Source organism: Cololabis saira, chromosome 5 (genome assembly GCF_033807715.1).
Source record: "Cololabis saira isolate AMF1-May2022 chromosome 5, fColSai1.1, whole genome shotgun sequence".
Lineage (NCBI taxonomy): Eukaryota > Metazoa > Chordata > Actinopteri > Beloniformes > Belonidae > Cololabis > Cololabis saira.
The window spans coordinates 31,830,019-31,951,914 of NC_084591.1; the positions used below are offsets into that span (position 1 = coordinate 31,830,019).

At 41.7% G+C, this 121,896-nt stretch overlaps 2 protein-coding genes across 5 annotated transcripts; one reads left to right on the forward strand and one right to left on the reverse strand.

The window, feature by feature from the left end:
- The first annotated feature begins 33,971 nt into the window (after window positions 1-33,971).
- Window positions 33,972-105,995, forward strand: LOC133444081 (carbohydrate sulfotransferase 8-like). 3 transcript variants are annotated; one of them, XM_061721564.1, is made up of 5 exons: window positions 33,972-34,210; window positions 62,279-62,385; window positions 62,471-62,655; window positions 100,166-100,206; window positions 101,344-105,995. In XM_061721564.1, exons 3-5 carry the CDS (start codon window positions 62,496-62,498, stop codon window positions 102,376-102,378), a joined length of 1,236 nt encoding a protein of 411 aa, XP_061577548.1. In that variant the 5' UTR covers window positions 33,972-34,210; window positions 62,279-62,385; window positions 62,471-62,495; the 3' UTR covers window positions 102,379-105,995. The 3 variants fall into 3 exon arrangements, with proteins under 3 accessions (XP_061577548.1, XP_061577549.1, XP_061577550.1); XM_061721565.1 differs by having other exon boundaries at window positions 62,325-62,385; XM_061721566.1 differs by lacking the exon at window positions 62,279-62,385.
- Window positions 105,996-109,592: 3,597 nt separating this feature from the next.
- On the reverse strand, window positions 109,593-119,177 carry gal (galanin/GMAP prepropeptide). Of its 2 annotated transcripts, XM_061722588.1 has the most exons (7): window positions 119,165-119,177; window positions 119,005-119,085; window positions 117,189-117,243; window positions 114,706-114,777; window positions 112,860-112,940; window positions 111,404-111,475; window positions 109,593-109,781 (listed from the first exon to the last, which is right to left on the reverse strand). In XM_061722588.1, exons 2-7 carry the CDS (start codon window positions 119,083-119,085, stop codon window positions 109,720-109,722), a joined length of 423 nt encoding a protein of 140 aa, XP_061578572.1. In that variant the 5' UTR covers window positions 119,165-119,177; the 3' UTR covers window positions 109,593-109,719. The 2 variants fall into 2 exon arrangements, with proteins under 2 accessions (XP_061578572.1, XP_061578573.1); XM_061722589.1 differs by lacking the exon at window positions 114,706-114,777.
- Window positions 119,178-121,896: the final 2,719 nt, after the last annotated feature.

Below are 121,896 nucleotides of genomic sequence, written 5' to 3' on the forward strand. Positions count from 1 at the left end.
TTGTCCATAATTTCTGACTATAACTTTTGAATGGTTTGACATATTTGAAATATGCTGGTAATGTGTCAGCCAACCACAAAAATCTCTGCAATTTTGGTGGAATCATTTATTTTTTGTCCTTGCCCGGTGCAAATGACATAAATAAAGTGCGTGGTTTGGTTGTGAAAAAATAAAAGTAATGTTACGTGAACAATAAATCAAATGCTCCCTTCCATGCAGTGTGTGTGTCTAGGAAGTAAAGACTGGAACATGCTATTCACAAAAGCACAAATAGTGGGGTTTTACTAATATCTATATCTTACAAATATTTTAAAAATTACGAAAAAACTATTCGGGACTCAGATTATATCGCTATGTTGGTCTGTCCTCAATCAGTCAGTCAGAAAACCGCCAAGCTGATTCGTGGCTCAGGGGTAACGTCACCGTCTTTCATGTGAGACATCGCGGGTTCGATCCCAGCACAATGCAAAGTTTATTGTCAGCAATTTTTGTGTTTTTTTTAACATCAAAATATGCGTCTCCATCTTGCGACGACGCGCCTTACTTTTCTCATTCAAAAGTGTTACCGTGGCAACACTCAACGCCAAAAAGTGCGCCCCCCTTCATCTGATTGGTCCATATTTGATAGTTCCCCAAAAGTCACCAAATTTTGCATGCAAGGCAGGCCTGGCGATAAATGTGATATTTAATGGTTTGCATTAATGGGCGTGGCCTAACGGCTCAACAGCGCCCCCTAGAATACTTTTCTCTGCCATAACTTTTGAAAGGTTTGACATAAAGAGTCGTGGGTGGTGTCATGGGACTCTGTAATGAGTCCTTAAGCTTCGTTGGCCTTAATTAGCCCCGCCCCTTCTTCTGATTGGTTGTCCCGATTTTCTGCTATAACTTTGGAATGGTTTGACATAGAGAGTTGTGGGTGGTGTCATGGGACTCTGTGATGAGTCCTTAAGCTTCGTTGGCCTTAATTAGCCCCGCCCCTTCTTCTGATTGGTTGTCCATAATTTCTGACTATAACTTTTGAATGGTTTGACATATTTGAAATATGCTGGTAATGTGTCAGCCAACCACAAAAATCTCTGCAATTTTGGTGGAATCATTTATTTTTTGTCCTTGCCCGGTGCAAATGACATAAATAAAGTGCGTGGTTTGGTTGTGAAAAAATAAAAGTAATGTTACGTGAACAATAAATCAAATGCTCCCTTCCATGCAGTGTGTGTGTCTAGGAAGTAAAGACTGGAACATGCTATTCACAAAAGCACAAATAGTGGGGTTTTACTAATATCTATATCTTACAAATATTTTAAAAATTACGAAAAAACTATTCGGGACTCAGATTATATCGCTATGTTGGTCTGTCCTCAATCAGTCAGTCAGAAAACCGCCAAGCTGATTCGTGGCTCAGGGGTAACGTCACCGTCTTTCATGTGAGACATCGCGGGTTCGATCCCAGCACAATGCAAAGTTTATTGTCAGCAATTTTTGTGTTTTTTTTAACATCAAAATATGCGTCTCCATCTTGCGACGACGCGCCTTACTTTTCTCATTCAAAAGTGTTACCGTGGCAACACTCAACGCCAAAAAGTGCGCCCCCCTTCATCTGATTGGTCCATATTTGATAGTTCCCCAAAAGTCACCAAATTTTGCATGCAAGGCAGGCCTGGCGATAAATGTGATATTTAATGGTTTGCATTAATGGGCGTGGCCTAACGGCTCAACAGCGCCCCCTAGAATACTTTTCTCTGCCATAACTTTTGAAAGGTTTGACATAAAGAGTCGTGGGTGGTGTCATGGGACTCTGTATTGAGTCCTTGACCTTCATTGGCCTAAATTAGCCCCGCCCCTTCTTCTGATTGGTTGTCCCTATTTCCTGCTATAACTTTTGAAAGGTTTGACATAAAGAGTCGTGGGTGGTGTCATTTCTGATATGCTTATGGGGGCGGTGGCCGTGAGTGCGAGGGCCCGTTCATTGCTGCTTGCAGCTTTAATTATTATTATTATTATTTTCCTGACAAAGTGAAGGCCTTTTTGCCCCCCTTAACATGCCCAAAAAGTCACCAAATTTTGCACCCTAGTCAGGCCTGGCGAAAAATTTGATATTTAAAGGTTTGCATTAATGGGCGTGGCAAAATGGCTCAACAGCGCCCCCTTGAAAACTTTGTGCCTCAAGCCCCACGATACGGTTTGACGTACATGCACGAAAATCGGTACACACCTGTATCATGGGACAACTTAAACAAAAGTCTCTTGGGGTCATGCCCGAAACCGAACAGGATGTCGGCCATTTTGAATTATTCGTGTCATTTTGGCTAAATTTATGCCATTCCTTCAAAAGTTAATTCAGCCCGAACCGTAACGTGCCCCCAAGTGTGTTATACATCAAAATGTGCGTCTCCATCCTGCGACAACACGCATTACTTTTCTCTTTCAAAAGCGTTACCGTGGCGGCGCTAGACGCCAAAAAGCGCGCCCACCCTTCATCTGATTGGTTCGACAGAAAAAACTTTGTGCCTCAAGCCCCATAATACGGTTTGACGTACATGAACGAAAATCGGTACACACCTGTATCATGTCGCAACTAAAAGAAAAGTCTCTTGGCGCCATGGCCGAAACCGACCAGGAAGTCGGCCATTTTGAACATTCTGAATTAATTGCGTAATTTTGGAGCAATATATGCCATTCCTTCGAGAGTTAATTCAGCCCGAACGGTATCGTGAACCCAGATGTGTTATACATCAAAATGTGCGTCTCCATCCTGCGACTACACGCATTACTTTTCTCTTTCGAAAGTGTTACCGTGGCGACGCTAGACGCCAACAAGCGCACCCCCCCTTCATCTGATTGGTCCATATTTGATAGTTCCCCAAAAGGCACCAAATTTGGCATGCAAGCCAGGCCTGGCGATAAATTTGATATTTCATGGTTTGCATTAATGGCCGTGGCAAAATGGCTCAACAGCGCCCCCCGGAAAACTTTGTGCCTCAAGCCCCACAATACGGTTTGACGTACATGCACGAAAATCGATACACACCTGTATCATGTCGCAACTTAAAGAAAAGTCTCTTGGAGCCATGGCCGAAACCGAACAGGAAGTCAGCCATTTTGAATTAATTGTGTAATTTTGGCGCAATTTATGCCATTCCTTCGGCAGTTAATTCAGCCCGAACCGTAACGTGCACCCAGGTGTGTTATACACCAAAATGTGCGTCTCCATCGTGCGACACCACGCATTACTTTTCTCTTTCAAAAGTGTTACCGTGGCGACGCTAGACGCGAAAAAGCGCACCCACCCTTCATCTGATTGGTCCATATTTGATAGTTCTCCAAAAGTCACCAAAATTTGCATGCAAGCCAGGCCTGGCGATAAATGTGATATTTCATGGTTTGCATGAATGGGCGTGGCCTAACGGCTCAACAGCGCCCCCTAGAATACTTTTCTCTGCCATAACTTTTGAATGGTTTCACATAGAGAGTCGTGGGTGGTGTCATGGGACTCTGTAATGAGTCCTTAAGCTTCGTTGGCCTTAATTAGCCCCGCCCCTTCTTCTGATTGGTTGTCCCGATTTTCTGCTATAACTTTTGAATGGTTTGACATAGAGAGTCGTGGGTGGTGTCATCAGATTCTTTATGGAGTCCTTGACCTTCATTGGCCTGAATTAGCCCCGCCCCTTCTTCTGATTGGTTGTCCTTTTTTTATAATAAAATTGCCGCGAGCCGCCAGTCGCTCTCGCGCTGACTCCCGCTTCCTGATTCAAACGTCTGCCGGCCCCGCCCCCTGACCAATCAGTGGCGAGTAGGGTTATGGCGGCCCCGCCCCCCGACCAATCAGTGGCGAGTAGGGTGATGACGGCCCCGCCCCCCGACCAATCAGTGGCGAGTAGGGTGATGACGGCCCCGCCCCCCGACCAATCAGCTCCCTGTAATGTGGTGACTTCAGAAATATTCCCGGCTCAGCCCGGTTACAACCTTGGCAGAATGGTTACAGAAAAAGTAATAATTTAAATAGTAGGGTTTTACTAATATTTATAACTTACAAATATTTAAAAAATTAGGAAAAAAAAGTTCCAGAATTTTATCGCTATGTTGGTCTGTCCTAACCCAGTAGGTCAACTAAAAGGAATAGCTGAGACTTAGCTCAGCCAAATTATTGCGGTCTTTGCTGCCAGAGGTCGAGAGTTCAAGCCTGGCTTGATATGCCAAAATTTTTGTCAGCAATTTTTGTGTTTTTTTTACATCAAAATGTTCGTCTCTGTCCTGTGACGACGCACATTACTTTTCTCTTTCCCCTTCTTCTGATTGGTTGTCCCGATTTTCTGCCATAACTTTTGAATTTGAGTGGAGTTTGCGCGCGCAGCTCCTGCGGGGGGAGGGGCTGATGTTCAGCGCGGCCGCCATCTTGGTCGAGGCGCCGCATTGACTGCCTGAGAACGTCGGGCGTGGCCGCCATCTTGGATCGGTATCGCTTTAACTCTAGAGCGTTCACTTCTATTGTGGAAGGAGGTGTCTGCATAAGTAAAATAACTATAACTCACTTGATTTTCAACCGATTTTCACGCGGTTTGCTTTGTTACAAACGGCAGACATGTAGCTATGATACAGGATGCTTGATGTACGTTAAATATGCAAGCTTTCATGCTAAAATACGTTCTGCAGGTAGTCACACTTCAGGTATACACACACACACACACACATATATATATATATATATATATATATATATATATATATATATATATATATATATATATATATATATACACACACACACACACAGAGAGACACACACACACACACACACAATATACACAATACAAAGTACAGTATAGCATATTAATGAATGTATAAATATATTTGAATAACAGACATAACAAGCTTAAAAACAAAAAACATAACGGATGACAGCATACAATTGTCATAATGGAGAAAAAAAAGAAACATTTGGAAGGAGTGTGTGTGTGAGGAATTGTATATTAGTGTTATAAATTGAAATTATATAATAATGCAATCGCTATGATATATAATTTTACAATATAATACAGTCAAAAATATATGAAATGAAGCAACATACAATGCAATAATACAATATGCTATATTACTGGGTACGCTAATATGAAATAACAACATGTAATATAATATGGTATAATAGATTAATATAATATCATACATTCTGGACCATGAGATACAGCTGTACTGTATGATCGTCGTTCATTTGAGTGATCTGATTTTTTTTTTCATGGTTTGCATTAATGGGTGTGTCCTCACGGCTCAACAGCGCCCCTTAGAATACTTTTTTCTGCCATAACTTTTGAAAGGTTTGACATAGAGAGTCGTGGGTGGTGTCATGGGACTCGGCATTGAGTCCTTGACCATAATTGGTGACAATTAGCCCAGTCCCTTTTTCTGATTGGTTGTCCCTATTTTCTGCTATAACTTTTGAATGTTTTGACATAGAGAGTCGTGGGTGGTGTCATGGGACTCTGTAATGAGTCCTTGATCTTCTTTGCCCTGAATTAGCCCCGCCCCTTCTTCTGACTGGTCGTCCCTTTTTTCTGCTATAACTTTTGAAGGGTTTGACATAGGAAGTCGTGGGTGGTGTCATTTCTGATATGCTTATGGGGGGCGGTTGACGTGAGTGCGAGGGCCCGTTCATTGCTGCTTGCAGCTTTAATTAGGGCCCGAGCACCTTCAGTGCGAAGGCCCTATTGTATTTGCAGGAATTTTTATTATTATTATTATTATTATTTTCCTGACAAAGTGAAGGCCTTTTTGCCCCCCTTAACATGCCCAAAAAGTCACCAAATTTTGCACCCTAGTCAGGCCTGGCGAAAAATTTGATATTTAAAGGTTTGCATTAATGGGCGTGGCAAAATGGCTCAACAGCGCCCCCCAGAAAACTTTGTGCCTCAAGCCCCACGATACGATTTGACGTACATGCACGAAAATCAGTACACACCTGTATCATGGGACAACTTAAACAAAAGTCTCTTGGGGTCATGCCCGAAACCGAACAGGATGTCGGCCATTTTGAATTAGTCGTGTCATTTTGGCGAAATTTATGCCATTCCTTCGAAAGTTAATTCAGCCCGAACCGTAACGTGCCCCCAAGTGTGTTATACATCAAAATGTGCGTCTCCATCCTGCGACAACACGCATTACTTTTCTCTTTCAAAAGCGTTACCGTGGCGGCGCTAGACGCCAAAAAGCGCGCCCACCCTTCATCTGATTGGTTCAACAGAAAAAACTTTGTGCCTCAAGCCCCATAATACGGTTTGACGTACATGAACGAAAATCGGTACACACCTGTATCATGTCGCAACTAAAAGAAAAGTCTCTTGGCGCCATGGCCGAAACCGAACAGGAAGTCGGCCATTTTGAACATTCTGAATTAATTGCGTAATTTTGGAGCAATATATGCCATTCCTTCGAGAGTTAATTCAACCCGAACCGTATCGTGAACCCAGATGTGTTATACATCAAAATGTGCGTCTCCATCCTGCGACTACACGCATTACTTTTCTCTTTCGAAAGTGTTACCGTAGTGACGCTAGACGCCAACAAGCGCACCCCCCCCTTCATCTGATTGGTCCATATTTGATAGTTCCCCAAAAGGCACCAAATTTGGCATGCAAGCCAGGCCTGGCGATAAATTTGATATTTCATGGTTTGCATTAATGGGCGTGGCAAAATGGCTCAACAGCGCCCCCCGGAAAACTTTGTGCCTCAAGCCCCACAATACGGTTTGACGTACATGCACGAAAATCGATACACACCTGTATCATGTCGCAACTTAAAGAAAAGTCTCTTGGAGCCATGGCCGAAACCGAACAGGAAGTCAGCCATTTTGAATTAATTGTGTAATTTTGGCGCAATTTATGCCATTCCTTCGGCAGTTAATTCAGCCCGAACCGTAACGTGCACCCAGGTGTGTTATACACCAAAATGTGCGTCTCCATCGTGCGACACCACGCATTACTTTTCTCTTTCAAAAGTGTTACCGTGGCGACGCTAGACGCGAAAAAGCGCACCCACCCTTCATCTGATTGGTCCATATTTGATAGTTCTCCAAAAGTCACCAAAATTTGCATGCAAGCCAGGCCTGGCGATAAATGTGATATTTCATGGTTTCCATTAATGGGCGTGGCCTAACGGCTCAACAGCGCCCCCTAGAATACTTTTCTCTGCCATAACTTTTGAATGGTTTCACATAGAGAGTCGTGGGTGGTGTCATGGGACTCTGTAATGAGTCCTTAAGCTTCGTTGGCCTTAATTAGCCCCGCCCCTTCTTCTGATTGGTTGTCCCGATTTTCTGCTATAACTTTTGAATGGTTTGACATAGAGAGTCGTGGGTGGTGTCATCAGATTCTTTATGGAGTCCTTGACCTTCATTGGCCTGAATTAGCCCCGCCCCTTCTTCTGATTGGTTGTCCTTTTTTTATAATAAAATTGCCGCGAGCCGCCAGTCGCTCTCGCGCTGACTCCCGCTTCCTGATTCAAACGTCTGCCGGCCCCGCCCCCTGACCAATCAGTGGCGAGTAGGGTGATGGCGGCCCCGCCCCCCGACCAATCAGTGGCGAGTAGGGTGATGACGGCGCCGCCCCCCGACCAATCAGTGGCGAGTAGGGTGATGACGGCCCCGCCCCCCGACCAATCAGCTCCCTGTAATGTGGTGACTTCAGAAATATTCCCGGCTCAGCCCGGTTACAACCTTGGCAGAATGGTTACAGAAAAAGTAATAATTTAAATAGTAGGGTTTTACTAATATTCATAACTTACAAATATTTAAAAAAATTAGGAAAAAAAAAGTTCCAGACATTTTATCGCTATGTTGGTCTGTCCTAAGCCAGTAGGTCAAATAAAAGGAATAGCTGAGACTTAGCTCAGCCAGATTATTGCGGTCTTTGCTTCCAGAGGTCGAGAGTTCGAGCCTGGCTTGATATGCCAAAAATTTTGTCAGCAATTCTTGTGTTTTTTTTACATCAAAATGTTCGTCTCTGTCCTGTGACGACGCACATTTCTTTTCTCTTTCCCCTTCTTCTGATTGGTTGTCCCGATTTTCTGCCATAACTTTTGAATTTGAGTGGAGTTTGCGCGCGCAGCTCCCGCGGGGGGAGGGGCTGATGTTCAGCGCGGCCGCCATCTTGGTCGAGGCGCCGCATTGACTGCCTGAGAACGTCGGGCGTGGCCGCCATCTTGGATCGGTATCGCTTTAACTCTAGAGCGTTCACTTCTATTGTGGAAGGAGGTGTCTGCATAAGTAAAATAACTATAACTCACTTGATTTTCAACCGATTTTCACGCGGTTCGCTTTGTTACAAACGGCAGACATGTAGCTATGATACAGGATGCTTGATGTACGTTAAATATGCAAGCTTTCATGCTAAAATACGTTCTGCAGGTAGTCACACTTCAGGTATACACACACACACACACACACACACACATATATATATATATATATATATACACACACACACACACACACACACACACACACACACACACACACACACACACACACACACACACACACACACACACAATATACAAAATACAGTATAGCATATTAATGAATGTATTAATATATTTGAATAACAGACATAACAAGCTTAAAAACAAAAAACATAACGGATGACAGCATACAATTGTCATAATGGAGAAAAAAAGAAACATTTGGAAGGAGTGTGTGTGTGAGGAATTGTATATTAGTGTTATAAATTGAAATTATATAATAATGCAATCGCTATGATATATAATTTTACAATATAATACAGTCAAAAATATATGAAATGAAGCAACATACAATGCAATAATACAATATGCTATATTACTGGGTACGCTAATATGAAATAACAACATGTAATATAATGTGGTATAATAGATTAATATAATATCATACATTCTGGACCATGAGATACAGCTGTACTGTATGATCGTCGTTCATTTGAGTGATCAGATTTTTTTTTCATGGTTTGCATTAATGGGCGTGTCCTCACGGCTCAACAGCGCCCCCTAGAATACTTTTTTCTGCCATAACTTTTGAAAGGTTTGACATAGAGAGTCGTGGGTGGTGTCATGGGACTCGGCATTGAGTCCTTGACCATAATTGGTGACAATTAGCCCAGTCCCTTTTTCTGATTGGTTGTCCCTATTTTCTGCTATAACTTTTGAATGTTTTGACATAGAGAGTCGTGGGTGGTGTCATGGGACTCTGTAATGAGTCCTTGATCTTCTTTGCCCTGAATTAGCCCCGCCCCTTCTTCTGATTGGTTGTCCCTTTTTTCTGCTATAACTTTTGAATGGTTTGACATAGGAGGTCGTGGGTGGTGTCATTTCTGATATGCTTATGGGGGCGGTGGCCGTGAGTGCGAGGGCCCGTTCATCGCTGCTTGCAGCTTTAATTAGGGCCCGAGCACTTGCAGTGCGAAGGCCCTATTGTATTTGCAGGAATTTTTAGGGCCCGAGCACTTGCAGTGCGAAGGCCCTATTGTATTTGCAGGAATTTTTATTATTATTATTATTTTTTTTTTTTTTCTTCTGACAAAGTGATGGCCTTTTTGCCCCCCTTAACATGCCCAAAAAGTCACCAAATTTTGCACCCAAGTCAGGCCTGGCGAAAAATTTGATATTTAATGGTTTGCATTAATGGGCGTGGTAAAATGGCTCAACAGCGCCCCCTTGAAATCTTTGTGCCTCAAGCCCCACGATACGGTTTGACGTACATGCACGAAAATCGGTACACACGTGTATCATGGGACAACTTAAAGAAAAGTCTCTTGGCATCATGCCTGAAACCGAACAGGAAGTCGGCCATTTTGAATTAATCGTGTCACTTTGGCGCAATTTATGCCATTCCTTCGAGAGTTAATTCAGCCCGAACCGTATCGTGAACCCAGATGTGTTATACATCAAAATGTGCGTCTCCATCCTGCGACTACACGCATTACTTTTCTCTTTCAAAAGTGTTACCGTGGCGACGCTAGACGCCAACAAGCGCACCCCCCCTTCATCTGATTGGTCCATATTTGATAGTTCCCCAAAAGGCACCAAATTTGGCATGCATGCCAGGCCTGGCGATAAATTTGATATTTCATGGTTTGCATTAATGGGCGTGGCAAAATGGCTCAACAGCGCCCCCCGGAAAACTTTGTGCCTCAAGCCCCACAATACGGTTTGACGTACATGCACGAAAATCGGTACACACCTGTATCATGGCACAACTTAAAGAAAAGTCTATTGGAGCCATGGCCGAAACCGAACAGGATGTCGGCCATTTTGAATAAATTGTGTCATTTTGGCGAAATTTATGCCATTCCTTCGGCAGTTAATTCAGCCCGAACCGTAACGTGCACCCAGGTGTGTTATACATCAAAATGTGCGTCTACATCCTGCGACACCACGCATTACTTTTCTCTTTCAGAAGTATTACCGTGGCGACGCTAGACGCCAAAAGGCGCACCCGCCCTTCATGTGATTGGTCCATATTTGATAGTTCTCCAAAAGTCACCAAATTTTGCACGCAAGCCAGACTTGGCGATAAATTTGATATTTCATGGTTTGCATTAATGGGCGTGGCCTAACGGCTCAACAGCGCCCCCTAGAATACTTTTATCTGCCATAACTTTTGAATGGTTTGACATAGGAAGTTGTGGGTGGTGTCATGGGACTCTGTAATGAGTCCTTAAGCTTCGTTGGCCTTAATTAGCCCCGCCCCTTCTTCTGATTGGTTGTCCCGATTTTCTGCTATAACTTTGGAATGGTTTGACATAGGGAGTCGTGGGTGGGGTCATCAGATTCTTTATGGAGTCCTTGACCTTCATTGGCCTGAATTAGCCCCGCCCCTTCTTCTGATTGGTTGTCCCTTTTTTCTGCTATAACTTTTGAATGGTTTGACATAGGAAGTCGTGGGTGGTGTCTTTTCTGATATGCTTATGGGGGGCGGTGGCCGTGAGTGCGAGGGCCCGTTCATCGCTGCTTGCAGCTTTAATTATTATTATTATTATTATTATTTTTTTTTTTCTTCTGACAAAGTGATGGCCTTTTTGCCCCCCTTAACATGCCCAAAAAGTCACCAGATTTTGCACCCAAGTCAGGCCTGGCGAAAAATTTGATATTTAATGGTTTGCATTAATGGGCGTGGTAAAATGGCTCAACAGCGCCCCCTTGAAAACTTTGTGCCTCAAGCCCCACAATATGGTTTGACGTACATGCACGAAAATCGCTACACACCTGTATCATGGCACAACTTAGAGAAAAGTCTCTTGGAGCCATGGCCGAAACCGAACAGGAAGTCGGCCATTTTGAATTAATCGTGTCACTTTGGCGCAATTTATGCCATTCCTTCGGCAGTTAATTCAGCCCGAACCGTAACGTGCACCCAGGTGTGTTATACATTAAAATGTGCGTCTCCATCCTCCGACACAACGCCTTACTTTTCTCTTTCACAAGTGTTACCGTGGCGACGCTAGACGCCAACAAGCGCACCCCCCCTTCATCTGATTGGTCCATATTTGATAGTTCCCCAAAAGGCACCAAATTTGGCATGCAAGCCAGGCCTGGCGATAAATTTGATATTTCATGGTTTGCATTAATGGGCGTGGCAAAATGGCTCAACAGCGCCCCCCAGAAAACTTTGTGCCTCAAGCCCCACAATATGGTTTGACGTACATGCACGAAAATCGCTACACACCTGTATCATGGCACAACTTAAAGAAAAGTCTCTTGGAGCCATGGCCGAAACCGAACAGGATGTCGGCCATTTTGAATAAATTGTGTCATTTTGGCGAAATTTGTGCCATTCCTTCGGCAGTTAATTCAGCCCGAACTGTAATGTGCACCCAGGTGTGTTATACATCAAAATGTGCGTCTCCGTCCTGTGACAACACGCATTACTTTTCTCTTTCAAATGTGTTACCGTGGCGACGCTAGACGCCAAAAAGCGTGCCCCCCTTCATCTGATTGGTCCATATTTGATAGTTCTCCAAAAGTCACCAAATTTTGCATGCAAGCCAGGCCTGGCAATAAATTTGATATTTCATGGTTTGCATTAATGGGCGTCAACAGCGCCCCCTAGAATACTTTTATCTGCCATAACTTTTGAATGGTTTGACATAGGAAGTTGTGGGTGGTGTCATGGGACTCTGTAATGAGTCCTTAAGCTTCGTTGGCCTTAATTAGCCCCGCCCCCTCTTCTGATTGGTTGTCCCGATTTTCTGCTATAACATTGGAATGGTTTGACATAGAGAGTCCTGGGTGGTGTCATCAGATTCTGTATGGAGTCCTTGACCTTCATTGGCCAGAATTAGCCCCGCCTCTTCTTCTGATTGGTTGTCCCTTTTTTCTGCTATGACTTTTTAATGGTTTGACATAGGAAGTCGTGGGTGGTGTCATGGGACTCTGTCATGAGTTCTTAAGCTTCGTTGGCCTTAATTAGCCCCGCCCCTTCTTCTGATTGGTTGTCCCGATTTTCTGCTATAACTTTGGAATGGTTTGACATAGAGAGTCGTGGGTGGTGTCATCAGATTCTGTATGGAGTCCTTGACCTTCATTGACCTGAATTAGCCCCGCCCCTTCTTCTGATTGGTTGTCCCTTTTTTCTGCTATAACTTTTGAATGTTTTGACATAGGAAGTCGTGGGTGGTGTCTTTTCTGATATGCTTATGGGGGGCGGTGGCCGTGAGTGCGAGGGCCCGTTCATCGCTGCTTGCAGCTTTAATTAGGGCCCGAGCACCTTCAGTGCGAAGGCCCTATTGTATTTGCAGGAATTTTTATTATTATTATTATTTTCCTGACAAAGTGAAGGCCTTTTTGCCCCCCTTAACATTCCCAAAAAGTCACCAAATTTTGCACCCTAGTCAGGCCTGGCGAAAAATTTTATATTTAAAGGTTTGCATTAATGGGCGTGGCAAAATGGCTCAACAGCGCCCCCTTGAAAACTTTGTGCCTCAAGCCCCACGATACGGTTTGACGTACATGCACGAAAATCAGTACACACCTGTATCATGGGACAACTTAAACAAAAGTCTCTTGGGGTCATGCCCGAAACCGAACAGGATGTCGGCCATTTTGAATTAGTCGTGTCATTTTGGCGAAATTTATGCCATTCCTTCGAAAGTTAATTCAGCCCGAACCGTAACGTTCCCCCAAGTGTGTTATACATCAAAATGTGCGTCTCCATCCTCCGACCCCACGCATTACTTTTCTCTTTCGAAAGCGTTACCGTGGCGACGCTAGACGCCAAAAAGCGTTCCCACCCTTCATCTGATTGGTTCAGACAGAAAAAACTTTGCGCCTCAAGCCCCATAATACGCTTTGACGTACATGAACGAAAATTGGTACACACCTGTATCATGTCGCACCTAAAAGAAAAGTCTCTTGGCGCCATGGCCGAAACCGAACAGGAAGTCGGCCATTTTGAACATTCTGCATTAATCGCGTAATTTTGGAGCATTATATGCCATTCCTTCGAGAGTTAATTCAGCCCGAACCGTATCTTGAACCCAGATGTGTTATACATCAAAATGTGCGTCTCCATCCTGCAACTACACGCATTACTTTTCTCTTTCCAAAGTGTTACCGTGGCGACGCTAGACGCCAACAAGCGCACCCCCCCTTCATGTGATTGGTCCATATTTGATAGTTCCCCAAAAGGCACCAAATTTTGCACCCAAGCCAGGCCTGGCGAAAAATTTGGTATTTAATGGTTTGCATTAATGGGCGTGTTAAAATGGCTCAACAGCGCCCCCTTGAAAACTTTGTGCCTCAAGCCCCACAATACTGTTAGACGTACATGAACGGAAATTGGTACACACCTGTATCATGGCGCAACTTAAACAAAAGTCTCTTGGAACCATGGCCGAAACCGAACAGGATGTCGGCCATTTTGAATAAATCGTGTCATTTTGGCGAAATTTATGCCATTCCTTCGGCAGTTAATTCAGCCCGAACCGTAACGTGTCCCCAAGTGTGTTATACATCAAAATGTGCGTCTCCATCCTGCGACTACACGCATTACTTTTCTCTTTCAAAAGTGTTACCGTGGCGACGCTAGACACCAAAAGGCGCGCCCCCCCTTCATCTGATTGGTCCATATTTGATAGTTCTCCAAAAGTCACCAAATTTTGCAGGCAAGCCAGGCCTGGTGATAAATTTGATATTTCATGGCTTGCATTAATGGGCGTGGCCTAACGGCTCAACAGCGCCCCCTAGAATACTTTTCTCTGCCATAACTTTTGAATGGTTTGACATAGAGAGTCGTGGGTGGTGTCATGGGACTCGGTATTGAGTCCTCAAGCTTCGTTGGCCTTAATTAGCCCCGCCCCTTCTTCTGATTGGTTGTCCCGATTTTCTGCTATAACTTTGGAATGGTTTGACATAGAGAGTTGTGGGTGGTGTCATCAGATTCTTTATGGAGCCCTTGACCTTCATTGGCCAGAATTAGCCCCGCCCCTTCTTCTGATTGGTTGTCCCTTTTTTCTGCTATAACTTTTGAATGGTTTGACATAGGAAGTCGTGGGTGGTGTCATGGGACTCTGTAATGAGTCCTTAAGCTTCGTTAGCCTTAATTAGCCCCGCCCCTTCTTCTGATTGGTTGTCCCAATTTTCTGCTATAACTTTGGAATGGTTTGACATAGAGAGTCGTGGGTGGTGTCATCAGATTCTTTATGGTGTCCTTGACCTTCATTGGCCAGAATTAGCCCCGCCTCTTCTTCTGATTGGTTGTCCCTTTTTTCTGCTATAACCTTTTAATGGTTTGACATAGGAAGTCGTGGGTGGTGTCATGGGACTTTGTACAGAGTTCTTAAGCTTCGTTGGCCTTAATTAGCCCCGCCCCTTCTTCTGATTGGTTGTCCCTTTTTTCTGCTATAACTTTTGAATGGTTTGACATAGGAAGTCGTGGTTGGTGTCGTTTCTGATATGCTTATGGGGGGCGGTGGCCGTGAGTGCGAGGGCCCGTTCATCGCTGCTTGCAGCTTTAATTATTATTATTATTTTTCTTCTGACAAAGTGATGGCCTTTTTGCCCCCCTTAACATGCCCAAAAAGTCACCAAATTTTGCACCCAAGTCAGGCCTGGCGAAAAATTTGATATTTAATGGTTTGCATTAATGGGCGTGGCAAAATGGCTCAACAGCGCCCCCTTGAAAACTTTGTGCCTCAAGCCCCACGATACGGTTTGACGTACATGCACGAAAATCGGTACACACCTGTATCATGGGACAACTTAAAGAAAAGTCTCTTGCCGTCATGCCCGAAACCGAACAGGAAGTCGGCCATTTTGAATTAATCGTGTCACTTTGGCGCAATTTATGCCATTCCTTCGGCAGTTAATTCAGCCCGAACCGTAACGTGCACCCAGGTGTATTATACATCAAAATGTGCGTCTCCCTCCTGCGACCACACGCATTACTTTTCTCTTTCAAAAGCGTTACCGTGGCGACGCTAGACGCCAAAAAGCGCGCCCACCCTTCATCTGGTTGGTTCAGACAGAAAAAACTTTGCGCCTCAAGCCCCATAATACGGTTTGACGTACATGAACGAAAATTGGTACACTCCTGTATCATGTCGCAACTAAAAGAAAAGTCTCTTGGCGCCATGGCCGAAACCGAACAGGAAGTCGGCCATTTTGAACATTCTGAATTAATTGCGTAATTTTGGAGCAATATATGCCATTCTTCGAGAGTTAATTCAGCCCGAACCGTATCGTGAACCCAGATGTGTTATACATCAAAATGTGCGTCTCCATCCTGCGACTACACGCATTACTTTTCTCTTTCGAAAGTGTTACCGTGGCGACGCTAGACGCCAACAAGCGCACCCCCCCTTCATCTGATTGGTCCATATTTGATAGTTCCCCAAAAGGCACCAAATTTGGCATGCAAGCCAGGCCTGGTGATAAATTTGATATTTCATGGTTTGCATTAATGGGCGTGGCAAAATGGCTCAACAGCGCCCCCTTGAAAACTTTGTGCCTCAAGCCCCACGATACGGTTTGACGTACATGCACGAAAATCGGTACACACCTGTATCATGGGACAACTTAAAGAAAAGTCTCTTGCCGTCATGCCCGAAACCGAACAGGAAGTCGGCCATTTTGAATTAATCGTGTCACTTTGGCGCAATTTATGCCATTCCTTCGGCAGTTAATTCAGCCCGAACCGTAACGTGCACCCAGGTGTATTATACATCAAAATGTGCGTCTCCCTCCTGCGACCACACGCATTACTTTTCTCTTTCAAAAGCGTTACCGTGGCGACGCTAGACGCCAAAAAGCGCGCCCACCCTTCATCTGGTTGGTTCAGACAGAAAAAACTTTGCGCCTCAAGCCCCATAATACGGTTTGACGTACATGAACGAAAATTGGTACACTCCTGTATCATGTCGCAACTAAAAGAAAAGTCTCTTGGCGCCATGGCCGAAACCGAACAGGAAGTCGGCCATTTTGAACATTCTGAATTAATTGCGTAATTTTGGAGCAATATATGCCATTCTTCGAGAGTTAATTCAGCCCGAACCGTATCGTGAACCCAGATGTGTTATACATCAAAATGTGCGTCTCCATCCTGCGACTACACGCATTACTTTTCTCTTTCGAAAGTGTTACCGTGGCGACGCTAGACGCCAACAAGCGCACCCCCCCTTCATCTGATTGGTCCATATTTGATAGTTCCCCAAAAGGCACCAAATTTGGCATGCAAGCCAGGCCTGGTGATAAATTTGATATTTCATGGTTTGCATTAATGGGCGTGGCAAAATGGCTCAACAGCGCCCCCCAGAAAACTTTGTGCCTCAAGCCCCACAATACGGTTTGACGTACATGCACGAAAATCGCTACACACCTGTATCATGGCACAACTTAAAGAAAAGTCTCTTGGAGCCATGGCCAAAACCGAACAGGATGTCGGCCATTTTGAATAAATTGTGTCATTTTGGCGAAATTTATGCCATTCCTTCGAGAGTTAATTCAGCCCGAACCGTATCGTGCACCCAGGTGTGTTATACATCAAAATGTGCGTCTACATCCTGCGACACCACGCATTACTTTTCTCTTTCAAAAGTGTTACCGTGGCGACGCTAGATGCCAAAAGGCGCGCCCCCCCTTCATGTGATTGGTCCATATTTGATAGTTCTCCAAAAGTCACCAAATTTTGCATGCAAGCCAGGCCTGGTGATAAATTTTATATTTCATGGTTTGCATTAATGGGCGTGGCCTAACGGCTCAACAGCGCCACCTTGAATACTTTTCTCTGCCATAACTTTTGAATGGTTTGACATAGAGAGTCGTGGGTGGTGTCATCAGATTCTGTATGGAGTCCTTGACCTTCATTGGCCTGAATTAGCCCCGCCCCTTCTTCTGATTGGTTGTCCCTTTTTTCTACTATAAACTTTGAATGGTTTGACATAGGAAGTCGTAGGTGGTGTCAAGGGACTCTGCAATGAGTCCTTGAGCTTCTTTGGCCTGAATTAGCCCCGCCCCTTCTTCTGATTGGTTGTCCCTTTTTTATAATAAAATCGCCACGAGCCGCCAGTCGCTCTCGCGCTGACTCCCGCTTCCTGATTCAAACGTCTGCCGGCCCCGCCCCCGACCAATCGGTGGCGAGTAGGGTGATGACGGCCCCGCCTCCCGACCAATCAGTGGCGCGGAGGGTGATGACGGCCCCGCCCCCCGACCAATCGGTGGCGAGTAGGGTGATGACGGCCCCGCCCCCCGACCAATCAGTGGCGAGTAGGGTGATGACGGCCCCGCCCCCCGACCAATCAGCTCCCTGTAATGTGGTGACGTCAGAAATATTCCCAGCTCAGCCCGGTTACAACCTTGGCAGAATGGTTACAGAAAAAGTAATAATTAAAATAGTAGGGTTTTACTAATATTTATAACTTACAAATATTTAAAAAAATTAGAAAAAACAGCTCCAGACTTACATTACTAAATATCGATATCTTGGTCTCTCCTAAGTCAGTAGGTCAAATATAAATGAGAAGCTGAGTCTTAGCTCAGCCAGAGCGTTCCCGTCTTTGGAGTCAGAGATCAGAGTTCGATTCCCGCAGTATACAGACTTTTTTGTCAGCAATTTTTTTTTTTTCTACATCAATATGTGCGTCCCTGTCCTGCAACGACGCACATTACTTTTCTCATTTAAAAGCGTTACCACGGCAACGCTAGACACCAAAAAGTGCGCCCACCCTTCATCTGATTGGTTCAGAGGGAAAAAACTTTGAGCCTCAAGCCCCATAATACGGTTTGACGTACATGAACGAAAATCGGTACACACCTGTATCATGTCGCAACTTAAAGAAAAGTCTCTTGGCGCCATGGCCGAAATTGAACAGGAAGTCGGCCATTTTGAATTAATTGTGTAATTTTGGCGCAATTAATGCCATTCCTTCGGCAATTAATACGGCCCGAACCGTAACGTGCATCCAGGTGACTTATACCTCAAAATGTGCGTCTCCATCTTGCGACTACGCGCATTACTTTTCTCTTTCAAAAGTGTTACCGTGGCGATGCTAGACGCCAAAAAGCGTGCCCCCTTAATCTGATTGGTCCATATTTGATAGTTCTCCAAAAGTCACCAAATTTTGCATGCAAGCCAGGCCTGGTGATAAATTTGATATTTCATGGTTTGCATTAATGGGCGTGGCAAAATGGCTCAACAGCATCCCCCGGAAAACTTTTCTCTGCCATAACTTTTGAATGGTTTGACATAAAGAGTCATGGGTGGTGTCATGGGACTCGGTATTGAGTCCTTGACCATAATTGGTGAAAATTAGCCCCGCCCCTTCTTTTGATTGGTTGTCCCTATTTCCTGCTATAACTTTTGAATGGTTTGACATGGAGAGTCGTGGGTGGTGTCATCAGACTCTGTATGGAGTCCTTGACCTTCATTGGCCTGAATTAGCCCCGCCCCTTCTTGTGATTGGTTGTCCCTTTTTTCTGCTATAACTTTTGAATGGTATGACATAGGAAGTCGTGGGTGGTGTCATTTCTGATATGCTTATGGGGGGCGGCGGCCGTGAGTGCGAGGGCCCGTTCATCGCTGCTTGCAGCTTTAATTATTATTATTTCTTATACTCAGAGGTATCAGCAACAACAGGCCAGGAGCCTATAAACCAGTTTTCTCATCCTTCTATGATTTTTAAACATTTTTTTTTTTAACATATATATGAGGGGGGTAGGAGGGGGGGGGGGGGGGGCATCTGCTGCACTCTTAAATGACAGAAACACAGGAAACACACAACAGGCACACAAGCCTTTGGAATCTGCAAGAGATTTAAAAAAAAAACAGAAACAGGAACAGGCGGAGACACAAACAGCAACCATTCCAGGTCTCTAAAACTAAATCAGTACAAGGCTACTGCGATTATCTGTCCCCAAAATTGTGGAGTGAGCATGTAGGTGAGTGAGCAGGTGTGTATGTATGGAGCTAGAACAGTCTTAGTCGGCTGCATATATGAAAAAAAACCATCATACCCCAAAAAAATTCTAACAAAAGGTTTTTCAGTGGATTATTGTAGTACTAGGTGTACTTAATGACATCCTAAAAGTCTACCAAAATCTGACCACCAGAAAGGTGTATTTTTCAAGATGGCGACCAAGGTGGCCAAGAAATCCCAGGTGAATAGGGTAAACATTTTAACAAACAAATATCATCATGAAACTACCCCAGTTAATTACTTACATGAAGACAAAAAAAAATTGCATTGGAAGTTTTTTGAAATTGTATGTGTAACTATGCAAATTAGGTGTATCTCATTGAATATGCCCCAATTCGCATAAAGGAACATATATCTTAACATTGGATAAAGCTAGGTTAAAAATTATTGTTTGACCTTATTCAACTATCAGATACAAATTTACACAGGAGATTTTGGAAAACTCTTATCACTCTGCAGGCGGAGTGGAGCAGAGTGCCTGCGGAGGCTCACGCCCTGTTTAACCAAGGAGACTGCCTCCGCGCACGGTGCTTCCGCTCTGCTTTGGCGTCCGGTGGGTTTACGCTGTTAGAGGTAAAAACTCATTTTGAGAAAATGGCCAATAAAGATAACGATTGTGAATTATTATATTAGTAATATACAAAAATATACAGACGCAAGTATATATGTAACGATTCACTCGGGTCATGATTCGATTCGATTCACGATTTTTAGCCCACGATTACGATTTTTCATGATTCTTTAAACAAAATTATTAAATTAAAAGAATCCACTGTACTGTATTTTCTCACCTCCTCACTGTTACAGCAATACTGATCGTCGCTGTGCTGCAGTGTTATCAATGCATCAGGTGATGCAGATGTTGACATAGTCAAAACTGCAGTCAAAGCATACGAACATCAGACCACAACCTTGATAGGAGAGGATACAGACTTGCTTATTCTTCTGCTCTACTATGCTGAGACAAACAATAGAGACCTCTATTTTCGTTCAGATAAGTCCAAAGCTAGTAAAGTGTACAACATCAGAGAGATGAAACAAGTCCTGGGTAGTGAGTTGTGTTCCCCGTTGCTCTTTATTCATGCTTTCACAGGATGTGATACAACTTCCCGCATCTTTAGTGTCGGGAAACAGTCAGCATTCCAGAAACTTGTGAAACGTGAATCAACCATCCAGTCCTGTGCAAATGTGTTTCTGCTCCCAAATCAGGCAAGGAATGTCATCGAGGACCATGGGAGCAAGGCAATGGCAGTGTTTTTTGGTGGCAAGAGTACTGATTCACTTTCTTCTTTGCGCTACAACCTTTTTAGCAAGAAAATTGTTTCTGCTAAGTAATTTGTTACTCCAGAACGTCTCCCTCCTACAGAGTCCTCGACTAAATACCATTGTCAAAGAGTTTATTTCCAGATCATGGTGTGGATGGAAAAGGAGAGTGACATGAACCCAGTGGATTGGGGGTGGAAACTGGAGGGCAATATCTTCCTGCCAGTTATGACCAATAAGACTGCTGCCCCAGAAAGCCTCCTGCAGATGGTCCACTGTAATTGCAAAACCGCCTGCCGAACACAACGGTGCAGTTGCAGAGCATATGGACTACCATGCATGCCTGCTTGTGGACCATGTCAAGTTGAAAACTGTGAGAATCTACAGAATAAACCTTTATGGGAGGAGGAGTGTGACGACGAACTGTGAAAGGAAAAAACAAAACAAAAATAAAAAAACATACAAGATAAACAAGAAACAACTGCAGCGAACTTAAAAACATAAAAACAATGAAAAAAAAAGATAAAAATACAAAAAAAACAATGAAAAAAAACATAAAAATACAAAAAAAACCAACTATAGGGGTTAGCGGTACTGAGCCTTCACGTGGCGGCCCTGTTTTGACTAATTTCACAGTACCACACTGTAGTAGTCAATGGATTTTTTAGACTACAGGTATAAAGAAAGCTCCTGAATACAGGATTAGAAATAGAAGTGAAACTGGAAATTGTACATTTAATATAGTCGGCTGCATATATGAAAAAAAACCATCATACCCCAAAAAAATTCTAACAAAAGGTTTTTCAGTGGATTATTGTAGTACTAGGTGTACTTAATGACATCCTAAAAGTCTACCAAAATCTGACCACCAGAAAGGTGTATTTTTCAAGATGGCGACCAAGGTGGCCAAGAAATCCCAGGTGAATAGGGTAAACATTTTAACAAACAAATATCATCATGAAACTTCCCCAGTTAATTACTTACATGAAGACAAAAAAAATTGCATTGGAAGTTTTTTGAAATTGTATGTGTAACTATGCAAATTAGGCGTATCTCATTGAATATGCGCCAATTCGCATAAAGGAACATATATCTTAACATTGGATAAAGCTAGGTTAAAAATTATTGTTTGACCTTATTCACCTATCAGATACAAATTTACACAGGAGATTTTGGAAAACTCTTATCACTCTGCAGGCGGAGTGGAGCAGAGTGCCTGCGGAGGCTCACGGCCTGTTTAACCAAGGAGACTGCCTCCGCGCACGGTGCTTCCGCTCTGCTTCGGCGTCCGGTGGGCTTACGCTGTTAGAGGTAAAAACTCATTTTGAGAAAATGGCCAATAAAGATAACGATTGTGAATTCTTATATTAGTAATATACAAAAATATACAGACGCAAGTATATATGTAACGATTCACTCGGGTCATGATTCGATTCGATTCACGATTTTTAGCCCACGATTACGATTTTTCATGATTCTTTAAACAAAATTATTAAATTAAAAGAATCCACTGTACTGTATTTTCTCACCTCCTCACTGTTACAGCAATACTGATCGTCGCTGTGCTGCAGTGTTATCAATGCATCAGGTGATGCAGATGTTGACATAGTCAAAACTGCAGTCAAAGCATACGAACATCAGACCACAACCTTGATAGGAGAGGATACAGACTTGCTTATTCTTCTGCTCTACTATGCTGAGACAAACAATAGAGACCTCTATTTTCGTTCAGATAAGTCCAAAGCTAGTAAAGTGTACAACATCAGAGAGATGAAACAAGTCCTGGGTAGTGAGTTGTGTTCCCCGTTGCTCTTTATTCATGCTTTCACAGGATGTGATACAACTTCCCGCATCTTTAGTGTCGGGAAACAGTCAGCATTCCAGAAACTTGTGAAACGTGAATCAACCATCCAGTCCTGTGCAAATGTGTTTCTGCTCCCAAATCAGGCAAGGAATGTCATCGAGGACCATGGGAGCAAGGCAATGGCAGTGTTTTTTGGCGGCAAGAGTACTGATTCACTTTCTTCTTTGCGCTACAACCTTTTTAGCAAGAAAATTGTTTCTGCTAAGTAATTTGTTACTCCAGAACGTCTCCCTCCTACAGAGTCCTCGACTAAATACCATTGTCAAAGAGTTTATTTCCAGATCATGGTGTGGATGGAAAAGGAGAGTGACATGAACCCAGTGGATTGGGGGTGGAAACTGGAGGGCAATATCTTCCTGCCAGTTATGACCAATAAGACTGCTGCCCCAGAAAGCCTCCTGCAGATGGTCCACTGTAATTGCAAAACCGCCTGCCGAACACAACGGTGCAGTTGCAGAGCATATGGACTACCATGCATGCCTGCTTGTGGACCATGTCAAGTTGAAAACTGTGAGAATCTACAGAATAAACCTTTATGGGAGGAGGAGTGTGACGACGAACTGTGAAAGGAAAAAACAAAACAAAAATAAAAAAACATACAAGATAAACAAGAAACAACTGCAGCGAACTTAAAAACATAAAAACAATGAAAAAAAAAGATAAAAATACAAAAAAAACAATGAAAAAAAACATAAAAATACAAAAAAAAACAACTATAGGGGTTAGCGGTACTGAGCCTTCACGTGGCGGCCCTGTTTTGACTAATTTCACAGTACCACACTGTAGTAGTCAATGGATTTTTTAGACTACAGGTATAAAGAAAGCTCCTGAATACAGGATTAGAAATAGAAGTGAAACTGGAAATTGTACATTTAATATAGTCGGCTGCATATATGAAAAAAAACCATCATACCCCAAAAAAATTCTAACAAAAGGTTTTTCAGTGGATTATTGTAGTACTAGGTGTACTTAATGACATCCTAAAAGTCTACCAAAATCTGACCACCAGAAAGGTGTATTTTTCAAGATGGCGACCAAGGTGGCCAAGAAATCCCAGGTGAATAGGGTAAACATTTTAACAAACAAATATCATCATGAAACTTCCCCAGTTAATTACTTACATGAAGACAAAAAAAATTGCATTGGAAGTTTTTTGAAATTGTATGTGTAACTATGCAAATTAGGCGTATCTCATTGAATATGCGCCAATTCGCATAAAGGAACATATATCTTAACATTGGATAAAGCTAGGTTAAAAATTATTGTTTGACCTTATTCACCTATCAGATACAAATTTACACAGGAGATTTTGGAAAACTCTTATCACTCTGCAGGCGGAGTGGAGCAGAGTGCCTGCGGAGGCTCACGGCCTGTTTAACCAAGGAGACTGCCTCCGCGCACGGTGCTTCCGCTCTGCTTCGGCGTCCGGTGGGCTTACGCTGTTAGAGGTAAAAACTCATTTTGAGAAAATGGCCAATAAAGATAACGATTGTGAATTCTTATATTAGTAATATACAAAAATATACAGACGCAAGTATATATGTAACGATTCACTCGGGTCATGATTCGATTCGATTCACGATTTTTAGCCCACGATTACGATTTTTCATGATTCTTTAAACAAAATTATTAAATAAAAAAAATCCACTGTACTGTATTTTCTCACCTCCTCACTGTTACAGCAATACTGATCGTCGCTGTGCTGCAGTGTTATCAATGCATCAGGTGATGCAGATGTTGACATAGTCAAAACTGCAGTCAAAGCATCAGAACATCAGACCACAACCTTGATAGGAGAGGATACAGACTTGCTTATTCTTCTGCTCTACTATGCTGAGACAAACAATAGAGACCTCTATTTTCGTTCAGATAAGTCCAAAGCTAGTAAAGTGTACAACATCAGAGAGATGAAACAAGTCCTGGGTAGTGAGTTGTGTTCCCATTTGCTCTTTATTCATGCTTTCACAGGATTTGATACAACTTCCCGCATCTTTAGTGTCGGGAAACAGTCAGCATTCCAGAAACTTGTGAACGTGAATCAACCATCCAGTCCTGTGCAAATGTGTTTCTGCTCCCAAATCAGGCAAGGAATGTCATCGAGGACCATGGGAGCAAGGCAATGGCAGTGTTTTTTGGCGACAAGAGTACTGATTCACTTGCTTCTTTGCGCTACAACCTTTTTAGCAAGAAAATAGTTTCTGCTAAGTAATTTGTTACTCCAGAACGTCTCCCTCCTACAGAGTCCTCGACTAAATACCATTGTCAAAGAGTTTATTTCCAGATCATGGTGTGGATGGAAAAGGAGAGTGACATGAACCCAGTGGATTGGGGGTGGAAACTGGAGGGCAATATCTTCCTGCCAGTTATGACCAATAAGACTGCTGCCCCAGAAAGCCTCCTGCAGATGGTCCACTGTAATTGCAAAACCGCCTGCCGAACACAACGGTGCAGTTGCAGAGCATATGGACTACCATGCATGCCTGCTTGTGGACCATGTCAAGTTGAAAACGGTGAGAATCTACAGAATCAACCTTTATGGGAGGAGGAGTGTGACGACGAACTGTGAAAGGAAAAAACAAAACAAAAATAAAAAAACATACAAGATAAACAAGAAACAACTGCAGCGAACTTAAAAACATAAAAACAATGAAAAAAAAAGATAAAAATACAAAAAAAACAATGAAAAAAAAACAACTATAGGGGTTTCACAGTACCACACTGTAGTAGTCAATGGATTTTTTAGACTACAGGTATAAAGAAAGCTTCTGAATACAGGATTAGAAATAGAAGTGAAACTGGAAATTGTACATTTAATATAGATATGTTCATAACCGATTTCATAACCGTTTTATTAAATGTTAAATGTGCATGGCTAATAATGTCACTATAATTTAAATATTCTAATTAGATGCTTTTATCAAAAAACATGGGGTTTGGCACCAAAAATGCTTGCCTCTGTTAAAGAATAAGGAGCAATAGTTATTTTATGCGAATTGGCGCATATTCAATGAAATACGCCTAATTTGCATAGTTACCATCCAATTTCAAAAAACTTCCAATGCAATTTTTATTTTTCTTCATGTAAGTAATTAACTGGGGAAGTTTCATGATGATATCTGTTTGTTAAAAATTTTACCCTATTCACCTGGGATTTCTTGGCCACCTTGGTCGCCATCTTGAAAAATACACCTTTCTGGTGCTCAGATTTTGGTAGACTTTTAGGATGTCATTAAGTACACCTAGTACTACAATAATCCACTGAAAAACCTTTTGTTAGAATTTTTTGGGGGTCAAGTCATAAATGCAGCCGACTATCTCATAATACACAAATGCACAGGACAAGTTTTACAAATGCACAGACAGATTTGCAAATACACACACCGTTTCACACATGCACAGAACAATTCACACGTGCGTAGGACAAGATATACAAATGTATTTTTGATGCACACACAAATATAACCTGATTTACAAACGTTTTTTGTCTGTGAGCTGCGCTGGATTTGTGTGTGACTTTTGAGACTCCTCTGACGTGACTCGATCTACAAATACGTTTTTTTTTAACACGGAAGGATCTGCAACCAATCAGATGTCTTCCTTTGTTCCAGCAAATCGGTCTGTGCATTTGTAAAACTTGTCCTGTGCATTTGTCAATTATGAGACTGTTCTAGCTCCATATGTATGTCAGTGTAATTGTCTGTGTGCAAAGTGAAAACAAGGCTTTACTTGAACTGCAACTAGAGTGGAGGACGGAGAGCACAACCACCCCACCTGAGAGACCAGAAGTCGACAAAGAAGAAACCCGAACCTGAACCAAGGCCACCGGCAGCCCCATGGAGGACCAGAAAAGGGCGGGAGGAAACCCTCCACCAGCAAGCCCCGCTCCCTCCCAGTGGTGACGGAGGGAAGCCCCGGCCAGAGCCCCCACGACCACGGGAGGAGGCAGCCAGGAAACCCACGGTGATGGACCAGGACCCAGCTGAGCACCACCCATCGTGGGGCCAAGAGGTCCATGCTCTCCAAAATAAAACAGGAAGTACTTGGAACAGTGCCAAATAAAGCAAGAAAGGAAGCCCAAAACCACAACACAATTTATTCGAGCGAATGGTGAATATATTGCAATTTTCTAACTATTGCCGTAGCAACCTACTTATTTTAAAACATGCTAAATATGAAATGAATGGGCTGTTTAGCAGTTATTAATGACAATGTTTATGCTGGTAATTTTAAAATCAAGTTAATGACATAGGTAACACATAACACATCAAATGTCAGTTTAACCATGACCTAAATAAAAACCAAACCTAAATCTTACCTTGTGAATCAAATGTCCCTTTGGGTAACAGTGACAGAAATTGGATCAGTTAATCCATCATCCTCTACTGCAGTCTTAAAGCAGCACTATGTAACTTTCCCACCTTAATATCATGTTTCCAGAGTCATTGTGATGGTACATCAACTTCCAACAGGTTTAATGACACCTCTGCCATGGTCTGAGAGGTCTGTTTCGCCTTCACTGGCACTATGTAACTTTGAGGAGCATGGTAGGAACCCTGCCACACTACAAAACTACACATTTTTACGGCTTTGACTGGGCGGGGCGTGGAGCGCAGAGCTCCGCAGAAGCTGTTAACCCGTTGCTGTGTTGTAGCTGCAGCAGCTCCGCACAACAAACGTGGGGAAAAGATCGTTAATGGTTTAACTTTTCACCGCTTTCCTGCTCGGAGGAAGAACCACGGAGGCCAAGTATCTGAGATAACAGAGTAAAAGAGTCGTCGGCTCGGTTGGATCGCGGCTGTAACGACCAAACGTAACCTTCCACACAGTATCACAAACAAACACTCACACAGACCGGGGTGGCATCAAAACACGGGTTTATTAAACCACAAACAAACACTCATAACGACCGGGGTCGGATCAAAACACAGGTTTATTAAACCACAAACAAAAACACACAGACCGGGGTCGGATCATTCACACAGGTTTTATTCCCCACTTCTCCAGCTAAACGCAGTTCCAGGCCAGCTCTCTGCGGTGCGATTAACCCCAATCTTCAGATAAAACTAGTTTGTTGAGGAAAAGATATTAACTTTATATGTAGCTGCAGAGGAAAAAAATAAAAACAAAAATATTGCTCACGCCTCGGAGCCTCTTCCGCATAATATAGCAGTCAAAAAAAAAGAAAAGAGAAGTAAGAGTGATACAAAACATGTACTGTATGTTGTACTATTATACAAATTTGTTGAAACACATGGCGAGTCAAACATTTACCAAAGCAGCTGCCAAACACTCCTAAACAAGGTAGCCTAAGACGTCGGTTGTGCAGAACTGTGGCAGTAAGTCCTCATCAGAGCTCCACTCTTTGATAGGGATTTCATATGGAGCCAACCCGTTAATAATCATTATTTTCTCCATATACCGCTCCCTGGCTTCCTTGTTTAAGGTATCCCGGTAAATTCCAGTGCCTTTCCAGCAGTTTAACATCTTTTTTTTTTGTGTTCCGTCTGTTCACTTGGTGAAACAGAAAAGTAGTTTTGAAAGTCCGTCCCGTCTTCATTCGCTATCAAAACAAATGCACGCGACGGGGACAGGAGTTTTCTGGCAGTACGCACTTGTGCTCATGGGAAACGTAGTGTTCTTTCTGGTAAAGCACTACCGCTTTCGTCCAAAAGATGCCGCCAAACTCAACAAAAGCTGAAAGTTACGTTGTGCTGCTTTAAAGGAGCTTGAGGCTCCTTTTAAGAAATGAGACTCTCTAGCGCCACCCTTCACCACGACGGTCGTCGGGGGTACTGCAGCCAACAGTGAAGCCGGCACGGGAGAACGGGGAGAACGCACATGCAGCGTCATGTGACGTCACATCCGCAGTCCAGCGCGGGAAATTCGGGACCGAATTGCAGCACATTTTGCAGCACACAGCCTGTTCAAGGCAATGGAGAGATACACTAGAGGGCTCATTCTTTTGGGTTTGGAACGCTTCATCTGACATTATTACTAGAAAACTTAAAATGTATACGGATTTTTTTCATAAATCTTGCCACAATCCGGCCTCAAGCTCCTTTAAGTGAGCTTGGGCCTATATGAATAAAAAGTAAAGAAAACTACTTTTTTAGAAAATGTGTAGTGTTCTTCATTTTGATCTTATACTTTATGAGGAAACGAGGCTCTGCTTAACGCTTATAGAGTGATCCCCCTTAAAGATCTCACAGTTAGTCATGTGTGGCATTGAAACCTGTCACTCCTTCTTAAAGCAAGTATATGTCACGGTTCCTGTTTTATTTTGAAACCCATGTCTGTGTTTCAATTCTGTCTTGACTTCCCTGGTTCCCATCTGCCCTGATTGTCTGCACCTGTGTCTCTCTACCCTTCTGTGTATATCTGGTCTTGTTTTTCTCTTGCTCCCTGCTGGCCCGTACTGTTTCCTCCCTCCGTGTGTCCTGTCAAGGTTTTTCGATTTTTGCTCTTGTGTTTTGTTAAACCTGCTCTGAAACGCTTTTGTTTTCGGCATAAATAAATCACCTTTATATATAAATCAACCAACTCCCGCCTCCTCATGTCTCTCGTTTGCTTGGGTCCTAGTCTACCACTCGTGACAGTATACTCTACTTTGGGCTCATTCAAAGGCTTGCATTGCAATCAGAAATACTTTGAAATCAAACAAGACAGTTCACAAAATATAGTGAGACAGCTCTAGGGTGGACTACAGCGTGTGTGATTGGGGGGGTGGTTTGGAGTGGGGAGGGATGGAAGTCCTGGTCCTTTCAGGAGGCTTATGTATAAGACCCAGAGTTTGTTGCTATGTCCCCGTCTCCTGGTGCTGCCTCTCAGCAGGAAGGTTTCTGGTGCAAGCCCTCGACTGCATCGCATTGTCGATTTCCTCCTACAGTTAAACATTTGCACATCAGTGTACTTGTGAGTGTTTTCTGCATGACTCCCCAGCTGTACCACACCTGTCACCAGGTGGCTCAGCTTCCTGAGACTTCCCTAAGGACTCAAAGAGAATTTGTGCAGGTGTGTTTCTCATATTCTTCATTAAAAAAAAATATATATATTAATCATGAGCCCAAACTGACAGGTGAGACAAGAGACCAGTAATTGAATTGCTGCAGAAACACTACAGCAGCAGGTAAATGCCAAACTAAAACCTAATTCCATTGAGTCAAAAGTAACGTTAATGACTCAGATTTTCATTATTAAGGACTGTAGCATGTATCGCTCAGTTTAAATGTTTCATCACCAAAGGTCATGTGACCTCTAAATCTGTCAGATTATTTGACCGGAATAAAACAGCCATTTAAGTAGGTAATCACTAGGATTTATTTGTATCCGTGAGAGCTGAACTGTTTTCCTCCGGCAGCAGGTTTGAGGAGCTGCAACCATACACCTGCTGGCTGGCAGGTCGCTCCTCCCCGCCGCCCTGGGGCCCTGTTGCCTGGCAGAGGCCCGGGGGCCCCCCGGGACCAGCAGCAACACACACACCTGCGCGATCATGCATGCACCGAGTACAGCACACACGGCTGCGGTTTCACACCACAGTCAAGAGCAGAAAATGACTGTCTGTACTTCCGGTTCCTTCTCATAAATAAAAGTATGGCTTAGGCTATTTACACCCGGGTGCAAGTACTGATGCGTAGGCTATTTACACCCTGCTACCAATATCAATGTATGCTATTTGCACCCATGTATTATTAGAAAAAAAATTATTTATAAAAAAAAAAAAAATCCATCAGCTCAACAGTGATTGACATGTATTCACACCACTTTTGATAAACTTCATTTAATCTCTTCAAAATATCTTACAATGACATAAGAGCAAAAATTGTTCATACAAAAGTGTGAGAGCAGACGTTTGCCTGGTTCTATTGTTTGACATGGTTCCAATTTTAGAGTGGTGGACGTGAAAAAGCACCTTCTGTTGCAGACACGTTGATGCACATGTGCATGGGCAACGCATTTGTTTTCATATGTCAACAGGGTGTTTTCATATGTCAACAGGGTGTTTTCATATGTCAACAGGGTGTTTTCATATGTCAACAGGGTGTTTTCATATGTCAACAGGGTGTTTTCATATGTTAACAGGTTGTTTTCATATGTCAACAGGGGCTTGCTATTTGTACCCTGGTGCAAATAGTCACTCCATAAAAGTATTTCACTTATTTTTTGTAATTTTGTAACTCGACTTAATTCTATCGTCCATGTCATAATTCCCTTATTTAATTCATTTATTTTTGTGTAAACTCAACAAATTGTTGATAGCTTTTTTTCTGTAGCTTCTTCATGATTGACTGTTTATACATTTAACATTGTGACCACCGTGTAAACGCTGAATCTTGCTCTGAACAGTCAGACATCCACAGCCCCAGGGACCCATTTATTACATGTAAGAAGACTGGTATGGCGGTAGGAGAAACAAGCTACGGGGCCCAGTGTTCTTCAGTCCAGGTCCTCAGGACCTCGGTTCTTCACGTTTTAGATGTTTCTCTGGCCTATCATCTCTCATTCAAATGGAAAGGATTATGATCAGCTTGTCATCAAGGTCTGCACAAGTCTGTCAGTGACCTATCCATTTGAGTCAGGTGTATTTGAGCAAGGGAAAATGTAAAACATGTAAGGCACTGGGTTCTGAGGACCTGAGTGTCCAAAATCCTCCTCTGCTCACTGCTCTGCACTGACTTCTGATCATAGTTTCCACTCAATGTCCCACAATCCATCCATCTGTCTTCTGTTATTACATCATCTTTAGACTTATGCTTGTACATTAACTCCACACAGAAAGACCCTTGCCAGTAGTCCAACCAGAAAGTTTTTTCGGTGAGGCAACGGTGCTACCCACCAAGCCACAGTGCTGCCCTGTGTCCCACATGATGAAAGCTTGTGTGGGTTGATGGCCACTACATTAGTTGGTGGTAATCCACTGGATTTTATTTGTGTGACAGCAATAATGAGTGTGGTGGAAATCTGAAAATAAAGAGCTACAAAATAACCAAATGGTCTTTATGTCATTTAATGAAAACCTTGCAAGGGATCAGCATACAATCACAACAAAGTACACACTGATGGTTTGCTCCAAGGTGTAGGTGTGATTTATAGACAAAGATCGTGTATGTAAATGTATAATAATCTATATAGGATGTGTTGTAATGCCAAATGTCATCAAGTCTGTAAACAGTCTTGAAAGAAATGACAATGATCAGTGGTTCCTTCCTGGATTCAGATAAAGTTAAACAACAAAACAGAGAGCATAAGATAAGATGATTTCCAAGACAGTGAGTTCATACAAGTGTTAACTATTTTAAGTACAAGTCTGGAATCAAAGTGCATCATGTAAAGTATTACCATGTGTCTGAACTGTAGAATACATTGTTATTCTTCCATAACATGAGCAGCACCAACAAAAATAATAGCAACATTGTCCCCAAGTTTGAATTGCAAATGAGCTCACTTCATAGTCCAAAACATAAAACTACAGAGTGACCGTTAGAAAGAGCTATATTTAGATAAATCTCAGACTGAAGGATGCCATATATGAAATATTAAATGAAATTAAATGAAAAATGAAATAAAATGAAATATTTTTAACTTTGAAATTGTTTTAAAAGTTTTAAAATTGTATGTAATTGTATGTTTTTTATTGATTGCTGTAAAATTCTGCTCTTTTTTCAGTGGAGACCTGGCTTTCACTGCTGGCTGAATTGAATAAAAATCAAATCAAAAATCAAATCATATTTATTATAGGAAGTGGGTGTGAACAGGGGAAACCTTCATGAAATATATCACACACAAACACATTGCCTGGTTTACAGAGGTGGGTAGTAACGAGTTACATTTACTCAAGTAAGTTTGGGAAATTTTGTACTTTTAGGAGTAGTTTTGAATCACTATACTTTTTACTTTTACTTTAGTAGATTTGTGAAGAAGAAACTGTTACTCTTACTCCGCTACATTAGGCTACATTGAGCTTGTTACTTTTCTTTTATCCCCTCCGCCTACGCGTCAATCTCATGACATCACTGGGTGATTCTTTAGGAAAAAATTTTGTTTTTGCATGTTTTGTCACATATACACAGACTCAAACACACACAGAGTTTATATGAGTTCATGGGCTTGTTCTAGTTCTGCCTGCGGAGCCTGGTTAAAAAAGAAAAGTACAAAGGCTTGAAATTTTGTGCTACTTGTGCTTAATTTATTTTTTATTCTGTTATTATTTTATTTATTCCATTATGTATTAAAGTACTTGAATTTACTTTAAGATTATTTTAATTTAAGCAATTTTTTTATTTTTTATTAATTTTAATTTATTTTATTGATTTAATTTGCCTGAAGATGATTATTTTGTACTTTTGTCTGTTTGAATGGTTGTGTTAAAAAAATAAATCAGACGTTACTCAACAGTTACTCAGTACTTGAGTAGTTTTTTCACTAAGTACTTTTTTACTTTTACTCAAGTAATTATTTGGATGACTACTTTTTACTTTTACTTGAGTCATATTATTCTGAAGAAACAGTACTTTTACTCAGTACTCGAGTTGAGGGGGTGTGAGGGGGGATGGCATCCCCCCTAAAATAAAAACGGTCAAAATCATCCCCCTGCAATCCCCCCTTTCCATCCCGTATGTCATTTCAACAATGAATGTGGTATTACTGCTATCTCAACATTTAGAGTCATCACCAGAAAAATAACACCAGAAGATTTTGAAAATTTTGACCTGCTTCAAGTCAATTTTCACTTGAAATAAGTAGGAAAATCTGCTAGTGGGACAAGATTTATCTTCTCATTACAAGCAAACAAATCTTGTTCCACTGGCAGATTTTTCTACTTATTTCAAGTGAAAATCTACTTGATACAGGTGAAAATTGTTGTTTTTTTAAGTGATGAGTCTTGTTTTAAGTGTAATGAGATTTTTTTTACTAAAAAGAGACATTTTAACTAGAAATAAGACAAATATTCTTGTTAAGATTTTGAGTTTTTGCAGTGATCCATTTGACTTATCCTGTGAAGGACAGAGTCATATTGATAAATTCAGAAAACAGTTTTTTATTTTTGTGTTTTGATGTATTTGATGTAAGCCCAGTGGATATTTAAAGCTTACAGAAGGCTGCATTTAACTGCTGCTATGTCATTCCTGCAGTATTTCTGCAGGTGTTTTGGTCAGTGCTATTATTTGTAATATATTATATTATTTGTAATCAGCACAAATTATCTGTCCCCATATGATCAAATCCACCATTCCCCCTGATTTTTTTTTTTACAACTCGAGTACTGCTTTTACTTGAGTACAATTTTTGGCTACTCTTCCCACCTCTGCTGGTTTATGATCATCATCACCCAGGGACTTTAATTGTGAAAGTCTGAGTCGTGAGTATCCGGTCAGTCCCTGCTTCCATCCGTCAGCTTGACTCGCTGCCTCGCCCGGTCGCTCAACTTAGTCCGCAACTTCATCCTCCTGCCTGGCGTCGCTCCGCGCTGTCAGACCTTTTACCTGCCACACCGGGCTCGCCGGGAACAATTCGGTTTGGGCCATTAAAGAGTGTTTTTCTTTCTCTCTTTCTTTCTTTCTTTTTTTCTTTTGTTTTGGTGTGGAGAAACCTGGGGGGAACTGTCTTCAGCAGGACCGGCGGACTACGCAGAATAACCTCCATGCTGAGCCGCTCGCAGGTGAGAGAGAGTGTGTGTGTGTGTGTGTGTGTGTGTGTGTGTGTGTGTGTGTGTGTGTGTGTGTGTGTGTGTGTGTGTGTGTGTGTGTGTGTGTGTGTGTGTGTGTGTGTGTGTGTGTGTGTGTGTGTGTGTGTGTGTGTGTGTGTGTTTCTTGCGGAAGCGCAAAGCTTCCCACGTTATCCAGCAAAACAATGACAATAACAATACAGCGTTCGCGTTTAAGCACGATATCAAGTTATATGAATATCCATATTCACCATACTGTGCCAAAAAAACAACTTCACGTTTGTACAATATAGTATTTATATTGAAAAAACGTAACAATATATTGCAAAGGTGTGACAAATATTTAAGCCTATTAGAACAATAAATATTTAACATCATAACGTGATTTACCTTTATTTTTCTTTTGCTTTTGTGGCAGGTCTTAACTTGCACAGTTTGTTTTCCCTTTAAAGAGTTTGTTGTGACACACAACACTTCTGTGGGTTACTGTGTGCGTGTTTGTGCTTGTTTGTGTCTCAGTTGTCAGTTATCTTTTATCTTATTTTTTTATTTGTTTAATAAAGCTGGTTTAAAGATTATTGATCACACTTAGGTTTATTCGCTTGCTGTCATATTAGGCCACCAGCTCCATGTGGAAATCCAACACTTTAAAGTCTGGCATGTGAATGTGAACATCTCCATCTGATGCATGAACTGACTTCAGTTCAGACCTTGAACACTTCAGACTCCCAAACGTGCTTAACTGGAGAGTTTCTGTAGTTTCTGTAATAAACAGTGTTTTCTAAGAGTCGGTGCAGCCAAATGCTGCATTAGCAGATTATTGAAATCAGTTTAAGCGTTTTCTTTCTATCAGTCTTAAAGATGCAGCCTGATCAATCCACATGAACAGATGAGAAGACAACAGAGCAGACACAGGACAGATTAAGAATCACTGGCCATGTCTGTTTATTAGTTTTACCAGGGTAAATGTTTATTGCAAACCTAATGTTTTTTTTTTTTTATTGAACTGAATCTCACAATTATGTTAGGCTGCAATAAAATAATATAAAATATTTAAGTGTTTTTACTGTACACCAGTCTAACAATAAGACAAAAATCATTTCCAAGGCGTATTTAACTGACGTTTTTTGCACATGATCGACCACTCACCCGCCACCCTGGCGGATACCAGCTTTGTGGAATTTTTACTTTGATACAGAAAAGTTTAATTTTAAGTGAAGCGGATCATTTGTGTTTCAGCTCCATGTCAGAAAAGATCACCATCCAAAGCACACCACCGTAAATACTCATCACGTTGCTATCTCCTCCCTGCATGCACGCATTAGTAAAAAAGAGTCTGGAAATAACCTTTTTGCAGATTTCTCTCACAGTGTTTTATTCATGTGCATATAAACACTTGCAGTATTATAAAATCCAGACTTTGGCTCCAGACCCGCTGACAACAGAGTCAGCAGCCCGTATTGTAGCGTTGTTTCCCATTTTCTTTACAGAGCCTCTGCGCGTTATCCTCTGATATAGACTTGGAAAGTAAGGGCAGGATACCTTGTAGCCCAGAGGAGCAAATAATCAAGAAGAATGGTGCAAATACATCATCGTTTCTATATGTTTGCACATTTATTCACCTACACACGATTGTGTTTTTAAACTGAAGGGGGTCTGCAACAGATCGATTTCTGTTTCTTTTTCAAGGTTTGAATTAGCTGGAAGAGTATTGACACTGGGTGTAATGTGTAAGATTTTGATCTCTTAAAAATGGCTATTCAGGAAATCTAAAGGCATATGTTCAAGACCAGGACTAAGCATAAAGCCGGAATATGTCATCCTGGCAGAATTTAGCTCAGAGTAGTTTGCATAAAAGCAGGGGCGGATAAGTTACCATGGAGATTTATTCTCTGCAGCTAACTTGGTTGAGACCAGGCGACTACTTCTCCTCCGTTTGTCCAGTCAGCTGTCACTGCCATCATGAATGTACTTAATCAACAGTTATTCATAATCTTCTGGGTTTATGTTACCTCACTTTACAAACAAGTATAATGCCTGAATTATGATAATCATGTATATATATATATATATATATATATATATATATATATATATATATATATATATATATATATATATATATATATGTCTATATTGTTTTTTCTTTTTTCTTTATTCTCAGTATAGTGTCCTTGATTGTTTTGAAAGGGACTTATAGAAAAAAATTATTATTAATATAGTACAAAGTACACAGTAGGATAAATGTTCTAGCTTTGATGTGATTGATACACGAGGCATATTATTGATTGCCATGATAATTATTTTTTTTCGTTTTATATTTTGGATGTCCCAAGCTTTGGTTTGATTGATATTATCCACGGTAAGAAGTAATGTTGCAAATGAGCTCTCTAGCTCACAGGCTATATAGGACTATTACGCATTAGATCTACCTGCTATTGTCTACCAGACACATTCTCCAGGTTATTCATAGCAGCTGCATTGCATTTTTACATATTAGGTGTTTGACCTCCTCTTATGTTTCCATTATGAGCTCTAGGTCATGTGGTGAAACATAAATGGCATGCATCCTCTCTATTTCTGCGCCAGTAAAACTGTGACCGACCTCACAGTTTGCTGAAGAAAGCTGTGAACATGCATGTACAAAAATCAGTGACGCCTGGCTTGACTTAACTACTCCCTGTCATCTAGACTTTGCATTGTATAATATGCAAAGCTTTTTCCTGCATGCTATTACTCTAGGCTCATACAATAGTCCTGCTTACACCAAGGGTCTGGGGTGGAGTGAACACAAATCAGACTAATGTAAACTTGTTGACTTGAATTTAACTGTGAGTTTACACGCATGGCAACATGGAGAACCAAAACTGACATAATTAAAAATAAAAGCAAAAATATATATTTTGTTTTTCCTTTTCGTTAAATGCATTTTCGTCAAGAACAGCAGGATCCTCCCTGTTTATTGACCAATAGTAGAGGAGCTGGACCAAGAAGGCCAGTCCTCCTCATTTACATAATAAGGTAAAATAAAAACAGGAGACAAGGGAATGTAAAACAAGGAATGCACGTATAAGGAAAATGAAAAACTAAGTATATATATTTCTGCTTTTATCTTTAAATATGTCAATTTTAATCCTCCATACGGCGACATTCTATGACCAACCTTTTGCTAAATAAGACTGTATTCAGATAATGGTGTTTGAATGAGTTGCATGCAAAATGTTCCATTCGTCTTTCTGTTCAAATGTCACTGGAGACATTCTGATTCATGACTCCAGCTGCACCGTTGCGTTGGGACCAGTTCAAAACCTTTATCATAACAACAGTCTTCGAAACAGAGTATTGTTTGGGTTTTCCCTTTTTTTTCTTCCTGTAGCAATCTTGTTCTCCACTAACTCAGCCTTAAAAGCTTGTGTTGAAAAAACAGCAGTGTGTTGTGAAAACTCTGGCAAGGCATGTTCATGCAATTAAGGAGCAGTACCACACTTACACAAAACAACTAAAATCACAATACAACTCACAATACTCCACTTAGCCTTATTTACTCCTGCGTACTCCAAATCCAACATTCTTGTAGTGTAATTAAAATGTTGTTTATATAACCTCTTCAGAGGGAGGTTTTCATCATATTGATGATGGAATACTGCTCTGTGTGTGTAAACACAATCACGTGTGTCAGATGTCTTCAGTTCATTGTTCAAGTATGCAGGGTGTCACATTTACAAGTCAAGTTGGAGATTGCAACTGTCTTGAATGAGATCCATTATCGTTCCTCATCAGGAATTTCTGACAAAGACTATTCTTCTTTTCAGTCGTTACGCATCTCCTTCATGTTTCCACTTTAATATCGTCAATTGGATTCTTGCCCGTTGTTGCTGGTTCCTCTGACTTTATAAAAAAAATGTCAATTTTATCTGTTCTTGCATTGCAGAATAATTAATAAAATTAGACCTCTTCCATAGAGCAACATTTGCAAAAACTGATTACCCCACTTCTTCTCTCCTTCTGAGCAGAGCTCTTCTCCTGCATGACCCCTGCTGCAGTAACATGGTGTTTCTCCTGTGTTAAATGATCAACTGCTAAAAAAAACAGCATTTCGAAGACAACAAAATAGTTAACACTTTAAATAGATACAAATAGAAACAGCGTTTTTAATGATATAATCAATATCTTCTCATGCGTCATATTTCACACACTGTAACTTATAGTGTTAAGAGACTGCGAGTAAAATCTCATGTGGGGGGATAGTAATGTCAGTGAGATATGAACACAGTCAGCAGTTCTCTGGGTCAGTGACTGGGCTGAGCGTGACTGGGTCTTTGTAGTGGCAGAGGTTTAAAATGTGAGTCAGTGTATTGTGGAAATAATCCCAGGAAGAATTTTAGCTTTCTGGACGCGCGCACCAATAATGAGCTGTGCATGAATCAGTGGCCACGTGTTTATTTGCAGACTGTTGGATATGGGCATGAATGGACTGAAAGCCTTCCGAGGTATTAAATATTTTGGAATGGTGCGGGAGCAGATAGTCTCAGGAGACTCAAGCTTTGTTGGGGTATTTCTTTAAAAATAAATTGGACTACAGGATAGTTAAGCTGCTCCAGCTCAGCCAGAAACATGCACAGAGAAGGACGTTTTGGCATTTTACTAAACCTTGTCTTGGATGAGTCCATCACTGTGCAGGGAATGTGGCAGATCCACCAGTCACTCTGAAACCAGTTACTTATGAAGATCTGCACCTGTCAGAACAGCTGCACCCTGTTTGTGCAGCTCCGTGTGTCCGGAAGGCCATGTGACTCCTCTGCTGCTGGTTTGTGAGTCTATGTTCAGCAGCTGTTCTTTTTAAAGACTGATCTGCGGAGAAATGTCTTTACTCGGAAGCAAGGTTCAATCTTCCATTTTTGATCTCTGTTCATTTTGATCAAGCACCACTATAGAATAGAATAGAATAGAATAGAATAGAATAGAATAGAATAGAAGAGAGGTCAATGTTAGTAAAAAACAATTGAATACAGTTTAGCAGCTCACTCTTGCAACAGCAATTAAAAAAAGTACAATGAATTAAAACAACAATAAGTTAAAACAACAATGAATTTAAACTACCATAAGTTTCAAACAAAATAAATAGCAGCGTAGTGGTGGTTACGTCGCATTATTGAAACAGATGTGCTAATTTGTTATAAACTACAGGTGCATTAGAGGCAAAGCAATTGCACTTGACCTAAAGCTGAGCATACAATGTGCAATATTTTAAATCGTTTGATTCAGTCCCATCTCAAACTGCATGACTAGATCGCTGAGTTCAAAAGTTCACAGCCCACGAGTCTCACACTGTATATGCTCTGATGCGACCCGTCTGCTCACACTATACGTTCATAATCCTCACGTCAGACTTCTGTTACTGAAACTGCAACATCAAAAAGAAGTGAAGAGGAGGAACCCCGAAGTGGGAGACACCAAAGATGCTCAGTAAAAACAAACGCGCTGCCTTAGCAATTTGTGCCATTCTGTGTGGCGATAAATGAAAAAAAAATTGACAACGTCGTGATTGGACAAGGAATTGGCTGGGCAGAAGTGGGAAATATGGTCTTTTTTTTCTGCTATTAAAACATGATTTGTAATGTGAATTCGCAACACTTTAAACTACAAATAATAGTTTTTGACGTGACATCAGAGATTACGCATAATCTCTGTGAAAGGATGAGTTCAATCGGGTCGTAGCTGCTTCAAATGTGCGATTCCTTCACGAGGAGCGACCAGGATTTCAAACACGCTTGATTTTCTTGCGAGCACACGATTTTTGATCGGGAGCTCGTTGTGAGGTGTTAATCTCTCGTCGTTGCCCCACGTATACTGCACGAGGCACGACCAACGGTTGGGTTGAAATCTGGCCTGATCCAAAAAATAGCCGCACAAGTGGAAAATCGGTTCAAAACGAGCCGATAATCGCGTATGCCCGGCTTAAGGGAGAGGTAGCGGTGCTACGGTTTTGACAGCTTGGGGGTAAAAACTGTTTTTAAGTCTATTGATTCTGGATTTGATCAGTCTATATCTTTTACCAGGAGGCAGTAGGGTGAGCAGTGTGTGTCCGGGGTGAGTGCAGTCTTTGGTGAAGTAGCTGGCTTTCTTTTGGAATTGGCCAAGGTAAATGTCTCTGAGGCAAATGGTCCAGTCTGCCGCCCTTACTGTACCACTCGCTGCAAGTTTTTCCTGTTCTCCTCTGTGCAGCTAACGAACCACACAGTGCAGCAGTATGTTAGACTGCTGTTCTACTGCTGACCTGTAAAACTATGTACTGTAAAGAGGTGTAGAGAGAGGTGAGCAGACCTAAGTTTCCTTAGGAAATACAGTCTATGCTGCGCCTTTCTCACGTGATGAGAAATGAGTATCATCCAGGTCAGCAGAGATGTGCACACCAAGGAACTTGAAACTGTCCATCCTCTTTACCTCTTCTCCCAGTATACAGAGGGCAGTCTGGCCTGTGCTTTTGGATTGGAGTCCACTATGAGCTCCTTGGTTTGAGGGATGTTCAGGTCCAGGTTATTGCCAGCACATCACTGCACAAGATGCTAAACCTCCTTTCTATATTCCGTCTCATTGTTTTTTGTTGAGTCCTACAACGGTGGTGTTGTCAGCAAACATGACAATGATGTTCAGGGCAGTTGTGCATGAATAGTGAGTAGAGGAGAAGGTTAAGGACCTTGTGGGGTAACTGTGTTTAAGATAGGGGGCAATGAAATGATGTCTTCCATCCTAACGTTCCGTGGTTTGTTGTTCAGAAAGTCTTGATTCCAGCGGCACAATGAGCTGCCTAAACCTAAGTTGCTCAGCTTCTGAACCAGTTTGTGGGGGATTACTGTATTCAAAGCGGAGCTGAAATCCACAAACAACATGCTGACATAGGTTTTATCCTTGTCTAGGTGAGAAAGGGCTGTGTGGAGAGCTGTGATAACTGCATTCCCGGTTGACCTGTTTGCCCTGTAAGCAAATTAACGTTGGTCTGTCAGCAGGGATTGCAGCTTTAATGATAGAGAGAATTAGTCTTGCAAAACACTTAGTGATGATGGGCGTTAGAGCGACTGGGCAGTAGTCATTTAGGCAGTTCACCCCCTAGAGGCCCCACCTCTCGCTCTCACTGCGTCTTACGTAAACAAACCTGATGAAAATGAGTCTATCAAAATGAATAGAAGCTATCCATCTGGCAGTGAGAAACAAAAGAAAAAAACTGAAGAAAAAAAGCATGAAGAAAGTGGTAAGTAGTGCAGATAAAACATAAGCTAACTTAGCTCAGAGCCGCCGCCATTTCGCAGGAATTGTGAAAATAAAATATTGAGAATAGTGAGTAAAACATTTATACAGTTGTTTCAGTCAGATCGCAAATCCAAAGTTCTCTTGGTCTGTTAGATTAGATATATATGGGCCCAAACAAGACAAAAAATCCCACAAACATGTGTCCTTACATACACAAAACCGGTATTACACAAAACAGAGCCGTATAAAGTGTGAATCGACGTTGTGATCCGACAAGTTCATTGGAACAAACCTGGAGCAAAGTGCGGATTCCTTGTGCTTATGACTGTGGTCAGGAAACAGATATATAATTGTGACTGATTCTATGGCCCGATGATGGGTGATGTCATCCTTTCCTTGACATGAAAGATGTGTTTCCAGCCGCGTTTTTCTTCAACTTTCTTCAGTCGTTCTAATAATGTAGCCTGTAAGCATTAACTCAAAAACTAAGAAATTTTTATTATTTCTGCATCTCCCTAATTCAATTCAGCATCGTTTAATTTTTTAGAGCAAGTGAATAAGAATAAGGATGAGTGCAGACTCTGTAAAGGTGACCCACATGATCAGAAAGTTGTTAAATTCTCACACTTCTCACTCGGTTACGGAATGGGAGCTTGGCCCTTACATGCACAAGGGGTTTCTCCATTTTTACATCTTTTTGTCTACCTGGGGAGGTGGAAAAAAGAGATGATCAGATTTTACACCTTACCAGAAAGCAGCTCTTACATAGAGGCACTGAGACCGGGAAATGGGGGAAATGTTCTCCATACAAAAGCCGCATGTACTGTAAGGGCCTGCTGTCCACAAGGTTTAGTTCATCAGTGATCACCAGTCAGTAGTCTGTTCAGTTTTACAGTTAGTTCAAAGGATTTCTCTGATAATTCAGGATGAGGTGAGGCCCAGCTCAGTTCAAACACCTGGATTGATTGATTCATATAATTAAAATATGAGCTGTGCAGTGAGTTTTTCATTTCCTAACCAGTGAGGTAGCTCTTCAGGGGGCTACATTTCCAGCAGAAGTTGCTTTGGCAACGCTCAATTGTACGATACCTAGGAGGTGAATGTGAACAACACCCATCCTGCTCTGCGTTTCAGTGCTTTACATCACGTTCACAGTGAAACCTGTCAGACTTAGACAACATTTGAAGAGACAAAGGTTGGGGTGATGTCATAAATCTTTGATTTAATTTGACTTTTGTCTCTTAGCAAACATTATAAATCTAAGATATTTCGGGCAGAGACTTTTCAAAAAATTGTTAAGTGTTAATAGGGACGTGAAAAAATCAAGAAACACCATCTGCCAATGGCACTGATGACCACATGGTCAAGAATTACTTTGAGAAACCTTTATCAAGCCTACATACAGAGGTGCATCCACTAATGCTACTTAAAACATAACCATGTTATCAGCAATAAGTTCAAACGCCAGGTTCTGTGATGGTATGGATAAGCTGCCTTAACCATTTAATACACAGAGATGGTTGAGGAAGAAGCCGGTCCAGATGGTGGACTGGACCTCAGTGTCCCAACTGCTTTTGGAATTTGTTACAGGTCTGATATCCAAAAATGGATGTATATTTTCAAATTAAATTAGGCTGGCAAGGGGGTAAAAAAAAAACTGAAATATCTTATTCTCTCACTGTCTGTAAAGAAATACATAATGGGAGTATTGATTAATTAATTGGTAATATTTTTTTTCCCGCGTGTTCCAATTCTTCCCAAGCTTTCCTGATTTGAGGTTATACATGAAATAGCACCAGACCACTAGACTCTTGTTCATGTTTGTGCTTCAGGAGTCTGACTCACCTCAGTCACTTTAGTTTGAGAGAAATGATGAAGTGTTGTGTGTTACAGCTGCTGGAACTCAGCATTTTACTGTGGGAGCTTGTTAAGTTGAACATATCGATCAAGCTCGAATCACACCTGATCAATAACAACAGTAGAAAGTGGGGTCAGTTTGGAGGTTATGCCTCCACTGGGCTGAGAGCTCGAGTGAACCCATGTGATCGATTCTCTGTTAGATCTCACAGAAACCAGTCAATGTTTGAGCTTCCCAGCACACACGCGGATGGATTTGGTGTTTGTTTGGATTCTGGGGCCTCCAGCTTGACACGGCACTGAGAATGAGAAGTGTTTGTGGGCAAAGGGCCAATGTTCAGGAGGATGATACATCCTGCTGGGGACGCAGAGTGTTTGAAACAACATTACAGACACTCCTGATTTCATTAAACAAACTATGTCACAAAAGCAACAGTGCAGAGTCCTAATGTGGTTTTAATTTGTTGGTTGAAGTGGTTGAAGACTTCTACAAAATCACCCCAATAATATTATATAATTTAGTCTATATAATATACATTACATATGTTATATAATAATATAGAATTCATTCTTTCCAAATCCAAATGTACATTTTCAAAGCATTTTTTAAAATTCCTTTAAAAAAATGTAGTTTTGTACAAATAAACCAGTTTCACTGCATGCAGATTTGAATAAATCATTAAAGGTTTGTTAGTTTAAGTCAGAAATTGAAAGTTGTTTACCTTCAGATCATTGATTTGTAATTTATTTCAAAACAGGGACAGTGCACAATAAGACATTCATCTTTTGCAAGAGAGTATGCATTGTGCAATTTGTAGCAACCTGCTATTTTCCACCTGTAGTCCCTGGGCAGGTTGATGGAATACTACATAAAAATTTGTATAGAAAAAGAAAAAATAAGTAAAAGAGCAGAACAAAGCAAAAAGACCATAGATAAAATAGATAAATAAAACATGGAAGCAGATTCAACAGAGCATGGGATCTGTCAGATCCATGGTCAGATGGACTGTCTTTAGCTGAAAGTAGAATGGAGTCCAGATATAATATCATGAACAACTTGATTTTATTATATATAAAAACATACATGTCAGACTGCACTACAGTGGAGGAACAGTGGAGGATTTGCATTTGCATTTTATTGCTTTGAAAAGTATTCTGATCCTCATCTTAGTTACAATAATAGACAACACAATGTGCTTAAGGGGATAACACGCAATTTCTTTATTAAAAACACCATTAAACATTCAGTGCTAGATAGCCATTTCTTCTGACACCGGTACATACCCTCTAGGATAACATGAACGCTATTATGAAGCAATCGTATATTACTGCTTCAATTCACTTCTTTTTGCTCTCTGACGGAGGTTTGCACTTCTAGACTGAGGGCTGATTAACCACCGAGTATTCCTTTAAGCTGCTTGTAGCATTAAAATGCTCTAAGGTCCACTCACAGAAATCAGGGGGAAATAAATAAAACCACCTCCTGAGGAGTTTCCTTTGATTTTTCTCGTGAAGGATATACATGCGTACAATTCCTTTGGCTGAATAAGAGCTTTAGCATTGACAGTCTGAGCTGCTCTTCACTATCAGGATTCAGTTTCTATAAGCACCCTTAATCTGAATGGAGAGGAAACACAATCCTTGCACCCACACTGATGAGAAAAACCCACACTGAGGATCCTCGGCCTGCCATGTTAAATTATCTACAAAGGCTGGTTATTTATGGGGTAAAGCGTTAATAATACATGAAGAAAACACAGCTGCTGAAGGAATTCTGACCTATGGATCACCTCCTGTGAGTCTGTTAGACTGTTGCTTGTCATTTGTGACCTCTAAATGTTCCCATCACAGATGGGGTTTTGCATCGGTTTCCTTTCACCTCCTGCTGCACGACTCCAAGGATGGGCATGTGTTCAGGCCTGACACAGACAGGCCTGAACACATTGTATATAAAATTATAATCTATAATTCTGGATCTTTTTCACGTTGAAACCTGAGTTTTTGTGATTATTTTTAACTAGATCTCCAGATATCATGATTTAAGTCTCTTCAAAGAGTCCATCCAAAGATTCATTGTTTAGGTTTATTGCTGTGAGCAGGAAGGATCTCCTTTAGCGGTCTGAAGAAGCCAAAGATGACAACAGGAAGTTTGTCTGCATGTGGGAGCCAGCTGATTGAGTTTGGAAAGGTCAAGTTATAGCCAGAAGTAGACCTCAAATCCAGACATACCAAAGAGGAAATGTAAAGGATGTATGGAAAGAGCAAAATGGAGATACATTTCTTTCTTTACTGATCATGGAAAGTATAAGAATACTGATATAAAATGGATTAGCCCTAGAGCACTGATTAGGACACAGAATAGATATCAGGAATATAGTATGACTGAGACATGATCTAAGGAACACACACCCATCACCTATAACACTATGACTTGTTGTTGAATTGGTTCACCTTGTGGTCAAAGTTCTGACCTGTTAGGATCTGGACAAGGAACAACTGAGTATGTATCTGGTAGTGGGATGTTAACAATAGATCCTTTGGGCTTTGTGGAATGGGGTAATCTTTCTGTGAATCTGTGGACTGGGATTGCTTCTTACATCAAGTCCCATCATACTGGTATCCGGGGAGTTTGGAGACAAAGTGAGCACCTGAAAGTCTGTTGTGTTCTTTGAAAACTCTCCAAAACAATTGCTGAGGACAGACACTCCAGGAGAATGGTATTGATATTTTAAGGGTGTGTGACTGGTCTGCGAAATTATTGGGTGGCAAGTGCCAAAATAATATTTGTGTGAATGCCAGGATGCAGGTTTTTCCAGCAGAACATTGTGTTACAACCAGAGACTATTGTAACCCATCCGTGACCATATTATGACTAATAGTTGATTACTGCACTGTAATGTCTCTGAATGGATTTCCAGCTGTACATTTATGGAGAAGTAAGAATAACAGAGGAGGGATACCAGTGCTTGTTTAAAGGGGACATATTATCGCATTTAATGTATATTTTAAAAAGGCCTTGAATGTCTTAAAAACAATCTAAAGCTTGTTTTTTCTACATACATCAAAAACTCAGCCTGTGAGCCATGTCTATAGTTTTACTGCTTCTAACCCCTTTTTCTGTGCCTCATTCTTAGGGAAGGGGGGGTATGATAATGAGGCTGTGCTGATTGGCTCCCTGAATGACGTGTAGCAGGGGAGGAGCATAAGCCTGGCATTCAGTTACACGGATCTTAAAGCCTGATTTACGGTTCTGCGTTAAATCGACGCGTACCCTACGCTCCAAGGGAGCAGCGTCTCCTTCTCCGCTCCAGGCTCTCTGCCACGGAGCCTATGCCGTAGGCTCTGCGTTGGTGTAACGCGGAACCATAAATCAGCCTTTTGCTTGGAAGATGTGAAATGAACAGAAGAAAAAAAAAAAAAAAAAGGTCCGTGAGCGGCCCCGGAGCTCCGAGCTAAGCTAAATACTTAGCCCATGCAAAGATCATACAAATATAAATAACATAAAAAAAAAGGAACTTACCGCTGACTCGTGTGCAGTTGCCGGGTCCGTGCTGTGGGATCTGATCCTTTTATGAGGGTAAATGTCGATGCAAAATCTCATTTCTACTCTCCCTCGCTGTTCAAACAGCCAGCGCTTGTAAACAATGGCGGACGCTCCGGCCGGCTGAGCTGGTTGTGGGCGTGGTTTCAGCAGCGGAGGCTGAACCTATGGAAATCTGCTCCTGTCGTGACTCACGACGGGAGCAGATTCTAATCGGCTCAAAAAAAATCACGTGACACTGGGGGATTCAGTAAGGCGGGGGTCAGAAACCTTGCAGAAATTCATGGGATTTTGTCTCCCCTCTGCTGGCAGGGTGAGGGGAGACCACTTTATATATGTTAAAACAAGAAAAAACTTGTTTTTCATAATAGGTCCCCTTTAAATGTTACCATGAAGTGGCATCTCCAAAGCCCAGGTGTGAAACTGTTGGCTGGGAGTTTTTGTCCATTTTGTTTACAGAGACTTCACCTTACGACGTTGACATCGTTAATGTTTGTCCATTAATTTTTGTCCATTCATGTGACGTGTCACCTACAGTAGCAGCACGACATCACAAACTCACACCTAAACCAGTCAGTGAAGCTCAGTGAGACATAGGTCAGGCAGGTAGGGATGGCTGCATGCAGCATGCCATGTAAGTTAGCTTTTAATTCTCTTCTAGAATCAATTGGCATTTCACCAAAAAGTAAACAAACCACTGCAGTGTTTTAATCATACCCTTGATCTCCTCCTCGCCTACGGTGTAGAACCCGATAATCTGTTAGTGTCGCCTGTAAACTCCCTTCTATCCGGCCGCTATTTAATAACGTTTGAATTTAACATTGTCGCCGTTAAAGTGCAAAATAGGAGGTATTATTTTAGCAGATGTTTATCAGATAAAGCTATTGCTAAATATAGGGAGGCCATCACTTCTCGTCTTACTATAGCGGAACATAGTGAAGCAGTTGAGGGCTGTGACCTGGGTTCTACCTCTGCAGATATTGATATCCTTGTCAGTAACACTAAGGATTTGCTGCACTCTGCTTTAGATGCAGTTGAGGGTCTCTAACCATAGCAACTTAACTCCCTGGTATAATTTGCATATCCACATGCAGAAACAAAAATTGCGTAAAAAGGAAAGGAATAATTACCCTTGTAAGTCTGTAGACTCTTATCATGCATGGAAAGATAGTCTAATAGTATATAAAAAATCCCTTCGCGAAGCTAGAACAGCTTATTATTCATCGTTGATAGAGGATAATAACCCACTTTCCTGTTCAGCACCACAACCAGGCCCACCCGGTAGCGGTTGTGGGCGTTTCTTCAGCTTTAGCGACTTCCTCAGGCTCTGACTTGACTCTGGAGTGCTTCATTCCTATAGACGTCCCTGAGCTGACCTCACTTGTCAATAGAGCTAAATCATCCACGTGTTTGTTAGACCCCATCCCAACTCGACTTCTCAAAAATGTTTTTCCTCTTATTGGTACAACAATACTGGACCAGATCAACTTATCCCTAAACTTAGGATATGTGCCACAGGTTTTAATGTTGTAGTAATTAAACCTTTACTTAAAAAACCCTCTCTTAATCCCTGGTCACCTTGAGTATGGTCTGGACTGACATAATCTTGTGTATCTTTTATACAGTTATATGTGTATATATGTATGTGTATATATATTTATATGATCATTTTTGTCATCTCCTTTTTTGTCTTTTCTTTCTTTTTTAACTGTTTTGTGTTTTGTGTTTGTTTTGTTCTCTTTAAAAAAAATGGAAAATAAGAACAGAGTTGTAAAAAAAAAACAAAAAAAAACCCTCTCTTGACCCAAACATGACCTAATTATAGGCCTAATTATAGGCCAATTTCCAACCTTCCATTTGTATCTAAAATTCTGAAAAAGGTAGTTTCAAGCCAGTTATGTGACCATTTGTATAGAAATTATCTGTTTGAAGTTTTTCAGTCAGGGTTAGAAATGCATCATAGCACAGAGACAGCACTGGTTCAAATCACAACTGACCTTCTTATGGCCTCAGATAAGGGATTAGTGTCCATACTGGTTCTACTGGACCTCAGATAAGGGATTAGTGTCCATACTGGTTCTACTGGACCTCAGATAAGGGATTAGTGTCCATACTGGTTCTACTGGACCTCAGATAAGGGATTAGTGTCCATACTGGTTCTACTGGACCTCAGATAAGGGATTCGTGTCCATACTGGTTCTACTGGACCTCAGTGCTGCTTTTGACACTGTAGATCAGCATTTTACTGCACAGGTTAGAGCATGTTGTTGGGATTAAAGGGGCAGCTCTACGTTGTTTTAAATCATATATATCTGACAGATTCCAGTTTGTTCATGTACATGAGGTTTATTCAGAACAGATGAGGGTTAACTACGGTGTCCCGCAGGGTTCAGTGCTAGGGCCAATCTTGTTCAGTTTATACATGCAGCCCTTGGGAAGTATAATCCAGAATCGCTGCATACATTTGTTATGCTGATGATATGCAGCTGTATTTGTCCAGGAAGCCAGATGAAACAGAACCGTTAGCTAAACTTCAGTCATGTCATCAAGGACTGGATGTCCCACTCATTTTTTGCTTCTAAATTCCAATAAAACAGGTTATTATTTTTGGTCCCTAACACACCAGGAAGGGATCCGATGGTGTTGCGATGGCCTCCAGTACAACTGTGTGAAACCTTGGAGTTATTTCGATCAGGATTTGTCATTTAAACAGCATATTAATCAGGTTTGTAAAACAGTGTTTTTCCATCTCTGCAATATCGCAAAGATTAGGAACATCCTTTCCCAGAGTTTCCCCCTTTTCCTGCTCTGCCCCGCTGGTCTTCAGCAGGAGAGTCCCCCTTTATGATCCAGGTCCCGCTTAGGGTTTCTTCCCTCCTAAAGGGAAGTTTTCCATACCACTGTTTGGCTTAAGGTTTTTCTCCCACTAGGGAAGTTTTTACCTGCCATTGTTTATGTTTATGTAATTATTGCTTGGGTGTCATGTTCTAGGTCTCTGGAAAGCGCCTAGAGACAACTGTTGTCGTAATAGATGCTATATAAATAAAATTGAATTGAATTGAATGTAAAGTTCTTTGTCTTGTAAATTATTATTTTAAGACAAAGATAAATTATTAACAAGATCACGTGCATGCTGTTTTGATAAAAACTGAAACCTTGGTTTAGACTTTTAGGTGTGAAACACTAAAATATCTCCTTAAATAAAATAAAATATATTATTGTCATTAGTTTGTTAGTGTTGATGATTGAATTTAAACGGTACTGCATTGACCACCGAGGAGAAAAATGTATCTGCTCACCTGCTATCACCTGTAGTTGCTGTGAAGCCTGTCCATTAAAACACTTTATTATTGCGGGTTCAGACATCGAGGTGCTGAAAGCCTGCTTTATCCTGTTTGGAGACCCAAAGGCAATAAGTGGTTTTATTCAGAAAGACTTAAGGGTGGATTTTCTGTAGCGCTCTGAAATAGTTCAGCAGAGCTCAGCAGGAGGCTGAGAGCAGTTTGTTAGAGAATCACTCAGCGTTCAGGCTCAGAAATCAATCTGAGACAAAGGTCCCTCCCAGAAACCTGAGCAGTGAGCTGCAGCTTGACGAACTCTGTATATAGTGGTATTGGTTTGTGCAAGTCTCCTGAAATTAGCTTTCAGATTTAATCAGATTTAATGTGCGCAACACTGATTTGTATGCAGTTTCCACATGAGTTGGTGTTAATTTGTTGCCCGTTATGAGTTTCATTGCATGAAAAGTTGAATTAACTTGGACTTACTTCATTATGTCAGACAGCGGTTTGATTAGATCCTAAAGGATCATTGTGTGGTTCCTGCTTCCAGCTCGTGCATAGACCCAAACGAGCAGTGCACTAACTCTAATTCTGTCCTCACATCTGCAAACACATCTGAGCAAATACTACTGAATAAGGATCATACTGTCCTGTCGGGTTTCCGTAAAAGCTGGAATGAGATCATGTTCACTGTTTTTCCTCAAAGATCTTCACATGTCAGAACTGCAGACACCAGCTGCTGCAGGTTTGTAGAACTTTAGCGGTTCCTTGTTCTTGTGGTTTTACAATCGAGCTCCACAGTGATGTTATTTTAGACAGTAATAATGCAGTTCTGTCAGATATGGGTTCCATTTCCATTAAGCTGGGAAACTAATACTCTGAAAGTAAGATGTAAAAAAAAAAGAAAAAAGATTCTAAGCTGGTTTTATGATAAACGATGAGTTACCTCATTTCTTTATTCTAAGTGCTATAAAAAAGATTCTACAGTCGGAAACCACTTATAATTACAGAACGAGTAAGGGTAAAAAAAAAGATGGGGCAGGTTCCTCTTTGAGTCACCACCTTATCATGGTGGAGGGGTTTGTGTGTTTCAATGATTTTAGACACTAAGATGTCTGGGGCTTTTTGCCATTGGTAGGTAGTCATTCAGGGCAAGCAGATACTAGGTGAGGAATCAGACAAAGCACAGCTTAACAAATCCTTATGATGAAAAAAAACATTGATTCCCAGTTATCCTCACCTGGAAGTGGGACACTGGACTCTCCCTTAGAGATTGGGTGAAAAGCTCCGGGATGGGCTCACAGTAGAGATGCTGGTCCTCCACATCTAGAGGAGCCAGATGAGGTGACTCGGGCATAGAGTTAGGATGCCTCCTGGACGCCTTCCTGGTGAGGTATTTCAGGCCCGTCCCACTCGGAGGAGACCCCGGGGAAAAACCATTGACATACTGGAGGGATTATGTCTCTCCGCTGGCCTGGGAACACCTTGGGAACTCCCCAGTTGTGCTGGACGAAGTGGCCGGAGAGAGGGAAGTCTGGGCTTACCTGTTCAGGCTACGGCCCCTGTGATCTTCTACTCCAGATAAGTGGTAGAAGATGGATAAATGGATGGACAAACAAAAATACAAGACTTATTCCTGTTTTTATTGGAATAAATTCAAACCTGCTGTTTCAGGTCAGTGGCAAACTACTGAAGAAGATAATATGACAGGTCAGAAAGCTCCTCTAAATGGAGGTGGTTGAGATGTGTATGGATTCAGCTTCCTAATCTTTTGAATTGATTCATCCGAAATATTCTGTAAGTCCTGCAGGATGATTGGAGAGCACAGAGAATAAAGCCCCCTAAACAGAATCAGACCTGTAATCTGTAAATCCCATGAGTTGATAAGCTACCTCCTTCGTCACAATAAAGGGCCCGTGGTCCCTGCAGAGAAGATTAATCCCTGTCATCCCCCAATGAGGGTGAAGCTTATGGGATAATGTATATGGAATTCTGCACCTCTGACTGATGAGGATGTGCTTATTTGTACCAAGGTAAAGTCAGATCCTGATCAGAGGTCACCTATTATCTTTTATCACAGGGCTTTTCTGTCCCGTTACTTACTGAGTGACAGAAGTGCAGCACAGAGGGAGAAGTGAAAGAATACAATGTGGAAATATAGAGCAAATTTTGAAATATTAAGGCAAATGACAAAAGAATAATTCCCATCTGGTCTGCAACCAACAACCTTCTGCTGCACTTTCAACCTTCAGTTTACCAAAACACCAAACTGGGTCCTCAAACGGAGTACACAACGGAAAACATTCAGGGACACAAAAATGCTGTTGTGGCAGGAGCCTTCCATCATTTAAGGTGGGTGGAGTGATTATCTGTAATTTTGTGCATGCGTGCGTGCGTGCGTGCGTGCGTGCGTGCGTGCGTGCGTGCGTGCGTGCGTGTAGGATCTATCGTCATCTGCTCGTCTGCTCATCTGTCACCATCTCCATCCATCGAGTCCATTGAGGATGATACAGGTTGCTAGTTCAAGTCCAGATACTGCAATTTTACACATGCTTAAATGTTTAAGAAACACACAGGGAAATATAAACTGCAATAGGGAAAAGTATAGGGATGAAATATAATCTAGAAATATTAATTAATGGAGTAGGCGCAGCTACCTGAAGAAATGTGAAAATTAATCAAGATACTTATTTGTTTCTGCCTGGTTTGTATCAATATTTCCACATCTTTCTTTTGCTTTTGCATACCCTTGTAGATGGGTTCAAATTTAACTCACAATACATCAATGATAAACATGATTAAAACCAGTCTTTATTTTCTTGTAGGTGAATGTTGGTTTTTAATCTTTTATTACATGTTAATAAACCTGAGAAGACCTGTCAGAGTTAATATGTGAAGATGATCGCAGTCACGTCTACATCGTCGTCATAATCTCAGTTTACCGGCATGAAATATGATATTGTTGTTTTGATCATGTTAACTGATAGTTTATGCCCTATATGTAGTTTTCATACTAGTCTGCAGTTTCTTCTTTTGTATCTTGTAGTTGTCTTTGGATCATGGCATTTCCTTTCTAGTAATTCTCTAGTAATATATTGTTTTATATATCTCTAAATTACTCTCATTTTGTCTCTAGTATCTAGTATCATGTCATTTTCTCTGTTATTTTTGTTGTTGTAATATGCATTTTCCTCTGTGTTATCATAACCTCTTCTCTGTAGTTTTCTGTATTATCTTTTAGTCCCTCCTTTGTACTTTTTCTGTACTTTCGTCCAATTTCTCTGTTACTTCCCTTTGTTGTGTGTGTACCTTTTGCTGTAGTTTTATATTTAGTTGCCTCTGTAGTTTTTTTTTTCCTTGTATCTATTGGTTTCCATTTAGTATCAGGTTTTCTCTAACTGGCTCTGTCATTATCTTGCATTTGTTTTTAACGGTAGGTACTGTATATGCAGTTTCCGCTCCAGTTTACTTTGCATTATAACGTAGTTTTTTTCTGTAGCTTCTCCTGTGGTTCCCTGCTCCTCTTTTTTGCAAGGCCAGGGGCCTCATTTAAAATGGAGTGCGTAGGATTCATACTAAAAGTGCACGTACGCTCAAAAGCCGAAAATGCCGTGCGCAAAAAAAAATCCGGATCAATAAAACCATGTGCACGCAGACTTCCACGCAGTCCAGCTGGAAGGTTGCGTAGCTGAATCCGCCCCTTTACACGCCCAGAAATGCATATGGATGAGCCTGCTGAGCATGCGCAGTGGCTTTCTGCAGCCTGTTTGGCGCAGATCCATGGTTTGGCGTCAGAATGAATGAGAAGTAGCAGCCACCGTGACACTGACTTTCACGGAGACCTAGATGCTGTAGATGATGTGGAGGACAGGAAAACCACATTATTTGGTGGTCACAGTAAAAGTTAGAATAAGCATATAAATAGTATACAATAAAATAAAGTGAGTGGGTGGCAGCACGCCGTTGCTGCGCTAAACGCCGTGAGTTCCCCGGCGCAACAGGGGGGACATGCCCCCCGTCTTTTCAAAACCATGTTTTTTTTCCCCTTACTTTTTACAGTTTAAAAACTAACGGTAGGATCAGCCTTAAATTGCAAATTATCAAGACACTGTATGAAAGCGATACGAGAACGGCCCCGCAGCCCCGCTTCACCCCCCGCTCCCCCTCCTCCTCCTCTCCCGTCTCTCCTCAGAGCTGCTCAGGGCGGGTTTATGGTTCCGCGTCACCGACGCAGAGCCTACGCCGTAGGTGCGCGTCGCCGCGTACCCTACGCCGTAAGCTCTGCGTCGTTTTAACGCGGGACCCTAATTTAGGCACCATATACAAGCAGCACGTAAAGGTTTCACGCGCGCGTAAAACTCATATATATGAAAAAAAATCTGTGTCCCTTTAGGGGCTCCGTGGCTCCCTAAACGCAGCCCCTCATTTGTTCTGTCCTAAAGCGGTGGGTGAAGAAGAGGCTGCAGCAGCAGCAGCAGAGTCCTGACTGACAGCTTCAGAGCCGGCTGATCGTGTCCGGCTGATCGTGTGTGAAGCTGTCACAGCTTCACACACAGACGGACACGATCAGCGCTATATTATTTTATTTTATTATTGTATTATTTTAAGCCTGACATATGTTGTGATATGTGATGACATTATTAAGAGTATGACATGAATCTGGCTTCATTTCACCACCTCACAGCCTGCCTCGCCAGTTCCCCGTGTCTTAAGTAAATTCTTACGGGAGGGTCCTAGTTGCCGTAAAGATACGCAGATTTTTCGGTTAGTTTTTTCTTTTTAGATCCGAGGATTTGCGTAGAAGGTGGCTTCCGCAACTTTCAGGCGCTTTTTCTGCGCAAGCAAGCTTTATAGATGAGGCCCCAGATCTCCAGATTGTCACTTGAGATCTGTGGCTCCATGCCTGTTCGGTGCAGCTGTGTGTTGTGACTAATGTGACAGAGTTGCAGCTGTCATGAAAGCGGCATTGCAGCAGTCACAATGTTGACACATGGCAACACGTCTGCAGCGGCTCGATCTGACCAGTCGCTTCCTACTTTGGAGAGTTAATGAGGCTGCTCAGGTGTTTGTGATGGATGGTATGCTGGTCCTGTCCCAGCGGAGCGAGCAGAGCTGTGTATGTCTACTGGTATCAGGTGAACAACGCTGCAGACAGGTATTGATGTGTGCATGAGCTGTGCATCACTCATGTTGATCCAGGCACCGCTGGAGTCTCAGAGGTCAGATGTCGATCATCTCAGTGAGCCATCTGAAACCTGAAGCGACCAACGAGACTCTTATTGTCTCTTAACAGCAGCATTCTTATTTATTTTGGTTTATTTATAACTCAAAGATCTCCAGTATTCTATCAGATTATTTCAGTTCACCAACTCACAAGATAAATGAATTATCCAAGGAGTTTTAGTTGGTTATTTGTTTCAGGTTTCATTAGTTGTTGACACTCAAAGATTTCTCTTTGAGATGCATTCCATTCTAATCAATATAAACCCCAGTTTCATCAAAAATACATTTCTTTTTACATGTTTTCAGGTCTGTTTCACAAAGGAAGTTAAATAAATTCTGAGTCAAAAAACTAACTCAGAGTCTTCAGTTTCAGTTTCAGGAAAGGTGTTCAGAGTTGGCTCAGTGAAGTCTGAGTGTTTTGACTCTGAATGACTGCGACTATAAAAGTCCATCATCCCTGGAGCGTGATTCATCATGTCAACACACAGTAAGCGAAGTGATCTTCCTATTTGGCTTAACTAAAACTGAATATATTATTGCAAATATATAATAAATATAAGCACATATTCAGACAAAAATTGAACACAGTTGTTGTGTCAAAGGACAGAGAGTTGGTGTCGGAGAAAATCGCAGAGCGAGTGTATGCATAAATAAATTAAGGTATTTAATGACAGTTTCGTATGAATACAAATTAATGTAGATTTATATTGTTCTCAATATTTACTTAATATGTACATGCAATCCTAGGAGCGAAGACGTAACAGGCCTTCTGTTTATTTTTATCGTTCATGGTTCAGTGCATCGGTCACTTCCTAATGTAATAGAATATGGTAAGTTAGGTATAATAAAATGGGCATTTGGAAAAAAATAACAGCTTAGAAAATGAATAACCCAGGATATTGTGTGTGAATTATGAGCATAGCTGATATTTGGCTAAGATAGGCTTTAAAAGTGTGTGATGAGTACAAGTCATGACTGGTTCGATCGCATTCAAATCTATTTGGATCCTCTGTATACTTTCCTGACACAAATGTGACATGTTCAGAAGTTTCTAAAATCTACATTATGTAATGTGATGAATTTGAACTTTTTTCATCTTGGTGAAGAGGAGGAGACAGGACGTATCTCTACCAGATATTGGTAGATTTTATGTTGAAGTAAACTTGCTCTTGAACAGGTTTATCTCACAGAGTCAGTAACCGCAGTAACAGACTCCAAGAATGAGTAACTGGTTAACTGATGAAACCAGATGAACTGAATTCTCTTGCTCGGGGATAAGTAACCTTGCTTTGTGACCTGAGTTCAGGTTCAACATCAGTTTCAACATAACCCAGTTTGTGAAACAGACCACAAGACTAGGACAGTTTTTTGCTTTTCTTCGTCACCCTGGACAATCAGCTTGTAAAAGCAGTCAGTGTCAGTGATCAATCTGAAAAGCCCTTACTAAGGATAATTGCTTTCTTAATAAAAAGAGGAAGGAGAAAGAAAATATTTTGACTCCATTTATGTTCTGCTACCGTCTCGCAAATATCTTTTACAACTTTTGGTAAACTGAACAATGCAATGAAGACATGCCTTACACTTTACACACCTACTTACAGACCTTTAGAGTAAAGTTCTCGAATGTCTGGTAGAATAGCAGTTACTAGTAGGTTTTACAAGCATTATAAAGAGGCTTTTCACAATAGATGACAATGCTTTAATGCCTCTGCCATACCAATGCAACTCCTGAGTCCTCTGGCGTGTGTGTGAGTTAAAATGTCCTTTGGTTTGCATTGCAGAGAGGCAGCAGAACTCACACAGATCTATAAATATCAGAACAGAGCGATTCACAGGGCTCTATTAATAGCTGCAGTGAATAACTCACACGGATCTATAAATAGCTGCAGCAAGCAAGTAGATTCCACTAATTGACAGCTCCTCACAGGGCAGCTGCTGGGCCTGCACCAGCATTACACCAGCCTGGTGGTTTCACGCTGCTGATTCAATTCACAGTTCACATAAATGTCAGAACTTATGCAAATAGCCGAAAAAATATTTTTTGAACAAATAGATTGTGCACAATAAAATAAAAGAACAGTTCGGCAACTGCCCGTCTCAGAAACCTCTGCTTAGACATTAAAATGGTAAAGAGAGGAGAGAGGAGAAGGAAAAACCAGTGTGATGCAACCACCCCCAGCCCAGCTAGCCACTAGTTACGTTCTCAGGTAAAGACTGTGCACCAAGGTGAAAACCACGGCTTCAGTGCACCATTAAACAAAGCCAAATCACCGTTTGCAGCTGCATATGGGAACAAAGATAAGACTTTTTGAAGGCATGAGATGTGGTCTGATAAAACATTGGTGTGTTTGGAGGACAAAAAGGGAGTAAGATTGCACAAAACAGGCAGCATCATGAGGAAGGCAGATATTGTGGATATATTGGATCAGTAGTTTAAGACATTAAGCCAAGAAGTTAAAGCTTAGATGTAGCCTTGTCTTCCGAAAGGACAATGACCTCAAGCATACCTCCAAATTAGCTGCAACGTGCCTTTATGACACCAAAGTGAAGGCAATGAGGTGGCCGTCACAAAGCCTTGACCTCAATCCTGTAGACAGTTTGTGAGCATTACTGGAAAGGCATGTTGAAGCTTGGACGCCTACAAACGTCTAGCAAGATATTGTGAGATGCCTGTGGACTGCTTCCCAAAATGTTTGAGACAAATTAAACAACAGTATACAAAACAATAATAAATGACTTTAAAGAAGATTATTTCAAAGAATATGTTTCGACAATTAAAAAAAAGAAATAATCTGCAGGTTTTTCTGAGCTAACACAGGGAACATCTGTCTGCTTGCACTGTGTTATTACTTAGTACAAAGACTTATTATGCTGAAGCAATGGTGAGTGCCTGAACTGTTGTCACGGTTTGTTTGCTTCACCGAGAAAACTTAAATCAAATTTGTGAGCACCTCTCATGAAGGTCATTCTTCCCTCTGGTGGACTGAGGATTTCAGCAACTAGCTGAGCAGCCGGTGCTTCCCTTCCTGAAATATGAATATTATGCTTATTATATTATTTTTATATACACATCTGTGTTTTCTGACAGCTGACTCGGCAGAAGAGACGTGACGAGGAAGATGGGCTGCTTTGTGCAAATCAGAGCATGTTGTGTGGTGTATTTGTGCAGTACAAATGTTTCTGGAGGAGTTTGGTATTTTCTGCACGTCTCCTGAGAGAGGAAACAATCAGGAAATACCTCTCGGTGCTGAATCATCATAACCACTACCCAGGATGGCAGAAGAAAAGGGCTTTGGGTTGATCTCAGAGGAGATTAAGCATTACCATAATTGTTGTGGACTGGGTTTTCTGTGGCCTGTTTTCCATCAGTTCCCAAGCCTGCATTTTTGGTAATACCGGGTATTTGTCTCTGACTCAACAGAGTCTTAACAGCTGTCTGATAAACACTGAGGGCAGGATGGGTGATGGGACACATACAAGCAGTTTAGTTAGAGCTGAAGTCGAACCTGATGCCTTTAGTCTCTTCCACATGGTGAGGTGTGCAGCTCATTCATTCAACAATGGTATTGTAGCAGCAATTCAAACTCTTGGATACGATGACCATCAAATAGCTGGTTCATCAAGCCGGGACTCCACTCAGACATTGAACACAGAGAAACAGATTCAGAACTAGTGGTGGGGGGAAAAAATCGCTATATTGCAATATATTGTTGCGCTCTCTGTCGTAATAAATAATCGATAAACTAATGGCAAATATCGATATTTTATTACAACACACATAATGGATTTACGCGGTTGTCACCGCACTATTGTTCATGCACTTCAATTTGTCCAGCTGTACAGTGTTTACATTTACAAGACTGGGAGACAGTGAGGTACGATGCAAAATTAAGTTGCTTACTGACTTTTCAGTATTAGAAACAAAGCAGTGCACTGTCCTGGTTTATATAAAACATGTTATTAATGTTCATGCACTTGAATTTGTGTACAGTGTTTACATTTACAAGCCGAGGAGGCAGTGAGGTTCTGTACAAATGCACTTTCTTTGTACATTGTATGAAGTTTTGGCATTGAATAAATGCATAACTACAGACGTTTTCCTTTTTATGGGTATTTTTTCTTTTTCAGTCACATATATCATGATATATCGTTGATGAAATTTCTTACAATATATTGAATATCGTAGATATCGTGTATCGTGATATTATTATTATCGTGGGCCACATATCGCCACAGTATTGAATCGTGAGTTACCCGTATCGTCCCACACCTATTCATAACCTTCCTCAGTTTACAGTTTTCAGTTCATAGGCAGGTGGATGTAGGAGATGAGGAGGGAGGCAATGAGGGGTCAAATTGTTCATTCTCTTGTTATTTTAATGAGGGTCATTTAGGATTCAACAAACAAAAAGAACATACTGTGCCCAGCTGGACTTCAGCAGGAGGTTCCCCCCTTATGATCCAGGTCCTGGTCAAGGTTTCTTCCCTCCTAAAGCGGAATTTTCCTCACCACTGTTTGGCTTAAGGGTTTTCTCCCACTAGGGGAGTTTTTACCTGCCATTGTTTATGTAATAATTGCTCAGGGGTCATGTTCTGGGTGTCTGGAAAGACAACTTGTGTTGTAATACACGCTATATAAATGAAAAGTAATCCTACCCCAGCATGTAAATATTTAAAATATCATTAATACATAATTAATTATCTGAATGTTTGACCTGTCCAGGGTATACAGACATTTTTAGGAGTCATGTTAAACCTACTCTCTAGCGTCTCCTGTTTTCCCTTAAGGTCAGACCTACCCTTCTGATTTCTTTCTTAGAGCTATAATGAACTTTATAATCAACATGTTAGTTAACATAATCAACCAGTTAGTGATGATTGACCATTTAAAGATAATCATTGAACTTGCTTCATAGATCTGCTGCCTCCTGCTTACAGTTTGTCTGAAGAATGCAGAAAGAAAGTCTGTTTCAGGTGTGTGAGGACACGTGTGCTGGACTGTGGGAAATGTTTGAGTCGGAACACTGTCAACAAGCAATCATGTTGGTTTGGTTTGTCATGAACACAAAACACAGCAGACAAAACAGAACAAAACTTAACACAGGGTTCAGATAACAGTTCATACATAAATGTGCATGTTTGGTATTTGCTGGTGGGAATTTTGTCAGATCTTGTTTTCTGTTGATACACTCATTCATTTCTTTGACACATTTCTAACTGCAGATTTTTTCTGAATGTGTCATTTTAAAAATTGGTTTCCTCATAGAGATGCACTTCACACTCTCGTTCTGACCGTGTATGTGATATTATGGTGTTAAAGAGTGAAAAGTGTCTGCATAGGTAGTCCGCGGGCACTTTTGGATTTTCATCTGATGAAAAACAAATCAATCAAGTGTTTGGAATCATTCCAAGTGAGAGATTGTGGTTGGTTCTGATTTTCTTCAAGCTCTACCCACTCTGAGTTTTGCTGATTACAGTTAAATAATCTACCAGTGAAGGATGGCGAAGGTGCAGGCTGAGGGCTTTACTAGTTTTATTTTTTTAAACTCTTAGCCTTTGTTAGCTTTATGGGACTGAGCAGGTTTAGCAAGGTTTTTTTGATGAAGATTGTAAAAAAAACAGTGTGATGCATGAAGGATCACAGCAGTGTTTACCCAGTAACAGTGGCTAGTCAGTTTACTTTGGTGTTTATTTCTTTTCAGACATTATGAAATCTAGACATTTTATTTTTATGTCATCACTTTCATTTAATTTATTATCTTCCATTTTTTCCATAATCCAATTTTTGCATTTTTAATTAAATCAAACTTGTAAACTAGCACTTTTCATACACAGTAGCGCAAAGTTCTTTACATAATAAAATCAACACCAACAACACTCATGGTTAAAAACAGGGTTGTAGTTGTCATTTATAATTTTTTTAAAGCTCTCCACCCTCTCTTCTTCTGTGAACCTAAATGTGTATGGATTTGACTAAAATTTGAGGCTGTGACGCGGGTCACACCCACTGTTTTTGTACTGCTCAGGGCGAAGCAGACAAGGCAGTGATTGTAAAAGGGGAATCTCGTCCTATAAGAGAGAATTGGCTTAAGTTTGGCAGAACAAGCCCGGGTTACATTAGCGGGTGAAGATCAGTATGTTGCCTGTGAATTGCTGCATGATTCCTGGACAAAGACTGAGTCGATGGTTGGTTGATAGTGATGTCTGGCTGATCAGGTCCAAGCCGTTTCACGCCGAGCCTCTCCTGAAACATCCTCCCCTCAAATGGTGTTGTTTTAAGTGTCTTCACTGAATTCAATTTCTCTTGCTCCATTTTGCTTTTTCCTCTGTTGTCCGTCTCCAATTCCCGCTCAAACTCAAGCTCACTCAGCCGCACCTTGTGACAGATTGAAGTGACGTGGCATGGGCAGTGGTATGTAAATCCAGCTGCGTTCTAATGTAGCTTTGGGCGCAGCAGGATTGCTATATATTGTGTGTGTGTGTGTGTGTGTGTGTGTGTGTGTGTGTGTGTGTGTGTGTGTGTGTGTGTGTGTGTGTGTGTGTGTGTGTGTGTGTGTGTGTGTGTGTGTGTGTGTGTGTGTGTGTGTGTGTGTACTCACGAGGATCTAACAGGTGTGTGGGTTTCAAAAAAATAACATGGCTGCAGTTCAGACTTTTAAAATGTCTTTTTTCTTGTGATGCCTTTTAAACTTTAGCTCAGGGTCTACACACTGATCATAGCTTGATTGTTTTATTCCAAATCCATTTTAAAAGACATATAAAGGCAAAGTCAGATATACTATATATATAGACATATGGAGCTAGCGATCAATATGAGACAATGCCATATATTGATTGTACACAATCGCTTCCATATCATTTCATATCAAATAGCTCTAAGTAAATAAATGTAATTTCACATTTTTATTTCAGGCTTCAAAAAAATTAGAAATGATCTGCTCCTTTACTAAAAAAACAGACTGCAGAAGGCCACTTGATGAGGACAACTTGTTTGGATTTGTGACCGATGCTTACTTGAAGTAAGGCAGCTGGAAAACAAAATGAATGCCGTGTTTTTGTTTCGACACTGATGTTTGACTAATCTGGACCTCCTGGTGTCCTCAGGTGCTGTGCTCGTGGCTGATCTGGGATGAGCCTGATGGGCTTTAGGGCACAGGGCTCTGCCAATGCTCGGAAGATGAAATGTCCCTGCTCTTTCCGCTGCTTCCTGCTGCTGCTGGGAGCCGGATCATTGCTGCTGTTGGTCCACCTGCAGAACCTCACTGAGACCATGTTGCTGCAGACGTCAGGTCAGACCTGCTCACTGGAGCTTTTATTGCAAACATGCATCTACCTTTCACAAATTGCCTTCATCCCCTGCATCCGAACACATTTCACATATTTTACAGTTGAAAAAAATATACTTTTTCTTTCCTCCTCTGGGCTTTAAAGGGCCTCTGCTATCTGAATCATCTCCATCGTGGGTGCTCGTGCATGCATGTGTTTTCCTGTGTGGAATGGTTTGATGCTTTAGTCAGTCAACTTTCAGATACATCAAGTGTGAAACAGATGGCCATGTGACCAACGAAGAACTCTGTCTTTGTATGTTTGGGTTGTGGTAGTGGTCTGCCTTTTGTTGAGTGACTAACAGCTGATAGACAGCTGTACCATGTAAATGTGGACATTATTACAAATCAAGTGTCATGTTAAATGCTGCAGCTTCAGATCAGTTTAGTGACATCTTCACGCTCCTCAGCGGAAAAAGTAAATCAACTGTACAGAGCTCTAAAGCCAAAAAACAAAAGCTCTCTCTGCTCTTCATTGATCAGTTGGACATAAAATGAACAGATAACTTTATTCAACCAAACTGTGAACATTGTGACACCCATTTAATCTAACAGATGAAAAATATTTTTTAAAAGATTCATAAAAGTGGAGAGATGTACAATTCTTCACTTGTATCTTAGAATAGTCGTGAGTTTTCTTTCAGCTTGCTGAAGATTATTTCCATCAAAAGAAAAATATGTAAATAAACAGACAGACATACGTCACATCACTTAAGGGGAATAACATATAAGTAATAAAAATAAAGTCCAAAGGGCTCCAGGTCCACAGAATTTACTCTTAAGAACTTTTATTTGAATTTAACATGCTTAAAGTTGCCGGGGCTTTTTATGTCAGACCTTAACTCCTCCAATAAGAGGAATCCTGAAGTTGTTTTTGACACTATCCATAACCTTCTCTCCACAAAGTTGCTTGTGGCTCCCACCTTCATTGAGGTTGATTGTAACAATGCTCTTTCATTTTCTGTTGACAAACCACTACTACTACTGCTGTCATTTAGTAGACGCTTTTATCCAAAGCGACTTACATCTGAGAGCACACAAACAAGAAATCCCATAGGAAGGTCCAGCATGGATCAGTGCTGGTCAGAATGCTGAGAGTCCAGTTGGACACAGGTGCTGCCATGCTAGTGCTTGGGTTTGTTTGTTTTTTTTGTTCCCTTCTCACCCAACACAACAATCCCTTTATTCAGCAAAACTATGTCTTAAAAGACACCATCATATGATCATCTTGTCATAAGTGCATGCAGCTTTCTCAATGCTGAGATCCTGCAAAGAACTGGACAAATTGCCACTAATGGGTAGATGAGGACCCAAATGCAGGAGAGCAGGAGGCAGGAGTTCCAAAAAAAGCTGATTTATTAAGTAAAAACAGGGTTGCCAAAAAAAAAAGCAGGGTTGACAAAAAAAACACAAGAGCCAATATCCAAAAACCTGACAGGACACACAGAGGGTGGAAACAGTACAGACCAGCAGGGAGCAAGGGAAAGACGAGACCAGATATACAGAAGGGTTATCGAGACACAGGTGCAGAAAATCAGGGCTGATGGGAACCAGGGAAGTCAAGACAGAACTGAAACACAGACATGGGTTTCAAAATAAAACAGGAACTGACCAAACCGTGACACAAATCTTCTAACTCATTCTGATGATCAGAGAAATTAACTAAATGCAGAAATGCTCTTTGAAGAGCTGAGTCTTTAGTTTGCTCTTAAAAGTAGATTGAGTTTGGTAGGTGGTTCCACCGTTGGGGAACAGTGGAGAAGAACAGTATAGCTACTGATTTCACGCCACGTTGTGTTGGAAGCACCAGGCATCTTTCACTGGCTGAGTGGAGCTGTGGATGAAGGAGTGAAGGTAGGCAGGAGACGTTTGGGTAATTGTTTGATAAGCTAGAATCAAAGCTCTGAACTTTATGCTGCAACTGGAAGCCAGTGCAGAGATTAGCAGGCTAGCAGACAGGCTGATATTCGCATAGAGACGGCAGTGTCACCAGGTGGGAAAGAAAGGAAGAGCCATCAGCAGAAGCCATGAGAGCTGATGAGTTCACTTAGCAAGATGGTGAACAGTGAAACACTGACTGCGTTTACATGCAGTCAATAACCCTTTTAAAACCTGAATATTGGCAATAACCCGAATTTGCACGGCCATGTAAACACCAATAACCCCTTTGAATAACCTGAATTTGCTCATATTCAGGTTTTTAAAAACCCGAATATGACCCCTGGGTTACTCCTTTTAAAACCTGAATATTGGGTCATGTAAACACCAAACGGAATATCCCCATCAAACAGAACATGAATTTGTTTTCTGCGCATGTTCTGTTCGCAAGGAATCTTGGTCTTTTGAGTCCAGGAAGTTCTTATAAACACGGAGAAATGCAAGACCACGCCACACTTTTGGAGTGAGGAGGAGACTAATCATTTTATAAATGTAATGAAGGATATTAACATTTTAGCATTTGTAGACGGTAGAAAGTACCGGGATAGTGAGATTTAAAAGCAGGTGAGCCAGGGGCGGAGCAGGGGTCCCAGCCTAGGGGGGGCGAAGCATTCTAGATGGGCCCTTGTGGCCTAAACATCCCAGTTAAAACATAATCGCTAAAAGAATGCCACAGATCAGCGTCTCTGACACACAACCACAGCAGCAGGCGACACGGTCAGAACCATCACTTGAGGTTTCAGCACCAGGGATTTACCAGTCATTATGTCAAACCTAATTATAAGCCTAATGTAGACTTTAAGATATAACTATCAAACTGGAGATAAAAATCAAATGACATCCATTGATGTCTATGGAAGCTCATTTCCGCTAGTAAAAGAAAAAAATAAGAAATCTTAGCCTTAAAAATAAAAATATCCCCACGGATGTCGGATTCACCAAGTAGCACAATTCAGACACATGTGTTCAACCTACACAACAACAGTTTACAACGTGCAACGACATGTAGGCTATTTAACACAATCAGACACGGCGGTCAAACAGCAACAAACAATATATGAAAGGCCATATATTCAGCATTATGACAATGTTATCAGAAATAATTAATATTATGACAGCTTACCAATGATGGTTTCATCCAGCGATGGGCAGAGAACCACAACAAAACATATTTCCATCTGGGGTGGGGGGTAGCATATTGAACGACCCAAAATGCAAAAACTTTCATTTTAAAACTTTTTCAAATCCGAACTATTTCCGAACCATCGGCCGGTTCTTCATCGCCGCAAACCTTTTAATCACTTTGCTCTTATCAATGGCGAAGTCTCTCTCGATTGAGAGCAAGGTGAGGTTTGATAGTCATCAAATCCTCATCCATGCTGCCTCACCCTTAAAAAGTCTCAAATTCCATTTTTGCTAAAATAAGGCATTTAAATGTCTTAATTTGTCTTAAGTCTCAATTCAAGGGTCTTCATTTTATTCATTAAAGAGTTTATTTCATCGTTTTGAGGAGAATCTCCTGCGGATGTCCTAAATCTGTGTTGCCAGGTTGGGCAGGTTTCAGCCCAATTGGGCTGAAAAATATATATTTGGGCTGCTTTTCCTGGTTTTTACTAAATATTTAGCAGGAATTACTAACAAAAAAAGTTTACATTATGCAGAGAAAAGTAGAAACTTACACAATAAACTCACTGATAATGTATTTGCTTTAATCTACTCAATTTTATTGTAGTTTTTGTTTGGAGCCTGAATTTTATTTAGGTTATTTAGTAATGTGAAGATGAAATGTATTATGCATTTAATAATTTATGGTTTTAAGAGAGAATGTAAGATTCGGGCTGGTTTTTAATTATTTCGGTGGGTTTTACGTTGCATTTGGGCTGGAACCTGTCTGATCTGGCAACCTCTACCGCAGCACTGGATTTCTTAATGAATCGTCTTTTTGGTCACAATAAACTTGCTCTCATCAATGGCGAAGTCCTCTCGATTGAGAGCAAGGTGAGGTTTGATAGTCTGGCCCCATCCATGCAGCCCGGAGAGAGTTTTTAATCAACTCAAATCAACTCAGCTGCTGAAACTCAGCATGCGACAATTGGCTCGACGCATTGCTACGCCGTAGCCTACGGCGTAGGTTACGCGGCGACGCGCAACTACGCCGTAGGATCTGGGTTGGTGTAACGCGGAACCATAAATCAGCCTTAAAGGCTGAATTATGCTTCTGCGTCAAAACGACGCCGTGTCTACGGCGTGTGGTTTTTGTACACGCAGAGGACACGCCGTCACATGCGCCGTCAGTGACGTGCACCTCCCGAAAATTGTAACTACGCGTCGAGGAGACGCCGACCACACGCAGACCGAGAGGGCTGTGATTGGTTCGTTTGAAAGCGAAGCATTTCCGGTTTCCGGTTTGAATCAGTAGTGAACTTCCAGGGCTTTTTTCTTCGTTTATATGTGATTTTTTTTGTTTTTGTTTTTTGCACAATAGTTGTCCTTATTTCTTTGATTTACTGTGACCGGAAAAGGTCGGATAAACCATTCAGAAAAAGATCGCTAACTAGTGGCCGCGGGGGGTACTGCACCGCGACCAAATGGAGAGACGGAGAACTCTGAACGATTTGTGACGGCGTCACGGGTGCGCCGTGTGCTCTGCGTGTGTGTGACGCAGAACCATACCCGCACCTTAAACAGACAACATGCTCGTGCGAACCCGTGCATGACAGGCAGCCGCAGACACACGGGGAGAAGAGACTATTTCTTTCATTTCTATTTTTTAAACAACTTTATCCTTATGAACGCAAGTGTTATACAGTCCAACTTTCCTTATTTTATTCAGAACACTTTTTTTTTTCCTCTTCGGAGTGGGCCCCCCCGGAGCAGTGGGCCCGGGGCGGCCGCCCCCCCCTGCCCCCCCGCCTGCTCCGCTAGTGAGGTGAGCGAAAAGTTGCGCGAAGCAGCATTTGTTTTGAATTTGGATACAGGAAGAATAAGCGGAAATGACGGGAATTGCGTCATCACGTTCTCCGCGCGTCGCTGGTTTGATCCAGATATCCCAAATGATTAATTACCATGTAAACGGAATATTCCCAATGTTTCAGTAACCGGAGTATTAGCAATAACCCGAATTTTGACTGCATGTAAACGTAGTCATTGATCCCTGTAGCACCACTGTTGCCAGCTCATGCGATCTGGACACTTTTACAAGGATATTCCTGCGAGGTAAGACATGAACCACAATAGGACAGATCCTGAAATACCAAGCTTTGAGAGTGTGGAGAGGAGGATGTGGTGGTTGAACGTGTCAAAGGCAACAGACAGGTCAAGCAGTATGAGGACTGAGGACGGACCAGCAGATCTGGCAGCCCGTAGTGACTCAGTAACTGACAGTAACTGACAGAAGGGCAGTTTCTGTTGAGTGGCCCTGCCTAAAGCCAGACTAATTTGGATCATACAGGCAGTTGTCGTGAAGGAACTGCAAGACCTGACCGAAGACAGGTCGTTCTAGGATTTTAGACATGAATGGGAGCAGTGAGACCAGCTGGTAGTTTTCAACCTGGGCAGGGTTGAGTGTAGGTTTTTTTCAGTAGTGAGGTGACCCGGGCTTGTTTGAAGGCAGAAAGAAAGACAACAGATTTAAGAGAAGAGTTGATAATGTTCAACGGTAGGTCAAATGCTCTGCAGGATGTCGGTAGGAACCGGATCAAGGGAACAGGTCATTGGTTTTGAGCCGACTAGAAGTTTAGAGACTTTGTCCTCATTTAGAGACCGGAAAGAGCAGAGAGAGGCACCAGTAGCAGGTTAGAGTGGGCAAAGATGGTCAGGCTCTGAGAATCAGTTACTGATAGTAGCAACCTTTTCAGTAAAATAGGAAGCAAACTTTTCTGCAGTCAACCCAGTGGGTGGTTGAGCAGGTTGTGGAGAGAGAAGAGGGTTAAACGCCACAAACAGTTGTCAGGTGTTTGTCACATTTTGGATTTTGTTTTTGTTGGAACTATTGTAAATAAGTAATAAGTTATCATGCTTGCTATTAACAGAACATATGATGACTGGCTTACGCCTGTGACGCACTGATAAAACAATGCTGTGTTTAAGTGATTATAAGTACTGCACAAGAAGTTTCCAGATATCAGCATAAAGCAGATATCTGCAGAGAAGAGGAAACTTCTTGTTGCTAAACAAATGAGAACAAGAACGAATCAATGCCTGACTCAATACCTGAATCCGCTGACGGCGACCACTCCTTTCCCCTCCCTTTAGGGGTGCAGTTAGCTCTGTAATCTAGGGTACACCCAGAGTAAATAAAAGCAAGGAAGCAGCAGAGACAAATCAGAGTATGTTGGAGATCTTACAAATCTCGACTGCTCTCCTTGCAAGTAAATTCTAATCGTGTTTGTGTCTTTCTTTGTCTCCAGAGAGTTTGATGATACAAATGTTACGTGCCTAAACCTAACAGTTTTGGTAAAAGGTTATCTTGGCAGTCTTTAAGGCTAGTCAATTGGGAGCCTGAACCAAGAGCTGTGCCGTGTGTTCTGTCAGGTAGGATGTGATTTTCCTGATGTTGTAAAGAACAAATCGGCAAGACAGGGAAACCGAGGCAACAGTTGAAACTCTTAGCAGCAGCCTATATTGGATTGTTTTGTGCTGCAGTTAACTGAGCTTCGGAGCGGTATGGAGACCTCCTCAAGCCCAATACATGTGTTACCCACATCCTAATTAAAAAAACTTTAGTGTCCATTCTCTGCTCTGCTGCACATTGTTAACTGCTTATTGGTCGCTGGTTGGTTTCCCTCGTATTTTAAAAAGGTTGTTCAGCCACTTCTTGAAAGTCTTCTCCACACAACTTTAGATCTGTTTCTGCTGTAAGGCCTTTGAGGATGGTAATTTCAATCCTGTATTGGGTTGCACTCGTCAGAATTGACAATAAGAGTCGATTTGACACATGTCTCTTGCACTTCTAAAATGGCATTGTTTTAAGATTATTCAAACAATTGACCCATTGAATGTTGTCACTTGCTCTAAGTGTTTTTAAATATACCGGTAAATGGAAAATGGAAAGCAAAATCATATTTACCTCCCCTTTTTCTATTTAAACTTTACCCATCCAAAAAACAATCCAATCCGTGGCTCAAAATGCGTGATATGTTTCATACCATGAGATATGATATTTATTACAGCCCACATGGTGCCCCTGTGGGGAGCACCCTTATTAAATCAACTTACGACAACTCATAACAGCTGCTGTGGACCACAGTGTTCCTGCACCCAGACTGACCCAGGAGTGGCACCAACAGTGAGAGAGGAAGGATTAAATCTGTTGTCCTTTGCCCAAACCGAACACACTTACTCCAAAATGATTTGGAGCTTGAGAAAAAGTATTTTCAAAGTGAGAGCGACGTACAGTAACTACAAACCAGCCAGGTAGATTATGCAGAAAATACAAGCTGACTTTAAAGGGTTTTTGACTGACACTGTCATCACATGAAGCTCTTTTCTGTTTTTTTTAGTTTTTTTTTCTTAAAATTTTTATTGATTTTCAACAAGGTATATAACAAATAAAACAAAATAGTCACAGTACCAGAACAGTTGTTGCCATGTCTTCAATAAGCCAGTGTTGTCTTATCCTAATTAACTTGGACGGAAGGTAGTACAGTATATTCAGAAAATCACAGTCTATCAAAAGCAGGGGGAGAGACAGATCCCCACTCACTCCCTTACTTAACAAGAAAGCCGTCCATTTTGACCTCTTTTCTGGTTTTACAAAGAAAAAAAAACTTTTAACTTTTAAATTTCCAGAGCTGTAAAACGTTCGTGTCATGGTGACAGAGAGAATGCTGCAGGCTGAATTTCACCCTGACGCTTCAATGAAACATCTGAGCCCTTGTCGGGCTGCAGATCAGTGCTCCGCCTTCATCAACTTCACTGATATGAAAACGCATGACAAGAGCATCTGAGCCAGTTTCAGTGTCACGCTGAAAACAAAGACCTGCACTCACACGTCAGGGTGTGTCCGTAAGGATTTACAAAAATTAAAGCATTCGGCTGAGATGAACAGTTTTTTTTTAACTTCCAGTTAAGAAGAAATGTGAGGAAATAAGATTTATAATATCAATGACTTGAATGAAAATTGCTTAAGAATTGTAAACACAAAAAAGCTTGTGCATGTGTATGCATGCATGTGTGCATGTGCTCTCCTATCCACAGTTTGTTAACAAGGACATGTGGTGACTCTTTCTGACCGTGCTGATTGGTTGTGTGTCCGTCTGTGTCAATACCTAGCAGCATGACAACAGCTGACGACAGCAGCGGCTCACTATTGATTGTGATGTTTATAAAGAGATCAGGTGTCACACTGATAACGCCATCATGTTCATCTCAGCAGCATTGAGGCTTAACATCAGACGGTCTCCTTCTCCATCGATTCATGTCTCCTCAGCTGATACTCTGCTTTTAGCAACAATTGGTTTCCATTACGCACTGATTGATTAGTGAGGGATTGATTTCAGCAACAGAAGAGCTACATAACACAACAAAGAACTGAAATGATTGTTAGATCATTGCTGGAAAAGCAAACCTGTCATCTGCTCTCCATGATGATCTGATAACAACCTGCTGTTTCCTCTCAGTGGAGCAACACAAAATCCTGCTGCAGATGCTCGACTGATCATCCAGTATTATATATTATATTATATATATATATATAATAGTGCTGCTGGGACCCATGACAGGAGGCTCTCTCATTAGTGAATATGCATGATTTCCTCATGTCTCAAAATGCTCCAAGTAGAACTCTGTGAACATGTGTTAGATCATTGGTCTTCATTCCTGGTACTCGAGAGCCACTGACTGCGTTTACATGCAGTCAATAACCCTTTTAATACCCGAATATTAGCAATAACCCGGTTTTGCACGGCCATGTAAACACCAATAACCCCTTTGAATAACCCGAATTTGCTCATATTCGGGTTTTTAAAAACCCGAATATGACCTCTGGGTTACTCCTTTTAAAACCCGAATATTTGGTCATGTAAACGCCAAACAGGATATCCCAATCAAACGGAACATGAATTTGTTTTCTGCGCATGCTCTTTTTCGCAAGGAATCTTGATCTTTTGAGTCCAGGAAGTTCTTATAAACACAGAGAAACGCAAGACCACGCCACACTTTTGGAGTGAGGAGGAAACTAATCATTTTATAAATGTAATGAAATATATGAACATTTTGGCATTTGTAGACGCTAGAAAGTACCGGGATAGTGAGATTTACAAGAAGGTGAGCGAAAAGTTGCGCGAAGCAGCATTTGTTTTGAATTTGGAAACAGGAAGAAGAAGCGGAAATGACGGTAATTGCGTCATGACGTTCTCTGCGCGTCGCTGGTTTGATGGAGATAACTCAAATGATTAATGACCATGTATACAGGGATAACCTTGTTTGCTCACGCATGTAAACGGAATATTCCGAATGTTTCAGTAACCGGAATATTAGTAATAACCCGACTTTTGACTGCATGTAAACGTAGTGTGGCAGGGTGGAGGAGCAGCCACTCAGCGGATTGGGCACACGTGTGCCCAATCCGCTGAGTGGCTGCTCCTCCACCCTGCCACAGTAGTCACTGTCTTGCATGTTTTAGATGTTGTTCCCGAACGTTGGCTCTCGTCTCCCCGAGTTGGTCAAAAAAATACTTCAGAACACACTGACCCGACGCCGACTAGAGCGTACGTTCTGCACGTGCGTGAGGCGTAATACATCCCCATAACTGCAGGCGGCGCTAATCTGTGATGTCGCACAAAAACAAAAGGAAAAAAAGAATAACTGGAAATGACGGATCGCACTAGTGTCGAGTTCTGAACTGAACCTGCCGTTTTCACGTCTGATAGAAGTCAAGAAGGATCGAAAATAAGATGGCTAATAATGAAAATGTTCTACCATATACAAATATAGCCCACATAAACACAAACAAATAACCTTAAACAAAGTGAAAAGTGTGTGACTATTTATTTCATTTTAGAGTGACCTCACTGATGACATGTCATGAAGTTGAGCAGCTTGTGTATCAAAGAGAAAGGAACGCGTTTCAGCACCATGGCCAGCATCACGGCTTTTAACAAGAAATTTGATGTTCAATTTAAAGGTGACCTATTATGGCATTTAATGTATATTTTAAACAGGCCTTGAATGTCTTAAAAACAATCTAAAGCTTGTTTTTTCTACATAAATCATAATTCCAGCCTGTGGGCCCTGTCACTAGTTTTACCGCTTCTAACCTCTTTTTCTGCGCCTCATTTTTAGGGAAGGGGGGGGTATGATAATGAGCCTCTGTGCTGATTGGCTCCCTGAATGACGTGTAGCAGGGGAGGAGAATAAACCTCGCTCCGCCAGAGCAGCCCGAGCCTGTAAATTATCACAACACTGAATTTTCACAAATGGAAACTTTATTGTTAAAAAATAAAATATGAGTTGTATATAAATAACATTTATGCACTATTTCAGCCGGATCTACCCGGCGGATGCTGAACGCTGGCCCCGGAGCCACGCCGGGCGACCGGGAGCAGCGCTGCTTGAGCAGCGCGCATCACCGCGGCTTTAACCGGGGAATCTGACCGGTTCCGACCGGCCGGGACCGCAGGAACCGGCCTGGACTGGTAGCAGGGACTCCCGGGGACCGACCAGCCGAATTTCAGCCGGATCTGCGCGGCGGATGCTGCGCGACGGGCGCCGCAACTCCACGGCGGGCGCACAGATCGCTCCGGAGCGCATCCGCGGCGCATCGTCGGTTACCGGTGATCAAACCGACAGATTTGCCTGAAAATCTTGGAGGGTGAAGCTGGTCCGACCTGGGACAGACCCCCGAGGACCCAGCTCCCAAACCACCCGGGAACCTGGATGATTTAACCCGGATCCGCGGCACTGCGTCCGACTGGCTGAAGGAAGCTCCGCTCCAGCAGCATAGAGAGCTGGTTGTGGGCGTGGTTTCAGCAGCGGAGGCTGAACCTCTGGAAATCTGCTCCCGTCATGACGTCACGACGGGAGCAGATTCTAATCGGCTCAAAAAAAAACACGTGACACTGGGGGACTCTGTCCGGCGGGGGTCAGAGACCTTGCAGAATTTCATGGTATTTTGTCTCCCCTGTGCTGGCAGGGTGAGGGGAGACCACTTTATATATGTTAAAACAAGAAAAAACGTGTTTTTCATAATAGGTCCCCTTTAAGTTAAATCTAGTTCGATATGCAGAACTAAATAGCGGAGAAGCAGCTGCCAGAGAATTCGGCGTGGAAAGCAAAAGAGTAAGAGAGTTGGAAAAAAAATAAAACCAAACTCCAAGAGTTAGCTACGGAAAACAGCAAGCACCGGAGGTTGCATGGTAGGGGGAGAAAAAAACTAGAGGCTAAAGTCGTCGCTTGGATACTTCACAAGCATGCCAGGCACCAGCGTGTGTCATGGAAGATAATACGAATAATATGAAAAGAGTTGTATCAGACCTCCAAGAAAGACCGCTGTGGGCATGTTATAGCCTTGTTTGAGCTTGGCCTTCGTTGCGGTGCTGATACGGCACCGGTACACATCCCACACGAGGAGTTTTCAAGTTTATTTTCCATAATGTGATGTGAGAAAGTCAAAATAATAAACAAAAACAATGTGCTTAAGCTGATAATACTTGAACATATGTTAATTAAAAAAATTAAATGATCATTTATGTTTCACAGGAATTACATCCAAATAAATAAAGGCGTAAAGTGCATTTCCTGGTTCGACTGCTCTGTCGTAGCTGGTGCTGCAGCGGCGAATCCTCAGTGGGGAGAAAGAGTGCACTCTTTAGCTCTTATAGATGAACTTATGTACCTGTTACTTAGATCTCTGTGGACTGTAGAAGAACCAGGTACAAAAGAATGATCGGGGTCCTTTAAAAAAGTGCTGGGCCATTTCATCTCCAGGTGTTTATGAATAAATACGCCTTTATGAATGGCCACTTCCTCCAGAAGGGAGCGTTGTGTCAGGACTAGTAGCTACTGAACCCAGAATGCAAACACAGAGAACCTAAGGTGTTTAAGAGAAAGTTTTGTTGCTTTAGCTGAGGACATCTGGTAAAGGAAGTATTGTCTATGGACGGGAATAGTAGCAGGTGACAGGTTCTTAGATCAGTGGCACAAGAAAACTAGTGATAGAGCGATGCAGTGAATAAGTTGTTTTTTTTTATTTACAAGTTTACCAGCTTGAGGGCCACCTAATTTGCTCATAAAAGTTTTGTAATAAATGTTTGTGATCTGATGTGATCTGTTTTTATCTGAGCGTTGGCGTGCAACTGTGTGATTCTCAATCTGTTGATCCTTTTGGGCAGGAATATTTCGGCCGTAAGAGATTATTTTAGAAAGAGTTGTGATAATCACTCACATGTTAATTAGTTCATATCAGAGAAAAAGCTGGAGAATGAGTGTAGCCTGATGGAGAAACACTGATCATCATCTAAGTTATAACGTCTTGGTGGCGGCAGCCGGTGGTTTCCTTCTGTTTGAGGAGGAATCCTGTATCTTTAGACCATGGAAGACACATCCCAATGTGTCAAAGACATCTTTATTTGACTTCTGTGCTTCTGTGCTCTAGCCACAGCTTGTTAGTCTCCAAAAGGTGGTGGTGCTTTCAATCTCTAGCATCACAATAAACTGCATAGTATTGTTTTCTGTGCTGATGAGGGATCGCAGGGCAACAATATGTGCCCATAAAATGAAATATTAATTCAGCGTAGGACAGTCATGAGCCACAGTGTGCGCACACTATATGCTAATATGGTTTTCATGACAGCTGAGACACTGCAGAGCCCCTTTGCCTGCAGTTTTCCATTATCTGGTACTTGAAAGCGCCCACGGGCACTGAAAGAAACAGAGGAGCATTGAGAAGCAGCTCGGGGGTCAGTCCTGAGGAATTCTTTCCCTCCTCCCTCTTCTTGCAAAGAGCTGTGTGCATGCCATCTGTGCGGGGAATACTTGCCACCCTGTTCAGACAAGAGTTTGAGAGTTTTCTCCTTAAAATTTTCTGTGACTCTGCTCTGCATCTTTCAAGGCTTGTAACAAAGATTTCAAACGGAAACAATGTAATTTCTTTTTTCTAAATCAATGGAAAATGATGCTTTGGTAGTCACCATTGCCAAGCTGAGTATCACTGAAACAACTAATCAGAGCAATGTAAAGCATTCCCCCCTTGTGTTCTTTTTACGAACACAACTTCCCAAGTCCTGACTCCATATCTCTGTAACTCTCTGTATTTAGTCATGACAGACTTTAGAAAGAAGAAAAAGAAGATCTTGACTTCGAAGAAGACAGACAAAAACATATTTAGTCTTTGACAAGGGTGAAGGTACTGGGTGATTATTTAAAGGATTTTTCAGAGGCAAAGACCCTATATAATGCAGGAATGCATAATGATTAAGTTGTGTAATAGCACAATAATAAGGCCAAAAACAGCTGGAAACCATGTCACATCCAGTGCTGCCAGAGACGTGTAAATGCAAGAAATAAAAAAAAGGGTTTACATTACTATTGCGACTTTGAACTATCCTCTTTGAACAAACAAAGTAATAATAGCGATCGATACAAAAACACATATTCACCATTCAGAAAAGAAAAAGTAAATAAGTAACAATAATTCTGATAATTATATGATTGATTAATAATCAATTAATGATGATAATAATAATAATGAAAGCAGTAATAACAGTAATATTCTAACATTATAATAATCACAATTACAGTTACAATAATAACAGTAATATTAATATAATAATTATGATTAATAATTTTGCTCATAATAATGCACCCATTTATAATCAATAATAATAATAAGAAGAAGTCAATTAATTTAAATGTATATATGAAGAGTGCAGGGAGAGAAAAAGAAAAATTACTTGAATAATTAAAAAAAATGTTTTAAATAAACAAATATAGGAGGAAATAAAGAAGAAGAGTGTATTATGGCCTTGTGGAGATGTGCGTAGGCTGTTTTAATACGGGTGTAGAGTGAGAAATGGATTCCTGGTTTCCTTAAAGGCAGACTTATGCTTTTGGTAGAGGCTACAATTTTTTCCATTAATATGAATCAGTGGTATCAGTGGTTGATGTGTAACGATTGTTTTGATTTCCAATTTAGCAGAACTGTTTTCTTGGCGATAGTGAGAGAAATGAGCAGCGGGTTTCTGTATCTGGTTGGGAGGTTGATTTGTGTGATATCTCCGAGCAAGAGGGATGGGGATGCTGGGATTCTGCAACTCAATATTGAAGAGAGTTTTTTTTGTGACTGCTACCCAAAAAGTGTGAACTGGTTCGCATGTCCAGGTTGCGTGAGAGTAATCATCGGTGCTACCTAAAGTGTATTGTGAGCAGATGTCTGTGTCAGTTAAACCCATTTTTAGCATTTTGTGTTGAGTGATGTGAGTCAAATGTAGTGTCTTATACTGTATAAATTGTAAGTTTGCGTTATTTGTCATATAAAAGTTATTTATACAGATTTGTATCCAGAGGTCAGGGTTGGGAGAAACAGCCAAATCATTTCCCCATTTTGAGGTTGGGAGTATTATTGATTCATCTGAGTTGGATAGAAGTTTATATACTTTTGAGATAATTTTTTTGGAGTCTGTGAATTTCTTGATTTCATCACCTGGTCTGAAGGGTTGAAGGGAGTTTTTGATTATGTTAATCTTAGATTTGATAATCGATTTAAGCTGTTGATATTGGAAGAGCTGATTTCTCCCAACCCCTAACTAACCTCTGGGTTAGTGTGTTAAAACCTATAAAATGGTCATTTTCAAAAAGGTGATGAAGGTGAGTGATTCCTTTTATTTGCCATGTGGGAAAGTGAATGGGAGTGTTGTCAGAAAGAAAATCAGAGTTGTGCCAAATTGGGGTGTACTTACATGGTGATGTTGATGATCCAGTGATTCTACAGGCTTTCTACCAGGCTGTCAGAGTTGTAGAGATTACTGTATTTTTGAAGAGGTTGAATTTTTTTATTGAATGTTGAGGAACTGAAGGTCTGTGAGTAAGATGTTTTTACATTGGGATTGTTCTAAATCTGTCCATGAATTACTGTATTTGGGTTGTTGAGTCCATTTTGTTAGGTACTGTAGTTGGTTTGTTAAAAAGTATAGTGGGAAGTTTGGTGCTTCAAACCTTTTTTTCTTTTGTAATGTTGAGTGACATTTTTGTTTAGTTTTTTATTTTCCCAATAGAACTGGGTAATTGAGGTGTTGAGAGATTTGAACCGTTTAAAGACTGATTTTATGTTGTGAATGGCTATTTTGAATTCCTTTAATTTTATAGCTTTTTCGTATTGCTGTGGCAAGTGGTTCAATGAAAATGGAGAATAAAGAAGGTGAGAGTGGGCATCCTTGTCTGGTGCCTCTGTGAAGTGTGAATCCCCGTGATGTGATACCATTTGTGGTTATTGTGGCCATAGGTGAGGTGTAAAGAGTCTTGATCCAGTGGATGAACGACTCTCCAAAACCAAACTTGTGGAGGGTGTTGAGTAAAAATGACCAATTCACGTTATCGAATGCTTTTTTTGCATCTAATGATACAATTATAATTTTGTTTTTGGTTCGCTGTGTTAGGTTAATCAGATTGAATAGTTTACAAGTATTATTGGAAGAGTGTCTGTTTTTGATGAAGCCTAATGCTTTATCCATTCTTTTTTACAGTGTGTGCATGCCCACAAGATTCTGACAATATTTCCATTATGTAGCACGGACCTGCTAACATCCAGGGTCTTCTGAGGAGTGTGTGCGTATCTTGGGAACTGTTTGTTATTGATGAGAGCAGAGATGACATGTCTTCAGGTCTGCAACAGCACGTTCTGATTCATTGCTCCCTGCGGAGCACCGCTATGCTATTTGTCGGCCACACAAACAGAGTGCATTCTGGGGATCCTCTGAGTGTGACTGTAAGACGTTTACTGGTCTCATCTGTCAGTCTGTTTCTTAATTAATGTTGTTGTACTCATATTATCTTCATCAATGAAAGTTGCAACAGATGGCGCCCCAAATGCTGCAAAGCCTTCAGTCTCATACTTTACCATTTATGTTTGTGTCTTTGCGCCGAGAGGATAATCAATCCTTGCACAATGAGCTTCTGAAATTATTTTAAAAACCATTTGCCAGTTGTTGCTCAAACATTAATTTAAATGCTCTTTGTGGAGTTTTTTACTGATTTATCTATTTTTAATTACATTTTTCACCTGGAAAACCAAAATAATTTTGAGCATTTACTTTTTTTCTCATCAGTTTCCTAATTAATTAAACTGTATCTCGAGTTTTCAGAAGCAACCTGTTAACATTTTGGACTCGTACTGGTCACAGGCCTGCGACGTTGGTTTTGAACCTGCAGTGAAGCCCACATTGTCACTTTCACATTTCTGCCGCTCCCTGAGCTGTTGGTGTAATGGTTGTGTTGTGAGTGTCACCATGTGATTCATTAAGTGAAACAGTTAAGTGAAACTTCAACATTGCGTTCCATATTGTTTGGAAATTATTTTATAACCATTATCAATAGGGCAGGGCAAGATAAAATCACAAATTTTTCAAACACCAAACACAGCTTTAAATTGTAATCGAAAATCTTTTTAAAGAAAATCAAAAAATAATTGTTAATTGAAGTTTTTTACTTCATGTTTAAATTTATTCTAAAATGACTCATAAGCATATACATAAGCATTAAATCTTAATAAGCGTTATTGTTCCCTGGGTTCGTTCAGCATGTGAATGATGACTCCAGACTTTTTAACAGTAAATAAATATTCAGTTGAGTGACGAGTGACTCACCTTGGTGATCTGCAGGTGTGCAGTCCACACCTGCTGAGTCCACCCTCCCGTAGAGCTGCTGCTCCATGACGCCCTCTGGTGGACAACTGCAAGGACAGAGAGGTGAAGAAACTGCACATTTATCCTCGGATCCCAACAGTTACCTTGATATTGCTGTTTTGTGCAGTTTGAAGTGAGCGCCACACACTTCTCATGTCAGATGCAGGACTATGTCTGTTTTGGAAAAAACGAACCACTTTTGACAACAGACATGGCTATGTTGTGAATTTGTTTGCGTCTGAATGAGACCTGGCAGGAGAGTTGGTAGCGTTGCCATGGCATTAGATCTTCATTTTCAAACATTGACATGAATTCTAAATTCACATTAATTAGTTAATTAGTTAATAAGTACAATTGTTTGATCTCTCATTACTTCCATGCGACAGTAGGTGCTTCTCTAGGACAGTCACTTGTGACATTCCCTCTTGGCATTAGGTTGATGCACACCTGAATTCTCCAAAATATCCAAATGCACAAATATCCTATTATCAAAGGCTGATAATTAGCAGTAGTCTACCTGGATGCAACTTTCCAACTTGAATCTGATGGAAGCAGTAACCCCCTTTACAGCCTTGACTGGTAATGTTAGCAGCATTACATGATTACATGAATGGGGTAATGTCAAACATTGTCAAACTGAATTCTGAGTTCAACCTTCAGGCTCCAATGTAAGTGTCAACCAATCTAATTGTGGCTATACAGTCTAGGTGGCAATAGTGGCTGAAATGGAGAAGAAAAAAAACAATCATTGGCATGTGTAATCAACTCATCTTATATGACCAGATATTATGATCACATAAAATGGGCACAAATCTCTGGTACAAATACCATTAAAAGAGGGCTACTAACTTTACCACAAAACTATTTGGCTGTGCATCAGTTGGCAACGGTGAGGTTAAACCCAGAAAACTGATGCGAAGACACAGGAAGGAAGAACACACTGGTGTACGCGAAAGCGCATTCTGTGTTTTGCGTAAAACTAAATAAATACAAGTTAATCTGAACTGAATCTCCCATGGTCAGTGTGTAGATATTGTAAATCCTGCAGGTTTGGGATGAACTCAAGAAGAGGTGATTTTAACCTTTTAAGCTCTGACTTTCTAGATTGAGGCATACTGCAATGATTTATTTACTGCTACCCATCTCCTTCAATAAAAGCTTTTCTGCTGCTTTAATTGTGTTTCACACCTCTGAGATGCTGAGGCCTCAGTTCAATTTGTATTCTGCTATAATGTCATGAGATCAGCACATTAGTCTCAGTTAGGTGGGTATGACTTCATGTTTATTGCTCTGTGACTCACCTCACAGCTGTGGTGTCCGATGTGCTGCTGCATCATATCCCTCTCAGCTGTTTTCATCTTTTAACAATCTCTTGTCTTTGGAGACAACTCCTGCACTGATGAGCGCGTTCTTCCAAAACAGGAACCGACGGGGTGTGTTTAGAGCCAAGGTACATGGACTGTATTTAAATAGCACTTTTCTGGTCTTGTTTATCACTCAAAGTGCTTGAGTCTAATTTATGCTGCATAGTAACTACGCAAGTAAACTATATACAGGATCAATATTGTTGTTTGTATTTATGATTGTTCATTGCTGTTCATGTCGCTCTGTAATTACACCACTAAATGCTAGACAGCAGTGCAGGTTCTTTTCTGCTGCGCTGTAGCTGCCTTTTGTCTAGTTCCTATATTTAGCTCAGACATAGTAATCGAGCAAATAAAACTTATTTTATGAGTTGGAGGTGATATATGTTGAGCATCAGTAATTATTAGGGAGATTGCAGCAATTTATCTGAAATGTAGATTGTGAGATAGATAATGATATAGAAGCAGTGGTTACATGAAATACGAGAAAGAAGAAAAATGTTAATAAATGAACCAATCACATTTGTCGTGGTTTGTGTCAAGGCAACATCAAGGACATTTGTGGCAAGTGTATATATATATATATATATATATATATATATATATATATATATATATATATATATATATATATATAAACACACACACACATATATATAAGAGAATGAATGGAGTGCAGATTTCACATTCATAAACCTCGAGCTTTACTGTGAATCTCGATGCTTTACCTGAGCAGGTGACTTCTTTCTGCTGCTGATTCATCTGCTCGCTCTCTGCAGCTGGGCAGCTTTGTGTCTCTTGTCATCATCCAGAACAGACGCTGACTCCATCACACACGCATGAATAACACAGGAGCTCCATGAATAATAGAGGCAGCCACCCAGAGTCTGATGAGTCTGAGACACAATATCTGAACTAGAACAAAAGACAGACACTCACAAGAATAATAGGCAGTGTGCCAGTGAAGAGGTGCATGTACATCAGTTTATACACCAAACAGGATTGCACCAGTTTAGTTTTACTGCTCATTATCTAAACAAATGGGATACATTAATTTCTTGGTGAAAGATGTATTCTTAAAATCCGGTTTGTTGTTAACAAATATGATTATATTTCATAATATTATTGAGAGCTTCAGTACTGTCTCTGCTGTCTGACATGAACCGCTCAACCTGTTGGAGTTCATCCAGGATGAAATAACTTCTTCAGATGTCCCTATGAGACACAGAGCGATATCCGTCAGAATCTTCTATCAGGCTCTGTCTATCATACACATAACTATTATTGATTAAATATTTTTTATTCCGATTCTGTGTTTGAAGTGCAGAAACATGTTAACAAGCCCTGCTCATGCTGCATTTCTTTTATCTGCAGAGGTTGGCTAAATTATACAAAGAATATAATGAAAGCCAATGATTTACCTCCGTCCTTTAATTACGCTAAAACGTGCTTACTTATAGTGTGGGATAGTTTTTTCTAATAGCTATCCTTAAATCCATCATATATGTTATGATTATACATGAAAACTCCTTTAAAACACAAATATGGAGACAGTTTGTGGCTCCAGCTTTAAGCAGGAGCTAAAACAGTTTTTTGTTCGACTGAGCTGCAGCTCTTCTCTCCATCTCCTTCGTCACAGTCCACACATCCTGAATTCATGGAAAGCCTCAACTCCGTGACCCCACCAGCACGGTTTACTGCACACCAGCCATTCCTCTGAGTGGAGGAGCAGTCATATGACTGCTGTCCAGGGGCAGTGAGAAGAATGAGAATAAATATATATACTGTATATATGTATGGACTCCCAGGCCCGGCAGGGTCTTTCTGTGTGGAGTTTGCATGTTCTCCCCGTGCTTGCGTGGCTTCCTCCCAGAGTCCAAAAACATGCATGGTAGGTTGATTGATGACTCTAAATTGCCCGTAGGTGTGAGTGTGAGTGTGTCTGGTTGTGTGTATATATGTGGCCCTGCGATGGACTGGTGACCTGTCCAGGGTGAACCCCTTTTTTTTTTTATTTGTTTGTTTGTTTTTTAATTAAGAACTAAAAATTGCATGGCATGTTCAAGATGTGGATAATAGTGTGCTTTTATATGTTTTGAACTTTTTTAATTAAATTCTGACTGGCGGCAAATGCTGGTGACGGGCTGTTGGGAGTTAGCTGGCTTGGTTGCTGTTGATGGCGCTGTTGCCATGGCTGGGGTTGGGAGGCCAGGGGGTGGAGCGGCCTTATCACAGCCCTTGTTGTCTCTGGGGTCCGGCCAGGGCCCCTGGTTGGCTGTGGTGCCTCAATGGGGGGGTGGGGGCCCTGATGCCCCCGGCCCTCCTGGGCTGATCCTCCCTTGTTGGAAGGTTACAGCTGGTGCCTTTGTCACGAGGGGGATCTGGTATAGTCTGATGTGACCAACCAATGATGATAATAACTACCGTTGTTATTGACAGAATTATCATAGGAATCAATACTATTATTAGGGCCCGAGCACTGACAGTGCGAAGGCCCTATTGTATCTGTAGGAATTGTTTTGGTTTTTGTTTTTCACGTTTTTCTTCGACGAAATTAGGGCCTTTTTGTCCCCTAAACGTGCCCCAAAAGTCACCAAATTTTGCACGCAAGCCAGGCCTGGCGAAAAATGTGATATTTCATGGTTTGCATTAATGGGCTGGGTCTAATGGCTCAACAGCGCCCCCTAGAAAACTTTGTGCCTCAAGCCCCACAATACGGTTTGACTTACATGCACGAAAATCGCTACACACCTGTATCATGTCGCAACTTAAAGAAAAGTCTCTTGGCGCCATGGCCGAAACCGAACAGGAAGTCGGACATTTTGAATTAATTGTGTAATTTTGGTGCAATTTACCCAGGTGTGTTATACATAAAAATGTGCGTCTAGATCCTGCAACGATGGGCATTACTTTTCTCAGTCAAAAGCGTTACCATGGCAACCATAGATGCCAAAAAGCACGCCCCCCTTCATCTGATTGGTCCATATTTGATAGTTCCTACTTTCTACCATAACTTTTGATTTGTTTTATGGTTTGACATAAAGAGTCGTGGGTGGTGTCATCGGACTCGGTTTTCAGTCATTGAACATAATTGGTGCAAATTAGCCCCGCCCCTTCTTCTAATTGGTCGATATTTGATAGGTCCTATTTTCTGCCATAACTTTTGAATGGTTTGACATAAAGAGTCGTGGGTGGTGTCATCGGACTTAGTTTTGAGGCCTTGACTTTTATTGGTGAAAATTGCACGCGTGAGGGCCCGTTTTTTATTTATTCATTCACTCCTCATTCATTCATAGATTCAGTCACTTCAACCTGCATGTTACAAACATCTTATTTATTTTAATTCATTCTATGAACAATTGTTTTCATATTTTATTTTTATTTTAAGACCACTAGATTGTGTTGACAATGTGTTTACTACACAAACACACACTCATAATCTTGAAACATGCAATCCTTCAGTAACACTAACAAGGGTACCAGCTTAAAAACAATTGTCTTCCAATCACATGGTCACATTGCTTGTGACATAGTCTACAGTGTTCAGATGATTTCAGCAACTTTTCAAATACCAGAATATTGCATCTCATAAATTTGCTTCATGAAAGTGACTGCAATTCCAAATAATTTTGAACAGCCTGTGAGTTGTGGAGGTTAAAGCTTCATGTTTATGTGGATCTACTAAGGTATCTGACATTTACGATGATTAATCAGGGTTCTCAGGCAAAGACAAGTCTTTCAGTCCTGACTGTTCAGAGGAAGAGATGAATGCTTTGGTGAGTCAGATCTGGCAGAATAAACCTCCTGTGTGATCTTAAAGGTCAGTCAATGGCAGCAGGACTTTAGCTGCTGCTCCCTTCATCACTCTCCTCACCCTCTCTGTCCATGTTTTATTAATGATCAGGTTATGAATATTTGAAGGTCTTCTGGAAAGTGTTGTGAGACAGCCATTGACTATCTTACAGAGACTCTGTGTCAACACGTCACTGAACCAGAAGTAACAAACCAGCTTCATGTTTATTTCATCAGGATGGCTCATTGACACCAGATCAAGACTGGTGAACAAGTCACACAAAAACAAAGATCGCTACACCGACAGGCCCTCCAAGACGAGTTACAGGTATCATAGAATAAAAATGTGAGCCAGCAGAGATTAAAACTCACATCATCCTCACTCCCATCTCACATTTACCTTTATGCCCGCTCTGCATCAAAGCTGGGATCACTACTGCCAGGGTCCAGTGCACTTTGGCACTGTTCCAGATGTTACTGGGTGTTACCAGATGCTACTCATCCCACAAATACATGTTAATTACAAATGTGGTAGCATTTAAAAGGGAAATAAACAGGCTTTCCAGACCTGGTTAAAGATGTAAAACGCATGCTGGACTCCAGTAGCAGAGCGCCTTTTTTCACATTTATTTCTCCTTCATGGACATCAACAAATCCATGATTAAGGACGCAACTCACAATTGTTTTGATGGCTTAATTTGTCTGTCAGTTTTCATTTGATCAATTATTTATTTAATGGTGCAATGCACACACTTGTATATTATTTTTTGAATTGTTTGCGATCTCTGTTACAGATTGATCTTATTGAGTTCGGCTCTGCTGGGCTTTTGCAGTATTAGTAAATTCAGATTTTAGCTGCATCTCAGTTGATGCCAAGAATTACCAAGTCAACTGTGCTTGCTGTTCCATCAGTATGTTGTCATTTCCACTGTGGTAAACACTTCTGTCCAGTAATCCCCCAGTAATGGTCACATTATACAGGCTTTGCTAATCAGGTAACATTATACAGTGATCCAGAAGTGTAAATCCTGAAGGGAATCTGTGCAGCCTGAGTTTACAAATGCCCTGTTTACACCTGGTATTAAAATCCGTGCTGAGTGATCCGATCATAAGTGAACAGCCTTCAGTAAAATGTAAACACAACCCTGGACACGTTGTAATCCAGTTGCTCAAACCACGTACAGTACAGAGATGCTCTGTGCCACATGTGACCAGATTCTTTGAACAACTAAAAAGCAACGTGCCGCCGGCCGCTGAATGCATTACTGCTGTGTTTAGTGTAGGAGGAAGGATGTACTCATTCATGCAACAATGCTGTCAAATTAAAGCGCAGAACAAGCAGGATTATTAACACACAACAACAACACTAAATACAATGTCTCGTCTGTTATTTAGATTCAAATAGTTCTTTGTTTAGTTCCTGACATATGTTTCTAACTCGATCCTCTTAAGCCTTTTGTTATCTCACATATTTTGGGATGGGTTTTTTTATTGCCATAATTGTTGTATATGTGTTTTTCATTTGTTGAAGCTGGAGAATAAAATATGGAGACTTGTCCGTGCCGGTTCTGTCCACTTTTGATCAGGACACTTAAGATGTTTTTTGTTAGCAGGTGAATACTAAAGGCTAGACTAAAACGGTGTCTGCAGTGGAGAAAATTAACAATAAATTAATACATTCTTTAAAAATCCATTCTCGAGGATAAAACTTGTTAGAGAGTATGTGGCCATCAGGCAGATGTTTCCTCCAGCCTGAAGCAGTGATTTGTTTCTTGTGTTTTGGATGGTCTTGACTAGTGATGAAGCATTGTGACAGTTTGGCCCCCCTGCAGGGACATAACTACGCCTTGCAGAGCATTCCAACAGCAAATGACCCCTGCAGGGACACAACAACACCTTGCAGATTGCTTTTGGCCTCATGTCCCCTTAAGACATAGACATGCAGGTTCCAGTTCCTGAAGACCCCTGCCGGGACATTGTCACGCAATGTCCGGCGTCTTGCATCCCTGCCGAGACTTCCAGCCCCCACAGAGACAAAGACCATATACGGACTTCCTGATCCCTCAGGGGTGGTCCCAAAGCTAAAGGTTCACACCTCTGACTGGCTCTCACTGGGCTGGTTTATTCCTGTAACTTTTGTATAAAAACCCTTTGACCAACCCAATCTGGGTCGGCATACCAACTCCAGACTTGATCTGTGCTGGTCATGCCCACCGCCGGCTTACTGATTTAAAAACTCTCTATACCACGAGCGGACTTCTGAACTGGTTTTTGATAAATTCCTCAACACTAGCAATGTTTCTCTTTTAACTTCTTATACTCACTCTCATTTATGATACACAGTATACAATTGATACATATTTGAGAGCCACAAATGCAGTATTCTCATATTGCAGTTAATTTGAAAACCTCTGCATGCTTTCAGAAAAATTAATCATGTAAATTGTAGGGATTTAATGGGTTTGTTGAAATAGTTGGTACTGCATTTATTTCTGATGTGAAATAGCATCTGGTGTATGTCCTGAACAGACATCATTCTGATGTTTTCATGTGTTTGTGTCTGTGTGAAACCTCCACGGTGATCTCTTCAAGGTCCTCTGTCACACTCAGTTCATTCATGCAAACTCTGTGGATTTGATCATTTGTCACAGGTAAATCCTACAGTGAGATCTGAATTGGAGGAAACTTGAGCCCGCCAGGAGGTGAAACACGGTCTCCTAACTTTCAGTAAGGAGCTCTTTATTTCCGCCAGCGGAGCATGACCTCAGCAGATCCACCAGTCGAACACATTACGGGGGAAGTTGCTGCCAGGGCTGATTATGTTCCTGGTATCTTAATAAGATCTGGCAGGCATTTATAAGGCTCATGTTTGGGTGAAGAATTAAGACTTTAAAGCACTGCTGCCTCTGTCAGGTGTCAGTGGCAGGTATTAATCCCAGAAGAATTGGAGAAAGATGTTGGTGAGTATTATCTGGCAGCTGTGGTGCCTCACTTAGACCTGGGAAGAGAAGCTGACGCGAGGGAGGGAGAGAGGCTGACGCAATGTTGCTGACTCTCCCTGTGAAGATGGAAGTATTCGCTGGTTTCTATGATGATTGATGATTGTTTGTTCTTGGTTGATGCAGTAACTAGATCTGGCCTGACATAAAAGGCCACAGACATGCAGCTTCCATGTTGCTTCAGGGTCTGAGAGAAGTGCTGTTAATTATCTGATAAGACTTCTAACTTTTATTCTCTGTTTCACTTGCACTCGTGATTGTTTTGCATAGGGAACCCTGCATAGCAGTCCGTCATCGAATGCAAAACAACAGCCAGTTGTTACAGTCCTTACTTTGGGCAGTCAGGTTTTGACCTGAGGACAAACGTAACTGTGACATTTTGTCTATTTGCTTTTTTTGTTTTTTGTGGTATGACGGAGCTGGTTTTGGTGTTTTTCTCAGGTGGTGTTTTGAATGGTTTGTGAATAGTTTAAATAGGTTGCCCTTTCCTTTTCTTGTCCCTTCTCTCCTCATGTCTATGAATCAGAAATTCCTCTCAAACATGCTGATGGAGCTTTCACTTCCTAAACATTCCTAGAGGAAAGAGGAAGCTCCAGGAGGAACTAGGAGAATGATACTCAGGCATTCATTTGTGAAAATCTTTTTAAAAGGCAGTATAACACAGTTCCACAAATTCCAAATTAACGCAAATGCAAATTTCAGATTAATGGTATTTTAATTTACAAAGTAAATTAAAATACAAAGGACAAGCATCGAGTCTAACATCTACCGCAGCCTGCTGATGTGACCCGGGTTTTCTTCTCCCAGTCTCTTCTTGTAGTTGCTGAAAATGCTATGATTGTTCAACTCGGCCGTTCATGAGTGGTGCTTATGTCATTGTCAATTTGTAGTCGGACTATTAACTCCTCTGGCAGACATGCTTTTAAAATAACCCTTGCAGGTCAGAAGACCTTGTTTCTCCAACCTATTATCCGTCCAGTTGTTTTCAGTACCCAAATAACTCTCATGTTGCGAACCTTGTTTTTCTCAGACAGATGGAGAAGTTCTGGTCCTTCCTTGACCATAAAAGCTAAATAATGATTGCAGTTTGCATGTGGGGGTTATGTTTCTATGTGCTGCACACAACTTCAAGTCATCCTTGGCCTATCATAACTTGGATGAAATATAAATAACTCTTACAGTACAGTGATTTTGTTGAGTTTGATGAGTTTTTCAATTCATGATATACGCTGATACTATAACTGGCCCATGACTACATCACACCAATGTCCAGCATATGTGAAGAAATGCAGGCTGCTCTGATCACCAGATAACTTGGGTTGCTGGAAAAAGACAATGTTGCAGAGTGATGAGGTTAAACCCTGACAGTCTGTTTAAACAATGTTCATACCTGGTTTTATGTTGAACTGAGGTTGAAAAAATGTGTTTAATTACTGAAAATGACTCAGACATGGTGTTTTCTGTATGCTGAGCAGCAGAGGAGTTTCTATTGGTCAGCTGCTGGCCTGCTGCTGATCTGTCATCAGTTCAGTTCGGATATGCAGACGAAGACATGTTGACTATGATTGGCTCATTAGAATGAGATTACACTCTGGGCTCATGATTAGATGGGACCTGAAATGGATCCTCAGTTTTTGGGAACAGAAGTGAACGTGACAATAACGTGGTAGCAGGTGTGAACAGAGCAGCACTTCTCCCTGTGCTATCATTAGTTTTTTCTACCTTCCTGGTCACCTCAGCTGTTTGTGCTGCACAGCTGACGCATTTGGCTGAGTGGACGCTGAGCTCGGCAGAACTGCAATAGTAATTACTAAGACTCTTTTGGGAGGTGGCGATGACGTCAGCAACGGTCAGATCAGTGGTGAACACACCTGTACAACCTGAGCTCTGCTGCCAGATCTAACAGAAACTGGTGGCAGCAGCAATTTGTAGAGTCCCTGAGGCAGAGAGGACATGAGCAACACAATGAGAAACTAAAAGGATCCTCACAAACAGCCCTGACCGCTGGATAATGCAGCCAGCAGGTCACGCAGCTGTAACTACTGAAAGAAATGATGGAATCAGCACTCTTTGAGGATGTTCATTCAACAGTTCAAAGTACGGCCTGGAACAATTTTATTCAAAAGATGAACATTCTGGCTTGGTAAAATCTACTTTAAAACTCAACCCTCAATTTCGTCCTTGACAGTTTCATGACCTTTTCCAGTGTTTCAGCTGACAGCTCTCTTATTGGAGCTGTTCCCTCTCAGTCAGATGAATACTGTGGTTCATTAAAGAAGACATATGAGGTTTTTTAAAAGTTAAAACAATTTCCTGAGGTCTTCATGGAGCTCGCTGTTCAACCAACTCTGTTCTGCTTTGTTCAAAGCAGCTGGTTTAACCTGTAGCCACATATAGATGCATTTTCATCTGCATTTGTGATGGGTATGTGTGAGTGTCTTTCTGTCAAAGAAAACTAAAATATCTGACAGTAAGAGATGAAAGAGCAGGACAGAAATGACAAGACAGTGACGGGTGCAGCTCGATAACTCTGTGACGTGTTGTAGTGTATGTGAGTGTGTGGTCATGTTTTCATTACCGCTAGTGTTGCACAAAACCCAAATATCAAAAAATCATTCCTGAAATGTAAATGGCTCTAATTTGAAAAAAACTCCCAAATATCACAAAAACCTTTGTATGCTTCTGTGAAGTGGTTATTCAGGTGATTGGATAATTCACATTATCGCAAAAGTGTCATGGAAACGCTCATTGTGCTTTTCCACATCTCTGGCAGTGCTTGACGTGACATAACGATCAATGTAAAGTGATCAAAATCTAGTTTCCAGCTGTCTTTGGCCTCATTTATATGATGTAGTTGTACTTTAATACTACTTAATCATCATGCATTACATAAGGGCATTGCCTCTGAATAATCATTTGATTTGCAGGACTACCTTAGCAACCCAGCGACTGACCGCCATTGTTAAAATCACATCTGTCCCAAGCCATTCAGTTCAATTCAGCTATATCAATATAGCACCACATTACCTGTCATCTCAAGGCAAGCTATTAAGTTCTTAGGGTCAACAGAGTGTGTGGAAAAGAGGTGAAGTAGCGTGTTAAAAGGGTCAGGGGATGTGTGATAAAAGAGTGAAGAATGAAAGGAAAGGTGTCTAACAGTGGTTAGAATAGTGGTGTAGTTTGGTTTAGGGACCGTGGCACAAGGAACAAGACACAATGCAGACTTGGAAGTAGCAGAGGTTAAAATGTTGAGGTTATTTTAGGAGTGATGAGGATGGATAGGATCAGGAATGAGTAAATTAGAGGCATAGCAAATGTTAGATGCTTTGGACAGAAAGTCATAGATGATTTGGACATAAATAGAGGTGGGATAGGAATATATCAACTTTTTAGAATTGAATGCATCCAAAACTAAAGAAATGTTGGTAGATCTTAGACGTAACAAGCAGGCCTTCACTGAGAGTGTAATAGATGGAGAGAAGATTGAAATTGTCAGCTCCTATAAATATCTGGGCACTGTGTTTGACAACCAGCTTAAATTTGATTTCAACACTGAAGCACTGGTCAAACGTGGACAGCAGAGGATTCATCTCCTTCGTATGTTGAATTCTCTGTCGTTTTATCAGTCCTTCATTGAAAGCCTTTTAACTTATTCTTTTATTTGTTGGTTCAACAACTTGTCACTCAGGGACAGAAACAGTCTAAACAGTGTGGTGAAAATCTGTTCCAAGATTATTGGACTCAAGCAGAGAGACCTGGGCTCCCTATGGGAACAACAGGTTTTGAGGAAGACTCAGAGTATTCTGGGAACTTCTGGGCATGTTTTAGGAAAATAATTTTCACTGCTGCCTTCAGGACGTCGTTATGCCCAACCTGTTTGTAAGGGTAATCGCTTTTCCAAGTCTTTTATCCACTCTGCTGTCCAGTTATTAAATGTATCCTTATGAATTTGTTTGGAATGTGTATTTAGGTACTGTGTACCTTCTAGGAATGATATCATCCAGTGTTTGTATAGACTGTTTTTAATTAATTAATTTATTGGTATCAGCACTTTTTAATGCAAAAAATTGCATTTTGCACACAGCTGCCAACTTTCTCTCTGTGTTTCTATTGAATGTGTTATGTGTTTGTATGTGTGTGTTTCGGCGCAAGCTGCCGAATCAAATTGTTCTTCAACGGATAAATAAAGTTGTCTTGAATCTTGAATCTATATCAGTAGACAGATGATGACATTTGAACTGCCACAAGGGAGGAAGACCAAAAAAGAGATTTATAGCTGTGGTAAAAGTAGATTTGAAGTAAGTTGGTGTAAGAGAAGGGGATGCAGAGGATAAAGATTAGATGGAGGTAGATTGGTCCAGTCCTTGTGAGAACTATTGCTTATGTGGCTTGTGTTTTTTTTCTGATCCTTCCAGAAGGATAGGCCAAACACTCTCACAGAGAGGTCCTCTCGGTGGAAAAAAACAAAATGGTCCACACACATACTCGGGTACACCTAATGAGACAACAGAAGTACGTTTAGAGATACACACTTGATACACAACCACGGACGCACGTGCACACACACACGCCAGCTTGGCATGACGGCATCAGTTCAGTCCATCAGCAGCAGGACCTGGCATCTAATCAAAGGTGGATCATCTCTGTGTGTTAATGACGCACATGGAGAAATACACACACACACACACACACACACACACACACACACACACACACACACACACACACACACACACACACACACACACACACACACACACACACACTGATTGTTTCAACAAATGGTAGTGTTTGTTGTGTTTGTGAATGTGTGTAACATTGTGCACTGTAGTCTTAGTATCACATTCTTGAAATTGCTCACTGACCTGCTTCTTAGGAACGTGAGGAAACTGTAGTATTGATGAAAATGTTCCTGCGTGTATATGTTAACATGTAATGGGCTCTGATGGGGCACAAAAAACTGATCAATTTATAAAGCTAGCTATAGTCAGGGTTTGAAAGTGAACAAAGGTGAAAAACGTTATAGCAACAGAGCACTTCAGAGTTCCCTTCTGAGACTTATTTGTTTCTGATTCAGACTTTCTGTTTCCTCATGTAACCTTCCTCATGGATGCAGTGAAATTTCAGCTGACATTAAAGAAACCTGTTTCTTCCAGTTTGTTTATGACTGCTTATCACTGAGGTCATGGGATCTCACCTGAGCTGGTACATTGAATTTCACAGCATCCTGTAGTGACTGAAACATCGTTGTTTTAAGCACTTTGTGTGCGAGAGAGAGAGAAACATGAGGTGTAGTCTGGGTAATAAATAACCAGGAGTTGCTGCACGACACTGCCAACTGCTAGTGTCAGGAAACTGCTGAGAGACCATCTGTAGCCAATGCTGCCAAGCATGTATGAGCATGCATCACGGACGCTTTGAGGGCACAGAATTGTTCTCCATGTCACCATGTTGGGAGTCCATTAGGTAGATCAGGAAAGTTCAGGGGTATACATGTTTTAGGGTTAGTTAGTTAAAGTCAAAGGTGAGGACATGCACTGGGAAGTGGGGATGTTGCTTCTTTGCAGGGGCCTTGCAGGGTTTTATCCACTCTGATAAGATATTTGTGCACTTTGGGGAACATTTCTGCTCCAAGGACATGTTTCAATTCAAAACTACTTCTTTTTTTTCTTTTTTGCATTTGTCTGCATATATATTTATGGTTAAAACCAGGTTTGGCAAATCCTAAAAGCCACATATACTGTAGATGCATTTTAATCTTGCAACACAAACGGTGGGTGCAGGTGAGTGTGTTTCCTTCACCAGCCCTCTCGATAATCTAGTCATATTTTATTGATCTCTACAACAAAAGAAAAAGAATAAAAAAATCTGCCAAGATCAGCGAAGGTGGGACATGAAAGAGCAGGAAAGAAGAGACAAGACAGTGATGGGTCCAGTTTGGTGACTGTGTGATGTGTGGTAGTGCATGTGAATGAGTGTGTAACAGACTGTGTTGGACTGAAAGGAGACATTTAAACACAGAATAACCACGTATTAACAAATAGAAAAAAGGACAGAGAGGGGAGGAGCATTCCCTTTTCAGTTGTTCAATTTTGGTGTGTGTGAAGTGTGTTTGGGATGTGTGTAGGCCTGTGAGTATATTTACTGTAAGTGTCTGTTTCAAAGCTGGGGTGGGCGGGATTCAAACCTATTTAATAGTCGCAGAAGGGAAATGAATTGTAAAGGGAAATTTGCACTAATCTAAAGCACTGATTCACTCCTGGGTCATGTCTGCTTTTCAGGGACATCTCTGCACTGTATGGACATGTTTTCCCATCATTACCTTAGGTCAGGGGTTATTAACCTTTCTGACCTTGGGGCCCAATTTTTTCAGTACAGACTGGCCCGGAGCCCATTAAATATTAACACTGTATAGCAGGGGTATTCAACTAAAACTTTAAGAGGTCCATTTAGAGAAAATGTACTCAAGCGAAGGTCCAGAACATCATAATATATATATATATATATATATATATATATATATATATATATATATATATATATATATATATATATATATATATTCAAGTAGCCTCATAGTTGTATCAACTGCATCTGACTGTTGTATTAAAAAAGTACATATTTGCCACTTAACATGTGTAACTTGAATTAAACATATTTTTTTCTCTTATATAAAATAGATTTTATTTTATTTCTCTACCAGCAGTTTGAATTTCCCCTTTTCTTTGTTAATTGTCTCAACACATTTTTATAATAAGTGAATATAAACACATCTTAGCAATTGAACAGTTTTGCAGTTTCTCTTTCTTCCCCTCTTATAATCGTATGCCCCCACTTTCTGTCATTCAGTGAGAGAACTGAGCTCTAACTTCTCCTGTCAGGACTTTAAATCTGGGTCAGGTCAGGTTCTCATATGCATGTAAAGGTGCTCATTGATGACGATATTTAGTTTTAATTATGTTCATTGTTGAGCCTGGAACAATATTTAGTTTTAATTCTATTCATTGTGGAGAAAGCTGCCTCACAGCTGTATGTGGACCCAAACATGTTTTAAGATGGTCAGCTTATTTTCTGTGACTTCAGTTCAGACTTGAGTGAATATGTTTGATGAAAAACTTTGTGTTTTGTTTTGTCCCAGTGGGAAGACTGAACCAGGATGAATCTGTCCATTCCGGGTTGAACTTCCCTTTCCACCTGTTACGCTCTCATCTCTGTATATAGAGCCAAGCTAATTACCGTATTTTGACGACCATACGGGCGCCGTGTGGAAAGGAGCACCCTCAGTTTTGTGTGTGTAATTCCTGGATTTAAAACACACACACGGCACGCCGTGTGGAAAGGCGCCGTCTACACACACGGAGCGCCGCCTTACAACACACACACACACAAGCATACAAGTGTGCATATTCAAAAATAGAGCGGGGACAAAACTTAGTTTGATTTTACTTTAAGTTATTTACATTAATAAGTTGTCAGGACTGCGCATGTCGGGCTTCATCCGAGCCTGATCAGCTGCGACGGCCAGAGCCCGCAGCTCTCTGGCCGCTGCAGCAGAGTCACTTTCCGATTCTTTTTCGAAAGCCCGAACAGTCCGGTCCTGCACACGCATCCATCCTTCAGCAGTAACGACGGAGCCCGCCGCCCGAGCGGCACTGACCTCCCCGGCCGCGGGGACGCGTCGGGATAAATGATCACGCCGCGCTCGCTCCCCATTGGTGGGAGCAGACCCAAGTAATCGATTCCCTGATCCTGGCGGATCTAAACGTACTCTGTGCAAAATGAAGGATTTTCTCTTACTATTACACGTACCTCCATTTTTTGTATTTTATGTACACACATCCCTGGTGGTTTGCATCACAACACCTGAGGTTTGTTAGTTTGTCATTCCTTCAAAATGACATCAGTATTGTAGACATTCTGTCAGGATGTGTTACAACACATCATTTAAATTGACATTTTTGAAATTGACATTTCATGTTGAAAAGGCTTAGCTTATTTAAAAGGTTTTAATTTTCACAAGCAGATCATTTACAACAAGTGTGTACAGAACACATTTACATATTACTCAGACAAAAGGCAATAAGAGAAAATGTGAGATACTGTACACTTTTTATTTTAATTTCAAACAAAGAAAGTAACTCTTCCAGACAGTTCAAAAACAAAAGTCTATCAATAAATATGCATATATGAAGTGTGACATTTTACAGAACTGAAACATAAGCACACCGTTTGCAGTAAATAAACTCATATAAACGGCGTTGCCTGCTGCAGCCTGAACTCCAGCCTTCCTCCTGGTCCGTGTGGACTCAGTGACTGCTGGACTGTTCTCACAGGGTGAGAAGGCTGCAGAGGCAGCTGTTATTGGCCGGGTTTCCCAGATCCAACCTCTCTTAAGGATTTAAGAGAGGTTCAAAGAAGGTTTGAACTAAGAGACAACCCTGAGATACGGGTGTTTCCCAGATGACTTCTTAACACCGTCCTTTAGTTTCGCTCTTTCAGAAGCTCTTTGGAGCAGCTGTCCGGTTCTGAAACCAAATGAATCGATGCCAGGCAAATCGATCACCGATCACTATCAGCGCATTTTTACACGCAGCACTGCTGCCTAACGCACTAATTCCCTGCTGCCTGTGCGTTATAATAAAAAATTAAGATGATAAATATAATTCAATGACCCTTTTTCATCCAAACGGTGCGTTACTCCGTTATTTCTGGCTACAGTGAGGCTTTTTTTCCCCACACGCAGAAACCGGGAGGAAACGTGGTGGGCGTGTGTGTGCGTTCAAAAACATGAGCCAAGAGAAGGCGAGTTTCGCAAATCGCAACGTGGAATTACAGCAATCCCTGGTTTTTCACAGGGGTTATGTTCCAAAAAGAACCCGTGATAAGTGAAATTCTTTTTACATTTTTAGAGGGCTTCAGATTGCAGAGATCATCCCCGCCACGCGTTCCACTGCTCTTCTGAGACGCTGCATCCCGACTCGCGCTGCAGCGTCTTTTTATCCTAAACCCCGCGGTGTAGGTGTGTTTTTTCAAGAGAAGAAAATAGTTATGGGTCGTTGTCTTCGCTCTTTTTTCTTCTGGGCAAAAAGATTCTTTAATATAAACCGACACCATTGATTATATTTGAGACTGTAATGAACGATTCATCAAAGGCTGCCGTTCTTCAGCTGCTGCTTCCCTGTCATCACATGTAGGTGCTCGGGCTCGGGCTCGGCGCAGGTGTCACGGCTGCCTGGACAGCCCGGTCCGACGGCACGTCCAGGGGACTGAAGTGCTGACGCACCAATGCGTTCATATAAACCGTTCTGCTTCGCGCACGGCGACGCGGTTGATTTGCAGCGAGAACATGCTGTATAGCAGCCAAATTATCAAATAAATGATATTCATGATGATCGTTTTATTTGTGCGCATAAAACATATACAGGAACACACTTGTTATTCCTTATTTTTCTTTTTTTTCCCCCTTTGCTGTTACAAATAAATGCTAAACAATATAAATCTAAAGTATAAAATAGATCAAAATTTGTGCGGGGTGCATTGTTTTAATATCTCATTGCTTGGTGTGATAATGATTTGCCTGACGCGGCTGGATCTGTGAGTCTTTGTTCACTAAGATGGTTGTAAAGACTGGGTCAGCAGCATCTTTCATTTCCTTCTTAATGAAAGAGATACTTAAGCTAAGAGCAACTCTGGGAAACGCGATTTTCTTTCACAGGCTCCTTAAGAAGGTTTGAAAGAAGTCTTTCGCTGTTAAGAACTACTTAACTGATCTGGGAAACCCGGCCATTATGTGTTCAGTCTAATCTTCTGGCAAACTACCTCTTACCACTGTTTAAGTTTTGGTGTAACTCCAGATCTGCTACTACTCTGGAGACTGGAATTAGCAGTGTCACTTAAGTATTTGGTACAAGAAACGTTTGTTCTCCTGAATGTGACATTATCATTTTAGTTCTGCAAACACCACCTGCACCAGAAGGAAATTCTGCAGCACTGAATCACTGTTAACCACAACAATTATCCATTGACCTTTGAAGCTTCCTGCATTTATTGATCATAAACTTGTTGAAATTTCCACAGTACACTTAAATTGCAGACGACATAAAATGTCAAACTAAATACTGTAAAAATGATTCAGGGAATCATAGCAAATGTTAGCAGAGCTGCTCAAATAAACCTTCCTGTTGGCCTCAAACACCAGTTTGTCCTCAATATAACTTGAACAATTAACTTTATATTTCAAAAAGGAGCCCAGGCTCACCCATTTAAATGAATAAGTGGGGTCAATGCTTGGATTATTTTGCCATTCAGAACACAAGACTGAATATCTGGCAAAATTGTTATTTTTTTCTTGATGAAATGGTATTGTCTCCAGCAGCATGACGCGTGAACTTGAGCAAACTTTTCAAAGATGTTGCTGTTTCCATCATCATGCCTTTAAAATCAGAGTCCATGTTTGATTTTAGCACCAATGTGTCACTTTTCTTTATGGTTAGGAATGTTTCATTTCATTTGAATAACGGGAAAAATGTATAATCACTTGTGCTTTCCAACACAGGCAGTTCCAGACTTTCCAATGTGCTTGGAAACAGAACTGTGTGAAACTAAATACGAATGTTTCAAAATATTAATGTAAATCAAGTTTGTTGTAAATCATTTCCCTTAATCTGCATTTGAGATGAAAAACTCAAAGTAAATGATCTAAACTAAACTAAATGATCCATGATGGCCAACAGCTGGCTGATCTACACCTGGAAAACTCATCTTTCTCTTAGACATCCAGAGTTTCTTGTCTGCTGACATCAAACTGAAAGTTTCAATGCAGCTCAGAACGGATAAACCATCCGTCAGGATGACTTTAACTCATCTAATAAATCATGTCATGTTTAACAGATGGAACACTGTCATTTATCAATATTTGTGCACTTTAATGGTTCTTTTAGAGTTTTGCATTGTCATGTAATTTATTTAACCAAATATCACTCTTAGCTGAAAAAAGCTAAGACATGTCAGATGAACTGCAATATTTCTATCGTCTAGTTTAATAGATAAATAGAATAAATCAACGAAACAATAGGTAGGAATATGTTCCTAAACACAGACCGCCAAAGGCAGTACATACCATAGAAATGAATAGATGAATAACATTAGGCCCAAAATGGACCTTTGAAGACGGTGCCCCAAATGTGAGAGGAGTTCCAGAAAAACAACATTCCCACCAAGTTTAGGAAAGTCTGTCATGACAGGTGTGACTTCAACCAACTTAGAAATGCACTTATGAAGCCAATGAACTGTTCAAGTCTTGACAACAGAATTTTGTGATCTAATAATCTGCTAAAAAATCATGTATGTATGTATGAGGCGAACTGAATAATGACACATAAGGTTTCCAAAGACTGCTTTTGAAGCCTCTTTTTCTTCGTACTGTGTGGCGCCATGTTGCAAAGGGACAAAACAACCGACCTAGGAACCCTGCTGGAACACATCACCTTGTGATTATCACAGTTAGTCAGATTTGCTTGATTGGCTTAGCCTGTACTAACCTATGATTCTAGTTACTATTACTTAACATTAATTTCCATCACCTCCGTCCAACCCTTTTCTTTCCTTTTCGGACCCAAGTGTGCCTGCCACTAGTGGGGGTTAGTCCCATTGTAGTCAGGCAAGCACAATGTCATTAAAGCCTGATTGACTCCTTCAGCTGACAGTGTGCTATAGAAAATAAAGTTACCATAATTGCAATAATTGCCGGTTCTGTTAGTTGTGGGTTTTTTTCTTCCTCTGAGTTTGAGGTTTTACAAAAACCTTTAAAATCTGGAAGTCATTTTGGCAGAGTTCAGAAGAAACTAATTGGTCGCTATCAAAAGACCCTGAAATTGATGAAGAAATATTAGAAACGTTATGAGTGTGATGACTGGTTGGAAACACACAGGCAGCTGAGATAACTCTGAGAGGTTGCACTTTATTAATACAACTTATCCTGCAGTTTGGACACGCTTATCTTATTAGGCATCATAATTGTTTTTTCTTCGTTTGTTTTTTATTGGGCAAACTGGTTTTCTGAAGTAACATTTTCTAACCTCATGTGGAACAAACTCCCAGGAGTCATCAGGGCAGCTGAAATTCTCAGTTGCTTTAAGTCAAAGTTGAAAACCCCACAATGCACTACATCCTTTTTTTTTGCATCTCATTTGTTTAATTATTTTTAACTTGTCTGTCTGTCTTTAATTTTTGCTTTAAAACTCTTAATTTTTAATGCATTTTAAAAAATGTTTTTACGTGAAGCACCTTGAATTGTGTTGTACATGAAATGTACTGTACAGATAAACTTGCCTTAGCATTACATTAAAACAACTTCAGTGTAACAGAATAAAACTGAAGCTTCCCAAGAAGAGAAATTATACTTTGCGTTGTGTTTGTAGTATGGCATGTATCTGCCAGGAAACAAACCGCTCCATCTGTTAATCCTTCATACCCCGATGTTACAATCACATGTTTGTGTTTTTACAGTCATGCTTCTCTCCTGACACTTTGTTCTGGTTTTCAGGTGGTCAGGTGCCGGTGGCTCCCAGGTGGCCCCCAGAGAAGGTGAGACCTGCAGGAGGACAATATGACTGTGACATTACTGATCTCTTGCTGCATAACATCATGTGCCCAGTAAACGAGACAGAGAGCTTCACAGCATCATCACTTAGTTTGTATCTACAAATCAAAGTTTCCAAAGACATTTTCAGATGGACTCCAAGGTGTAAATGAAACAAACATCAAGTCACAACAAGAAGAAAATGAAGCTCAAATAGCAATAAAGTTTGGATTAAATAAGATAGTTATCTCAAAATTTCAAAATGGGAAATATTCTGATTAATTCAGATTACCAGTGTTAATTGCAGTTCTAGGGTAATCCAGCCATGTGTCAGTGTTTACAGCAAAGTGTATATGTGACATCATCTGTGGCATCGTGTTTCAGATTCATCTAAAAGATGATGAAGAAATCAAATTCAGAAGATGGAAGTTCATTAACCTGACAGCAAAATGTCATTGTATATGATTAGCTAATGTCACTACGTGTTTGTTTACATCGTTACGGGAACCAAAATCTGGCAAACTCCAGCTTTGTAGAACTGGGTACCAAAGTAAGGACCAAAATGCTTCACTACCACTTTTAAAGTCTTATTTTGAGAGGTAAAACTTAGTTTTGTTGTCAGTTATTTTTATGATCCAGGTCCTGATCCAGGTTTCTTCCCTCCTAAAGGGGAGTTTTTCTTGCCACTGTTTGCCACTGTTTTCTCCCACTAGGGGAGTTTTTAACCTGCTGTAGTTTATGTAATAATTGCTCGGGGGTCATGTTCGGGCTCTCTGGAAAGATCCTACAGACAACTTCCGTTGTCATAGACACTATATGAATAAAATTGAATTGAACTGAATTGAGGTTAGGTTTCGGCAGTGGTGACTGGTCTTTAACTTTATACAGGTTGTACAAAGAGCTTTACAAAAATTTAGAGCTTTCCAAAAATGTACCCATTCACACAAGCATACTCAAATACATACAAGTCACATCAACTGGCCTGCGGGCAAAACCACTGACCTTCAGGTTGGAGGATGACCTACTCTGCCATCATTCCACAGACCGGTCATTTGGATGGTTTACAGTTGGAAATGCACTGTGTCATGCATGTATCTGTGTGTGTGTGTGTCTGTGTGTGTGTGCCTGCATGTGAGTTTTAGGGCGCTGCAGAGCAGAGGGAGGATGTTGTCCATGTCTTTTCACCTGAGCTCATCCTGCAACCGCCATCCGTCCCGCCAGTGTCTGACTCATTGTTCAGCAGCAAGCAACCTGTCTCCAAACGCCACAGGAAGCTGTTGCTGAAGAGCAACAGTGCAGCTTCCAGCACCTCCGATGGAGGAGAAGAGGTCCTGCAGCAGCTGAGGCTGGCAAGGAAGCAGGAGTCTCGGCGCCGCTTGTTGACGGACATTTGCGTCAAATACCAGCAGGGCATGGCAGAGCAGCTGGTATCGCAGCGGCAGGTGTCCCGGGTTTATGTGGAGGATGGGTCCAGACTGTTGTACTGCGAGGTGCCCAAAGCCGGATGTTCTAATTGGAAGCGGGTGCTGATGGTGCTGGATGGCAGTGCCAACTCCACACAGGACATTCCTCATGACACGGCACATTATAGCAACCACCTGCGGCGGCTGGACAGCTACAACAACACTGGCATTGCAGAGAGACTGCGCTCCTACACCAAGGTGCTGTTTGTTAGGGAGCCCTTCGAGCGGCTGGTGTCAGCCTTTCGGGACAAGTTTGAGAGTCCAAACTCTTATTACCATCCTGTGTTCGGGCGGCCCATCATCTCCAGGTATCGAGCCAATGCAACACGGCATGCACTGCGCACTGGCACAGGCGTCACCTTCAGAGAGTTTGTCCAGTACCTGTTGGACGTGCGGCGACCGGTGGGGATGGATATCCACTGGGAGCCCGTCAGCCAGCTGTGCAGCCCCTGCCTCCTGCAGTACAACTTTATTGGAAAGTTCGAGAGCCTGGAAGAGGATGCTAATTTCCTGCTGCAGAGCATCGGGGCACCAGCCAACCTCACCTTCCCCGACTTCAAAGACCGAAATCCACATGCAGAGAGGACTTCATCTGCCATTACGCAGAAATACTTTTCCCAGCTGAACGCTACAGAGAGACAGAAGGCCTATGACTTCTACTACATGGACTACGTGATGTTTAACTACCCCAAACCCTTTACAGATCTGCACTGACATGCCTTCACGTTCCCAGGTGACAGGTGTAGCTCCATCCCTGGAATTCACTAAGGATGATGAACATGGAGAAAAAGCTGCCTTCTGCTGCACGTCACTGGAGGAACAGAATGTTTGGTTTTAATGTGCACTGAAGTTGTTTTAAATGTGTCGATAATCAGATTTTCAAGTTAAAATAGAACAGAAAGTTAATGTTTCATCAAAGTATTTGAATTGAACCAACTGCAAGGACAGGGAACACTGAGAAGGTTATGGGCAGGATGCAGAATGGGAGCCCCAGAGATAAACCATAAAGGTGATGAAAGAGAACCAACATGGTCGTTTTAGATCAACTGATCAGTCCAGATGATCTGCTCCCTGAGCTTCTTGTCTGCCAGGACGGATATACTCTCCTGAGGAAGTGAGTTAACACTTTTCAGGTCATTTTTAATAAATGTAACTGCTCTTTGAAAACTCAAACTTGCAGCTGCATCAACTTCTATGAAGTTCACTTGATTTCTCTCAGACTGCATCCACATTTTGAACTGATTTTTCAGGTAGCAAACCTGAGCAGCACCAGAAGAAACCAACAGGAAATATGTTTAAAACATGGCCATAATGTGGATGCAGTCTGTTTTTCATCTAATTACCACAACGTTTGTGTGTTTTTCTCTGTGCGTGCATGCGTGCGTGCGTGCAATCTGGTTCTAATGGTTCAGTTGAATCTTTTCTTAAGGCTTTAACACTGCCATGTCACTTGATGTGTGATGTCATTACATGAGACGCATATTGTGATTTTATCTCATTTAACCCTTAAATTCCCATCCTGTCACAGCCTGACCATGTCTTCAAAACAACTACTCAGCCTCTCAAACAACATTCTGTCACCAGAATGTTTTTCCTCTTTTTTTTAATGGGTGTCAGTGCTATAATTTCTGTGTGACGTTTGTTTTAGTAACATTGCCTTATAATTGTTCAGATTATTAGTGACGCAGCCTAATGGAGCTGCAGGTTCAGCTCTGATACTGAAGAGGAATTTGATGACGATGATGATGATGATGATGATGATGATGATGATGATGATGATGATGATGATGATGATGATGATGATGATGATGATGATGATGAGTTCTGCAGCATCTAAAAACAGAACCAGAACATGAAAATGACAAAAGACAATGAGATTTCCCTTTAAGAATGTTTGTTTTCCATCGATTTGAATGCAGGATGTGCCACATCGCTCTGTGTGAGGACCTCTGCTTTTTTTACTGACCATGTTTCCATTCAGAAATGTATTAGCTAAATTGAAATAAATGTAATTTTATATGTAGATCCAAATTGGATTTTTGTTGGATTTATGTGGTCCCCTCAGCTTTCTTGACCTGCTGACACAAATGGGTAGTTTCCAGACATATTTGTACTTTTTGCAGTCAAAACACAGAAACTCCCTTTGAAACATTCACCAGCAGAAAAGCAGGAGACTTTAGTTGTCCAAGATCAGAACCACTTCAGGGGAAGTTGCATTTGAAAGATGAAATCCATCAGTCTAAACTGAATCATTCATCCACATGGCAGAAACAGATTTTCAGTGTCTGAAGACAGATTTAGAGGTTCACAAACGACAGACTTCAATGGTTTATGTTGGGACTAATGTCAGGAAAATAAATCTTTGAGGGGCTATAAGAGCTTTAAACCTGACAACCATCTGCACGTCGCCATGCTGCGACTTTTCACGGCAGGTGAAAGCCTTCCCTACTTCTGCATTCAGTGGCAGCTGGGAATTTTAAACTTGTCGAAAAATGTCAAAAGAAATCAGAGTTCCTCGCCATAAACTCTAGTAATATTAGTGATCAGTCATACGGCAGCTGGCACAGAATCGTCAAGTTCTTGTAGATGTGAGAAAACATCACAGTATCTTCAACACATCTGAGCTTGCCTGTCCTCTGGTCAGTAACTACAGGGTGTTTTTGTAACCACTGCCCCCTCTCCTCTTTGTTTCTTTTTTAGTTTGTATATCAAGATCCAGTGAATCCAGTGTAAGATGCTGGTACATGATAATAATTTATTCACTAACATGGATAACGTCATTTTAATCAAATGAAACGCATAGGAAATTTTGTACAGGATAATAACACTGTTTTGAATCAACAAAAAATAAAATCTCCCCTGAAACAGGTGGTCTGAGTTTTAGTTGGAGAGACATAAAACTGTTGCATACTGCACAGAAGCACAAATATAAAACAGTTTGTGTTGGTGCAGTTGCACAACTGCTCTCTCTTCTTCTGGTATTAATGGCAGCTGGATCCATGACACCAATGTAAAGGAACATGAAACCTGTCAGACATGAACTCAGTTGATGAACAGTTCACATTCATTGTGGTATGTTGTGATTTTATCCGTATTACTGTCTGAAGTCACGGTTAGTGTTGCAGCATTAATTGTAAAAACCTTAGTAAGGAGAAGGTGAATTAAAGCTGCTAGCATCGTTGGTTGGGCCGTTGCACCTATGACCACGTTGCCATCAAAGTCACCCATTCATCATGAGGTTTTGGTATAAATGACCAAACATTTACACACACAAGTGCGATGACAAGTCTCTTGACATGGATTTCCACCATTTCATACCAATAATAAACTCAATCAAAAGACTGTTTCCTGGCCCTGCAATTGGCACTTTTTTTTCTTTCAGAGTGGAAAGGCACTGCTTCTCCTCACCTGCCATATGACCAAAACATTTCTGACATACTCGACGAAGTAGGAGAAAGGAGACTTCTAATCTGACCGCGCAATGATTGACAGCACTCGAGATCTGGCCAATCAGAAGGGGGCTTGTGCATGCAGGCTCTTGCAGAGCTACAGAAGGTGATATTTTATCATGTCATTCAAAACACATGGCGAATCAGGAGCGAGCAAGAGAAAAAAAGGCAAAACAATAGGAAACTCGTGCTTCACTTGAAGGTGGGTATGTTGAAATCAAACTTTTTGGCACAAACATCTAAGCTGCAACTCATTAGACAGGAATATCTGTCTCCAGTCTCTGTCTAGACTGGGAAAAAAATATTCCAGCGGCCCTAATGAACATTTATTGAATGTCTTGTTGATGCCTTATTGAAAAAGAGTGGTGAAATTTTGTTGGGGATTCAGGCGGTGGAAGTTGCTTTGTTTTGATGAGTAATTGATGGCTATTTGTGAATTGGATTTGTTTTGCTTTTTTTATTTCAGCTTGAAGTGTTTTGTTAAATTATTCATTGATTTGTTATAAAGTTGAGTTTTTTTTATTTAATATTTATTTATTTCAGGTTGAATATTTTTATCTAATATTTAGAGGGTTTGTCGCCTTCCCCTCAGGGCTGTTAGGAGGCAAAGGAGAGGGTTAAATAAGACAGGGAAGAAGCTGTCAGACGGTTGTTGGTCTGACGTTGTGAAAGGCAGTTTATGTTGCTGTTCTACTTCTTACCTGCAAGTCTCCTACTCTGTTACTGTGATCTATGACAGCTTATCGTGTGTGTTTTTATCAGGATCATTAGCTTACGTTATTATGACTCTTTTGTTGTAGTGCCTCTTCAAAGTCGCCATTAAAAATATTCCATTAGACATGCGAGCAGTCTGTTTCTTCAATATGTATTTATTTATTTTATTTCAGGTTTCATTTTTTTATTTAATATTTATTTCAGTTTTAATTTTTTCTTTTATTTGACTCTTAGAGTCAAACTACTGTAGCTATACTTACAGTAAATTTGTTATTATTAATAAAGGTTGTCAAGTTAAATGGCATGTTGTCATTTTGTGTACCGATGATACATTTGGGATGGGGAGAGAAGGGGAGGGTGTGAGGCAGGTGGGCGGGCGGGCGTTGGGTTAGGGCCTCCAAACACCAGTTCATCAGAGTGTTCATCAGCACATCTGTAGTCCTGGAAGGATGATCAAGCTATGCTACCTGATAGAGGTCTGGTACTTTCATCAGACTGTGATGTTGATCATCCTGGATCATGTCCTGATGTTAAACCGAAGTTCAACAGTGTTGATTATCAGCCCTCAATCTTCTGAGAGTTGTGACCTCGAGTACAATGAAGAGGATCTTCTGTGACTTACTTCAAATATCTGATTTTAATGTATTTAAGATCCCATCAGGTTTGTCCACTTTGTTCCTGTCCATGGTGAAAAACTAATGTGGTCTGTGATTGAACATCCATCCGTTGCCTATACTCTCTTTTTCCTGTTCAGGGTAACGGGGTCTTCTGGTAAAAGGCAGGACTTCAGCTGGACAGGTCAAGAGTCCATCACAAGAGCACATGTAGACAAACAACCACACTCAGTCTCACGGGAAACTTACACTCACCAATTAACCTGACTTTCACATTTTTGGGCCGTGAGACGAAGCCGGAGTACCTGCAAAGACCCCACAGAAGCATTGGAAGAACATGAAAACCTCCACAGTTTTGCTGCCCGCCATTCTGACGGTTACTGAACATATTATGGTACCTTCTTCTTCTTCTAAAGACTTGGGAACCAATCCTGCTTTCATGTAAACAACGCCATCATTAAAACACATCCATCTGATCTTTGCTGGTTTCCTCTCATCACCTCAGGCGTGGACTGTGGGCTTTAGTGACATCTAGTGGCAATATTTGGTAAGTGTAAGCTGAACCGGAAAAACCAAAATGTCAAACATTTATCATAATTGTCGTCAACATGTAAACTTTTCTACGCTACGTCTCTGTAGCGATAGCAGGTTTTATTAAAAGTGTGAAGCTCTAAGCAAGTGGAAAGAGAGGAAGGAAAGCCTCTCTCAGGACTCGAACCTGAGCCGGCTGCACAAGGCTTCTGGGGTGTCTTATCATACATGTGCAGATGATTGTGAGCTGTCGCTACATTAAAGGCTGAATTATGCTTCTGCGTCAAAATGGCGCCGTGCCTACGGCGTGTGGTTTGGATCGACGCAGAGGACACGCCGTCACCTGCGCCGTCACTGACGCGTACCTCCCGAAAATTGTAACTACGCGTCGAGGCGACGCAGACCACACGCAGACCGAGAGGGCTGTGATTGGTTCGCTTGGAAGCAACGCATTTCCGGTTTACGGTTTGAATCAGTAGTGAACTTTCAGCGCTCTTTTCTTCGTTTATATGTGATTTTTTTTTGTTTTTGTTTTTTGCACAATAGTTGTCCTTATTTCTTTGATTTACTGTGGGGGTACTGCACCGCAACCAAATGGAGAGACGGAGAAGTCCGAAGGTTTCAGCACGGCGTCACGGCTGCGGCGTGTGCTCTGCGTTGGTGTGACGCAGAAGCATAATTCAGCCTTTAGAGTTGAAAAGTTCACTCCAGTTGTGGGTGGAGCCTCTGTGGTGAAGTTTGCTATCCACCTGACCCATCTTGAGACCTGGACCAAAGATTCTAACATGCGTCAGAGGGTTGGTCACATGTTCCTGGTCACATGTTCCTGGTCACAAGTTCCTGCCTCTGAGCACTTGCTCAACAGAGACAGCTGTCCACGCCTAGACTTCAAACCAGGCTTCGGAAAGCTCTGCCTGACGTCACAGGGGGCTTGACCGGTTCTGTCAGGATTTGACACTTCCCCCAGGTTTTTATTCTCAGTTCTCCCCTCCTGTTTCCCATCTGCCCTGATTGTCTGCACCGGTGTCTCGTTATTCCCTGTGTATATCTAGTCTTGTCTTTCCCCTGCTCCCTGTCGGTCCGTACTGTTTCCTCCATCCGTGTCTCCTCGCCTAGTTTTGGATTTGTGTTTTTTGTTCAGCCTTTTTTGATCCTGCACAGCGCTTTTGGTTCAATAAACCCAGTTTTTGATGAACTCCTGCCTCCTGCTTTTGGGTCCTCAACACAACCACACCGTGACAGGTTCCTCTGTGGTTTCTAGACGAGATCATTCAAACCTCTGCTGGTCCTGCTCTGATCCCTCAGTAAAAGAAGTCCTTCAATGTTTCTTCCCCTGAAATTCATTCATTTAAATTCCAAACAGGTGAAAGTTTGGGTGCGTCCCAATACTCCCCCTCGCCCTCCTTTTCTTCCCTAACCCTAACTTTTGCGCGTTCCCGTGAAGGTAGTGGTGTCCCAATTCCTCTTTTCACCTAGGGGGAGGGGGCATAACGAGGGCTAGGGGCTGAGAATAGCCCCTTCAAATCGAGGGATTTCAGATGCTGACTTGGCGAGCGAGGGGGTATGAAAAAAAGAGGCTCTGCGTCGATTTGACTCGCCGACCGAAGGCAAACAGGCAGACTGGTCTCAGAGAAATAGAGAGAAATAATCCTGTGACTCGTCAGATTTGTTTTGGATGTTTCTGATATAATAGTCTTCAGAAACCACAAAGTAATCCAGCTGTTATCTGGGTAATTTACACACTTTCAGATAAAGTTGCGGAAGATCACGCCAGAATAAAGGGATTTATGGTTCCGCGTTACACCAACGCAGATCCTACGGCGGAGGTTACGCAACCTACGCCGTAGGCTCTGCGTCGATTTAACGCGGACCCAAGCTCCGGACCCGGCAGACAGAAATCTCTAAATTTCGGAGCAAATTTCTTAACAGGCGTAGCTACAACTGTTAGATTTAATCTATTAAACCAACATATTCCTAAATGATTTATTTCAGCCGGCGTGATTCTCAACAGAGCTGCGTCCCGGGAGAGAGTGTCTCTCCCGGGGCTGACGGAGCAGCCTGACCCAGCGATCACGTCTCTTCTCGGGCTGTGAGCTGAGGCTGCTCCCCGGGGCCGGCGGCTTTTCTCATCTCCGAAAACATCGGGTCAAATTTCTTAACAGGCGTTATTTGGATAAACTGAGCCCCGGTTGGGGATCTTAAGGTTACCATTATACCTGAAAAAATATTAAAACTTAATAAAGTGCCATATTAACAGCGCTACAGCTGAAATTAAAACAGCTTTTGGCTCTCAGCTTCCTGATCAGGGTAGGGATGAAAACGAGGGGTAGGGGGAGAATTGGGACAGGCACCTGGGCCAAGTGCCCTAGATCTCAAGTGCCCTAAAATCTCCCCCTTCTTTTTTAGGGTTTAGGGAAGAAAAGAAGTGCGAGTGGAGAAAAGAAGGGCGAGTGAAGGAGAATTGGGATTGGGCCTTTGTCTGACGACCGTGTTTGACTAATTACAGCTGAAATATGATGAAAAAGATCAAGTCAACTTGTTCAGTGATTCAATTTGTTTATTAAGTCCATCATCTGTAATCTGACGACAGGACACAGAGGAAGATGATGAAGAATCTCTGGTTACATCCTCTACACTTTTATTTACACACAGACAATAAGTCACTTGCACTGGGACAGTGTTACACTTCTACATCATCAGTGGAGTTACAATGACGTCTAAGAGGACAGACAGATAGAGGCGACTCGTCAGGGATTGACCAGTTCGTCTGACGTGACGGAAGGAGCCAGACCATCCAACACACCCATCTCTGAAATCACAAGCATGAAGAAACAGAACATGAACACAAACACCATCAAATATGAGCCATTCTGGACTTTTATCTCCTAAATACTTAGACAGGGACAGATGAGTGGACTTAAACACTTCAGGATGGGGAAAATGAAGCTCTGCAACCCCCTGGACTAATATCTGGGTCCATGTTGGACGTTCTTCTGAAATCCAGACAGGAAGTAGTGAAGATGCACAGAGGAGGACATGTCCAGAAGCTCTGTTTTACCTTTGAGTAGCCTGCTGAGGCATTTTCATCCTTCTCCTTATTACAAAGAGATAGTCTGGTTCTTCTGGTTGGACTATAATTTCCAGGGTTAGTTCCAATGAATGCAGAAGAAACTGTCTGTGGACATCACTGGATGGACATCCAACCAATCAGAGATTCATATTTGACTGTGAAATAACCAGACTAGTACAAAAGACACGGGAGATGTCTGCAGTGGAGAAGGAACCCTGGTTTAGGTCCTGGTGTCCATCTGTCCACCAGGGGGCGCTGCAGGACTTGAAGCACTACAGAATGACTGGCTGAAAAAGGGTTATACACACCTCTAAAACCAGGGAAAGGTTTCAGTAAAACAAGGATACAGGTACCGTCAAATATTCATCTCAGAATGAGCAGCAAGGTCATTTCTGAATGTTATCAGACATCTGGTTGATGTAAAGAAAATCTGCCTGCTAGAGCAGAAAGAGTGGACAAATATGAGAGTATGTCATCCGTCCACATCAGCATCCCGGGGATGCTTGTTGGAGACTCTGATGGACTGAGAGGTTGTTGGAGCCGGCAGGGAGGACATGAAGATTGTAGTGGGACTGAATATTCCTTTCACATGTAAGAACCCGTAAACATCTTATTTAATGAAACGCCGCCGGGTCTGTGGCAACCCATCTGATGGGTCATTTGCAGAGCTGCTTCTGTATATCCATCCTGTTGAGAACCTCTGCAGCCACCAGGGGGCGCTGCATGGTCGGCATTAAGCTTCTTTATTTGTCATCGAGCCAGCAGCCCGAAACAATGATATACACAGTTCCAGTACAGCCCGTCCGAAGAACAAACGAACAATGAGAACATGGGTAGACAAGGGCTGCAGCCACCGGAGGGCGCTGCCTTCAGCTCGCTGGCAACCATTCTTTGAGCTAAAAACTTCAGGGGTTTGCAAGTTCATAAACTTAGTCTTGGTATTTTATCGTACTCCTCGCTAAACAATGTTGGTTTATTCAACTCAACTTGAATTTGAACTTTTAATCCACAAATTCAAGCTGTTTTTTTGTTACGGTGTACCAGATGAGCGTGTCACCAGGATCATCTTGAAGGATCTGAACTCCTCCATCACACTAGACATTTCATTAAACAAGTGCCCCTATTAGTATCATGCACAGGGCCCTAAAAACTCAGAAACAGCCCTGATCCTATGCAGTCCGACCCGGTGCTGCCGTTGTTAAACCTGAACGAGGAACGTTACATCTGCAGGGCTATGTGATGGAACAGAAGAAGTAAAAACTGTTTTACTATTTCCTTTTTTAACTGTCAGAATACCAGACTGGTCTTCACATGTTAGACCGGGTTTCAGGGGTCCACATAGACGGTAATGAGAGGCGTACCTTTCAGTTTAAGGTAGGACAGGAAGTCGATGACGGTGTGGACGACGTCTTCATCTGCTGTTCTCAGAGCTCCTGTGGAGGAACAACATCGTGAGTGTTCAGGCAGCAGGTCAGGACCGCTCGTCCCTGCAGATACAGACGTGTCCTCACGCAGGGATCCTGAGGAGGCTTGTTCCGAGGCAAACCAGCAAGGCATCATGGGAATAAAATACTTGCATGTCGGAAAAAAAACCTTGTTAGCTATAGAAAATTAGACAAAATCGTTTTGACTTGAAGTTATACAGTTGGTGATTAGAATACTTGAACTTGCCAGCTGGTTAGCAGCTGGTTAGCAGCTGTTTTCTGAATAAATAGATGTTCTACAGCAGTCAGACAGTTTTTGCCTGAACAGTACCGGGACACTTCAGTTACCACTGTCCACCAGACCGTTGAGGTCAGGCCTGGGCTGTTTTGTTTTACTACATGCGACCATGTGTTGCTAGTTGAAATCCAGCTTAAATCCTTCAAATCAGGCCTGGGAAATGCCAGTCCTCCAGACTGCTGCCCTACAGTTTTTAGATGTTTCCCTGCACAACACACACTGATACAAGTCTTGGAGGACCAGGACTGAAGACCACCGATCTAAAACCTGCAGGACAGCCAACCTGGAGGATTGGCGTCGCATGGGTCTGATTTAGAGGATTTAAGCTGGACTTCAACCAGCAACACATGCTTACATGTAGTGTAACAAACATAGTTTTACTAATAAGTAAAATATTGAGAAATACATTTTTCAGCGACAACCATACATTAGATCAAATTCTTAAAGACACAAACTCCTGTCACTCTATTAGTCCCAGACGTTTGTGCCTTTAATGTGAAAACCAAATACTTTCCAACTCCAGTCATGAATCTTTACTCGTTTGTTTCACTCAGGATTTTGATGAAGAGAAATGTCTTGTACTGGAGCATGGAAGACGGACAGCTGACGTCTGTGCAGCGAGGCCCCGCTGCTCTGAGAGCCGTTGTTCTGGCCTCGACAGTAACGGTGAAATAAACCAGCCCAGAGAACATCTCAATTAGCCTCGCGTGGTTAGATAGGACGCTCAACCCTCACCAGTCAGGCCACTGGTCTACATTTCCAGAGTAAAAATACACAAACCTTGTAGTTTCATCCTCTACTGAACATCACATAATAAGAAACTGGAGGGAATCCTATGGAGCCAAATCAAGGCCAAAAGTTTTGCTAATTTGAAAATAAAATTTGAACCTGAAAATTCTTTTTTACAGTTTCAATTTTTTTTTTTCAGTATCAGAAGCCTGGATTTTATTTAAACATGAACATGATTTAAACATCAGGCCCTGCCTCTACCTTTACAGCCCATCTGCCCAGAAATTTCCTGACTTCAACTATCACAACGATATATTTCTACATTAGAGGGAAATATCTGCGCCTGGACGTGGTGGGTGGACAGACCTGTTCTGAAGTCGTCCTCCATGTCTCTCTTCCCAGCCAGGCCCGGCTTGTCTCCAAGCGTCCGGTGTCCGTCGATTCCATCTGGACAGGAAGTGGTGACCACAGAGGTTAGCAGTCAGCAGGAAGTAACCTGAAGCTCGGTTCAGCTACTTCCTCAAGAGTAGGATGATGCTTTCTACCCGTTTCACTTTGTTCAGGCTGAAAATGGAGCTCATGTGAGTTAAAAGGTTGTCTGAACATCCCACTCTTTCATGGTACGACACACACAAACACAAAGCACACGTGCGCCTCAGCGTTAACCAGCATGGTGTTGGGTTTGTCGGTGCTGTGTTGGGTTTCCAGACTGGTACGGACCACCTGCAGGGCTTGGATCACAGAATTGCAGCAATCAACAATGGAAACAAGCAGCAGACACTAAAACAGGATGCACTGGAGGTCCAGCACACTGGGATGATGGTGATAAAGAACCAACAGAATAACACAGAAGTAGAGAGGTTCCAGCCCAAAACACAGCTCTGCTTTCAGGGAGCAGAACCTCTGAGGTATCCACGCGTTACAAAGATCTACATGTGTGTTCAAGTACAAGAGCAGCAGTTAAACATCTACAGGGGTGTGTTGGAGTCAGACTCAGAACAACACTTCACCCCCTGAGAGCTCGTCACAGGTGAGACAAGAGTCTCCGGGTGAAGTGGCTGCAATCATCTGGAGGAGCTCAAGTAGGAGGTCTGAAGTAGCGAGCCGCGACACGGGGCCCTGCCTCCTCCCGCCTCCATCTTTACACATCTTTAACGGTTTCTCTGAAGGACTACGCTGCCACACCGAGGGGACACACATCCGGAACTAAAAACTCGCTGTGAAGAACTGGACCTTCTCCCGCTTCTTTTCAGGGTTCGTGGCTCTGGTCAAACATGAAGGATTCACTTCATCATCGATTACCTTTACTATTCATGAAACTGCAGCTTTTACTTGTTATAGTAAGAATGTTTCCTGACTTTCTGTTTGTAATATAATTCAGTTCAGCATCATTTTATTTTATTGTTTCATTTTATTTGTCTGTTTCAATACTTGAACTTTACCCTCACAAAGCCAGGACATTTTTACAAGTTTTACAAGTAAAATTCCAACTTTATTCTCTAATCTTTTCTCTTAAATTGCATCTTTTTTATCATGAAGTTTTAATCTCAGATTAGAACAACTTTTATTTATAAAATTATGACTTTTTTGGTCATTATAAGGACTTGTTTTTTATCTAAATTACAAATTTATTTATTTATTTATTTCTAAAATATTTTCTCTTTCATAGTTAAATTCAAACGTATTAAAATTAAATATTTTTTAAATCAAAATTGTATTCACATTTTAAAATTCTCACTTTTTTCTATAAATAAAGTTAAAAAAAATTCTTAGAATTTTTCTTGTACAATTCTTTTTCAAACCAAATTGCATATGAGTATTTACATTAAGACTCTTTCTTCGTAAAAATTAAAACTTTGTCTAAGTCTTCGTCTCGGTCTTACGTTTGTCTCGGTCGCACGTTCGTCTCGGCCGTAGATTCAGTTCGGCTGTAGGTTCAGTTCGGTTGTATGTTCATCTCAGTCATACATTTGTCTAAGTCGTAGGTTCGTCTCGTTCGTTTAGTGAAGTGAGCAGATGCAGTTGATCCACTTTGACTGCCACAGCTAAAACTTTGTTCGCTTGAAGCACAGACAGCAAAGCAGCATGGAAAAGCACGGAGACAACACATTATCTGATGAGCAACACCAGCAGCTGAGCGGTGAGATGTTTGAGAAGAGCAATTCTTGCTGTGACACCAGAGCCCTGCAGCGGCCGTACGCTTCGGCCTTACATGGAGCGGCCAGCACGTCTCTGCCTCGGGCACTGGGGGAATCCTTTATCTGAATTAGGTGATCAATACGACCTGAAACACAGGATGAGGCAGGTGCAACCTTTACCTGGGCTCCAGACACACACACACACACACACAAGGAGACCAACTGCACTGCCGTTTAGCCAGCTGCTGAGATCCTAGTTGAATGTAATTCCAGTCTAAGGTCTCACTTTTGGTGAGTTGATAATAAAGACCCAACAGAGCGTAATCATTCTTACTGTAACAGTAATATGTTTAACTGTACTAGCAGACTGCTGCAGCCGGTTCTGGGTTAGGGTTAGGGTTCTGGAGAGTATGAGGGTGACAGTCTTCCACTACATCCACTTTAGCTTCGCTAAGCCCATGCTAACATGTTATACTTATCAATATCAACTTTTGTCAATTCTTATTAAAATAAATCTGTGCCGGTACCAAAACAACAGTTGAAATAAGGATTGTGGACATGAGAAACAGCGCGGACCGCTTCAGGTCCTAGTTTTGGATGTTGTTTTGTAGCCTCGTTGGTAAAGAAGAGCTAGTGACACCCCCTGTGGCGTCACCCATGGGTTTTCATAAAACCCAGTTTGGGGGTGCTGGGTTTGAACCGAGGACTGGGGGGGTTCTGATACGACCCTGGATGAACTGAAGCGCTGCTACCTGACCTTGGTTCCTCTGAGCTTTACCAGAACTGGGTCCAGGTACAGTCAAAACTGTGCAGGCAAACCTGGAGGACCTGGAGGACCTGGAGGACCTGGAGGACCTGGAGGACCTGGACGACCTGGACGACCTGGACGACCTGGAGGACCTGGAGGTCCTGGAGGATGGCCTTGTTACCCTTTTGCAAAGAAATATTAACTTTCTGTGACCGAATTTTTTGTGTCCTCACATTTCCGTATAGCAGCAACGTACGCTGGCTATGCACTACGCCGTCTCTGGCGTTTATACTTCTGCGCTATGGTTGTGCTGTGATTACATCACCAACCACTAGGTGGCAGTGCAGGGCTCGCAGTGCTGAGCGTCCTTTTGTTTTCTTCCTGTATGTAGCTCCGACAGAGCAACGGACCAAACAAAGTATATTTTACGAGAGTTGGAGGTGATATATTTTGAACATTTACCAATCACCGTCCTGCCGTCCGTAGCTTTACAGAAAGGTTTGAAGCTACACCGTGGCTTACATCATCAGGTTCACGCCCGTGCTGCCTCTACAGCATAGCTTTGACGCAGAAGTAGGAATCAGGCTGCGATGGACGACACATGCTCACATGTACAGCCTGACCATGAGACTGCATGGTTCTGCATCACTCTCTGTGTCTAACTGCTTCCTTGCTGCAAGATTTAACTTCCACCTGATAGAATCTGGAGCACTCTTGAGTTTTAAACCCTACCGCCAAGCTCAGCTTCATCCTCAGAACCTTCCAGACCAACCAAGATCTGGTTCCAGCAGTCTGTCGTCGGCAGCACACCAACACATATTATCTTTAGAAAATCAGTGATTATGTTTGGTACGAATTTCATTCACAGCTCAGAAGATAAGACAACTGTAACTTTTTAGTAGATAAAGACAGTGATCAATCAAAAGAACATGCCCCTAATAATACATACATTTGTGGTCTACTATAATTTATCAATGAGGTCCATGAATTCCCCCGTGTGGTTGTCACGCATGTAAAATCCAACTACTGAGACCAAAACTGTGTCTATACCAGTAAATATATTTCTTTGGACATTTGAATGTGGATCCAGACCCTAGTGGTCAGTAGAGGTGGGGGGTGATGTGGGGGTTCTGCTAAAGTTGCTCTAATAAGTCAGTTCATGTCTTGTTTGGGCTGTTTAACATCGTTAGGTTTCAACAACTTATAAAAGTCCAGTTATTGTGGGTCCACCTGTGGATGATGGGGGCCTCAGCATTTGTACCGCTGTTACGATAAATGGATGTATAAGGGGTGTGGTCTTTTGATTGGCAGCTGACACAGCCAGTGGCTGGCCATCACCTCTTCCTCATCAGTCATGGTCATGCTGTGAGGTCTAGTGAAGCGGTTTAAACCAATCCAGGGTCGACTAGACGCAGCAGCTGATTTATGATCTCATGATTTATGATCTTGTGATCTAACCGTTGTCCGGCGGCTCTGCAGCTCCTCCAGCGTGGATCAGCTGAAGGAGCTGGAGAACATGGAGAGCTCTTCTGGATCCATCAACGGCATGGCTCTGCCAGAACGAGGGACTGCCGCGTAATCATCCCATCTGTGGTCTAAACCACGGACCTCAGCTGAGCTAGCGACAGTGCAACTGACCCCCAGAGTTCACGTTCATGAAATGATCTCTACAAGTGCACTAGATTACCAACAAGACGGGCCTGCACCATCTGGGTGTGTAAGTGTGTGTCTGTGTGTGTGTGTGTGTCTGTGTGTGTGTGTGTGTGTGTGTGTGTGTGTGTGTGTGTGTGTGTGTGTATGTGTACTCACGAGGACCTAACAGGTATCCTGCGCTGTTCAGAGTCCAACCACGCTTCTCCTTCGCCTGCAGGATGAAAAACACGACCTCAGGTGACGACTACATTTACATCATTTCACTACGTATTTAACAAGAATGAAGCAAAACGAAAAAAGATCATGTGGGAAATACTGAGGACCCGATCATCAGCATTGATGACCCGATCACCATCACTGATGACCCGATCACGTTACGATTATCCAACAGACAGATTTACGCTAAAATCGGACCATACAATGCTCATCAAATACAAAACAACCCAGAAGCACTAGCTCAGAGCCTGCAGTCCTTACTGAATACATAAATGTTAAAGTCCACAACAGAAGGGTGGTTGAAGAGCAATACTTTGGGTCTGTTTTGCACCTACAGGGACAGTCAGGTAAAATCATCTAAAACCTGGCTAAACCTGGGTCACCTGACTGCAAATGATCCCACGAATCAAGGTTCTGGAACGACCTAGTTAAAGTGCAGACCTGAACCTGGTTGAGATGCTGCGGTGGACCTTCAGAGAACTGAGTGAACGTCCAAAAACCTCAATGACCCAAAGCAATGTTGGACAGAAGAACGAACCAGAACTCCTCCAGAACCAGGAGACTCTGGTGAAGTCAGACAGGAAACATCTACTGAGGGTTCCTGCTGCTGAAGGAAACACCTACTGAGTTTTCGCAGCTGAGGAGTTTGAATTTGACAGTCACAAATCAGCTCCTTTCTTCTAAAACTGTAACAAGTAAGTTACAGATTAACAAATCAAGACGGTTTTGTTCCTAAAATGTTGACAAATAAAACCACATTTTACTCACAACCAAACGCGAGGACGTGCAAAGTAACTTTCACTTTTACATCACAATAATTCACTGTCTCTGAATGTGCTGACAAGGAGGTTGAAACTTCCAGCTTGCCTTCACACACCGTGATTATCGTTATAGCAGCTTTAATAGTTTACACCTGGATTTCTACACCATCATTGGATATATTTATTGCCTTTATCTCAGTTTCTCCCTGTTTCTCCTGCTGCTGCATTCTTCCCTGACTTGCACCTGCACCGCAGGTAAAGTGACACAGGTCCACTGAAAAAAAATAAATCTAAGCGCATGTAAATATAACATATTTAAATCTGTGATATTAACAATTAAAAATTATGTTTGTTGCTTTTTATGAATACATCTACTACTGGTCTACTTTGAACTTAATCTGCATTTGTTCAAAAAACAAGACATTGTGCATTCTTTCTTTAACAAGCAGTATTTATGTAATCCCAGGCAATTTTTTCATTTACAACAAACAACAAGCAATGATCTTGTTGCATTTACCTTTTCCTTTAACAATTGTAATCTATTGGGCAGATTGCCCAACGTTTAGATGAAATATGCGTTAATTGTTTGAGTAGAACACCACAGTAAAAAATATCTTGCTTGATCTACTTAAAAACTGAAACTGAAACTGATCTACTAAAAAAATGAAGGCAACTTTTTCGCATGAGATTTTTATGTAGATCAAGAAAAACTAGTCTTTGTATAAACTACTTAATTTTTAGTATGTACAAAATTCATTTGGAAGTAAAGTGAACTTAATTTTGGTAAGTAAATTGAACTTCATTTTGGTAAATAAAGTGAACTTATGTTTTTATAAGTTGACTGTACTTGCAAAATGTATTATGTACATACAAAAAATTAAGTAGTTTATACAAAGACTAGTCTTTCTTGATCTACATAATAATCTCATGCAAAAAGTTGACTTAGTTTTGTAAGTAGATCAAGCACAATGTTTGAGTGTAGAGGAGCGTCTTACCGCCGTCACCAGCCCGATACTCTCCGACAGCGCTGCGCACAGAAGGAGCGACGCGCAAAACCCCCCGAAGTATTTCTGCATCTGCAAACACACACACACGTACGTGAGCGGAGCATCAGCCCAGGAGAGCATGGGGGGAGCAGGTGAGAGCAAGCCTTACCTCTGCTGTTAGTCTGCTCGAGCCGTGTGTGGTTGCAGGACGAGGGAACTCCAGCTTTTATCCTCCTCCAGCTGCTGCTGCGCGTCAGCAGCCCCCCCCGCACCTACAGGTCACGATCACCACATCCATACCACATCCATCCCTCCTGAGATGCTTCATCTCCTTAATCTGATAGGAGACAGTAACCAGCTTAAAGTTGGAGCCAAAAACATATTTGAGGGAGAAACTGATCAATAAAACTTCTCCCATCAATGATATATCACAGTTTATGTCCACTTGTTGCCTTACTCACTCCATCCGCTGTTTAAACATGCTTGCTCCTTTTAAATTCTTCTTTTCTTATCATTTTATTTCATTTATTTGGTATTTAAGCGTACTCTTAAATTAAAAACTTTCTGAAAACCGCGAATGAACCCTTAGTTTTCAGCAACTTGTGCTTTTTATTATTTTACCTTCTTTTCTCATAATTTTATTTAATTTTATTTGTTATTTACTGTCTAATTATGTCTTGCCGCTTTTAATGTTGATGTAAAGCACTTTGAATTACCTTGTGTTGAATTATGCTACTGTATATAAATAACCTTGCCTTGCCTTGCCTTGCCTAAATGTAATGTTTAAAATCACCACTTCAACCACGCACACCAGGCATAATCAGTGAAATCCAGTTATTACCAGGCATAACCATGCACACTAGTGATAACCAGGCATAATCACCAGTGATAACCAGGCATAACCATGCACACTAGTGATAACCAGGCATAATAACCAGTGATAACCAGGCATAACCATGCACACTAGTGATAACCAGGCATAATAACCAGTGATAACCAGGCACAACCATGCACAACAGTGATAAACAGGCATAACCAGTGATAATACACAGCAGTGATAAACATGCATAATCAGAGCCGTATCATTATCATTGTGTTGAGGTCATTCCTCTCCCATACATATTTACGAGTTAGCGTTGGCTTGTTGTTGTGGAGACCTTTTTCAATTTTTAAATTTTTCAATTTTAACTTCAATCAACATCTCTTCACAATAGCCGACTTTGTACGTTTGTTAAAGATAAAGAAAAATGCAAATAACTTACACTTGCCTGTGGCCTTGAAAAGGAGTATAGACGATAATTGATCACGGACATTAAATAGTTTTATCACTGGGAATGGTCACTTCTATGCAAATTATTCAGTAAGAATATTTTAGAAATACCATACTAAAAAAAATACACAGAAAACATAATATAAATATGGCAAATCCAAGTTGCATAAAATGTAATCAATTGGTAATACGTTTTTGTTTTGTTTTTATATACAAAATTGTTTTAATAATATACCATAGTAAAATGTACTGTTCATATTATTGATATTTTGGGTGCACTTGCATGCATTCTTAATTTTGTTTTTCTTATACACAACAATTAGCCGGTAACATCACGAAAACTGGATATCTACTTGCACTATTTTGAAGAATTTAGTTTTAAATTATATTTCATGGAAGAGCTTTGATTTGTTTTACCTTGTTAAGTAAATAAAAAAATATTTAAAAGTTAAAGTCGGTGCTATGTTTAAACATTTTGTCACTTTATTACAGAAACAGAAAAATGTTTAAATAAAGATACAAAAATAATTTTGAATATATTGGTTATTGCTTTTATTTCTATCCAGAAAATACTCAAAAAAAAACAAACTATTGTCAGGGTTTGACACTTCCCCCCAGTTTTTGAGTTTCAGTTTTGTCCCTCCTGTTTCCAATCTGCCCTGATTGTCTGCACCTGTGTCTCGTTATCCCCTGAGTATATCTGGTCTTGTCATTCCCCTTCTCCCTGTCGGTCCGTACTGTTTCTACCTCCATGTTTCCTGCCAAGTTTTTACTCCAGTTTTTTGAATCCCTGTTTTGTGTTTTTTGATCCTGCTAAGCAGCGCTTTGGTTTTTGGTTTCTTTAAAATAAACCCTGCTTTTTTGCAACTCCTGCCTCCTGCTCTCCTGCGTTTGGGTCCTCTACAAACACCAACCGTGACAGAACAGACCGACCACAATGGACCCAGCGGGAGAGAGTTCCGCCTTCTGGGACATCGTGTACCGGGAGGCGGAACTCACTATTTCTGGTTGGCGGCACCCCGACGAGCTGGACTCCCCCTTCTGGGGAACAAGCCTGGCTCGGGGTGGCCCGAGGAGCATTCAGGCTCTGGAGCGACTGGGGCTGGCCAGCCCCAGCTAGCCGCTGTTCCGGCGGTGGTCTTGGGGGCGTCGTCGGTGATGGTCCCGGACGCATCAGCCCCTGCTCTGGTGATGGTCCCGGACCCCCCGCGACCAGCGCCACGGACCCGGGTTCCCCCGCAGCCGGCGCCACAGACCCGGGTTCCCCCCGCAGCCAGCGCCCCGGACCCGGGTTCCCCCGCAGCCAGCACCACGGACCCGGGTTCCCCCGCAGCCAGCACCACGGACCCGGGTACTCCCGCAGCCAGCACCACGGACCCAGGTTCCCCCGCAGCCAGCACCACGGACCTGGGTACTCCCGCAGCCGGCGCCCCGGACCCTGGTACCCCCCGAGACCAGCACCACGGACCTGGGTTCCCCCGCAGCCAGCACCACGGACCCAGGTTCCCCCGCAGCCAGCACCACGGACCTGGGTACTCCCGCAGCCGGCGCCCCGGACCCTGGTACCCCCGAGACCAGCACCACGGACCTGGGTTCCCCCGCAGCCAGCACCACGGACCCGGGTACCCCCG

What these genes read in the sequence shown, in the direction of transcription:
- LOC133444081 (XM_061721564.1), top strand. Translation starts at nt 62,496, where the DNA reads ATGAGCCTGATGGGCTTTAGGGCACAGGGCTCTGCCAATGCTCGGAAG. An exon ending in CATGTTGCTGCAGACGTCAG is followed by an intron (nt 62,656 to 100,165) that starts GTCAGACCTGCT and finishes TCTGGTTTTCAG; the next exon opens with GTGGTCAGGTGCCGGTGGCT. An exon ending in CCAGGTGGCCCCCAGAGAAG is followed by an intron (nt 100,207 to 101,343) that starts GTGAGACCTGCA and finishes TGTGAGTTTTAG; the next exon opens with GGCGCTGCAGAGCAGAGGGA.
- gal (XM_061722588.1), bottom strand. Translation starts at nt 119,085, where the DNA reads ATGCAGAAATACTTCGGGGGGTTTTGCGCGTCGCTCCTTCTGTGCGCA. An exon ending in GTATCGGGCTGGTGACGGCG is followed by an intron (nt 117,244 to 119,004) that starts GTAAGACGCTCC and finishes TTCATCCTGCAG; the next exon opens with GCGAAGGAGAAGCGTGGTTG. An exon ending in GTCCTACCTTAAACTGAAAG is followed by an intron (nt 109,782 to 111,403) that starts GTACGCCTCTCA and finishes TTGTGATTTCAG; the next exon opens with AGATGGGTGTGTTGGATGGT.